Source organism: Mesoplodon bidens, assembly GCF_964165515.1.
Source record: "Mesoplodon bidens genome assembly, chromosome: 8".
NCBI classification, from domain to species: Eukaryota; Metazoa; Chordata; class Mammalia; order Artiodactyla; family Ziphiidae; genus Mesoplodon; species Mesoplodon bidens.
Genome location: NC_138165.1, coordinates 85,753,392 through 85,897,570, shown reverse-complemented (window position 1 = coordinate 85,897,570; position 144,179 = coordinate 85,753,392). Strand labels below are relative to the sequence as shown.

Below are 144,179 nucleotides of genomic sequence, written 5' to 3'. Positions count from 1 at the left end.
GGCATGAAAAGTACCAGAGATATCAGATGATATTTTAAATTTGTCCCATGACGCATCCTGGACTAATCTAAGAAGTAACATTACAGATCCCCTCTCTTTTAGATTATTGCCATAATTTTATCTCATTTGATATATTTTTTAAAGTCCTAATTGCATTAAATAAGGCTTACACTGGAAAGATAGATCTTAAAAGGTTTCAGGTCTTGAACAACTAAACAAATGTGTCTTTGTACGTGGAACAAGGGGAAGATGGAAGGGCATTTTTAGCCTTCATTAAAAAGTTAGGAAATATAGTCAGAGGGATGTGCTATTAAGAATACAGTATGTGAATTATGACCCCATATCTTTAGATAACACACTATAAAGGTCACAGCTCATTCAACCCAAAGTGAAAAGAATAATTCTTCATCCCAGTTTTTAATTTAAAAATGTCTTGTTTGCTCTTTCCTGAAAGAATGACTTCTTGGAAGTAGATAAAGCAGTTGGGTGACAGCTAATTTTTCCTCCGGCTTCCACTCATTGGTATTAAAATTATATTTGGCTGTTGAGTGTACTTTGGGGTTCAAGAAATACTGGTCATAAATAAAAGGACAAAAAGCCAGTGTGCTCTCAAAACAGACAATAGGAGCTCAATGGAGAAGGGACCTTTCTGGAGAGATCCTTGTCCCATTCATAGTCCTTTCAATCATTCCTTGCACCTCAGTTCCAAATAAGTGTTTTAATGCCATCTTTTTTCTGCAGAGGAGATGAAACTTTCTTTGGTTAAACAAAGAAAAAGAAAGGAAAATGCTCTGTTTAGTCTTCATCTAACATTTACCACACACTGATTTCTCATCTTAGACATCCTCATTGTCTTCTACTTATATTTCTGTTATTATCACCCCTTAAAGGCACAGAGTTTTATTTTAAATCTTTTACCTCTTTGTCAGTGTTCTCTATACAGTAGGAACTCCAAAAATTTCTGTTGTTCAAGATGATGATCTTTGTTCTATTGTGTCATGGCTTCTTTCTGTCTTTTCCTACTCTCACCCTACTAGCCAAGAAAATCTTAAAATTTTCCACGTCTGACATCTTGAACTCCTTCGTTGCTCTTTTTTTTTAATCTTTATTGAAGTATAATTGCTTTATAATTGTGTGTTAGTTTCTGCTTTATAAAAAAGTGAATCAGTTATACATATAAATATGTTCCCATATCTCTTCCCTCTTGCGTCTCCCTCCCTCCCACCCTCCCTATCTCACCCCTCTAGGTGGTCACAAAGCACCCAGCTGGTCTCCCTGTGCTATGCGGCTGCTTCCCACCTTCGTTTCTCTTAATAGATCTTTGTACATCTGTATTTTTAAAAAGATACAATTCTATTTCAGTTCCATAGTTTGGTTTTATCAAAATATTCTAAAAAGTAAGTATATGATATAGTTGTGTGTTTTTTTGTAGTTGAAATCATATGTATTCATGGCAGAAGGAGTAAAAAATCAGTTCATTAACAGAGGGGTAGAAAAAATGCTGAATGTGTTCTTGTATTTTTTTTCAAAGATTTTTTTTCAGCTGTCTGCTATGTACTTATCTCAACCAATTTGGCAGGTAGTGATACCAAGTTCTTTACTGTAAATATCAGTGGCCTCTGGTGATAAGAAGAAAGAGGAATCTGTGCATCTCCCTCCCCAATAATCTTTCTGCTGTATTATAGTGAAAGTAAGTGTCAGAGCAAAGTCTGACAAACTTATAAACATTTACTAGCAAGAAGACCCAAAACAGTCATACAACTTATCATTTCATGCTCAGATGCTAAGTAATGTCTATCCATATACACTCCAACAAGCCCCCAACAGGAGATCCTTATTCTAAGGCACATAGAATAATACCTAACCATATCATCCAAATTCTTTGGGGACAAGAAACAAACAAAATGCAGTATACACACTACCGAATGAATCTCTGAGATCTACAACACTGCACACCATAAATGCTAGGCATCTAGGCTTAATGGACTCTTACATCTGGATCATGAAATGTGATGGCACCTACATCAGTGTTTTATAGGCAATCATGTGTCTTGAACTTCACTCATTTCACCAAAGGAAAGTTTTTTCTAACATTGCTGATGCTAATTAGTGATTCCTTTAGAGTAGACTACTATACTATTTAAAGAACGTATGCAAACACAATTGGAGTAAGAATTTCTAATCAAGGTCTTCCAAATGCTACTATCATACTATAGTTTATACAATACATAAAAGGTTACACATTAAAGTTAAAATACCCACTTACATCACACAATTCAAATGAAGTATTTTGAGGTAAATTACCACATAAACAATGTAATAGTCTAAACCCCAATTTGATATTGATCATCTTGAAGATAATAAGCATGTTTTCTATTTGTTCAGTATTCTGAGTTCAGCACCATGTTAATATATGAATGACAAACTATTACTGGCTTAACATTTATTTAGGAATAGAATAACAATAAGGAAGAAGGAAGTGAAGAACAAGGATGTAAAACTTGGGCTTGGGAAAGATCTAGAGCCTCTCAAGGGGCCACAACAAAGCTTCTCATTGCAGCAATGTTTGTTCAAAAAAAGTTTCACTTGGTAGCAAATATGGTCAAATGCCTCTCCTCTGGATTCTCTCTTACATCACTTTATGCTTATTTATATTTTGCTTTATAATATCTGTGTTTTTTCAGCATTCACTGTTTTAAATAATTTTTGGAAATAAGGAATAAATGAATTTTAAAACTGATTTTGTGTGAGGTATCCTACAGTCAGAAACTGTACCTATGGTTCCTCTGATCAAATCGTTGAGCTAGTTCACCTGTTGTTCTTCCTATGTAGAACGTACTTCTTCTTTCATGTTGGCAAACTGTGTACTTTTCTTCTTTCAGTTTCCACCCTCCATGAACATTTTACAAATTAACACTTCTCAAATATTTTGATTTTCTACTCTTGAATCCCAACATCATACTGCTCTCGTCTATCTTCATTTAGCTGTCTTCTTCAATAAATAATAAACTCCTCAAGGAAGGTGCAAATTTATTACTTTGGTTTTAAATTTCATCATAGCAACAATACATACTTGCAAAAACTGGTATTGAACGGCATGATCTAAAAGCAAGTTATTTGATTTTCTGGCTTTTTCACCAAAATATCTGAAAATCATCTTCACATATATTAAGGGTTAACACTAGGCATACTGATTGAGTGATATAATAATGGCTCATATAATTTTATATTTTACCATAAAAATAAAAGCAATAGTTTGACTTATTATCTTTGGATAAGCTAAAGCTTTTAAAGGTTAGATAATTTCCCTAAATCACAAAGATAGTCAGTGATGGGGCCTTGATGCTAACTCAGGTCAGTTTCACTGCAAAGTTTATACTTTTAACAAACACTGGACACTACATCCCTAAGGAAACAGAAGGTTGCATCCTTGGAAAAGTGTAATTTCTTTCTTAAATGAGAGAAATCCAAAAGCACCAAATATAGTTAAGAGAATACTTAGAAAGAACAAAATTAAATGCACTTGAGAGAAAGAGGTCAGACATAAACAAATTTAATGAAATTGGAGGTCAGAAGCCTATGACCAGCTATTTCTAAACAATTATGTAACCATGGAAAAGTTGCTCAGTCTTTGAGTTTCAATAATTTTATCTGGTAAATGTGGTAGCTTAACTAGATGAACTCTAAAACTTTCTATAACTGAAAGTCTATAGACTTTTTAAAGACCCAGCTGAGATATAGGAAGTGAAGATGTTTCCTCAGTGATTATTGTCAATTACTATATATATTCACCAAAACTATAAATCAGACTATCTCAGGAATTCTGTATATCTTTGTGTGATGTCAAAACTTGATGTTATTTTCCAACACAGATTTATGATTTTTATAGCTTAGTTCCTTACATTGCTCTCCTGCATCATTGAAACAATCATTTCTTTCTTCTTGCTTGCATTTTAGCTGAGAGACAAGCAAAATAAAGCTGAAGTTTAAAACACATAAATATTTGTCTTTTGGTAACACTGACTTTTGAAAATAAGATGGTGTTCTTTGGAATTTTTCTGACGATAAGTTATTAAAAATATGATTTCCGCTAAGAATGCTTTATCACACTGATGTAGGTGTTGACAGCTGAAGGTGAATTTAAATATACATACATATTGTATCAGAAAGGATAAAAAAAAAACACCATATCTCTATCCACATTCTGGAAAGAGACATCTTATTCAGACATGGTTAAAGGACTAATATATATTGTAAAGTTTTGAACTACAATAACAAATGAAACAATAACCCTATTCTTTCTATCTGAAATGATTATAACTACAATCGCAGTAAGTCAGCTTCATAAAAAAAAATTAACCTAAGTTTTAATCAGTAGCATGTCCTGAAAATGCTATCTTTTAAGTGGATTACTATTTAAACCTTTAACTCTGATGTTCCTTGTTGAAGAATTTTTTTCCCAGTGACCATGGAAGTATCAATAATATTTTGAAAATAATGCTGACTTTCTTCTTGAATTTAATTCCAGATTTATGTAACAAATCAGCGATCACTTGTACTCTCAACATCCAGCTCACCAACCAGAAATACCCACTATTGACATTTTAACATATAGTCCAACCTCTCTCTGTGTTTTAGTTCTTTTCTCTGTGTAAAACAATATTTTATCCTGTGTGTTAAACTTAACATGAGAGCATTTAAACTAATAAAGATAGGCTAGATTGTGCTGTGGAAACAACCTCCAAATCCCATTGAGTTATGACAACAAATCTTTATTTCTCCATCATGCTAGATCCACCATACTGGTCAGCAGGGGCTCTTCTCCCAAAGAATCTCCAGGACACGGGCTGAAGGAAGCTTTCATCATCTTTAGCTGTGCCATCTGGAACATGTGGCCACAGCAGTTGTCATTGCAAGGAAAAAAGGAATTGACATCATTCAGAGGCTTTCCACTTCCCCAATACAGAAGTGAACACATCATTTCTGCTCATATGTAAATGGCACGGAATAGTCACATGGCCCGTGACGGGGATGAGAAATCTGGAGAAACACATCTGATGTTTGGTGAGCAGCACCAGTTTTTGCCACAGGCATTTTCTTAGGTCAGTGAATGAATATTGACCTTTAGTGCTCAAGAATGTGTCATTGTTTGTGTAAAATTAAGTTTAAATTTCCAATGTAACACCTACCATTCCTATCTACATGGGAAAACAAAACAGAGTACCACCAGGAACCACTCTATGCCTCTGGTGAAGGACAAATACGGGGCTATCTACTGAAGTAAGATCAAGTATTTCATGGTGATACAAGGATTTGGGCGGAGGGAGGGTAAGTTTTCTATTGATGTGTAACAAACTACTGCAAATGTAATGGCTTAAAACAACACACATTTATTATCTCATAGGTTTCCTTGAGTCAGGAGTCTGCGTACCCTTAGCTGGATTCTCAGCTTCAGGGTCTCACTACCTGAAGTCAAGGTGTGAGCTAGGGTTGCATTCTCATCTGGGGCACTGCTGGAAAAGAGCTACCTCCAGGCTTCCCCAGATGGTTAGCAGAATTCATCTCTTTGCAGCTTTAGGACTGAGGCCCCTGCTTTTTTTTTTTTTTTCTGTCTGTTTTCTAGGAGCCACTCTCGATTCTTTCCACAGGCCCTCAGAACATGGCAGCTTACTTACTCAAAGCAAGCAAGGGGAGTCTCTCTACGCAGTCCGCTAAGAGGAAGTCTTATATAATGTAACTCAATCCAGGGGATGACATCTAATCACCTTTGTCATGTTCTATTGGTTAGAAGCAAGTCACAGGACTCACCCACACTCAAGTAGAGTAGCTCATATGAGGCTATGACTCACTGGGGGTCAATTTAGGTGTGTCTGCCACAAGAAGCAATGGACACACTGATAGAACCAAAAGATGTGCATCGTGCTCCCATGGAAAGTGAATGGACACATAGATATGGTGACTCTTTTCCCTTTTAGAGAACACCACCCAAGTCATGTTTCCTCTAATACTTTACCCATCTGAATGTCTCTGTGAACAGCTTCTCTCTTACTCTCTGTTCTCTAATTGCAGACAATGACTCAGAAGCTTAACTGTAAATTAATTGTGCCAGATGGCAGGTGCTCCCTACCAGCTGCTGTTGTATTGTTGTAGCAATACCAAATACCCAACTGCACTGTGAGAAACCATTTCTCTCTATGCTAGATAGACTTCATTTATAGTTTGAAACATTTCCAAACCCCAATAGCCACCCTTAGAAAAAAAACTTAAGTACAGCATATGTATAAATAGAAGTCTGAAATTTGTCATTTTAAGAGGATGAAATTTGTTACCTTATCTTGGGTGCCCACTACATAAGATCAGCCTTTCTATCCAAATGTGTTATTGATTTCTGAGAAGAGATTTAAATTCTCTTCATTAAGGCTGTGGCTGGGGAGATACCTTGTGTTGAGAAATCATTTGGTTTCATCAGAAGATTCTCTGTTCTATCACCAGTGTATCTTCAATATCTAAAAGGTCAATAAACATTTCTGTGACCTATCAATGTGAAGTAATGAAATCCTATTCAGGATTTTGAAACGTACCTTCAATGCTATGTTTAAATGTAATTGTGAATAATCAAAAGAGTTCATTCTTATCTTTGAGGACTTTAAAATAATTAAAAATCAGGGAAAAAAAGCTCAGAGAAAGAATTTTTAAATGGCATAAGAAGGGAGAATTAATATTTGAATCTTACTGCCAAATCACTGGGCTATGATGGCTTGGTTATAATACTGCCTAAGGCCATGAGGGTAACACACAACTTTTCAAAATTACCTCTAATCCACTCCCTCACAGAATTGGAAGTGTTTAACTTGCAAATCAATGCAGAAAAAAAGTTTTCTCTGGTGGTTTGCATCTATAGCATGACTTTGTTTTTACTTTTGTTTTTGTTTGAATGTTTTTAACTTTCACACTGAAAAAAATTCAGACAGAAAAATGTTGAAAAAATAGTACAAAGAATTCCTGCATACACTCCATCAAGATTACTCAAATATTAATATCTTATATAATCATAGGATAGTTATCAAAATTAGGAAATTAATATTGATTCAATAATATTAGCTGATCTAGAGACTTCATTCAAAGTTTTCCAACAGTTCCACTAATGTGCTATTTCTGGTCTAATCTAGGTCCACCATTGCATCTATGTGTCATGTCTCATTTGTCTCTTTTAATCAGGAACAATTCTTCATTCTTTCCTTGTCTTTCATGATATGTCTTTCATACTCATATATGAAGGATACTAGCCAGGTTTTTAAAAAAAATAGAATGTCCCTCAATATGAATTTATCTGTCACTTCATCATTATAAAATTCAGGTTTTTCATTTTTGGCAAAATCTCACAGAAGTGATATTGTGTCTTTCTTGGTACATTCTATAAGGAGAGCATAATGTCCATTTGTTCTATTACTGGTCATGTTAACTATGATCACTTAGAGTTTTGTATTAGTTTGCTAGGGCTGCTGTGACAAAATATAGCAAATTGATTGGCTTAAACAACAGAAATTGATTGTCTCAGAATCCTGAAAGCTAGCAGTCTGAGCTCAAGCTGTTGGCAGAGTCAGTTTCTTTGAGGGCTGTGAGGAAGGACCTGTCCCATGCCTCTCCCCTAGCTTCTGGCAGTCTGCTGGCAACGTTTGGTGTTCCTTGGCTTATAGAAGCATCACCTTGATTTCTGCATTCATCTTCATGTGGCATTCTCCTTGTATACATCTATGTTTGTCCAACTTTCTCCATTTTATAAGAGCACCAGTTATATTGGATCATGTACTGCCATCCTGCTCCAATATGACCTCCTCTTAATTATATCTGTAATGACTCTATTTCCAAATAAGGTCACATTCTGAGGTACTGAGACTTCAACTTATGAGTTTGCGGAGAGAGAATGCAATTCAACCCACAACAGGTGGTGTCTGTTTGATTTCTCCATCATAAAATTACTCCTTCCCTTTGTAATTACTATGTATCTTATGGGGAGATAAGTTAACACTACACAGTCTCAATATTTTGTTTTCTATCACACTTTCAGCGACTAATTTTAGCATCCATTGATGATTCTTGCCTGAAGCAATTATTACTGTATTTGACAAATGGAATTTTCTATTTTCATCATTCTCTACATTTAATCTTTGGAATTTTTTTTTTGGTTATTCTTCTTGTTACTCCTTTTCTAAGCTATCTTTTTTTCCAGAAGAGCAGCATGGTACTTTCTTTGCACAACACTGGAAGCCTCTCACTCTAAATTTTGATTCAGTAAATACCATCAAAATATGTGACATTAGGACAATGCCTCCCTCTTTAAAATAAGATCAATATTTACTTATTTGTTTGGCAAATATGCATATTGTAATCATGGGTCAAGTATGAAACAGTAAAAAGGAAATTATTTTAATCTCTCTTCACCCTGTTTATGTAACTCTAGAATCATGTTTGGCTTCATAAATGAAGTCTTAGGTACAATTCAAAAGGAGAAAATGTAATTTGACTGTCACAGCCACTAAAAGGCAAATGGATAATATCCTATCAACACACAAGAACAAGATTAGCCACTCCTTTTTTAGAAGCTCTTCATCTATCCATTACACTATATTCACCTTCAACTTCATTACGTCTAATTATCCATAGCTAGTAAGCATCAACATTAGATCTTAGTTGACAATCAAGACTTCTGGGCTGGTAGCCCTGTTAAATTTGAAATACTGATCCACTTTCCCAGACGTTTGGAAAGTATCATGTCTTGCTGCTTTCTAGTATACACTGGCTGTAATGGCCTCTTTAATGGCTCTCCCAAGCTTTGATGAGCAGATTGCTTCTGCAAGAGCTCTACAGAGTTAAAGGATAGAAGCTGGCTTGAGAACTTAAACTTCCACAACTTATGAGAGAAGTTTAAGTTTTCCTCCATTAATCACAAGTGCTTTCTGATTCTGAATCTAGTTTTTACCATACTAGAAATTAATACTGTGGCATTTAAAAATATTTATTTAAACTCATTGAAAATAATAGTAGTATACATATTCTCTATAGTATGCATAATAGTAAACATTTTAATGAAAAATAACTATATTTTCCAAAAAAAAAAAAAAAAAAGAGTGAGAGTAGCATTGTCTTACATTTTTGTAAAATGTATTCAATGTCTGGTTTAACAGAAGACAGCTGGATTTTCATATCTTCTTTTACATCCAATTTGCTGTGGTGTGCTATTTTTGATTGCGGTATACAAAGAAACTATGGCCTCACTCAGATACGTAATTGGAAAAAGAAGAACCTCATGGGCCCTGAGAAAAGTCGTGGGGATGCTCTGGTGGTCCTGGAAACACACCTTGAGAAGAGCCATTCTAAAGCAGACCAAACACTTGAAATGGAGGAGTTACTGTGATACAAAAATAAAGAATGTTTTCCGTACCTGGAGTTCTGACTAACCATTTCAAATTCTCATTTGAGTGGTAAATTGTGTTACTGACAGCAAAATTAGAAGGCCTGTATTTGCCCACATTGTAGTGGTAGGTGGGAGCAATGTTTGCATAATTCCTGCCCTTTTAGTAAAATGCCTGCTGAAAGAGGGGTGTAGCTGACTAAAACATATGCTTTTTTGTTTCATTAACTTTCACAGTAATGGGAAGCAATGTTGTCGCACCTATATGAAGAGAAATTGATGAAGAGAAAGTGCACAGAAACAAAACAACCCACAGACAGGTAAATATAATCTAAAAATTGAATTATTGGGCAATTTTACTCGTTAGGGAAAGTGCATTTAGGAGCATGGTAAAATACTGTAGTAGGTGTATGCTGAAACATAGATATTTCCAGCCCTCATACTATCACAGCTTCACCTTTGTAATGCAGTTTCTGCTGAGAGGGTTATAATGAACTCTCCCTAAGAGTTCTTTAGCTGATTCATAGTAAGAAGAAAAATTAAAATATTGACAGATGCTTAGAAAAAGTGCACTAAAAGCCTACATCCACATGCCCTAATTTCCTGAGGGACTTTCCATTTTCCCTCACACTTTAAAATCACTTTCTTCCTTGATTTAACAAGCTTTTAAAACATGAGGCTTTTAAAAAATAGAGACTAGGGGCTGCCCTGGTGGCGCAGTGATTGAGAGTCCACCTGCCAATGCAGGGGGCATGGGTTCGTGCCCCGGTCCGGGTAGATCCCACATGCCGCAGAGCGGCTAGGCCCGTGAGCCATGGCCGCTGAGCCTGCGCGTCCGGAGCCTGTGCCCCGCAACGGGAGAGGCCACAACAGTGAGAGGCCCAAGTACCACAAAAAAAAAAAAAAAAAAAAAATGTGATATAAAAATATAGAGACCACGTTTAGCTTTCCTTAATTTTTACAATAAAATATTACTGAGGAGGGCAACACCAAAAGACAAATGGCTTTATGATAGAGAACACATATAATTATACACACCTATAATTTGGTCTTATTAATCCATTTACAAAATACTAAGCTTTTTTTTTTTTCACCAAGGACCAAATAAAGAGCTAATCAAAGGTATTATTAAATTTACAGCAAAGATAAGGGAAACCAACCTTATCTTCACCCCGTTGAACCTAGTATTAAACATGACCACTTTGCTTTGAAATGGAATCTTGACAGCCCCGTTTTCTAGGAAGTGGTGTCAGAGGTTTTCTCAGTGAGTTTTCAAAAGGAAATCACTTTTTTGACATGTTAGTATCAAAAGAAGAGATTCACTGCTTCAATAGAAAACGTATCAATTCTATGCACTAATATCACATTCATACCTTAAACATTATCACTGATCTTTGTATCAAGAAATGTTCGGATTATATTTGCATTTTATTAATTTTTAAATTAAGGCAACCAACTATATCTGACAAAGAGTTTAATTATTACTTATATATGGAGCACTGGGGTAATCTAAAAACTAGACTAATGACTACAGGGGAGCAAACCAAATGTTTCAAACCTCCCGGGCTATTGTGTGATTGCCACTGCCTGACAGAGTCAAAGTGCCCTTGGTTGCTGCCCAGGTGTGCAGCAGACTGTGCTGCATGGGAATGCCTGCTCTAGGCTCCTGGAGGACCCTGATTTCACCCAGCAGTTCCCCACTGTGGTAACCAGTAGTGAAAAATCAGGGCGGGGAGTGGGACTAGTCTAACAGGGGTCATGACATAACACCATAACAGTGCTGACAAAAAAACACACTGCTATATTTGGGATTTTCTCAAATTGTTTTCTAAACGGAAAGATTAAGTATTATCCAGATACAATAGTTTTAGACATGAAAGATTTCAGATGGGAAGCTGGAATATTTGCCCGCCTGTTTTAAAACAGAATATCTTGCAATCTTATGGGGGCTGCAGGGCCGGATTGCTCCAGGACTGAATTAGAACAAGTCCTGTGAATCCCAGCCCTGAATAACTTCCACTTAAATGAGGTTAGTTCTTTCTTTTCTGGTTGAATTCCCATTGAAAAAGGAATTAGCAATTACAGCAATTCAATGATCAATGTGAACGTTATTAATAACCTGCGGATAATGAACTTTAAATCCTGCCTGGTCACTCTGTGGGCACCAATTTCATTATGGTAAAGCAGGGCTGTGGTGAGGATTAACATGGGTAAAACACAAAGCACCTGGCACAAGGTAATTTCTCCATAAGTGGTATTTATTGTTTACAAAAGAAATATTTTATTCAAGCTATAGATAAGATCCAGTGGTAACTCATGTAAACAATGATGTTAAAGAAGGCAATATTTCATGTCTCAGCAGCTGCTCCTTAAAGTCTTGAGCTTTTATGTCTAGTGTAGAACTCTGAACCCACTGAGGATCCAATAAGGGCAGATTAAAGAAAGATGATAAAAATATTATGTTCCCTTTCCATATAGACATACTGTCTGATTTAGGGAATTTCTGCATGAGGCACTCATTGGTCATATCTCTTATATTTAAATATATTTTATATTTCATTCCCTATTCACGTTCAGGCACTTCATTTCACCAAGGTTTCATCGTTTTCTGGAATGAATGGGCAACATGAAAAGAAGTAGCTGACCAGCTCTTACTATATCCTCATTATTCTGAAATGTCTTGATTAAATCCCATTACTATTATTCAGGGATAATGACTCCATTTTTTTATAGATTCTTAACGTCCCTGAGTATGAACATGAACATATATTCTTGTATTCTACTTTAATTCCCTTTTTATATTTTAATGGTATCTTTCAGTAAGCCATTAATTTACCATCATGCACATTATTTGGTGAGGACATTTCATTTTCCATTCTAGTATCATTGTAATATGTTCCAGGTGCTTCAGATGTTTAAATCTAAGCAGAAATTTTAAAACTAATCACACTTACTATGGAAATATTCTCTCTGAGTGTGACAGCTCATAAATTAATTCAAATATATTTTTGTGTTAATTGAGCTTTCTTTGGTTATTTTTCAATTTTCAACTTTTAATAAAATCACTATGTAAATTATGTCAACGTTATTATCTGTACCCATATCTCTCCCACCACCTTTATTCAAAAGCATACAAATACAGACACACACTCTGATATCTACACACACACACACACACACACACACACACAGTTAAAACGAGGAAGAGGGAAATGTTTTATGCCTGTTTCCTTAGTATCTGAGTTTAGTTTTTATTAATTTGGGGTCATGGCTTCTTTCCACTACTATAATGATTATGTGTTCTTTTTCTATTACTCACAAATAAGTGCATGGATTTTGAATAAGCGACATCACTAGATATCGAGAATGGAGAATGAAGTGGTGCTCCTTGACATTTCCCAAAACCTCTTCATCACCCAGGTTCCTAGTTGATATTGAAATCACCATTCAGTTTTAATATATGATGTACCTACTCTAATATGAATTATGCATCGTTTGTATGTAATTATATATCCATGTTCATCTTCAAATTCTAAAGGCACCTGTACAAATTTTAATTCTTCACTTAAATGTAGCTCAGGACACCTAACTTACTAGTAATCAATCACCGTGACAGTATATTTGAAGAAAAAAATAAAACTTGCCTTATCTTGTTTATTATCTCTGAGTGAAGGTTGTGTGAGAGATTAGTATGAACCGTATAATCATGTATTTTCTTGATTTGCAATTCCATGCCTCACTAACATTCAATTCCTCTCTTCAACTAGTTTTCATTTGAATGTTTAAAAGAGATATTTTACTGGTTACATCGCCATTTTTGCTACTTCCTTTTCAGGAAAATTATGCTTTTAAAAAGGTAACTATGGTTACACATGAGTCAGTAGCCAGCCTGTTTTTTTTTTTAACTTGCTATAAACCAAATAGGACTGAAATTTACAAAGTGGATGTATCCTCACAATTTAGAATTTTTAGGCAACGACTCTTTCTCTGCAAAATGGGTATAACTGCTTGCTGTTTACTTAACTCTTTCTATTCTACAGTGCCTAAGTCCTACTCTCAGAAAGTTCTTCCCAACTACTAGAAATATAGTATGTCTTTCCCTGGAACCCTCTTTGGAATTTTTTCTGTCCATTATTTCTCAAAGGGTGTCACTTTCTCATAAGAAGCACCTGGTATGGTTGCTAATTATGCCAATTCCTAAGTTGCACCCTAGGCCTAATTAACTAGAACCTCTGCTGTGGAATATGATAATCTAAATAAAATATTTAACAAATGTCCAGAAAATTAATATGCACACTAAGGGTTTTTTAAAAACAAATTTTTATGGATTTTTTGAAGTAAAATTCCACATATGTCATAAATCTCACAATATATTATTTTGTGCTTTAACCATCAAATAGGATTTAAAGAAATCTTATGTGTACAATTTCAACAAGTATATACACCTGTGTAACCTATACCCTTATCATGCACTAAAACATTTCCATGACCCCCGAAAATTCCTTCATATCCACTTCCTGTCAGTCTCCCCTCCCCCAGAGCACTGCTCTGATTCTGTTGTTTTTTTATATATGTTATGTGATTTATATTAATGCATTTGCCACCCGAGATTGTTTATCCTATTGATGCATAAGATAAAAGCCACTCACACAACTTCCAAGCATATGGTCCTGGCTTTTCCCTGACTGGTGGGAAAAACTGCTCCCATTCAAAATAAAAATTTAATTAAGAACTGAACGATTTTTAGCAGCTATGGAAGATTCAGGTGCAAACTGAGTATGACTATACTGTTCTTCAAAAATTCTACCACACCTACTTCCTTAATCATTTCCATATGAATATCACATAGATTATTAATTAAGGGATGGGTGTATTTTAACGTTAAAAAGTATTTTCCTGTGAGATCCTCAAAACTCCTATCAACAGTGTTAATGTGTGCCTCAGTGACTAATATTACTATATTCTATGACTATTGATACAAATTTTGATATAACTCTATAATCCCTGTAATTGACTTTTTAAAAACAGACTATACATTCTTTTCAAGTGGATGTGGAGCATTAACAAATATAGGCCATTTAATGCTCCATAAAATAAGTCTCCATAACCTGTGGTGGTAGTACACAGGTATATGCTTTTATCAAAACTCACTGCACAGTCTACTTAAAATAGGTATTTAAAATAGGTACATTAATAGGTACATAAAATAGGCAAATGATAAGATTGATAAGGGATTAATATTCAACATATATAAACAGCTCATACAATTCAACATCAAAAAAGCAACCTTATTAAAAAATGGGCAGGGCTTCCCTGGTGGTGCAGTGGTTGAGAGTCCGCCTGCCGATGCAGGGGACACGGGTTTGTGCCCCGGTCCACAAAGATTCCACATGCCGCAGAGCGGCTGGGCCCGTGAGCCACGGCCACTGAGCCTGCGCGTCCAGAGACTGTGCTCCGCAACAGGAGAGGCCACAACAGTGAGAGGCCCGCGTACCACAAAAAAAAAAAAAAAAAAAGGGCAGAAGAACTGAATATATATTTTTCCAAAGAGGAAATACAGATGGCCAACAGGCACATGAAAAGATGCTCAACATCGCTAATAATCAGGGAAATGCAAATGAAAACCACAAAGAAGCATCACCTCACACCTATCAGATGGCTCATTGAAAAGAACACAAATAACAAATGTTGGCAAGGATGTGGAGAAAAGGGAACCCTTGTACACTGTTGGTGGGAATGTAAGTTGGTGCAGCCACTGTGGAAAACAGTATGGAAGTTTCTTAAAAAGCTAAAAATAGAACTACCATATGACCCAGCCATTCCACTCTGTGGTAGAATATGTGGTGGGAATATATCCAAGAAAAGCAAAAACATTAATTCAAAAAGATACATGCATTCATAGTAGCATTATTTACAATTGCTAAGATATGGAAGCAACCTAAGTGTCCATCAACAGATGAATGTAAAGAAGATGTAGGGGACCTCCCTGGTGGTCCAGTGGTTAAGACTTCACCTTCCAATGCAGGGAGTATGGGTTTGATCCCTGGTCAAAGAGTTAAGACCCCACATGCCTCGGGGCCAAAAAACCAAAACATAAAACAGAAGCAGTATTGCAACAAATTCAATAAAGACTGTAAAAATGGTCCACATCAATAAATAAATAAATACAATCTTGTTTAAAAAAAAAAAGATGTGCTATATATATATAGAATGGAATACTACTCAACCATAAAAAAGAATGAAATTTTGCCATTTGCAGCAACATGGATGGACTTGGAGGGCATTATGCTAAGTGAAATGTTAGACAGAGAAAGACAAATACTGTATGATATTGCTTATATGTGGAATCTAAAAAGTATGGCAAACTAGTGAACATAACATAAAAGAAGAAGACTAACAGATATAGAGAACCAACTAGTGGTTAGCAGTGGGGGAAAGGGTAACACGGGGGTGTGTGGGAGCTATACACTATTGGGCGTAAGACAGGCTCAAGGATGTATTGTACAACATGGGGAATATAGCCCATATTTTGTAATAACTATAAATGGAAAGTAATGTTTAAAAATTGTATAAAAAATTAATGTACCTTTAAAATAGGTACGTTTTATTTTAACACTTTATTGTCTTTTTAAGGAAGTAGAGTCACTGGAAAATTTAGCATGAAAAATGTGAATTTTCACTGTTACTTCTGTAATAATGTCTGCTTTTGTTTACAATAATACAGAGACAAATGCTTTTAAGTAAAATGATGTTTCAATCACAATGGTATCCTTTGGGGAGAATAACAATTTGATCATAAAGAAAATAGACTGTAGTATCTCATTAATAGTGGGGGGTTCAGATCACCAAGTTCTTCCCTCATCCTATTAGCATATGTCCCATCCCCAACCAACCAAGCAAGTCTATCATCATAGAGGCATAGACCACATATCTGAAGCAGTATTGATAGGTCATGCTATGAGTTGGCATATTTTGATTTATCTTTCTTTTTTCTTTCTAACTAGACACACATTTTTAATGTACACACAAATTCAGTAGCTATCCAACTTTAGCTTTTGTTTCATGATTTACATGATTCATTTTATATTCAGTATTTCATGCTTAATCACCTTTTGGAGAGTCACATGTTATTTCTTTCTTTTGAACATCACTATTTTTCATTGTGATGTGCCTGTTTGTGATATGCCTTTCATTTTCTCACGCTTTCTACAAGAAAAAAACAATAAAAGAGGTGGCATTTAAGTTAAAAAAACTATTAATTAAATATATCTATCTACACACATAAAATTCATAGTTATATATCTATATGCATACTACTACTTGATGACAGTTTCTTAGAAACCTAAGGAAAATTAAATAATAAAGGAGGGAAAGTAAGGTGAAGCTAATTAAATTTATATTCATTTTCCCACTAGGACAGTGATTAGAGGTTGGTGTGAAATACCTGTCTTAGCATTCTGAATGACTGCCTGAAATAAAATTTGGTATGTCTAAGCTTTCAAACTTTTCAATATTTGAAACTGTCTTATGATTCCTCATCATTTTGCCTTCAAATATTATTTTCATAGTTACAAAATTATGTCCACTGAATAGTCCAATGTCAACCTTGTTTCAGTGTTTTGTATAAAATAACTTGATAAATATTTGCCAATGAAAATTATCTTGTTTGCCTTTATCATTGCTTTTCTGGTATTCTCTTTGTTATTAATATATGAAGTATCTTCTGGATGATAAATATTTAAGCCTACTTCTCCTGAGTCTCCTAATTTAGATGGCAGATTTTTGTGTGTGTGCCAACTTCTCTAGTTATTTTTCATCACCTATCTGCCAGTCTGGCTTTACGTTTCTTAAGAAAATTTATAGAAAACCTCATAAACATATAGTCTTCATTAACATCATTAGAATAGTCATAGATTCTGTACAGAATTCCTGAACTTATTATTGCAAATGAGGCTGTCTTAAAAAGATATACTATAAAAATTTACATTAACAAGTATGCATGTAGTAAGACCACAGTAACTACAACAAATTATATACCAAATTTGATGACATTTGTGCTATTTAATAGCACATAAGGCTTTGCTTTAGAAAACTACTTACAGCCCAGCAAGTGGGGAGCTCAGAGGTAAGCAAAGACATTTAGGTCTGAGACAGTAACATGAAAGATAGGGTGGGATACAGGGCAAGAAGACAGTGCTTGGTTGAACTGGTGACGAATGTGAGGAAGTAGACTTCAAGCTCAGGACACTGCGATGTCAACACAGAACCAGGAAAGTGCATGAGATTCTAGAGGCTGTGAGTGAAAAGAACTCTCAAAGACTTTGAGATCCTCTGGAATAGGAATTCTGAGGTTTTCATCCCTTTATTTGCTGTATCTACCATAGAGCCTGGCACATAAAAGGCCTAAGTGTTAGTTGAATGAATAATATGTGAATGAAGTAGAAATCCATTTGGGTTAAAATAAGGGGTAGGATTTGTTTTTTGTTTTTTTTGGTGGGGGGGACGCCAAGCTCACCTCTCTAGTCACATCTTTCTTTCTTACTCATTATCTTCAAATAATACTGATTTTCATTGCATTTTTAGAATACTCAAAAGTCTTCCTTGCTGAAGAATTTGATCTTTCTGTGCCATCTTCCTCAAACATATTTCCATAGCTGGCTTTTTGGTCTCAACTCAGAAGCCACATCCTCAGAAAAAGACCTTCCCTGACCTACTGTATCTTAAGCATCTTCCCCAGTATTACTCTCTGCCACATCACTCTATTAATTTTCTTCACAGCAGCTAACTTAATCTGAAATTACCTCATCTATGTAAGACTTCATTTGTTTACTGTCTATGCTCTTTTCCCAAAGAATATAATCACCTTGAGAATAAAGACCCTGTCAATCTTGTTCACTGCTTTAATCCCAACTCCTTGAACACATGGCACATGTGAAATATTTGTTGAATGAATAAACTTCTGAATAAAGTGTGACTTTTTATATCAATATACTTTGGGCTGAAAAGGCAGGAAAACCCCAAGTGGCAAAAAAAATAAGGAATTTATTGGTTTCATCATTAAAGAGCTCATACATGAAGTGAAGGGATTCTTACCACAAAACAATGTCACCAGGATGCATGTGTCAGCTTTGCCTCTTTGGGGCCAGCTCCATTGTCAAGCTCTGTACGATGGCGGCTTCAATAAGGGGGTGAGCTTCTTTTCCCCAAGAGCCCAACCTATTTCTTCTTCATTACACCCTTGTCACCAACCCAATAACCGGCCAGAAGAAAGAGGCTGCTTAATTGAAACCTAACAGGTGGCTCTTGGAAGTCACAAGTGGCATCAATCCCACCCAAACCACATGCCTGAGAATGGCGGAGGGGTGGTTTCCCAAAGGAAATTTGGAGTATTATTACCAGAGTGAAAGAGAACAGATGCTGGGCAGCAAACACAAGATGCTCTGTACAGTACCTTTCTTTGAATCCTTTAATTGACATCAATGATAGCTAGATTCAAACCTAGCATTTTATTTGAATGTTATTTAGTTTTACACAGTGCTGCTATTTCTGATCGGAATAAGGAAAACAGAAAGGAGGGCAGAGGCTATGTTACTTAATAGTCCTTTCATTGTTCATGAATATTTCTACAGCTCCTAACAGCTGGTTACCACTCTGCCTTAACACCTCCACAGGGAGGGAGATCACCATCCCCAAAGAGGCTCATTCCATCCTTTATCAGCCTTAAATTATGGGACCATGACCCTTTTCTTTTAGCTGAAACCCGACATATAATACTTAGGAAGGTCTCAGTGGTACAGCCTGCCAAGCTCTGGTTGCTAGAGCCATGGCAGACAGTAATTCCTTTGCCTCGGAGGAAATTTCCTCTGCCTTTCTTTCTGCTCTCATCCTCAGGCTACCTTGACTTAAAGAGCTCTCAAATTCAGCATGTCCAACACTAGAACTACCAGCTTCTCTCAGTAGTACTTCTGCCTGCCTTCTACGTTCTAAATACAGGTTTTCCCCCCGCTATCCAAAAGTAGAGTGTTTTTATGGTAACTTTCATAAAATGGTAGAAAGCAAGGAAGCACGTACCTTAGGACACATCTTGCTAAGTAAGGGATGCACACAATGAATTGAGATAAAACACAGACGCTCAAACCCAGCTCAAAGCTCTGGTGACTTGATGCTGTGATGCTGAGTGTAGTTCCAGGTAAGCAGCTTGGAGGTCCCACTTTCATTGCTCAGGGTGTGCGCTGCCTCTGGCTGGAATACAAAGGCTGAACGTTATTTTTGCTTTTCGCCTTTTTTCCATAAAAGCGAAAATTCTCTTTAAATTTCTTTCAGTTAATGAAAACAGTTAATGTAGGTCTTTCCTAATAGCGAAATGGCCTATAGCGAACTTTCGAAGGGGATGGGGGAATACCTGTACCTTCTCTCCATTTTCACTGCCCTTGTCATACTTTAGACTCATGTTGTATCTCATCTGTGTCATTGAGTCACCTAACTGCTTTCTTTTCTCCTACTTAACCTTTTGTAGCTCATTCTCAGACAGTTTGAGAGTTATTTCAAAAATACACACCTGCTTCTTTCCTGCTTCTATCTGTTAGAGATGCCTTACTCCCTTTAGATTATAGTAAAGGATAAAAGCCCTTCCAAGTATCTTCCCGGCCTCTCCCTCCAGCCTCAGCTCCTACAGCTACTCCTTCACAGCTCACACTTGATCATGAAACCGTGGAATCTCCCTGGAGGTACCGCATTCTCCCACACTTTTGTGGCTTTTCACCTGTGGTTTCAACTGCCTAGGACACCTTCCCTCCTTCTCTGACTGCTCACTTCTGCTCTTCTTTAGAGATTCTACTTTACCTCCCAGGAAGCCTTCTTTTCACTCTGTGTCTGAACCAAGTGCCTCCTTTTTGTGGCCCCATAACTATCTTCTCTCATAACAGTCTTTACATTTGACTGTGAGCTTCCTGAGGGTAGGAATAGAGCCTGTTATTTCTGTATCTTACACATAGGGTTTTTAATCAGAGTTCAATAGATGTTGGTTAAACAAAAGAGTTGACAATCACTGTTGCTCAGTTGGAAATTTCCAAGATTGTAGGGGCACAGCCTAAAATTTGACAAAGAAGAAATTCCACACATTACTTAACTCCAAATCTAGTCAATCAATGTATATATGTATAACAATTATGATGAAAGGAAAACATGGAATTATTGTGACTATTTCATTACAAAGGGGAATATGTAATCTAGATTGCATTATAGAAACTGATACTTTCATAAAAGGGAACTTGCCAAAAGGAAACATGTAGAAGAGTACATATTATGTGCTCAATGGTGTCACAGCTAATAAAATAAAACTACCGGATTTGAGCTCCAAGTCTGACCTTTTAGCAACTCTCTTCAGTGTAACAGAAATTCAACTAGAATAAAAACAGCATTCAAAAGATGGGAGGAGAAGCTTTACCAGAGAGGGAATGGTGATAAAATAACAACTCCAAAAGCTAAGGCCTCCAGACCACACTTTCAGAATTGACTGTTTTTTTCCAAAGCTTTCAAAAACCTTAAGGTTCGATTGTAACTAGAAATTTTACATTGTAATTACTGAATGTGAAAGAGGTAAAAGGTTTGAGATGGGAACAGTTAAAAACAAACATTTAACATTTTAAGATAAAGGTATTCAGTAATTATTAATTATTCACAAAAGTGGGATTAATATTAGATATATATTTATAAGCCAAAGGATCCTGGTGTGTGATTTTTGTTATATGTCAACTTATATTAAAAATTCAAGGAGGAGCTTCAAGATGGCAGAAGAGTAAGACGCGGAGATCACCTTCCTCCCCACAAATACATCAGAAATACATCTACACGTGGAACAACTCCTACAGAACACCTACTGAACGCTGGCAGAAGACCTCAGACCCCCCAAAAGGCAAGAAACTCCCCACGTACCTGGGTAGCGCAAAAGAAAAAAGAAAAAACAGAGACAAAAGGATAGGGACGGGACCTGCACCAGTGGGAGGAAGCTGTGAAGGAGGAAAGGTTTCCACACGCTAGGAAGGCCCTTCGTGGGCGGAGACTGCGGGTGGTGGAGGGGGAAGCTTCGGAGCCGCGGAGGAGAGCGCAGAAACAGGGGTGCAGAGGGCAAAGCGGAGAGATTCCCGCACAGAGGATCGGTGCCGACCGGCACTCACCTGCCCGAGAGGCTTGTCTGCTCACCCACCGGGGCGGGCGGGGCTGGGAGCTGAGGCTCGGGCTTTGGAGGTCAGATCCCAGGGAGAGGACTGGGGTTGGCGGCGTGAACACAGCCTGAAGGGGTTAGTGCACCACGGCTGGCCGGGAAGGAGTCCGGGAAAATGTCTGGAGCTGCCGAAGAGGCAAGAGACTTTTTCTTCCCTCTTTGTTTCCTGGTGCGTGAGGAGAGGGGATTAAGAGCACTGCTTAAAGGAGCTCCAGAGACGGGCGCGAGCCGCGGCTAAAAGCGTGGACCCCAGAGACGGGCATGAGATGCTAAGGTTGCTGCTGCCGCCACCAAGAAGCCTGTGTGCGAGCACAGGTCACTATCCACACCTCCCTTCCGGGGAGCCTGTGCAGCCCGTCACTGCCGGGGTCCCAGGATCCAGGGACAACTTCCCCGGGAGAACCCACGGCGCAGCTCAGGCTGGTGCAACGTCACGCCGGCGTCTGACGCCGCAGGCTCGCCCCACATCCGTACCCCTCCTTCCCACCGGCCTGAGTGAGCCAGAGCCCCCAAATCAGTGGCTCCTTTAACCCCGTCCTGTCTGAGCGAAGAACACACACCCTCAGGCGACCTACACGCAGAGGTGGATCCAAATCCAAATCTGAACCCCGGGAGCTGTGTGAACAAAGAAGAGAAAGGGAAATCTCTCCCAGCAGCCTCAGGAGCAGCGGATTAAATCTCCACAATCAACTTGATGTACCCTGCATCTGTGGAATACTTGAATAGACAATGAATCATCGCAAATTGAGGAGGTGGACTTTGGGAGCAATGATATATATATTTTCCCCCCATTCTCCTTTTGTGAGTGTGTATGTGTATGCTTCTGTGTGAGATTTTGTCTGTATAGCATTGCATTTACCATTTGTCCTAGGGTTCTGTCTGTCTGTTTTTTTGTTTCCTTTTTTTTACTTAAAAATTTTTTTCTTAATAATTATTTTTTATTTTAATAACTTTATTTTATTTTACTTTATTTTATTTTATTTTACTTTATTTTATTTTATCTCTTTCTTTCTTTTTTTTCTCCCTTTTATTCTCAGCCAAGTGGAGGACAGGCTCTTGGTGCTCCAGCCAGGCATCAGGGCTGTGCCACTGAGGTGGGAGAGCCAACATCAGGACAATGGTCCACAAGAGACCTCCCAGCTTGATGTAATATCAAATGGTGAAAATCTCCCAGAGATCTCCATCTCAACACCAAGACCCAGCTCCACTCAACCACCAGCAAGCTACAGTGCTGGACACCCTATGCCAAACAACTACCAAGACAGAAACACAACCCCATACATTACCAGGGAGGCTGCCTAAAATCATAATAAGGCCACAGACACCCCAAAACACACCACCAGACGTGGACCTGCCCACCAGAAAGACAAGATCCAGCCTCATCCACCAGAACACAGGCACTAGTCCCCTCCACCAGGAAGCCTACACAACTGACTGAACCGACCTTAGCCACTGGGGAGAGACACCAAAAACAACGGGAACTACAAGCATGCACCCTGCGAAAAAAAGACCCCAAACACAATAAGTTAAGTAAAATGAGAAGACAGAGAAACACACAGCAGATGAAGGAGCAAGATAAAACCCCACCAGACCTAACAAATGAAGAGGAAATAGGGAGTCTACCTGAAAAAGAATTCAGAATAATGATAGTAAAGATGATCCAAAATCTTGGAAATAGAATGGAGAAAATACAAGAAACATTTAACAAGGACCTAGAGGAACTAAAGAGCAAACAAACAGTGATGAACAACACTGTTCACTAAATGAAATTAAAAATTCTCTAGAGGGGATCAATAGCAGAATAACTGAGGAAGAAGAACAAATAAGTGACCTGGAGGATAAAATAGTGGAAATAATTACTGCAGAGCGGAATAAAGAAAAAAGAATGAAAAGAACTGAGCACAGTCTCAGAGACCTCTGGAACAACATTAAATGCACCAACATTCGAATTATAGGGGTCCCAGAAAAAGAAGAGCAAAAGAAAGGGATGGAGAAAATATTTGAAGAGATTATAGTTGGAAACTTACCTAATTTGGGAAAGTAAACAGTTAATCAAGTCGAGAAAGCACAGTCCCATACAGGTTAAATCCAAGGAGAAACACGCCAAGACACATATTAATCAAACTATCAAAAATTAAATACAAAGAAAAAATATTAAAATCAGTGAGGGAAAAACAACACATAACACATAAGGGAATCCCCAAAAGGTTAACAGCTGATCTTTCAGCAGAAACTCTGCAAGCCAGAAGGGAGTGGCAGGATATATTTAAAGTGATGAAGGAGAAAAACCTACAACCAAGATTACTCTACCCAGTAAGGATCTCATTCAGATTTGATGAAGAAATTAAAACCTTTACAGACAAGCAAAAGCTAAGAGAATTCAGCAGCACCACCAAACCAGTTTTACAACAAATGTTAAAGGTACTTCTCTAGGCAAGAAACACAAGAGAAGGAAAACACCTACAATAATAAACCCAAAACAATGAAGAAAATGGTAATAGGGACATACATATTGATAATTACCTTAAATGTAAATGGATTAAATGTTCCAACCAAAAGACATAGATTGGCTCAATGGATACAAAAACAAGACCTGTATATATGCGGTCTACAGGAGACCCACTTCAGACCTAGGGACACATACAGACTGAAAGTGAGGGAATGGAAAAAGACATTCCATGCAAATGGAAATCAAAACAAAGCTGGAGTAGCAATTCTCATATCAGACAAAATAGACTTTAAAACAAAGACTATTACAAGAGACAAAGAAGGACACTACATAATGATCAAGGGATCAATCCAAGAAGAAGATATAAAAATTGTAAATATTTATGGACCCAACATAGCAGCACCTCAATACATAAGGCAAATACTAACAACCATAAAAGGGGAAATCGACAGTAACACAATCATAGGAGGGGACTTGAACACCCCACTTTCAACAATGGACACATCATCCAAAGTGAAAATAAATAAGGAAACCCAAGCTTTAAGTGATACATTAAACAACATGGACTTAATTGATATTTATAGGACATCCCATCCAAAAACAACAGAATACACATTCTTCTCAAGTGCTCATGGAACATTCTGCAGGATAGATCATATCTTGAGTGACAAATCAAGCCTTGGTAAATTTAAGAAAATTGAAATTGTATCAAGTGTCTTTTCTGACCACAATACTATGAGACTAGATATCAATTACAGGAAAAAATCTGTAAGAAATACAAACACATGGAGGCTAAACAACACACTACTTAATAACCAAGAGACCACTGAAGAAATCAAAGAGGGAATCAAAAAATCCCCAGAAACAAATGACAATGAAAACACGACGACCAAAAACCTATGGGATGCAGCAAAAGCAGTTCTAAAAGGGAAGGTTATAGCAATACAATCCCACCTTAAGAAACAAGAAGCATCTCAAATAAACAACATCACCTTACACCTAAAGCAATTAGAGAAAGAAGAACAAAAAACCCCCAAAGTTAGCAGAAGGAAAGAAATCATAAAGATCAGATCAGAAATAAATGAAAACGAAATGAAGGAAATGATAGCAAAGATCAATAAAACTAAGGGCTGGTTCTTCATCTACTAAGTTTGTTTTCCTATTTAGCCATTTAAATCATTAATCAAATGAGCCACTTAAGCCACCCAAATGAAATATGGTTTTGGAAGAGATTAAGGGTCTAAGTGGGGGCTGAATTTAAATGCTAAAAGCATTAAATTAAGAGTCGGTGAAATAAGGACATTTACCATTTTGCCTGGCTCTACACCATTTACAGATACTTCCATTGCTGTGAGTGATTTTTATAATAGTGAATAAATAGAAGCCCTACATAAAAGTTCTTTTTAAGTGCCAGCGAGATGAATAATCTAAAGGTAAAGTTGCTCAAAGTCATTTTTGCAACAATATGGGGGCAAATTTTCCATGGTCTCATGAGGCAGCTTAATAGGACTTAGCTATTATCAAGATTCTTTACTTATATACACAGGATAGAAACACTTATTTAATGGCTTGGAAATCTGTGTGTCAAATATGAAAGTAAAAAGAATGTTCCTTATGTTTAAAAGTATATTGTATGTTCAGAAAAGAAATACATCATGGGAAGCAGATCCTCCTCTTTACATATTTACTGAAACTACATTTCCTTTAATAACTTGAGTTATTGATGTTGCACTTAATACTTTATAATAATAATACTTTATTTTTCCCAGGATTGAAGAATCCAAAAGAAAACATGATCTGTGACCTTTCTCTGGGTAAAAAACTGGGATTTCATTGGTAAAATAAGTAACTAAGAACAGATCATGTGCAAAGATTGGAGCACTGCATGTTAACTGGTGACGAATAACTGAATTCCTTAGGAGTCAGAGCTTTTAGAGACGCTCTTCTGCGTTTTGTGCCTTTAATTATATGACCTCTTTTTTTTTATCTCTCCTTACTGTTTATAATGTAAACATTAGCTCCTACATCATGGTCAGTAAGTTTTTAGAAGGGACCAAAGAGTAAAAATTTTATACTTACACAATATTGAATTTATCATTTAATAATTTGACATTATTATAATATTTATTACTACCTTCCCTAACAATATAGGTTAACAATATAAAATTGTCATTACTGTGAATCAAAGTGTTTGAATATATTAATAATTTTAACTATTAATTCCAAAGGAAGACTTTAGGAAAACAGGGATCAGCTATTTGGTTAGTAAATAAAATTGTCACTTTGAAATCCATTTTACTCTAAAATATATGCTGATACTTGTTATACAAATTGTTTCTGAAAAAGACCTTAATGAAATTCAGTTCCTATGTTTTCTTCTGTGGGGCATTAAGGGAAAATTACCTTGTTTACTGTACACCAAATTAAAAAGTTAACAAAATACTACTTTACATACCAACTGTCAATAAACACAGTATGTATATGTTCTTTAAAAAATAGGATTTATGGGCTTCCCTGGTGGCGCAGTGGTTGAGAGTCCGCCTGCCGATGCAGGGGACACGGGTTCGTGCTCCGGTCTGGGAAGATCCCACGTGCTGCGGAGCAGCTGGGCCCGTGAGCCATGGCCGTTGAGCCTGCGCGTCCGGAGTCTGTGCTCCGCAACAGGAGAGGCCACAACAGTGAGAGGCCCACATATCACAAAAAAAAAAAAAAAAAAGGATTTAGACCTTTATAAACTTAAGTTAGATATTTTGGGTGAAATTTTAAAAAGAGCTTAGAGTCAAAAGTTTTTTTTTTTTTGATAGTCATGAAATACTGGGAGATAAAATGCTTTTATTAAAAACCATAATCATGTTATTATTTCTTTTTTTACATTCTGTAACTATTGCTAATTCTACCATCAAAATAGTTGAAACTAAGTTTTTTGATTTCCTCATTGACTTGCCATACTATTAAGCTCTTGATAAAGTAAGTAAACTAGGGCCACATGGGTGAGAGGACAATCAAGGGCATTGGAGTCAAACTGAACTGGGTTCAAATCCTGACTCAGCCACTTTGATCTGGAGCAAATCATTTAACTTCTGATTATCATGACATTTTTGAAATGGTGATAACTGCATCATAGTGTGTGACGAAGATTATATGATAAAATATACTGAAAATACTGAGCACAGTTCTTAAAACAAAGCCAGTGTATATTGACTGTTTATCTATGCTATTTCTAAACTGCCCATCTGTTCAGCATAGAACTTCCTGGGAAGAGCAGGTTAGAGATTTACTGAGCAATTGCTTCCCTGTGTGTCTTAGGGAGAGGGTCCAAGAGTGGAGGACATAGGCAGAACAGGTCTAAAGAGAGAAAAAATGAACTAAAATATTTAATAACTCATTAGAAAAGATGAGACTGTCCTCCACAGATTTTTGAATAAACTCAACCATATAAATATTTACTTTTCTAAAATGAAATAATCGCTGGTAAGAAAGTGAGTTCTAATGACCATACTACCCAAGACAATCTATGGATTCAATGCAATCCGTATCAAACTAACACTGGCATTTTTCACAGAACTGGAACAAAATAAGTTAAAATTTACATGGAAACACAAAAGACCCCGAATAGCCAAAACAATCGTAAGAAAGAAGAACAGAGCTGGAGGAATCATGGTCCCTGACTTCAGACTATACTACAAAGCTACAGTAGTCAAAATAGTATGGTACTGCCACAAAACAGACACAGAGATCAATGGAAGAGGATAGAAAGCCCAGAAATAAACCCACACACCTATGGTCACTTATGACAAACAAGGCAAGAATATACAGTGGAGAAAAGACAGAATGTTCAATAAGTCATGCTGGGAAAACTGGACAGCTACATGTAAAAGAATGAAACCAGAACATTCTCTAACACCATACACAAAAATAAACTCAAAATGGATTAAAGACCTAAATGTAAGACTGAATACTATAAAACTCCTGGAGGAAAACATAGGCAGGACACTCTTTGACATAAATCATAGCAATATATTTTGGATGTCTCCTAGAGTAATGAAAACAAAAACAAAAATAAACAAATGGGACCTAATTAAACTTAAAAGCTTTTGCACAGCAAAGGATACTATAAACAAAATTAAAAGACAACCTGTGGAATGGAAGAAAAGATTTGCAAATGATACAACCAACAATGGACTAATTTCCAAAATATACAAACAGCTCAATATCAAAAAGAAAAAAAAAACAATCAAAAAATGGGCAGAAGACGTAAATAGACAGTTCTCCAAAGAAGACATACAGGTGGCCAAAAGTCACAGGAAAAGATGCTCAGTATCACTAATTATTACAGAAATGCAATCAAACTGCAATGCAGTATCACATCACACCAGTCAGAATGGCCAACATTAACAAGTCTACAAATAATAAATGCTGGAGAGGGTGTGGAGAAAAGGGAACCCTACTACACTATTGGTGGGAATGTAACTTGGTGCAGCCACTATGGAAAACAGTATGGAGTTTCCTTAAAAAACTAAAAATAGAGTTACCATATGATCCAGCAATCCCACTCCTGGACATATATCTGGAGAAAACTCTTAACTCGAAAAGATACATGCACCCCAATGTTCATTGCAGCACTACAACAGCAAAGACATGGAAGCAACTTAAATGTCCATCAACAGATGAATGGATAAAGAAAATGTCATATATATATATATATATATATATACACACACACACACACACACACACACACACACACACACACACATACACACACAGTGGAACATTACTCCGCCATAAAAAAATGAATGAAATAATGCCATTTGCAGCAACATAGATGGTCCTAGAGATTATCATACTAAGTGAAGTAAAAGTCAGAGAAAGACAAATATCATATGGTATCGCTTATATGTGGAATCTAAAAAAAAATTAGACAAATGAACTTATTTACAAAACAGAAATAGACTCACAGACATAGAAAGCAAACTTATGGTTACCAAAGGGGAAAGTGGTGGAGGGATAAATTAGGAATTTGGGATTAACAGATACAGACTACTACATATAAAATAGATAAGCAACAAGGACCTACTGTATAACACAGGGAGCTATATTCAATATCTTGCAATGATCTATAAAGGAAAAGAATCTGAAAATATATATACACATATATATGTATATGTATAACTGAATCACTTTGCTGTACACCTGAAACATTGTAAACCAACCACACTTTAATAAGAGAATAAAAATTACAAAAAAAAAGAGTTCTAGTTTAATGGCAATCCTTGGTAAGTGCTCAATATTTTACTTAATAAAATCAATACACAGGTATAACTTACAGTCCTAGCTGTCTAATTGGATGCAAACATTATCAAAACGTAGATGAAAACATGTGTGTACACAGTTGAGATAAAGAGTCCTAGCAACTGAGGGGTTGTTTGTTCCTTGAAGGAGTAGACTATGCCTTACTTTTTGTTATGTCCCTAGCACATAGCATAGTATCTGTCACATAATAGGCTCTAAGTAATGTTTACTCAATTTGTGAATGACTAAACTTTGAGTCACTTGGTGACTCACTTAAACCTTGGTGAGTCTGAGGGCTTTATTCGTACTTGTTAGTGTAAAGAAATAGTGGTCTAGCCTTGGAATTTGGGGGTGGCTTAGAATGTTCTCCATATTATCAAAATCTATATATTCTTATAATTATTATGTTGCAATGACCAATGAGTCCTTTTATAATATAATGGGGCAATATGAAATTTAAACAGTAAACAACCTAAACCAAGTATCAATATTTGTATGGAATTTTTATTTTACAAAGTGCTTTCAATATGTGATTTCTCTTATCACCTGAACATTTCTCTAAGGTAGGCAGATATCTTCATTTTAAAGATAGAGAACTTGAACTACAAAGAAAGGTAAGTGATTTATAAAGCCTTGCACAAAAGTAGCAATGGAACTGAACTTAATCTCTGGCTCAGCCCATGATGGTTCTCCTAACACGGAAGTAGCATTAGTATGTGACAATATAGTGTTGAATCAAATGAATTAAGTATGCACAATGGCACCTTCATAAACAGGATGGGAAGGAAATGATTTCTGTCTGTCACAGAGGAGGAAGGAAAGAATGAACATGGGAGAAAAGTGCAATATTTTTCAAGAGGGCATGTAGACATCAGAGTACCTTTTTCATCATAACACTATTTGCATATTTAAACCATTCAGCAAAGTGAGATGGATCAGCTCGACCGGTGTCATTTCACCTAAAAACACATTACTCTGTGATGTTTTCATTTCCTATATGTATTTGGCTCTCCCATTAGAGTGGAAACTTCATGAGGGTCAGAGGCTAGACCATACTACAATAAGAGTTCCTAAAGCACTCTCTACCCAGAAGGAATTCATTTATTTTTTTGTGAATGGGCAATATATACACTGGCAACAGTATGCATACGGCTAAGAACATGGGACTTAAAGTCAGATCTGTGTCTGAAACCCTGTTCTCTCAATCACTAGCTGTGTGACTTTGGGCAAGTCACTCCACCTCTGTGAGTCATGCTGTTATCTGTAAAAAGGTCGGGATGGTGATAAGACTTACTCCATAACTTTGTGGTGAGGATTAAATAACTTATTGCTTGTAAAAACCTAGCAGGATGCTGGGTACCTAACATGCACTCAGTAAATGTTTCACTACTGCAATACACTGAAATTTCAAGCTCAGTGAAGTTCTGGGGCTACATGCTGATCTCTGTAGATGTGGAGAAGAGACATTTGGTTGATTCCCAAAAACAAAGTTAGGTGCTAAGAGAACATTTTAAAAAGTGACCCAAAATATATTTTTAAAACAAACTTTTAATTTATCCCACATGCCATTTAGAATAGAGTAACAGAACAAAGAAAAAAAACATAGAAGCAGTGTGACTATCACTATAAATGATTACAAACAAAATCAGCTTGCAGACACAAGCTCACTGACTAAGAAAATCTTGTGACATGTCAAGGTTTACAAAAGACTGAAGACTTGAGATTTGGCTGGTCACAGAGGGGACATTCAAAAAGAGGAATATGTGCAATATTCTTTTTTGAGTAATTTTCCTTATTCCTAGAAGGGAACAAGTTTCTCACACATTTATTATTTTAACAAAGTCCAGCCAGCTTATTTTCCAGTGTGTACTTGTTCCAAGATCTTTAATCTTTCAACGTACATTTTCAGATCCTATTTGCTCCGATGCACAGGCTAAATGAATGCAATGATAGAGGTCCCTTAAAGTGAGAAAGAGAATACTAATTTGTTAAAAAGAAAATGACACATACTAAATGATCTCTATCATATTTCGAGTGATATTTATGAGAGAAAACTAGAGTCGAGCAACTGAAACGTTTGTTCTACCCAAAAGTAGCAGAAAAATGAACAATCACAGAGCAAGTACTACACATCAATTCAGAAGAGAACGTGATGCCAAAATAAGGTAATTTTTCCACTGACACTTCTCCCTTTGTGTCTTTAGTATTTACAGGAGCCAATTCATGGAGCCTAAAAAGGCTGTGAACACTCGAACCCTGACTGTTCAGCTCTGGGGCTCAAGCAGAGGGACGCTGGCCAAGCTCCTCTGCCACAGCCAGATGGATCAGCTCCTTCAAGACACAAATGTTGATTCACAGAGCATCCTCGGTTTCTCCTTTGCTTCCTTCGGGGTCTGGGTTAAATTCTAATGGCGTGGATGACTCCTCCATTGGAATTGCATCTCCCTGCCTCCTGTCGCTTTCCTTGGTCTCTGCATGGATCAAGTGTGGCAAGCAGTCCTGCTCCGAGTTACTCCAGACGTAGCCGGGTAAAGTCACGTGGCTGTCGGGCGGCCGGCTGGCCGTCTCGGCCGCTTTGCGGGAGATGAGCACCATGCGCGTGCTGGCCGCCATCTGCGACTGGCTGCTGGTGCTGGGCGTCACGGTGGTGAGCACGGAGCCGTATCTGTGGCCGCCGCATGGGGGCGGCCTTTTCCAGTCCACGGAGAGATTCCACCGACTCCACATCTTCTTCACCTCAGACTGAACCTAAACCGCAAGGACCGTATTGTGCATCAGAAACCATCAGAGACCCCGGAATCTTGTTAGATGGATGTCTGCTTGATTTCAATGATAGTAATAATCACTAAGGTTCCACTGTGCACCAGGGACTTTATATATACAGTTGACCCCTGAAAATCCCCTACGACTTCACAATTGGCCTTCTCTATCTGGGGCTCTGCATTGGTGGATTCAACCAAACCCAGATGGTGCAGTACTGTAGTACATGTTGAAATGCAGCCAATACATATATCTGACTCATGGGAGAGGAAAAGAGGACACGGGGTTGGAGGAGAAAATGGGATAAATAGCACCAGCTAAGGCAGTGGAAGGGCATGGAAGGTACTCAGCTGGAAATGTAACTGTAACACCATCGCTCTGCATGGGCATACTGAAGGGGGGAAATTGAGAAAAGGATTGGATGGTGAAAAGTGGGTGCTGCAAGGGGCATTCGTTGTAGGGTGGGGCTCCTGTTTCCATTTTTGCTGCTGAAGATTCAATTCTGCTATTGCAAATTTCCAGAAGGGAGCTTTTTGAAAGTTCCATTGGAAGCAGTGGAAACCTGGTAAGCTGATGTCATCTATAAGATCGGTACCATTCTTTCTCTCCAGCCAACTCCTAAGTGAACTGAAATTGTCCCATCACCATCTTGTAGTTTAAAAAATGTCAAAATGTTCTAATGGATTATTCCCAGGGAAAGTTATATTTGAGTTTCTTATAGAACTTGAAATAAAATATAAGTTGAAGCATTGACTGGAATATGAAGTTTACGGTCCTTCCAAGTATCAATCTGCGTTCCAGTTAAGTTGGGTTTTTGATATTAAGGGTTGCAACTGAATTGACATTGAAAAGTGCTGGAAGAGGAAGACCTTGGCTTATTTACATGAATTCTTCCTTTCCCCAAATAATTTATGATTAAAATATCTCCCTTCTCTGTGTCCATTTTGTCCTGTAACCCCTGAGGATTCTAAAGAGATTCTGGTCACATTGTGATGGCCATTTACAAGCTTACTCGGAGCTAGATCTGCAGGAGGTATGGGGTTCCTTCAAACTTACCTCTCCATTGCAGTAGCAGTAGATGATAGACACAAAGAAACCCTGGAGGAGAAAATAGAATGTTTTAATTAATTAATTTTAATTATGAAGATCACAGCACTAAAGTGTCTTGTGCCACAATGCGTAAGTTGAAAAACTGTGTTCTTTTTTAATGATTCCTCCAGAAAATTATGCAAATTATCTCTCCTAATATTTCAAAATCCTCAAATATACATGAAATTTGTCTGAGATCTTTCCTTGGTGTGAACTGAACCACATAACTAAATAAAACACTCCAAGATACATGAAGAACTGATTTCTGTTACATTCGTTTCATGTGTTGCCACCCCAGGACCACAGAACATCCCCCAGCTAGTAAGTGAAATTTTTACACTGTGAATGCTGGAAACTATAGACATAAGGTCTTATATGGTGAAAACACACAGAAACTTTTTTTTCACTCATTCAAAAATATTTATTGAGTTTATACAGTGTCAAATGCTCAGCATGACAGGGATAAACAATTTAATCAAGACAGACAAAGTCCCTGTTCTCTTGGGGCTTAGATCCTAGTAGGAAATACAGAAGGATAAAATATCAACAAATAGGGGCTTCCCTGGTGGTGCAGTGGTTGGGAGTCTGCCTGCTAATGCAGGGGACACGGGTTCGAGCCCTGGTCTGGGAGGATCCCACATGCCGCGGAGCAACTAGGCCCGTGAGCCACAGCTACTGAGCCTGCGCATCTGGAGCCTGTGCTCCGCAACGAGAGGCTGCGATAGTGAGAGGCCCACGCACCGCGATGAAGAGTGGCCCCCATTTGCCACAACTAGAGAAAGCCCTCGCACAGAAATGAAGACCCAACACGGTAAAAATAAATTAATTAATTAAAATATAAACAAAGAGCCACAGGAGAAAAATGTAAGATAATAAGATAAAGGCCATGAAGGCAAAACAAGTGGTATTGAAAAAGAAGATGGAGACGATCTCTCAAAGGGGGAACTCGATGAAGACCTCCCTGAGGGGGAGACATTTAAGCTGGTTTGAGTGAGAAGTCAGGCCATGTGAATATTAGAGGGAAGAGCATTCCAGGCAAAGGAAACAGCAAGTACAAACCCCTGAGGCAGAAATGAACTTGAGGAACAGAAATCGTGGAAGAGCTAGTGTGGCTCAAACTGAGTGGGCATCAGGGAGCATGGTGTGAGGTGAGGTCACAGCTGGGCAGGATCCCCACCAGGGAGGGCTGTGCACACCAGGAAACTGCGTTTGGATTTTATTCTGACTGCAGTGAGAAGCCTCTGGATGTGTTCAGCAGTTCAGTGACATTATTAGATTGATTGATTGCTTGCTTGATTGATTGATTGATTTTGCGGTACGTGGGCCTCTCACTGTTGTGGCCTCTCCCGTTGTGGGGCACAGGCTCCGGATGCGCAGGCTCAACGGCCATGGTTCACGGGCCCAGCCGCTCTGCGGCATGTGGGATCTTCCCGGACCGGGGCACGAACCCGTGTCCCCTGCATTGGCAGGCGGACTCTCAACCACTGCGCCACCAGGGAAGCCCTATCAGATTTATTTTTAAGATTCTTCAAACTATTGTATGGATTCTAGATTGAAGGCAGGAGGTGGCATCAAAAGAGTAGCAGGAAGAAGAGTTAGGAGGCGCCTGTAACCTCCACGTGAGGGATAATGGTATCATGTTTTCAAATGAGATCAAATATAAGGAAGCAACCTCTTCCTCTTACTTGTCTCCCGTTCTCTTTTTTCCTCTCCCCTGCCTATCCCTTCTTTTGCTTTCATTGACTTTCCATACACACACACACACACACACACAGAGAGAGAGAGAGAGAGAGAGAGAGAGAGAGATTCCTGCTCTGTAGGTGTCACATATTTTACAACAATGTGCTTTCTTGTCTCATAGCCTAAGCTTGTCTGTGAGAAACAGCTCCTGCTGTGGTCAGAGGTTAACCTGACTGACCGCTGCAGGATAGAAATGCGCAGGTGCCAGAAAATAGCCCCTTTCCTGGCCCTTGGGAGACAGGTGCGTGAAAGCCAGAGGGAGGGGCAGAGAAAGGAAAAAAGCAAAATACAGGAATCAAATTACTAGTAGCACTCTCTACCTGAAAGGAGTTGAAAAAGAGCTCACAGTGCATCCGGATCTCCCACCCAAGCCCAGCAAAGGAGTGGGGCAGGCACACGAACACGATGTAATGCACTCCGAAGACCAGCACCAGCACCAGCGTTGATTTGGCGAGTTTCCTGGAAGAGAATGGCAAGCCTTTTAATTAGTCAATGTAGAGTGCCTTTCCATAGAGACAGCTTGCTGGAAAAAATAAAGCTTATTTAGCAGAGCTACCAGGGGCTGACGTTCCCCCATCTCTTTGGATCCACTGCTTCTGCTAGTTTTTTTCTCTCCCTCTTCTTCCTGTCACTTCTATACTAAATCAGGTAGTTTATTCTCACTTTCCATGATTACTATCCCCTAAGTCTCTTTAATCTCATTTCCACTCTTCTTGCTTAAGGGATATTATTTTCATAAAATTGTAAAATGCCTTTTTTTTTTCTGTCCTAAGTCTTCTTTAACTTCTATGTTTGAGACTTAAAGAGGTACCACTTCCATCCTCAATAACTGTCTTTACTTTCACAGGCAGCATTTTGGCTTGTTCTGTTCATTTTAGAACCAGCTACTCCCTGGTCTCTTCTTACACTTGGATCTTCATTTATCATTTCATATTTTCTTATGAGCTACATGTGGTCAATACCTCTTGCCTTCCCTAAATATTCTCTGTCAAATACTCTATCTCAAATTATCTATAGTTGTAGGTTTGTTTGTTTGTTTGTTTGTTTACAAACTAAGCAATGTGGCTTTATTTCCTTTAACTGCTTCTTCATACACATTTTCTTGTGTATTTAGAGGAATCCCAGTTTCCAACATAATGGATTGACTCTAACATGGCCCCTAATGATTCCCAACCTTCTAGTATTTACATCCTTGTTAATCCTCTCCGCTTGAGTGTGGGCAGGACTTGGGACTTACTTCTAACCAATCAATTATGGCCAAGATGGTGGGATGCCACTTCTGTGACTATGTTGCATGAGAGTGTAACATATATTTTAGTAGCAGACTCTCTCCCTTGTTTGATTCAGTGAAGCAAGTTGTGAGCTGCTCTATTGAGAGGCCCATGTGGCAAGGAGAGGTGGCATCTGACCAACCCAGCAAGAACATAAATCCTGTCAACAATCACGTGAGCTTAAGAGTGGATTTTTCCCCAGCCCAACCGACATCCCAATTACATCCTTGTAAAGAGACCCAGAAGCTGAGGACCCAGCTAAGCCACACCCAGATTTCTGACAAACAGAAACCATGAAATAGCCAGTGTGTTGTTTTAAAGCCACTAAGTTTGTGGTAATTCATTTTGCAGTAATAAAGAGCTAGTCTATGACCCAAGCACATCATTTTCTAGTTAGGTTTTTTTTTTTTTTTTGCATTTTTTATCCGAGAAACAGCCAAATCAGGCTTCTTCTTTATTTCTCAAGTATCCCTCTTTTTCTAAGAATCATTAATGTCCCAGTAATCTCAAACGATTGTAAGCTTCTTCCTTTCCTCACTAGTCTTTCCTTCAGTTTCTTTCTTCCTTTCTCCCTCCCTCCCTCTCTCCCTCTCTTTCCCTTTATCTTTTTCTTTCTTTCTTTCTTTCTTTTTCGTTCCTTCTCTCGCTCTCTTTCTTTCTTTCCCTACTTACTTAGTTTTTTTTTTTGAAAATAAGTTGTCTATTCTGTCTCGGTTTAAAGATAATCCACTCTTTGTTCTCTCCAGAGTTTCTCAAATCTCTGGAGCAACTTTCTACTGAAAGTATAATTTCACATCATTCGGAAATTCTAGAAATTAGTAGCTTTTATTCAGAACTATAGAAATAAGTAGCTTTTATTCAGAATGAGAGAAATAAGTAGCCTTGATTCAGAACTAGAGAAATAATTAGCTTTCAAACACCACTGCACTTTTTCATTTTATGAAGAATGAAAGGCTACTTACATTTTCCACTTTTCATCATCCTTTGACCTTTGTCTTCACCAATGGAATGTGACATGAGACAAGCTATTCTAGTATAGCACAGACCCTTCACTGTAAACACAGGCATGATTTTAATACTACCACTTGCAGCATATTGAAAATAACTGGAGCTAGCAGCTGATAGTTTGTTCATACTGTGCATCCTATTCTAGACTTCAGTCCATCTGTATCTGTACTCTTTTCTGCCTGACAGTAAATGCTGCCTACACAGTGCACGGGAATGATTCCACAAAGGACTTAGAGAACGTTTGTGAGAGAAGATTGAAATGTTGACTATGATTTCTTCCTTTCTGTGTCTGCGATAGCATTTCATGACAATGTGAGGCAGAAAGAAATAGATTCTTGTTTGGGGATTACAAAAACTAATCCACATGCACCTGACTAGTGGTGCATATGTTCAGGTGGATAGAAGCCACTTACAAAATGATTCAGAACTTCCAAAATGATCATTGGGAGAAATGGACACATTCTTAAGATAGTTTGATAATGATTATAAATACTTAATTTGTCCTTTTCTTTAGCAAAGACGGAATAATAGACCTCCTTCAATCAGTACATTTGAAAGTTCTTAAAAATCAATATTTGAGGGCTTCCCTGGTGGCGCAGTGGGTGAGAGTCTGCCTGCCGATGCAGGGGACACGGGTTCGAGCCCTGGTCTGGGAGGATCCCATATGCCGCGGAGCAACTGGGCCCGTGAGCCACAACTGCTGAGCCTGCGCGTCTGGAGCCTGTGCTCCGCAACAAGAGAGGCCGCGATAGTGAGAGGCCCGCGCACTGCAATGAGGAGTGGCCCCCGCTCGCCGCAACTAGAGAAAGCCCTCACACAGAAACGAACACCCAACACAGCTAAAAGTAAATAAATAAATAAATTTATATTTTAAAATATCAATATTTGGGAGGTACCAATTTGATGAGAAGATTGGAAACAATATAGCAAATACACTTTCTTGATTTTTTTTCAGTTATGACATTATTTTAAGAAGGCAAGTGAAATTGTCTGCCAAGATCATCAACAAGAGATTACATAGTTACATAGGTTACATAGTTAATGGTAAAATCCCCGCTGCTAAGAACAGATTTTTTAAAAATATATTTAGAATTTAAGCATATTGGGAAGGTTTGTTGTTATTTATATTTTCCTAAAATATATATACTATTCTGATAAATAGCACAAGCACAATTAAACCAAACGAAAATACACATTCACAATTTAGTCTCTTAGAGACGTTTCAGATCAACTGATATCTGTCCTTTACTCTAAATAGTAACCAAAATATTTCCTCTGATGGATGTCTGTCCTGGAATTACCTGTATTGTTTTCTTGTGTCATGCCCAACCACATTCGTCTCCCAAATTTTGGTAGCCAGAACTCTAACGGTATTCAGAAACAGAATAAAATTCAGCTGAAAGAGAAAATAATATTAAAAAGAATTATTAAGTTAGTCTTCAAGTTGTTTGTAAAAATTTACATAAATTGCACTTATTTGTATTCAAAGACTGAACATTACCCATTCTGTAAATGTGAATGAGGAAATCTGAGGTAAGATATTGGAAAGATAGGTATTCTTGATTTGCCCTCATGAAAACACAAAGAGATAAAATTTCAACAGCACTAGAAACTAGAAATACCAGAGGATAATCTGCCAGAATCCATGGGGAATCTCCAAACCAAAGTTCAGAAGAACTTCTGTGGCAGACTTGCTGGATAAAGGATAAGAGTTATTATACAAATGTAATTGACAGCCCTTTTTGAAATGAATTCCCAGCTTCTGTATCTATTTTAGGGAGAAGAATAATAGGGTTGCTTTGGGGATGATGTCTCTCTTATGATGTATGAAAAGCACTGGGTGAAGTATACAAGGTTAAAAAAAAAAGCCAGGTAAGATGCTGTATAAGAAAAAGTCTCAGTGTAGGCAATTAAATTGAGGTGTGGGCACCACCAGACAATCACGTTCTGGCTTTAAAAAGGGAGAGGGAGGGCTTCCCTGGTGGCGCAGTTGTTGAGAGTCCACCTGCCGATGCAGGGGACACGGGTTCGTGCCCTGGTCCAGGAGGATCCCACATGCCACGGAGCGGCTGGGCCCGTGAGACATGGACACTAAGCCTGCGCGTCTGGAGCCTGTGCTCCGCAACGGGAGAGGCCACAACAGTGAGAGGCCCGCGTACCACAAACAAACAAAGAAAAAATAAAGGAGGGGGAGGGAAGGGAAAGTATTGGTGGGATAAGACATTTTATGTCCAAGGGCCTCAAGGATCAGTGAAGAAGTCCAAAATGAAGAGGAAGAAAAGATCTCCAGGTCAGGGGTCATAAGGAGGTAGAAGCCCAAACCCCTTAATTCAGGGAGATGTCTACAGTCCAGGAAACGCTAGTACTTAGGAATAATGGAATTGTGGATTGCCAAGAGTGGGTTTCTGTTAATGCCAGAGCAACAGCTAGAAGAGAGGACCCATCAACTCTGCATTCCTCGGGATAAATTATCCTGCAGAGTCTCCAATCATTTCTGGAATTTGGAGGATTCTGGTATTGGGTGATTCATGTGCCCCACTACCCAATCTAGTTGATTATCTGCATCAGCCCTGAATTCCTACCGCCTTCTTGGCCATCCTACCACTGACTACCCCATAGGCAACTCTCACCAATTTCACAGCCTCCTACAAGAACTGGGGGCTGGTTTTCAATAAGTGGTGCCGGGAAAACTGGACAGCTACATGTAAAGGAATGAAATTAGAACACTCCCTAACACCATACAGAAAAATAAACCCAAAATGGATTAAAGACCTAAATGTAAGGCCAGACACTAAAAATCTCTTAGAGGAAAACATAGGAAGAACACTCTATGACATAAATCACAGCAAGATCCTTTTTGACCCACCTCCTAAAGAAATGGAAATAAAAACCAAAATAAACAAATGGGACCTAATGAAACATAAAAGCTTTTGCACAGCAAAGGAAACCATAAAAAAGATGAAAAGACTACCCTCAGAATCAGATAAAATATTTGCAAATGAAGCAACTGACAAAGGATTAACCTCCAAAATATACAAGTAGCTCATGCAGCTCAATATCAGAAAAACAAACAACCCAATCCAAAAATGGGCAGAAGAGCTAACTAGACATTTCTCCAAAGAGGATGTACAGATTGCCAACAAACACATGAAAGAATGCTCAACAGCACTAATCATTAGAGAAATGCAAATCAAAACTACAATGACACATCACTTCACACTGGTCAGAATAGCCATCATCAAAAAAATCTACAAACAATAAATGCTGGAGAGGGTGTGGAGAAAAGGGAACTCTCTTGCACTGTTGGTGGGAATGTAAATTGATACTGCCACTATGGAGAACAGTATGGAGGTTCCTTTAAAAACTAAAAATAGAACTACCATATGACCCAGCAATCCCACTATTGGGCATATACCCTGAGAAAACCATAATTCAAAAAGAGTCATGTACCACAATGTTCATTGCAGCACTATTTACAATAGCCAGGACATGGAAGCAACCTAGGTGTCCATCAACAGATGAATGGATAAAGACAATGTGGCACATATATACAATGGAATATTACTCAGCCATAAACAGAAACGAAATTGAGTTATTTGTAGTGAGGTGGATGTACCTAGAGACTGTCATACAGAGTGAAGTAAGTCAGAAAGAGAAACACAAATACTGTATGCTAACACATATATGTGGAATCTAAAAAAAAAAAAAAAGAAGAAAATGGTTCTGACGAACATAGGGGCAGGACAGGAATAAAGATGCAGATGTAGAGAATGGACTTGCGGACACGAGGAGGAGGAAGGGTAAGCTGGGATGAAGTGAGAGAGTGGCAGTGACATATATACACTACCAGATGTAAAACAGACAGCTAGTGGGAAGCAGCCGCAAAGCACAGGGAGATCAGCTCGGTGCTTTGTAACTACATAGAGGGGTAGATAGGGAGTGTGGGAGGGAGACACAAGAGGGAGGGGATATGGGGATATATGTATATATATAGCTGATTCAGTTTGTTAAACAGCAGAAACTAACACAACAATATAAAGCAATTATATTCCAATAAAGACTAAAAAAAATAATAATAACTGGGGGCTGGGTCTTGAGACCCATACCCTAGAGGAAGGACAGAGCTGTGCTGTGAAATTGTGGAAGAAGGATGTTTTCAGGCTAATAAGAGCTACTAGTTATTGAACACTGCCTAGTTTAAACGTTCACATGAATATGATACAGGAATTTTTATTATGCCCATTTATTATGAATGAAGATACTCTAGCTCAAAGAGATTAACTGATTTGACCTAGACTACCCAGCTATCAGCTGGAATTTGAATCAGGCCTATGTGAGTCTGTATTGTGAATTCTTAACCACTACCTTTATTTTTTAATTAAATTTAACTTTTTATTTATTGAGGTAACATTGGTTTAAAACATTATATGTTTCATGTGTACAACATTTAGACTTCTGTATATACTACATCATGCTCACTACCAAAAGGTAGTTTCTATCCATCCCCTTTACCCATTTCATCCTCCTCACACCTTTCCCTTCTGGTAAACACTACTGTGTTCTCTGCATCTAGGTGTTTGTTTTTATTTGGTTTGTTCATTTATTTTGTTTTGGGGGCGATATTGTATTTGTTTTTATATTCCACATGTAAGTGAAACCATACAATATTTGTCTTTCTGACTTATTTCAGTTAGCATAATACCCTCAAGGTCCATCAATGTTGTCACAAATGGCAAGATTTCTTCTTTTTATGGCTGAGTAGTATTTCATTGTGTCTGAATAGATAAACAGATAGATAGACAGATAGATAGATAGATAGATACAGATATAGATATATAGATACAGATATAGATACGGATATCACATCTTCTATACCCATTCAATGGGCACTTAGGTTATCTCCATATCTTGGCTATTGTAAAAAGTGCTGTGATGAGGCACTTAGGTTATCTCCATCTCTTGGCTATTGTAAAAAGTGCTGTGATGAATATAGGGGTGCATATACTTCAAATTAGTGTCTTTGCATTCTTCATATAAATACCTAGAAGTGGAATAGCTAGGTCATATGGTAGTTCTGTTCTTAATTTTCTGAGGAATCTCTATACTGTTTTCCATAGTAGCTACACCAATTCACATTCCCACCAACAATATGTAGAGTTCTCTTTTCTCCACATCCTCTCCAACACTCGTTATTTCTCATTTTTCTTGATAATAGCCATTCCAATGGGCATGGAATGATATCTCATTGTGGTTTTAATTTGCATTTACCAAATAATTAGTGACATTGGACATCTTTTTGTGTGCTCGTTTGCCATCTGTATGTCTATTCAGCTCCTCTACCCTACTTTTGTTTTTGAGTTGTGTGAGTTCTTTATATATTTTGGATATTAATCCCATTATTGGGTATATGATTTGCAAATATCTTCTCCCATTTGGTAGGTTGTCTTTTTTATTGTTGATAGTTTCCTTTGCTATACAGAAGCTTTTTAGTTTGCTGTAGCCCCATTTGTTTATTTTTGCTTTTGTTTCCCTTGCCTGAGGACACATATTCAGAAAGATATTGCTAAGACCAATGCCAAAGAGTATATTGCATATGTTTTCTTCTAAGAGTTTGTGGTTTAAGGTCTTACATTTAAGTCTAATCCATTTCGAGTTGATTTTTGTGTGTTGTGTGAGATAGTGGTCCACTTTCATTCTTTTGCATGTGGCTGTTCAGTTTTCCCAACACCATTTATTGAAGAGACCATCCTTTCTCCATTGTATATTCTTTGCCCCTTTGTTTTAAATTAATTGTCCATATATGTGTGGTTTTATTGCTAGTCTCTCAATTCTGTTCCATTTATCTGTGTGACTCTTTTTCTGCCAATGCCATGCTGTTTTGTTTACTATAGCTTTGTAATACAGTTTGAAATGAGGGAGTGTGACATCACCAGCTTTGTTCTTTTCTCTTGGGATTTCTTTGGCTATTCAAGGGTCTTTTGTGGCTCTATACAAATATTTGGATTTTTATATTCTAGTTCTTTGAACAATGTCCTTGGGATTTTGATGGGGATTGCATGGAATATGTATATTGCTTTAGGTAATGTAGACATTTTAACAATGTTACTTCTTCCAATCCATGAGCATAGAACATCTTTCCATTTCTTTGCGTAGCCTTCAGTTTCTTTCAGGATGTCTTATAGTTTTCAGTGTACATGTTTTTCACCTCCTTGGTTAAATTTATTCCTAGGTATTTTATTCTTTTTGTTGCAATTGTAAATGGGATTGTTTTCTTAATTTCTCTTTCTGCTAGTCCATTGTTAGTGTATAGAAATGCAACAGATTTTTGTATGTTGATTTGTATCCTGCAACTGTACTGAATTTGTTTATTAGTTCTAACAGGGTTTTTTGTGGAGTCTTCAGGGGGGTTTATATATAAAATCATGTCATCTGCAAGTAGCATCAGTTTGACTTCTTCTTTTTTAATTTGGATGCATTTTATTCCTTTTTCTTGCCTAATTGCTCTGACTAGGACTTCCAATACTATGTTGAATAAAAGTGGTAAGAGTGAGCATCCTTGTCTTGCTCCTGATCTTAGATAGCTTCCAGTTCTTCCCTGTTGAATGTGTTAGCTGGGATTATGATGTTGTCATATATGGTCTTTATTATGTTGAGGTGTGTTCCTTTTATACTCATTTTATTGAGAATTTTTATCATAAATTGGTGTTGAATCTTGTGAGTTGCTTTTTCTGCATCTACTGAGATGATCATATGATTTTTATCTTTTATTTTGTTAATGTGGTGTATCATGATTGATTTGCAGCCATTGAATCATCCTTGAATCCCTGGAATAAATCTTGCTTGATTATAAGATATGATCATCTTAATGTACTATTGTATTCAGCTTGCTAATACTTTGTTGAGGATTTTTGCATCTATGTTCATCAAAGATATTGGCGTGTAAGTTTTGTTTTTGTGTGTTGTCCTTGGCGTCAGGGTAAGGTTGTCCTCATAAAATGAGTTAGAAAGCATTCTCTCCTCTTCAATATTTTCAAGAGCTTGAGAAGGATAGGTAATAAATCTTCTGAGTGTTCACTAGATTTCACCTGTGAAACGATCTGGTTCTGGACTTTTGATTTTGGGGAGGATTTGATTACTGTTCCAACCTCCTTACTAGTGATCAGTCTATTACAATTTTTCTATTTATTCATGATTCAGCCTTGGAAGGTTGTATAATTCTAAAAATTTGTCCATTTATTCTATATTGTCCAATTTGTTGGCATATACCTGTTCATAATATTCTATTTTAATCCTTTGCATTTCTGTGATATCCATTATTATTTCTTCTCTTTCATTTGTGATTTTATTTATCAGAGCCTTCTCTCTTTTTTTAAGTGAATCTAGCTAAAGATTTATTAATTTTTTTAACCTTTTCAAAGAAACAGCTCTTAGTTTCATTAATCTCTTCTATTATCTTTTTAGTTTCTATTCATTCTTTCCACTCTAATGTTTATTATCTCCTTCCTTCTGCTGAATTTGGGCTTCATTTGTTTTTCTTTTCTAGTTCCTTTAGGTGTAATGTTAGATTGTTTATATGAGATTTTTCTTGTTTCTTGAGGTAGGCCTGTATTGCTATAAACGTCCCTCTTTGTACCTCTTTTGCTGCATCTCATGGATTTTGGCATGTTGTATTTTCACTTTCATTTGTCTTAAGGTATTTTTTAATTTCTACTTTGATTTCTTCTTTGACTCAATATTTGTTCAGTTGCATGTTGTTTAGTCTCCACATATTTATGATTTTTCCAGCTTTCTTCTTGTAGTTGATTTCTAGTTTCATCAGAAAAGATGCTGTTATTTTTTCAATCTTCTTAAATTTATTGAGACTGGTTTTGGGTCCCAACTTTTGGTCTGTCCTTGAAAATGTTCCCTGTGCACTTGAGAAGAATGTGTATTCTGCTACATTTGGGTGGAATGTTCTGTATAAATCTATTAAGTCTACCTGATCTAATGGTTTATGGCTGCTGTTTTGCTTGTTAAGTTTCTGTCTGGATGATCTATCCATTGATGTAAGTGGGGTGTTAAAGTCCCCAACTATCACTGTGTTGCTGTCAATTTTTTCCTTTTGGTCTGTTAATTTCTTTATATATTTTGGTGATCATATGTTCGGTGCATGTTGGTGTTGTCCCCTTTATCATTATATAATGTCCATCTTTGTCTCTTGTTACCTCTTTTGGCTGGAAATCTATTTTTTCTGCTATGAGTATGGCTACATCCGCTTTCTCTTGGCTGCCATTTACTTGGAGTATCATCTTCCATCCCTTCGCTAGAGTCTATGTTTGTCTTTAAAGCTGACATAAGTCTCCTGGAGACAGCATTTCATTGGGTCATGTTTTTTTCAATCCATCCGGCCACTTTGTGTTTTTTGATTGGTTAATTGAATCCATTTTCATTTTGGGTGATTATTGATAAATGAGGACTTAGCACTGCCATTTTATCTTTTATTTTCTAGTTACTCTATATCTCCATTATTTCTTTTTCCTTGTGTTTCTGACTGCCGTTTTAGTTTGGTGGTTTTCTATGATATTTTCTCAGTTTCCTCTTTTTTATGTTTCATGTCTCTGCTCTAGATTTATGCTTTCTGTTTACCATAATGTTTGTTTAAAATTCTCATAGATAAAGTTGTTCTTTTTCTGCTGATAGCATCTTATCTTCATTTGACTACATGACTTCTGTATTTTCCTCTTCCATTTTTATGTTTCTGTCATCTCAAATTATCCCTTTATGTGTTGTGAGTTTGTGACCAACTTGAAATAGCTATAGTTGTTTTTACTTTTTTTTTCCCCTTTAACCTCTGTGTTATTCTGATATAGAGTTGCAATTTTCTGATTCTATTGATCACCTTACTCAAAGTTTTGCACACTTTTACCTTTTCGTTTAGGAAAACAGCTCCTTTCAACATTTCTTACAAGGCAAATCTGGTACTAATGCACTCCCTCAGCTTTTGTTTGTCTGAGAAATTTTATTTCTCCTTCATATCTAAATGATAACTTTGCCAGTAGAGTATTTCTGGCTGTTACTTTTTATCTTTCAATATTTTGAGTACATCATTCCACTCTCTCTGGGCTTGTAGAGTTTATGCTGAGAAATCTGCTGATAGCCTAACTGGGGTTGATTTGTAGGTTACCAGTTTTCCCCTGGCTGCCTTTAAAATTCTTTCTTTGTCATTTATTTTGACAGCTTTAATATAATGTGTTGTGGAGAAGGTTTTTTCACATTGAAGTAATTAGCTGTTCTCCCAGCTTCATGGACTTCTATATCCAGTTCCTGCCTCAGGTTTGGAAAATTCTCTGCTCTTATTTCTTTAAATAAACTTTCTCCTCCCTTCTTCCACTCTTCTCCTTCTGGGATACCCATTAACATAATGCTGCTCTTCCTAATAAAGTCAAATAGTTCTCAAAGAATGTCTTCTTTTTTTAAGATTTTGATTCTGTCTTCCCTTCTATCCATATCATTTCTAGATTCCTATCTTCAAGCTCACTAGTCTCTCTTCCATATCATCTGCTCTATTTCCAGTGCTTTCTTCATCTCATTTATTGAGTCCTTCATGTCCAGAGTTTCTCTTTATTTCTTTTTTAGAGTTTCAGTCTCTTTGGCAAAACATTCCTTCTGTTCATCAATTTTATTCCTGAGCTTATTGAACTGCCTTTCTGTATTTTCCTTTAGTTCACTGAGTTTCTTTATGACAGCTATTTTGAATTCTCTATCAGTAAGATTGCAATATTCTGTGGCTCTAAGTTTGGTTTTTGGAGAACTGTCGCTTTCTTTTTGTGATACAGTGTTACCATGGTTCTTCATTGAGCTTGATGAGTTGTTCTTCTGCCAGCACATTGGAAGTAGAGAACACCTTTCTTCTTTAGGTAAAGCTTTTTAAAAAAAAAAAAAACTTGATTCAAAAGATTCAACAGATTACTAACTAGAGGCCTCTCTTGTTTTCTAGTAGGGGTGATATAGCACAAGTTTTTGGTCTCTTACCTGAGCTGCTTCTGGTTATATTTGAGCATCAGCATTTTTCACTCTCCACTACCTCTGTCAGAGGTGTCATCCATTGCCCTGGTTGTTGCTGCTTGTGCCTCTGGGGTCATTAATGCATTGCTGCTAATGGCATCACTACCTGGGACATTGGGTTGGTGGGTACTTCTGCTATGTCCAGGGGCTCAATCTCCACTACCACCCCCACGGGGTGGAGAGGGTTGGTAGCCAGGGTCCCAGGTGTCCTTACCATGTCCAGGGTTGTCAGGCTCATAGGCACTGCCACTGTGGATAGGGTCAGGCAGGGGGAGCCAGAGTAATAGGCATCTCCATAACTGGAAGGACAGGGTCATAGGCCCACTGTCACTGTTGCCTGGATCTTTTTGGCCAGGGGCACCACTTTGGCTGGAAGGCTGGAGTCATATGTTCTGCTTCCCCTGATATTACCAGGTTCTCTGGGGCTGCAGGCTCAGTTACCATGGCTGAGGGTCCAGGATCACAGGCACCACTTCTGCTGTTCTGCCTGGTTCTGCCTCTTCTATGTGTTTCAGCCCACCCACATTTAGATGTGTGGAATTCTCTGATGTCCTGCTGTGTTGAGCAAAGTCACCTTTGTTGAGTTATGGATGTTTTTACTGGTTGTAGATTGAAGGGGAAAGGCAAAGAGAGTGCCACACACTGCCATGATGCTGAAGTCACTCTTAACCACTATCTTATACTTTCTTTTCAGGAGGATAAAAAGATGCAAAACATGAGATTTGAGGATTTTCATTCATCCTCACCCACTACAACACCTGATTCATGTCCACATAATCTTTTTCAATAAGAAGGTGAGAAACTACTACTTGTCTATCACATGAGTGCTACTTTCTGAATGGCCAAACTTATTTCATGCTTCATTAATTCCTCTCTCCCTAAGACTATCCTCCCTAGCAATACAAATGCAGCTGGGAGTGAAAATAGTGGGGAGTGATGCTGTGTAACTACTGTGTGAAGGACCAAGTGCTAGGAGCTGAAGCTGGCAGTGCTGTGGAAGCAATGTTAGCTGGGTATTGTCATTTGCCATTCCTTATTCCTGGAAAAAATAAAGAATTACAAATGGCTTCAGATGGGCCAAACTTAAACTCTGTCCATATTAAAATGCCCATGACCAGAGACTCTGTACTCAAGTCGGTAGACCATACTAAGTAAATACTGCAAACTCTCAGAAACTTATTAAAGAAGACACACACCAATCAGTCCATTGGTTTTATAATTCAAAGGACAGCAAAGTGGATTATGGAAAGAATTAAGAATTAAGAAAAATAGAACTTGCTGCCTTAAAAGATAGGTAAACAAAATACACACACACACATGCACACACACATATTGATACACGCAGTAGCAGTTGAATGAATTTCCAAAAAATTATTATAAATAATTTAGGAAAGCATAGAATATAGGTTAATTAGAAACTAACTTATTTACTACTTACTTACTATTCTAAGTGTTTTAGGTGAATTGATGCTTAGTCTTCAGGGCAGCTCTATGAGATAGGCATATTGCCCCCATTTTACAAATGAGGAATCTGAGTCACAGCTTACACAAACTGTGCATGATCACACAGCCAGCAAGTGGCAGAGCCCTAATGAGTCCCATGCAGCCTGGATGCATAGCATGGACTCTTAACCACTGCACCATGCTGCCCATAAAATAGAGTTGAGTTAATAGCAGATTGAGATGGAGACAGAAATTTTTTAAAGAGCAGGATGGATTAAGAAAAGATTGTAAAGAATCTAACTTATAGCCCAGTTTTAAAGTCAGTATTAGAAACCTAAGCATTAGGTCTAACAGAGCAGGAAAGTGGATTTAGCAATTTAGAAGACACTTGAAGAATCTTCCCTAATGAAAGGATGAAGAACAAAGACTTCTGTGATGAGGGATAGATGCTTACATGGAGAGCACGGAATTCAGAGTCATTATGAAGATTATTTATCTTTCTGAAGGAAATGATAAATAGAACAAATCAATAAAGACATAAAAGAAAAAAATTCTGCTCTAAAGAAAGATCCAAGTCTGCAGAAGGAAAAATGACTCTATATATGGGGAAATGGAATGAAAAAGAACAACACATTCTGGTGAGATTTTTTAAATTTTTTTTAAATGAAATATCATTCAGAGAGAAAAAAAATCATTTAGAGAGTCCTTGCATATCTCAAATAATCTTCTTGGAGGGAAAATTTTGCTTAAAGCTGTTAATAAGCCAGTAGCACATAGACTAAATTTTATGCAAATGTGGTTTTAAAATAATGCAGATATAAACATTAGAGCATCTCTCAATTAAATTTTTAAAGATTTATTCAAAGTGAACCACAGATGAGTTTCAAAGTCAAAATTTCAGCCATGAAACCTCTGGCTCCTCAGGCCATCTCAGAGACTGCTCCTAGAATCACCTCTGCCTGGATCATTCTCCCTACTCCCTCCACTCTCTCACCCCTACTAGGACAGCTCATTCTCAGGCTTTAAGCTGAATGTCACTTCTCAAAAGCTATTGCCTACACCCCAGCCCCACCACAGAACTCGTCACATTTTAATGTCTGTCTCACCCACTATACTTAAGTTTAAGGAGAAATTGATGCCTGTTCCCCCCCATCTCATTCCCATTGCCTCACACAGCACCTGCCATGTTCTTGGTGTTTAATCAAGATTTGTTAAATGAGTGAATGAATAAATGAGTGAATGAAACGTGCACTCTCTAAACCCTACCTATATTGAGGTAAATCAGCATATCCTCCTTCAATGTAGAATTTTCACTTCTAGGTGTCTATCACAAAAGACATAAGTAGAGAAAGAACTCAAAATTTATGTACAACAAATTCCACTGTTATAAAATATCTTTAAAACTATCTATTTACACTTAAAATTTTCATCAATGACTTTGGATACATGATGGGAAAGATTTGCTATCTCCCCTTTCCTGATATTTCCTCCCAGGGAAGGTAGGTCAACTGATGTGCACTTCTGTTCTCCCTACTCCCCCTTACTGTCTCCAACCCTGGAGAAGATGGATTGAAGTACTTGGTGAGTGAATATGGGACAAATACTGAGTTTGCTTAACTCAGCTCATCCTTCTTTTCTTTGGGAGCTTGCAGTGAGCAGACTTTCTCTGCAGCATCTCCAGGCTTAGGAGCCTGCCCCTCAGCAATCTGTGCCTGGGTGGGCAGATCCTGCCTAATTATGGGGTTCTTCAACTGGCCCACTTGGCTAACAGACCGAAGATCACACCTTCCAACCCAGACTCTAACAGCTATAAGGGTTTTGCTTTGTTTCTCTCTCTCCTCCTTTGTTTTATATCTCAACTTATTTAGAATCTGAGCAGTAAAGAGGGATGCTATGTATTAGCTGCCCTCAGAGATTCTCTGAATACATCACATCTCACCCCATATATTGGTTTCTTTTTCAATATCATGAACATGAGACACATTTTTGCTTTGTTTATATGTGTATCAATTCTAAATGTTGAACATTTAAATAATAGATAATAAACTCCTTAATCTATATCAGCTACTATAATTTGATTATCTGTATAATAGATATGAAGACAAAATATGTAGTTCACTTCTTATCCGTTGGAATTCAATTTATAACTTAGGGGTAAATGTTAGAGCTTTAATTTCACTCCAGGTTCTATAGCTGACTGATTTAGAAGAGGAAAGAGATTATGGAGCAGAGATTTTCCTCTGGGTAAAAAAAAAAATTTGTATTTGCAATTCCATCAAAGATCAGAGATTAAATTTTATACATTTTACTTAAAACTTCTCCCTTACCAGTCAGCCCTCTCATGCTCCCTTCTTGTGCTTCATGATCGAGCCTCCTTTAATAACAACTGGGCGGAAATGAATCACTGACTCAACAGCAGCTGAGAAGCTTATGTTCTGTTTGTCCCCTTCTTTTCATATTTTATAAAGTGCACTGGATATGAATTTTTAAATATATTGCTTTAGAATTTTTCTTAAAGGAATTTATTAGAAGTACCATCTTATTCCATCTGCCAGAATTCCCTGAGATATCCTTTGACAGGTACATGGAACAAAACATATATAAGAAAAAAATTGAAAGTCTGGAGCTCTCCATTTAATGCACTCTGAGTAGCATGCAGTCTCCTCAAGGGCCACTACTTAGTTAGTCATTCAAATTAGACCGTTATTCATAGAATGAGCAAGCCCATGACAAATACCACAAACTACCTGTTGACCGCAGACATTAGTCCTTAGCTTGGGTACACAGTGGTGCTGTAAGCCATGGTAGACATCTAAAAACAAGCAAATATACCAATAACAAGGAAGAAAGAAAGAAAGAAAGAGATAGAGAGAGAGAGAGAGAAAGAAAGAATGAATGAACAAAAGAAAGAAAGAAAAAGAAGGAAGGAAGGCAGAGAAAGAAAGAAAGAAAGAAAAAAGAAAGAAAAAGAAGGAAGGAAGAGAAAGAAAGAAAGAAAGAAAGAAAGAAGGAAGGAAGGAAAGAAAGAAAGAAGAAAGGGAGGAAGGAAGGAAGGAAGGGGGTGGGAGGAGGGAGAGGGTGGGAGGGAAGAAGGAAGGAGGGAAGGAAGGAAAAGAAAGAAAGAGAAAGGAAGGAAGGAAGGGAGGGAGGGAGGGAGAGGAGGGGAGGGGAGAGGGAAGGAGGGACGGACTATTGCCCTGTATTTTCCTAAAATCCATCAACATATATAAAGCAAACTATAAACTCTCACAGTTATCAGTTCTCTGTAGGGTTCTTTAAAGCTCAAAAATCTCTGCAATAGCGTTGCCAGATTAACATCAGGCAAGAGTCCCCCAGAATGCTTCCCAACATGGACATTTTTTGATTCTATGGCTTACTTTTGAGAAGCTACCAGAAAATGAACTACTGCCTGTAGAAAAACAAGTACATAAATTCTAACGTCTCCGCGAGTGACTGGCCCTGATTTCCAATTTCAGTGTCTTTAATAAAAGCTTTGGGTTGGTTTAAGACTGAATCCTGGATTTTCTATTTTACCACTCCCACTGTATAAACGTTGCTTATATGTATATACTATAAGAAAAGCAACTCTGGAAGAGATTTTGACCCTCCAAGTATAAAAGGTATATTATTAAATAGTAATACATTAAAATTAGTAATTAAATTAGTAATACATTTACATTTTTATTGATGATATTTACCTTTTCTTGGTACCTTTAAAAAAATAGTTCTTACTGCACATTTGCATTTTAGTTCAGCTAAGGTGAAGCAACACATTGTACAGAGAAATATTTTGGGAGTTTGTGGTCTCTCCAAAGGAATGGATTTAGATGAATTGAAGATATGGGCTTGACTCCTATCAAAAGAAGAAAAAAACATGGATTGCTGTCACCCTGCTCATGGTCACCAACGGCTGAAGCACTGATGTCCCTTTGTTGCTCACCTTAGTTTAACACTGCTTATGGTTGTTCTAATTTTAAATATTTATTTATTTATTTATTTGGCTGTGCCGGGTCTTAGTTGTGGCACGTGGGATCTTCATTGTGGCGTGCAGGGTCTTTAGTTGCAGCATGCGGGATCTTTCAGTTGTGGCATATGGGATCTAGTGCCCTCATCAGGGATCGAACCTCGGCCCTCTGCACTGGGAGAGCAAAGTCTTAACCATTGGACCACAGGGAAGTCCTGGTTGTTCCAATTTTAATGCGACTCTTTAATTCCTGTATCTTTCTTTGGAAGCCTGCATCAAGAAAATGACCTCTCATATAGAAATCTGAGGACCTTTAAAATATCATAATTGATGTCAGAGTCAGTCAGATAGAATTATGTACTTAAAAGTGAATAGCCAGGGTTTCCCTGGTGGTGCAGCAGTTGATAGTCCGCCTCCCGATGCAGGGGACACGGGTTCGTGCCCCGGTCCGGGAAGATCCCACATGCTGTGGAGCGGCTGGCCCGTGAGCCATGGCCGCTGGGCCTACACGTCTGGAGCTTGTGCTCCGCAGCAGGAGAGGCCACAAGAGTGAGAGGCCCGCGTACCGCAAAAAAAAAAAAAAAAAAGTGAATAGCCAGGATTTCCCTGGTGGTGCAGTGGTTAAGAATCCGCCTGCCAATGCAGGGGACATGGGTTCGGGCCCTGGTCTGGGAAGATCCCACGTGCCGTGGAGCAACTAAGTCCGTGCACCACAACTACTGAACCTGTGCTCTAGAGCCTGCGAGCCACAACTACTGAGCCCACGTGCCACAACTACTGAAGCCTGCACGATATAGCCCGTGCTCCACAACAAGAAGCCACCGCAATGAGAAACCTGCACACCGCAACAAAGAGCAGCCCCTGCTCACTGCAACTAGAGAAAGCCCGCGTGCAGCAATGAGGACCCAATGCAGCCAAAACTAAATAATAAAAAAAAAAGTGAACAACCAATAGATCTCTTAGACAGATGTCCATACCTCCAGACTAGTTCATTTAATCCCCGTTCCTGATTTTTTCTTCCAGGGAAGGCAGCTCAATTGATGTGCATGTCTGTGCTCCTCACTCCCCCTTACTGTCTCCATACCTGGAGGGGATGGGTTGAAGTATTTGATGAGTGAATGTGGGAAGAATACTGAGTTTGCTTGACTCAGCCTATCCTTCTTCATCTTGGGAGCTTGTGGTGAACAGATTTTCTCTGCAGCATCTCCAGGGTTAGGAGCATCCTGTGCCTGGGGCACCATCCCCATAAGGCCAAAACCCAAATCTAATCAGATCACTATCCTGCTTAAAATCTTTCAATGTCTTATAATTTTAAGGAAAATTCCAATGTCCTTATAGCACAGAATACGAGTCCAATCATGATTCAACCCCTATCCACTTCCAGTCTGATCTCCTGCATTTTCCACAGATGCACCCATCCTTCCAGCCACAGAAAACATGACCTGTCCATTTATACCCTTAACGTTCCTGAACACATGAAACATATGTGACTTCCCACAACCATGTGGACACTCACTGGTTACACTGGTCAGGCCTTTTGCAGTAACTCCAAATTTCATTGTCAAAGGAACTGATCTAGTTCAGTGTTTTCCAAGTGTTTTAGGGTGTCACCACCATGATTTTGGCCATATCAATATTATTCATCTACTATTATTACTTAATACCCTTCTTCAAGCAATCCACTTTTATTAAATTATTAAAATTTAAATTTCATATCATTACCATCAGTGGAAAACCAATAGAAGCTGCTACAAGCAAGAGGCAACTGTAAAAATAAATACAATGGAAACAAGTCATATAAAATTTTACCTAGACTGGGTTGCCTGTCCCCCACCTCCATCCCCCAAAGGAAGACACCACACACATTAGAAAAGTGTTAAAGACCAGTATCAAAATGAGACCTCCGAGATGTGTTCAGAAGGGTTGGAGAGGGACCAATATTCTCAATGTTAATTGATTTTACTTAATAACCTTGCATGCACTACCTAAATCAATCCTCTCATGTACCAGGGTATGTGCTCTCACCCTGGCAAACACTGGCAGAGCTTAAATTCAATTACCACAAACAGGGAAAACTGTGGGTTCTGGAACCACGCTGCCTGAACCTGACTCCTACTTCAGCACTTTCTAAATATATATACCTAAGCTAGTTACATAACTGCTCTTGGACTCAAACTAAGAATAATGAAAATACCAATCTCAAAGTTGTTTGAGGGTTAATGAAGGAAAGGTTTTGAGATAAAACCTGAAGCAAAAAAACGGACCCCAAAATATTTATTCATCAAATGATAAATAGAAAGAGATTTAACTCTGTCAAGGGACAAAAGAAAAGACATTTTGGTAAAAATGAAATTGAGCAGGGACTAGAAAGACCATTTGATCACACATCAGAGGATGATGAATGAAAGGATGGAGGGATGAAGCAGACAGGATGAAGGAAACAAGTAAAGACAAATACCACAGAGTTTCTGTTTTTCTTTTCCCTAACCTGTAAATCCAAGATCTCAGATTTCTGCTAAGACCAAAGCTCTCTCCACCCCATATTACTGGCCTCTTCAAGACCATCTTGTAAATGCTCATGAGCAAGTCTGCTCAATTTTACAATCTGTATTTTTATGTCTGTGGTTTTATTTCTCTTCAGCTATTATAGTCTCTTCTGGTTGACACCAGTGAAGACGTAGGTTCTCGGGTGTCAGGGGGCAGTGTCCTGCTTGGTTGGGATTTATCACCTCTGCCAACTTCACCTTCACCACTTCTAATCCATCCTGCCCTGCCTGTGGCTTCTCCTGCTCTGTGGGCCAAGCACACTGTTCCTCCTAATGCTGCTCTGGGAGGCCTAGACTAAAACAATGCTTCATGTCCTGTTGTCAATTAGGAAATATTCCTTTCATATTTTTTTAGTAAATTTATTTACTTTTGGCTGCATTGGGTCTTCATTGCTGCCGCAGGCTTTCTCTAGTTGCGGTGAGCAGGGGCTACTCTTCTGTTGCGGTGTGCAGGCTTCTCATTGCAGTGGCTTCTCTTGTTGCAGAGCACGGGCTCTAGTCATGCGGGCTTCAGTAGTTGTGGCACGCGGGCTCAGTAGTTGTGGTGCACGGGCTTAGTTGCTCCACGGCATGTGGGATCTTCCCAGACCAGGCATCGAACCTGTGTCCCCTAAATTGGCAGGCAGATTCTTAACTGCTGCACCACGAGGGAAGCCCATTCCTTTCATATTTTAATGCTATATAGAAGAACTTAAAATCATCTTCAAATCAACAGCAGGATGTTGAGGGTGATAATTAATTCTATTTAGAGACATTTATTTTCAGAACAAAAATTAATGTTTCGAATGACCCTAATTCTCTTAAACATAATTTTGCCACATATGAACAAAACACAGAAAACCATAGTGCTACCATTTTAGACTCTATGATTCCAAAATCAAGTTGTTCCTTCCAAATTTGTACTAAAGTCTGTGATTATCTCTGAAATTCAATCCTCTTGATATGACTTCTTCAAGTTAGAACCTATGAACGTTCATCCATACTATGAAATGAAAGACTAAAAAACAAATCTTTTATTCTAAAGTTAGCATATAAAAAATTATAAATGTAGCCATAAAATTGAAAAGATTATTTTCCCATAACTTCAAGAAAAATTTTGACATGCTTTGGAATGTAAGTGAAAAGAACATGGTCCAAAAATGCAGGTTATAGTCTTTGTTTTGTCACACTGGCTGTGCGACCTTTATCTGTGTGGGCTTTAGTTTCCTTCTCTAGAAAATAAAAAGGTTGTGTAAGATGGACTCAAAAGTTCTGTAATTATACTGGTTTTCTGCTCTTATTTCACTTCTTCCCTCTTGCCGCTTCCCAGAATATTTACTTTGTATGTATGTTTTATTTTTTCAGCAAGTGTTTATTGAGTGTCCACTCTGTGCCAGGAAAATTACAAGGCATTAGAATACAGAAGTTGAGAAAAATATGATTCTTGTTCACAAAAACCTTTCAGTTTAGTGGCCAAGATGGACATTCTACAATCAGAAGCATTATACTTGATGATGATCTTGAGAAAGAAAAACCTCATCGTGCTCTGGGGGTTATAATAGATGACCTAATTTTGATTGGGGGCAACAAGAAAGCCACAATGAAGAAGTGACATTTAAAGTGAGGAGTAGAAGGAAGCATATCCCAGCCTTCCAGGGGTACAGGGCAAAGTGAAGAATAGTCTTGAGGGGGCAGCCATGGACAAGTTCAAGGAACTGAAAGGGAAACAACGAGGCTAAGGCAAAGAGCATAAAGGGGTGCAGGCATGAGTGACAGGGTCTCCTATGGACTATCAGGGATGTTGCCTTTTATTATAAGTGCGGGATGTAAGCTCTTTATTATAAGAGCTCACCTTATTTACTGTGAGCTCACTAGGTAGGGACATTGACCCTGAAATTAGAATCTGAGCTCCACCACTTACTAGCTGAGTGACCTTGAGCAGTTTCCTCGTTTAGAGTTATTGGGAGGATTAGATCAATCAATGTAAATAAAGTGTTTAAAACAGTGTCCAATGGTGGTAAGCACTTTGCTGTGTCTGTTGTTATTATTAGCATCAATCTTCCTGGCTTCAGGACACAGAAGAGCTCAGAGGAAGGAGTACTACATTCCAGGTGCTGAGACCAGGGCTCCAGGTGCATCTCTTCCCATACAGGCTGTTTCCACAGTAAAGTGAGGAAACCTTAAAAGGAATTTAGATAACCCTGAATTGTAATAAAGAAACAAAAAGGTAACTTTAAGTGAACAGAAAGGTGTTCTTGAATCTCTTCTGTGATTTTTGAGATTAAATGGATGTTGTAATATTGGAAAAATATTTAAGAATTCTTGCTTCGCATTGCTCATAATATTAGTTCTAGAAGACGAAAATGGCATCCCACCTAAGTTTCCTTCAAAATTTATTGAGTGTACCATCATTTCTGGTTCTCTTTCATCAGTGGTGAATCTTTCAGAACCTCTATAATCACCTAACTGCACTGTTTCACACTGCAATTTAGAAACCTCAGCAAATAAACTTCTCATCCACACTGGTGATGTGAGTAACTAAGATCTGTAAATAAACAACAAAGCTTTGGATAAAAATCAACTATTTCAATGGAAAATGTCCTATGATTTACTTTTTTCTCCACTGTTCTTTGCTTCAATTCCTTTTACAAGGATCCCTTGGATTTTAATAAGCCCTTCCTTTCCATCAAATGAAAACACAAACAATGTTCTTAAATTTGCCTCATTTTTATAATATTTAATTACCTCTTATTTATCAATTCAAGTACAAGGCACTGAAGACACAAAAAGTATTAAGACATGGGTTATCCCTTTAAAAAGATGGTAGTAAGAGATGGAGGAGCAAACATAATAAAGGAGGAAGAGAGAGAAAGGAAAGTTAAAGGCTTGGAAATGCAGATAAGGTTAGCATATCAGTGCATAAAAGGGAAATCAGAGTAGTAAACCCCAGTTAATTTATAAAGTTAATTATCTTCTTTAAGTTTATTGATAATCTCTCAGGGATATAGTTTATCACTAGGTTTGATGGGATGGTTTATCACTACATTAATACAGCAGCACTTCATTAAAATTAATATGAGTTTCTAAACTGAAGTCATTCATTCATTCATTTATCCACAACGCATTTTTAAAAATTTTATTGAAGTATAGTTGATTTACAATGTTGTGTTAATTTCTGCTGTATAGCAACATGACTCAGTTATACATATATCTTCTTTTTCATATTCTTATCCATTATGGTTTATCATAAGATGTTGAATATAGTTCCCTGTGCTATACAGTAGGCACCTTGTTGTTTATCCATTCTATATATACAATAGTTTGCATCTGCTAATTCCAAACTCCCAATCCTTCCCTCCCCCACCCCCTCCCCCTTGGCAACCACAAGTCTGTTCTGTATATTTGTGAGTCTGTTTTTGTTTTGTAGATATGTTCATTTCCATAATCCATTTTTGAGCTTCCCCTAAGACTTAGAATCGGGTCTAATTTGATAACAGGCTGCTATAGCAAGAGTACAAACTAGCTTCTCTAAAACTTCTGTACTTTATTTTCTCCTCTAACTATTTACATCAATGAGCTTCTGAAGTGAAGATTCCTCTTCAATCTCTTCTACTTTGCTCTCAGCATTTTTCCTATGAGATAAATAAGCTTTTACCTAACTATCTGGATAGATCTTACAAAACCTCAACCACATTAATAGCTGTCCTTCTGGATCTATCATACCAACATGCTGACACACCTTGTCCGAAAGAAAACAAAATGAGAAAAGTAAGAAACTGGAGAACAAAGAAAGACTGAAAAAATTGGTTAAAAATCAGGCTGCCACTATTTACAACAGCCAAGACATGGAAGCAACCTAAATGTCCATCAATAGATGAATGGATAAAGAAGATGTGGTGTGTGTGTGTGTATATATATATATATATATATATATATATATATATATATATATATGTGTGTGTGTGTGTGTGTATGCATATATATATGTATATATATATATATATGCATACACACACAATGGAATACTACTCAGCCATAAAAAAGAATGAAATAATGCCATTTGCAGCAACATGGATGGACCTAGAGATTGTCATACTAAGTGAAGTAAGTCAGACAGTGAAAGACAAGTATCATAGGATATCACTTATACATGGAATCTAAAAAAATGATACAAATGAAAATATTTACAAAACTGAAATAGACTCACAGGCATAGAAACGAATTTATGGTTACCAAAAGGGAAAGGTTGGGGGGGCATAAATTAGGAGTTTGGGATTAACATATACACACTACTATATATATAATGGATAAACAACAAGGACCTACTGTATAGCACAGGGAACTATATTCAATATCTTGTAATAAACTATAATGGAAAAGAATCTGAAAAAGAATAGATAGCTAGATAGATAGATATAGATAGATTTGTATTACTGAATTACTTTGCTGTACACCTGACACTAACACAACACTGTAAATCAACTATACTTCAACTTAAAAAATAGACAGAAAAAAATAAGGCTGCTATATTACTTTCAAATTATTTAACATTTAATATTGGGACATCAGTCCTTTTTTAAAGATGTTTATAATCTTGGGTTAATACATGAAAACCAGGAAAACACAAGGTGGTATAATTTCTTCATCAAACCACAGAGAAGCTAATACCATAAACTCTTCAGGGAAGGTCAAGAGTAACATTTCTTTTCTTTTTAAAAAATTTTTATTTTATATTGGAGCATAGTTGATTAACAATTTTGTGTTAGTTTCAGGTGCAGAGCAAAGTGATTCAGTTATACATATACACATATCTATTTTTTTAAAATTCTTTTCCCATTTAGGTTATTACAGAATGTTGAGCAGTTTGGTGAGTTTTGTTAGACACAAAGTGTGTGATTTTGTTTTCTTTTGTAACACAGATGTAAATAAAAAAAAAATGCAGGCAGATAAGTCCCATTCAATATGACTGCCAACTCTAGTCTTTTTTGGACTAGAGAGTCCAAAAGAGAATGGAATCCTCTTAACTCCTTGGGGAAAGTATGTGAAATAAAAGCTTTAGGCAATGTTTTATAATAAATCACACTATCATTTTTCTCTCTCAATAATTCCTCTGTTCTCTTGCTATTCCATCTTTGCCCCCTTCTCCTACCTATTACCAGGTGATCAGGTGGTCAGAACTTTATAAAATAATGGCTGAAAAGGGGGAAGAGTTTAAGGACCACCCCAACTGCTTGAACCTATAAATGTTCATAGATATTTTGAAGTCCCTGAATTTTCCCTACGTGTTAGCAGATTAAAGGGAGGGTATGCACTTTCTTCATGGATCGCAGTGTCAGCCATGAATAAGGGTCTGATCCCCAATCCAGACTTTCCCAACAGCTATTGCTGTAATGTGAGGTTTAGGAAACAAAGTGACAGGCAAACTTCCTCTGGGTTTTAGCAGTAGTTTAATTATGCATCTTTTTCTTCTTTCTTTAAACTATACAGGTTTTTAAACTTACCCCGATAGCTGCTAAGATTGGGGCTTGATAAATCCACTTGATGTCTCCAGCACTAAGTTCCCAGCATCTGAGACATGAAAAAGAACTTCCATTAAAGAATCAGCAAAGCAAATAAGCAGTGAGATGTAACATTTTGTTTTACCAAAAATTCCAGACCCAGGTTTCTGATTAAGAAACAAGTAGAGGGGCTTCCCTGGTGGCGCAGTGGTTGGGAATCTGCCTGCCAGTGCAGGGGACACGGGTTCGAGCCCTGGTCTGGGAAGATCCCGCATGCCGCGGAGCAACTAAGCCCGTGCGCCACAACTACTGAGCCTGCGCATCTGGAGCCTGTGCTCCGCAACAGGAGAGGCCGCGACAGTGAGAGGCCCGCGCACCACGATGAAGAGTGGCCCCCGCTCGCCGCAACTAGAGAAAGCCCTCGCACAGAAACGAAGACCCAACACAGCCATAAATAAATAAATAAATAAATAATAAATTTATTAAAAAAAAAAAAGAAACAAGTAGACAGGAAGAAAAATCTCCTAAAATACCCAAAACAGTAAAAAAAAAAAAAAGTGTAACAGTCCTGGTTTCCATACTATTAGCTACCCCTTGGGGATAAGTAAAGTATTATAAATAGTGGTTTATTATTTTTATAAAAGAGTCAAAACTATGTTTCTAGAGCCACAAAAAATTAGTCTTCTAAATGTGGTACCACTGATTCTTTATTTGTGTTATCACTGGAAAGATCCATAACATTTAAACCTTGTTGATAGAGAAAGTCCTCTCACTTTCAAAATTTACTCCATTGGTTGTAGAACATTGACATTAGTACATTTTTATCCACAGAAATGCAACAGAAAACTGACAATCATGTAAATGATTCTTGTTGATAGGAATGTAGAAGAAAACTGAATGCAAATGATTTTTGTCCATAGAAAGGAAAATTAGCTGTGTTTGGTGGAATGTAATTGCTCAGTGATCTGTGAATATTGACCAGTTTTTACATTTACTTGTAAAATTATTTCACTGTACATATTACTAGATATAAACATGTAATTCTTTTATTTCTCCTTTGAACCAGTTACAACATCTTACTGGTTTCCTCATTAATTAGTGAGTTAAAAAATCTTGATAGGTGCTCATTTTATATTTGCATTAGATCATGATTTTATCTTCTATTTTAAAAAGTTAGTTTTTAACAGTACTTAATAAAAACACTATTTGATTTACTTATTTGTTATATTTATTTTCTGCTTCCTGCTCACTCCAACTAGAATTTAAGTTTACATAGGCAGGGATCATTGTTGTTTTTGTTTTCTGTTACAAGTGCCTAGAACAGTACATAGCATGTAGGTAGTCAATAAACATTTGTTGAATTGAATTGAATTCAAAGTAAGTTAGACTCAACCTCACCCAATATGGTTTGTGGTAAAGGTCTTACACTAGAATAAATGGAACAGAGTTAAGAAAAACTAGTTCCACTTGAAACTTTAATGTAGCACTTTAAATGGTTTTTATAAATTAAAGATACATAAATAAAAGCCTTCAGTTTCTTTCTCCTTAGACAAAACCTAGCATTGATTGTGGCAACAATAAATGAAATTTTATAAATAAATTTTAATGATATAATGATAATTTTTAAATTCTGGATAATAAACTTATTAAGAAAGTTATTTTTAAATTAATGAACAAATTATGGATAATAAAAAGCTATTTCAACTATTCCTTGAAGGTAAAACATTTTCAGTACACATGTAATAACAACATATTTTTAAAATATAATTTTGTATATAGGCAATACATTCTCATTTCAAAAAACAAGCTATATAAAAAGATAGACATTGAGACATCTCAGTCCTCCCCATGTTCTTGTATACCTCTGACTTTGCTTTTCCCCTACAGGTAACATCTTTTATTACTTTATTGTATATGCTTTCAGTATTTCTTTATGCCTATACAAACACATACAAATATTATAATCTTATTTTCCCCATCTTACAAAAATGCAATGTACACTGTGTTCTGTAACTTGCGCTTTCCTTTTAATAGTATATTTTTAATTTCTTTCCATATCAGTACCAAGAGAGCTTAGTAGCCCAGCATTCCACTGGAAGGAGGTACCACAGTTAAATCAAACAGACCCCTAGACCAAAGTGTAATTCTGGTCCAGCCGCACTGAAATCTGCAAAGTCAGTGGGCTTGAAGACTGAATAAGAATGGAAATCAAACACAGGGACATTTTATATTTGCATACACCTTACTTGTTTACACATTATTGAACATTGCCCATATTATTTGTATGCATCTATTTTCCACATTGTTCAGCCAGACAAGAAAGATAAAAGTGTTACTGAGTCGTGCAAAACATCTATCACACTATGCTAAAAAGGCTTCCCACTGTAAGGAAAGTGGCACATATTGTGAGAATATAAATTGAACATTGATTCACTAAATTTTGGATTTCATAAATTTGGATTTCATAAATTTTCTTTTCAGCTTTGACATCTGGTAATATCTTCATAATCTTCTCTCTTTGCTTCAATGACATTTCATCGTGGTGTCTCCTAACACACTGGAATTCAATTACACAATTTCAGCTCTACAAAATACTTTTATCTGGAAGTAGGTCAAACCAGCTACTTCTAAAAACAGGAAAAACTTGACTGATCATTTTCAATGTCAAAGTTTCAAATTTGCCCTTTGATAAGAGGCAACTGAGGTTTCAGATATTTTAAAGAAAATGTTATAATCCTTATTTTTCATTAATTCTTCAATGTCCCAGCTCACACCGTGTTTGTTAACATGGCTGAGAAACTACCCTCTGTCCAGATTTTTTAAAATAAATTTTAACACTCTAGGAAATGCAGGACTAAATGTCGTTTAAAACATAGTTCTGAATGGTAGAGCCTGAAATACAGTAGCCTGTATGCTGAATGGTAAAGCATACAGACTAGAAAGTAGGATTTCCTGCAGCCAGGACTGGAAACAGGAAATGCATTGTTCCACCAGAGGAATCCAGGGAATTATATTGATTGAATACTGTATTGTCTCAACAACTCACACTCTGATAAGAGTAGAGGAAGTGAAGTTCCCTGAGAGCCATGCAGATTTCCTAGGAATGATGGAGTGTATCTTTTCTTGGTCCTTTCAATTGCAAGCCCTAACTGTTCCTGCTGGCATCTCATCTCCTTTGAATGAGCAGGGAGAAGGCAATAAGGTATCTTGTAAGGTGTTTTTGCTTTTGTAAGTAAAAAGAAAAACAAAATTATTCACTTTTTAAGTCATTTGTCCAATCTTAACTACCCAATTATCTTACCCTACCTTAGTCAAATAACACTTTGATAGAATTTTAGAACTGGAAGAGACTTCTTTTGTATATTCTATAGAGTTTAGAGTACCTTCTAAAACTGGGTCTTATCTGCTTATCTCTAAATGTCCAAGATACAGAGAAAATCAGAGTTCTAGCTTTGAAAGGCCAGATCAGAAAAAGATAAATCGCAACTATAAGAGACATGAGCAGGGGCCCCATCTGTCCTTTGGAGATGCTCCAAGTCTGCTCTCTCCACTTGAACTTTGTGACACGGCACTATACATAGGTCAGATGACGACGCTCAAGAAAACCCACAAAAACATTTTAATTTAGACAAACTGAATTTCATGAGAAATCAAATCTGGCAATTATAAAATCATGCCATGAATGTGGTAATACAGTTTTATTTTCTATGCAAAATAAATATAAAATGACCCCTTAACCCAATTATCACACTCAGATCAGGGCACTATAGAATTCAAGATTTTATTCTAAGTAAGGTAGGAATAAATATTTTATGCAGAAGAGTCACATGATCTAACTTATATGTAATATTTTTACATTAATACATCTGGTTTAGAGCAATATTTAGTATCAGTTGTATTTTTTCAAAGTATTACATACCTAATGGATTTTTTCTCAAAAATGATAAACATGTATTTCTTATTTTTTCAGCAAGAGACTTATGATTATTAATGATTTAATATCTAGTTTATGCTTTTTTAAAAAAATGCATGATAACTAAGAAAACTAATTAATTCAATATAAAATGTACTATGAATATATTTGCTTTCTTTCCTTGCTCAAGGCCTGGAATAGCTGTTGAATGGATGAATGAGTCAAAATTGCTGCAGGCTAGCTGTAGGCTTTGGAGATGTAACCTGCTATCTCTGGGTCTCATTCTATTCATCTCTCAAATGTGGGGATTGGACCAAACAATGCCTTCGGTTCTACCTTCTCTAAAATTCCGAATCTAAGTGATTTGGTTACACATCTCAGGGTAAAATTATTTAGCATTATTTAGTACCTCTTTACTGACTCAACCTCCTTCCCTCCTCTAAGAAATCAAACAGCAATGCTGCAAGTTTTCTTTGAGATTTCCAATATCGCTGTGTAAATGTAACAATAAAGATAACAATGGAGATAACTTTAACCCCAATTGTCAACAAATCCAAATGGCATAAAGAGATAAAGTAAGTAAAAATGAAAACCGGCGGGACCCTACTGGGTACAAGCCCCTCTGTGTCCCCACTTCTTGTTTGTAGAAAAAAGCTTTAGTCTCCAAGGGTTTCCCCAAGTTCCAAAGAGCAGACTCAAACAGTTACTAATTAGTGAAGTAAGAAAATGCAGAAACAAAGGAAAAGCAGTCAAGCAAGAAAAGTAATAATAGCTTGAAAAGCAGAGTCACAGGACTCCTAGTTCCTCCTGAAGGGATACAGGTAACAATCTGATGCATATCGTTGTGTTGTTCTGCAGAAACTAAGACCCCTACCCTGTGGAGGATGTTGACTACATGCTGACCACAAACATGTAGACCCTGGACTGGTTGGAACCAGAAAACTGATGATTAAGATTCCTAAAACATCACCCTGTTACCTCACCACCAACCAGGCAGAAGAATGTCCATGAGCTAACCATGCACCTGTGACCCTCACTCCTAATGTTGCCTTTAAATACCCTTGCTCCAAAGCAACAGGGAGTTCAGGTCTTTTGAGTATTAGCTGCCCATTCTTCTTGCTTTGCATCCTGCAAATAAAAGCTGTACTTTTCCTCACTACAATCCAGTGTCAGTCGATTCGCTTTGCTGCTCATCAGGTGAGTGAACCCAAAGTTCAGCTCAGTAACAATAATGCAAAGCCACAACCTAAGTGTCCATCGACAGATGAATGGATAAAGGAGATGTGGCACATATATACAATGGAATATTACTCAGCCATAAAAAGAAACGAAATTGAGTTATTTGTAGTGAGGTGGATGGACTTAGAGACTACCATACAGAGTGAAGTCAGTCAGAAAGAGAAAAACAAATACCATATGCGAACACATATATATGGAATCTTAAAAAAAAATGGTTATGAAGAACCTAGGGGCAGGACAGGAATAAAGACTCAGACATAGTGAACGGACTTGAGGACATGGAGAGGGGGAAGGGTAAGCTGGGACGAAGTGAGAGAGTGGCATGGATTTATATACACTACCAAATGTAAAATAGCTAGCTAGTGGGAAGCAGCCGCATAGCACTGGGAGATCAGCTTGGTGCTTTGTGACCACCTAGAGGGGTGGGATAGGGAGGGTGGGAGGGAGAAGCAAAGGGAGGAGATATGGGGATATATATATATGTATAGCTGATTCACTTTGTTATGAAGCAGAAACTAACACACCATTGTAAAGAAATTATACTCCAATAAATATGTTAAAAAAAAAAAAAGCAAAGCCAGTAAGTTCTAGAACTGAGGAAAAGCTGATGAATGGGGAGTTCTGGAGCAAGGCTGCACCTAAAGATAATGATCTGTAGACTTCAGATTTTGGGGAACAGTGGTAGGTTCTTTGTAGAATTCAGGTGCTCACATAATGTGGCATTTTTTTCACTGCACAACTGACAAAATGATTCTGAAGGAAATAGTGACTCAAAACAAATGTACAGGCTCAATGAAAGAAAGGAGCAAACAAAAAGGTGTTGCTGTCAGGAAAGGTACATGATCTGTGGATATTAAACTGTATTCTGTTAACAGGGAAGAATGCTCAGCATTACTACATCTATAAGTTAAAACTGTCTCTCTTTAAATCGCCTTTTCATGTATCATAGGTGTATTAGTCTGCTCGGGCTGCCATAACAATATAGTATAGACTGAGGGCTTAAACAGCAGACATTTATTTTCTCACAGTTGGAGGCTAAAGTCTGAGATGAAAATGCAAGGCACTGTCATCTTGCTGTGTGCTCATAAAACCTTTACTTCATGTGCATACACAGAGAGAAGGAGCTCCCTCGTGTCTCTTCTCATGAACACACTAATCCTATCATATCAGAGTCATACCCTTAGGATTTCATGTAACCTTAATTACCTCCTAAGGGCCGTATCTCCAAATACAGTCACACTGGGGATTAGGGCTTCCCACATATGAATATTGGGGAGACACAATTCATTCCAAGCAATAAGTTTGACCATGAAAGCAAAGAGCAGGCACTGAATGCTTCTCCATGTTCTCCTTTTCTTTCTTTGACTCACCATTACTAAAAACAGAAATAATATGAAAAAATGAATGTTTCAGTATCCATTCATCATGTAGCACCCAAAGAGAAACAGACAAATGGGGGGCTAGTGATTCCCTAAGATGGATTCCACTTCTAATGTGCATTTGTTTTATCATTTAAGAATATTTAATTACACCATAGAAGACAAGAGAACAAATGGGGTGGATTAAACCTAGAGTTTGCATTAAATGTAGATCAGTAGTTAGTAAGTAGAGCACATGAGTGTTAAGCACAGGTACTAAATATCTGGGGCAACTGAGCACTAAATATTCATGATGCACTAAATATATAAGAGGCACGAAGTATCCCCAATATGCAGGAAGTACTCGGTAGTCTTGATGTCTTAATTCAGCCACTGATTGGTGGAACCCATGGCCACATATCCTTTGCCCAAAGAACGCAAATAAAACCCAGAGCTTCTCAGCAGGCTAAGTGGCAAGCTAGAGCCATGGCCAGGTGAACTTGCCCTTATATCTCTCTGAGACAGCAAGTGTGTGTCTCTGGCACAAGGCACCTTCTGTCTGTGGGTCCCCTTGTTGCAACCACATTTCTGGTTCTCATAGCCACACCATCAGTGGGGAATGCTGATGTGGCAGAGAGAGTGAGAGAGAGACAGAGAGGAGATATGAGCACTGCCCATCCCAGGACTCAGGTAGTGCAGTCCTTTCACCAGTGTGCATGATATCCTAAGTGTGTTAACTTACCCATCTCTTTCCCCTTGCTTCTCACTGTATGTTTCAAATTGATTTCATAAACCATGGAGTTTATGACCATCCTAATCAGGTCTGTGAGTCTTTCTGTCCCATGACTCTGGGATGGATAGCTTGCTGGTAATGTATCAGAGGCTACAAGGTAATTTCCCACATAACATCCCTAAAGGGTAATGTCATCTAGAACAGCAGCAAGTCTTGAGAAAATCCCAGGCTCTTGCTTTACCTCCTTTTGTTTCCACTCACCTTGCATCAGCCAGAGTTGCTCGTGCCACAGCCCAGGCTGTAACAAATGCCGCCGGGAACCCTGCAATCAGAAAAGGATTCAGAGACCATATTTCTTTTAAGATTAAGGGATTTTTTCTTATATTCATCACATAAAAATATACTATTAAGAGGTGAGAGAGAAAAACAGGCATGAAAAATGTTGTTATGTGAATATGAAAAGTCCACTTAATTTTCATCTTATCCATTTGAGAAGGGAGGTGGTATACTGATGTTATTCATTCTCAAAAGTCTGAAGATGAAGACTGGCTCTATTTTCCTTTGAGGGGTGTAAGGTTAAGCCATGTATGGAGGGGACCGAAGTTCCCGGGGTCAAAAGCAGGCGGTGGTCGGTGCATCCAACTTTGCCTCTTGAAATGCCGAAAGCCACATGCTTACCAAGAGGAGTGAAGCAGCAAGAGGGACTCATGAGAAGTGGCAGGAAGGCTGTTGTTCTAAAATACTCAAATTTTCTCATTCTAAAAGTTGAAGGCATAGAGAGGCTATACTGCAAGTTACAAAATTAGGAAGTTTTGATCAGTTTAGCCCTTCTTTTTTTGTTCATATCACCTCCAGACAGAAGCATTTGCAGGCACTGAAAGCTTAGCAAAGGGTGGTGCTATATTAGTTTGATGATTTGAGAATGAGATATTTGTCCTTCATGAACTATAAACACCTATGAGCTTGCAACATCAACTCTATTATACTGACTTTCCATGAGTCCTTTGCCCCCAGTAAAGGTTGACTGCTCAGTTCATGCTATACTTGGACTCTGACATCACAAAAAATCACAAACCATTACTTTTATGCAGCACTGCAATAGAAGATCAAAGGATTTAATGGATAACTCTTCATTATGTGGCCTTTTAGAAAGAAGTTTAAAAAAAAGGAAGAGAAACCATAGGAAGCACCTTACAAAGAGAGAAAAAACTAACTCAGAACATTTAAAAGAACACAATATTCTTTACCTTTTAAAAAACACATTTCTAAATTTTCAGATATATTTTCTAAGCAAAACAAGTAAACATAAAAATAGATTCAGATGAAAAAAATTTCAGAAAAACTTAAAATAAGGTGATATCCCACAAAAGGGAATTTCTTTGGTCTCCTTAGTGATCTAATTGAATTTAACCTCAGGCTGCCTGTGTGGCTATTTAATTTTATGACTCTATATTCCAATTTTATTTATTGTTTTTATATAACTCCTTTTTAAAAAATTCTGCTCGAATTCTATGTTCTAGGAAATTTTTGTCAAAAGAGATCTACCCAATTCTGGTTAATTGTTAGGTTCAGCTTGTTATTCTATCTATCTATCTAGTCCACCTATCCATCCATCTGTATAAACATATATCCACTAAGCACTTATTAAATGCCTTTTCATTTGTTAAGAACTGTTATAGTCTCAGAAGATTAAAAAAAGAACAGAATAAACAATATCTCTGTTTTCCTGAAACTTATATTCTGGTATGGGAGGCAAAATTAATAATACAACTTCAGTTATCAATTAGTGCTATGAAGAAAAAACAGGAATGATACTGTGTAATGGAGAGAGCATGGCTCCTGACAGAATGGTTCAAAAAGGTCTGATATGGATCCCTTTGCTGTTCTACTGCCTTGGTTATCTTTAAAAAGTGTCTGCCTTTGATCAGAATGTTCACATTTTCTCATTTGCAGGTCTTTGTCTTCTGCTTCCTTTACAATCTCCTGATCAGGCAATTTCCTGAATGATGTTCTATATATAGAACATTGATTAATGGTGCTGGATTTGGAATTGTGTTTTAAATGATAATTATAGCAAATACTTTATATCAGACACCATGTCTTAATGAAATTGCTTTTCTCATCCTCTTGGAAGACCCTCATTCATAAGATGAGCACAGAGACAACCATGGAGGAATAAAGAACAGAAACCACCTTGAGGCTTTCTAAGAATTTTTGGTCACCAATCTTAGTATCACATTATTATGTAATTGAGAACACATAAATAAAGGGAAAAATCTTTGAAATCTAGACGTTAGTTTAAATTTAAGTGTTACTTTAAGTAAATTTAATGTAAATTGGAATGTTATTCTATATTTGCATTTATCTTAAGAGTTGAGTTATTTTCATAAAATACATCAGTATAAATAAGTGATTCTGAGAGGGAGGCAATCTCTGGTCTAAGAATAAGTAGACTCGAGTTTTGGTGTGGCTTCATTACTATTCTCCCTTAAAATGAAGGTTTGGACTAATAGTAGTAAAGAACTTTAGCAATTAAACACTTTCTTCAAATAAAAACTTATATAGCAGCCCACCGCATAAGCCAGAGATGCCTTGAAGCCAAAGTGGGGTAAAGGGTCTTGCCATATTGGCCCATGTAATTTTTTCTTGTTTTGGACACTTCAGAGCCTTCATAGAACCCAACCTCAGGCTTACCCTCCTCCTAAAATGCTACTGTGGTATTGCAAAGTCATAGCTTGATCATAAAGTGTAGAGTTAACCCTAAAAATTAGAAACCCATCATGACATGGGGATTCCCAGATTTGCTACAGACATACAATGTCTTACCAGAAACCTTGATTCCCCTGGGAATCCAGTCTATGTTGACTGGTCAGACATAAAGCTCCAAGCTATGTCTTCAGTTCCCTCTCTACTCACTGCAGGATGCTGGAATTTAGTATCTATCACTTGCTGATTCATTCTTTGAGGAACCTAGAAATTCATCTATATAATTTTGATAGAATTATTCTCAAGTCTCATAGGATTCTAAGGCCAATACTGAATGAGTCTTTCCTCTCTGTAAGGAAAACTGCAGAGCCTTTAAAGTTTTCCATTGTTACAAAGGTGAGTGTCTATTTATGAAACTTCAGAAGAGTTACCCTCCCCTGAGATGGAATTACTACAGTAAACAAAAGAAATCTTTAAAAAATATATCTAATTCATAATCTAAAATCTGCTCTAGAAGAAGAGTAAGGCATTACGAAAAAGGATCAATCTAAAATAGAAGAGCTACAATGGAAAAGAAAATGTTTACTGAATTAAATATTGCCAGTGGGCAGAAACTGTAGAACATCAATTGGTGGAGAGGAGGTGGAATCTTGAAACTGGGTGAACCCACAGAGATAAATCTACATGATGGTTACAAATATAAATTTAAATTTGACTATAATTTATTTTCTTTTAAACAGATAATAACCTGTAGAATTTTTTAATGATAAGTAGTAAAACCCCAAATTACATCTTGAAGGTCTGGAAAAAGTAATAAGCAGGGAGAACCAAATTCCTTATCTTTCATAAAGTAGGGCCAAAATATAGATCTCTTACTGACTCTAATGGTTAAATGTAATTTTAACTTTAAAATAACTTTAAGGTAGAATTAATAATGGCATTAAAAATCATAGGGCAAGGGAGAAACAGTTTTTCTTGATTTTTAAATTCAGCTTAAAGCAAACAATGAAGATTTTTAATTGTATAAAGGTGTTATATTGATTATCATAAATAATTTTATGAAGAACAGATTTTATAAATTAAATATTTTGAATATAATACATATGATGAGAATAGGCCTACAAAAAATAAAATAACCTAAAGGGTCAGACTCCATGCTTCTTGTGTGCTGGGACTTAACATATATCTTGTATTTCAATTATATATACTGCCAAATGGATGACCAAAAAATGTTTGCTGGATTGAAACAATTTTATACAAAGATAATAAAACTAGAAGTGTTTTCTGATTATTTTTCTCCTGGTTATTTTAAGATAATACAAAATATGAAAATATTCTACAAGAAAGCTTGGCAACAGGGACGTGACTACATGGTATAACCAGGATAGGTGCTTTTATATGAAAATACGTACATTCTGGCATCTCATCTGACAGGTGAAAATTAAGAATGGCTGCTAATACAGAGGTAAATTACCACATTCAATAAGGATAAAGAAGCAAGAATGACACTTTTTTTCCTATTATGTTGTATATTATATCCCCAGTACTTATTTATCTTATAACTGGAAGTTTGTTACCTTTTGACTGACCTTTTAAATATAGAATTAAATATATTTTTTAAATATGTAGTTGGAACCGAGAATAAAGTGCCTTATTCATGAGAAAATTGAGCAAGGATAGGAAAAATTAAGAAAATGGTGAGTTGAAAGAAAAGAAGCACAGTCATCATTCGAATTTGCCTTTACTCCTCTATACATCTTGTTTTGTGATAAAGATAAACAAAAAAGTCATTTTAAATATCTGCCTTCAATTTACTAAGGCAGACATGGCATATGTTCCTCTTTAGATGGTAATTTCCTTCCCTGCCAACTTATTATTAAGAACCAGCAAAATCAATGTAAATAATGCAACTCCACATATCATTACAAAGTGAGTAATAAAGTGCTGAGTATTTACCTAGCTAAAGAGAGCTTAAAGTTATAATAATTGGATCCAAATGAACAACAAAGGAATCCAAGCAAATTCTCTTCTCTAGTGAAGCCAATAAATCACTGGAAGAAAGTCTGAAACTGGGTTCACTATGGATTAGTCTAGCAAAGGATCCTGCAAAGCAGCTATAATGTTTTGATATTTATTTTTCTTATAGAAAGTTGGAAAAATGAGTCTGAAATAAAAATGATATTTTAAAATCATACTCTCAGTGTTGAGATAAGAGAAAATAGTCTATTAATCAAATAGACTTGGATATTTACTTCAGTAGCAGAGAGAAATTCTTAAAAGAATATTACTATTTTGGGGGGCTTCCCTGGTGTCCACCTACCGATGCGGGGGACGCGGGTTCGTGCCCCGGTCCGGGAAGATCCCACATGCCGCAGAGCGGCTGGACCCGTGAGCCATGGCCGCAACGGGAGAGGCCACAGCAGTGAGAGGCCCACGTACCGCAAAAAAAAAAAAAAAAGAATATTACCATATTTTAATTATATATGCCCTAGCCTAAAGCATTTATTTTTTTGGAGTTGCAAAGAGAGAAGCCAGAAGATAGACCAACTATAGCACCATAACTCTGTAAAGATTACTTGTTACTGTTTTAATTGTGGTTAGTTACATAATATTGCATGTAAGATGCTTTTTGTAAAGTGATCTTCCATGTAGATACTACTTGCTTTCATGCATGTTCTTAAACCATTTGGTGAAATGAAGATTTCAAGTTGTGATGCTTCTCTACTGTAATTGTCACTCTTACGACAAAATTTTGTGGACAAATAATTAAAGTTGTAAAGGAAGGTGAGAACCTCATACTTGTATAGAAGCTCACTGGAACCCTCTCTGTTTTTTTAATTCTCATTTTCATAGAAAGATTTGAAAACAAGTTTCCTGGGTTTCAGTGAGGCAAACTCCTGATTTTACAGAGCGACAGACTGAGTGATACAGCCCAAATACGAGCTAACAGGGGAATTTGCTATCAAACCAATATGTAAATAAAGAAAAACAAGTTTATTACTAGTGTGACCAATGTCATAGAAAACCAAAAAATAAAATGGAACTCAGACAAATTCATTGTTGAATTTTCTATCAACATCTTTACTAACTTCTAGTAATTATGTGGGTACACAGATATAATTTTGCCTTGAAGGTAAACTACCAAAAACTGTTGAGAAAATTTCCAAAGTACCCTAAACAAATAAAGTATCTTTTTTTAATTTTAGTAACTGTTAGTCAAAGATAAGGGAGAACCTAAAAACAGACTGCTTTCAGAAACTTTTATTCACAATTATTATTTCATAATAAATAACGCTTGACAGTAAATTGACCCTTTGTCTTCTTAAAGGTTATTAACTAACAGGAAATTCAATATCCTTTACTTCATATTTTCAAATGTTAAGACAATATTAAGACAAAACAGGCCAAAAAATTCTTACTTTGATGGGAAAAAAAATTTCAAATTTTATCTTGAGCCACTTAGTTGATTTTTTTCCCTGTGCTGAGCATGTCATAATTTGGATATTAAAATAGCAATTGTTAATATTGAGACTTCTTAATTTTAATCACATATGAGTTTTAATTTTTCTTAAATTATAACAAACAAACAACATCCTTTCTCCACATCATATTGAGTTAGTGCCTAATCCAGTAATCCCTCTAGTACTGACAAGGCATTTTGGGGATGTGAGCTGAATATCCTTTTTTTAAAATTATATATGCCAGGGCTTCCCTGGTGGCGCAGTGGTTGAGAGTCCGCCTGCCGATGCAGGGGACACGGGTTCGTGCCCCGGGCCGGGAGGATCCCACATGCCGCGGAGCGGCTGGGCCCGTGAGCCATGGCCGCTGAGCCTGCGCATCCAGAGCCTGTGCCCCGCAATGGGAGAGGCCATAACAGTGAGAGGCCCGCATACGACAAAAAAAATAATAATAATAAAATAAATAAATAAATTATATATGCCAAAAGTAATTTGAATTATTTCCCTCCAAAAGACATCTACGTAATTAGTTTGTAATTTGCGTTGTAAAATGCAGTCAAGATGGTCCTATAAATTCCTTTCTGGCATTCTCATCATATGACCTAGAATTACAAATCAAAGATGGATCATTATAGCTTAGAAATTCAAAAATCAAAATTTTTAGGATGAAATTATTGTTAAATCAAGACATTGACCTAAGATACGATGAGCACAGCAGTTCTAAATGTGCATGACTAACAAGATATTTCCCCCAAAGAATCCTCTCAAGAATCTGGCCTAAGAACACTAACCCTAAGTTAAAAGTGAAAAGTTTGTTACCACTGGGAGGATTATAGACTTGATCTTAATAAATTTCCTGAATAATTAAAGAGAAAGAAAGGATAAAGATAGAATAGGGAGAGATTATTTCAGGAAAATGACAGAAAGAATGCTAATGACAGGCAAGACAGAAAGTCCTACAATCCATAATCCAGTTGAAAAGGAAAGGAGACAGAAATGCCTTACCCCAGCCTATCAAGGTGAAGCCCCACAGGTACTTGGTGTCCGAAAAGAATGCCACAAAGATTAAACTATGCAGATAGAGGCCTTCCACCAAGATCCAATAGTAGTTTGTAGCCAAGAAGTAAATAAACATCACAACTGCAATCTTGCACCCAATCTGTTACAAATAAACCAACATTGCACCATATTAGAATTCCTAATTGTACTGGTTCCAACATTAGACCACTAAAAAGCAGTTCCTCCATTTCTTTTTTATAACCTAGTATCTCTTGTACCTGGGAAGGCCAAGACTTTTGAAAGAGATCAGAACAAAGTTATTTTAACATAGCATTTCTAAGACTGCTGGTTTGATTCTATTTTTAAAATAAGATTTTTATTCCTTTAGAAGTTACAAGAAATCACTTTTCCTTAAGTTTTCTTGTTTATAAAAATACTTGATCATCAGAGAAAATTAGGAAAGTAAAGAAAAGCATAAAGAGGAAAACTTAACCATCATTCAACCATGAATTTATTTTATTCTGGTCTTTTTTATGCCCTAAAAGTTAATGGCTTAAAATGATAAACATTTAATATGTCTTATGAATCAATGGATTGGCTAGATGATTCTGCTGATTTGGGCAAAGCTCAGCTAATCTTGGCTAGGCTCACTCATAGAGGTCTACCCTCAACTGACACACCATCACACCTACTTCATTCTAGTTCATTTAAAAAGTCACAAAGCCAATCCAGAATTAGAATCAGCAGAGACAACAATGAACTACAGGGCAAAGGGCAAAGATACCAACAGCATTAATTCACACCATCAATACAATCAATCTATTCTACCTAATTTCCAGATATATTGCTTCAATGGTGATAATGCTTCTCATTAACTGAATTATTGGGTGATTCTACTTACTAAATAACAACAGGACATTTAAGAGCAGAATCAAGTACCATGGAATCTTATTTGGGAACAAGTCTTTGAGTCTACAATAAAGGAACTAAATGCCCTGGGTTTTTAAATCCCAAGCTCCTAGTCTTGCAGGTGGGCTTTTTACTTTTGAAAGTGGTGAGCCAAGCAAGGGCTCATGGTGAAAACACTTACATATTGTGATTTGTCCACAGGAGGCACTTCTACGGAACTTTGTAGGTCATCTTGCATTATCAGGGACTGCAGCTCCTTTACTCCTATGTGGGCATGGACCACTCTGTCCTTGACAAAGATGCTCACAGCTCTCAGCATGAAAGACACAAATAAGTGCATGTGGATATAGTTCCTAGTACAATGCAATCGTCTATGGAGAGAAAATATTCAGTATTTAGATTTGAATAAAATTAGAAATGGAGAAAGAAAATAAATAAATGAGCTCAAACTCCTCCCAAAAAAGAAGAAATATAATAAACCTGAACAAAGACAGAAACAATTGGGGTCAAAAACTAAAATGTAGCTTTTTGAGAATTAATTTCAAATGTATCCTGATCAGCTACCATGGTTATCCAGATTATGCAGTGTTAAATATTATGCTACATTATACTATAGCATTACATTATACTATATATTAAGGTAATAAATAATTGATGGAGAACCACCTTGAACAGGGATAAGCCTTATTAAAACTGGAATGTGCACATTTTCAATATATTCTCTATAAGAAAAAGTCAGATATTTTGATAGAATTACAGTTTTATTTCCTAGGAATGTCAGAGAAAAAACAAGCTTCCTTTAATATAAAAAGCTTTGGAATTATAAAAGGATCTTAGACACAAGTTAAGTCAGTAACATACTCAGGAGTAGATATAGCAGCATCAACTAGTACAGAAAGGTAACTCCAAAAAAAAAAAGATTCCTTTTAAGTTTGATTAAAACAAAAACAAAAACACCAGGAAAAGGGATGTATAATCTGGTCAAAAGGCCCAGCTCTACCATTGCTTGACTATGAAAAAAGCTGAGCTTTCGTGTACAATGAACACATTGATTCTACGTCTCTTCCTGAAAAGACAAAGTACTCAAGTATAAGGAAGTAAGAAATGTTTTAATCCAGTAATATATTTTTATATTTCATAATATAGAAAGAATCTACTGTTAAATACTCTGATAAACTATTATGTAAACTGAGGAATTATTACTTAGTCATTTGTATCCTCCTGAAATTTCACATAACTTTTATTCTCATAAATATCTATTTATTATTCTGAACAACCACAGCTAAGTTTGATGTAATGGAATGAACTCTGGATCCGAGTCAGAAGATGAAGGTTCTGTTTCCAGCTGGACCACCTATGACCTTGTGACTTTGAACACTGAGCTTCAGTTTCTTGTCTCTCAAATGAGATCATCCCTGCCAAGCCAACTTCATGAGGTTATTTTGAGGAATCCTTCTACAACCCCACAAATGTGATCGTGTTACCCTTCTGCTTAAAAACTTCATTGGCTCCCTGTACACTACCAAGACAAAATTCAAAGCCCTTGACAAGAGCCTGTAAAACCTAATGCTACAAAATCTAGTTTCTCCCTGGCCATTCCCATATGGCCACTCCTCCCTATGCATCAAATTCTGCATTCATATGGGACCCTTCTATATTCCCTGTGTATACTCTGCTCCTTTGTGCCTCTGACCTTTGTACATTCTGTTCCCATCATTTGGAATGTGCCAAATTCCTTCTCATCATTCAGTATCAGCTCACACACCAGTTGTTCTGGGAAATCTCTCTCCCTTATCTTGTTAGTTTTAGACTAGTTCCTTAGTATTCCCAAAGCCCTTTATGAAACCTGCATTACAGTACTAATAATATTTTAATTGATAATCATCTAATGTGTCAGTTTCTCTCAATACATACACTAGTAGTGTACATACTACTTTTCTGGTCTTCAACATATCTTAACTTGGCCTCCATCAATACCAAAAAGGGACTATCACATGATAGAGAAAAATGCTTGTTGAACCAATGGACTAGTAAATCAATAAAGCAAAAACTTTGGAAATATAAACTACACCACTATACTACTACTATATGAGAAACTGTTGGAAGTGGTGGGAATATTACAACTAGTCATTATTTATTGATTCACCAAACATTTACTGAGCACCAGGACATATCAAGTACTACTGAGAGTGCAGCAATGAGCAAACAGAAAAAAATAAATGCCTACTCTTGTGTGGCTTTACATTCTAGAGGGAGAGACACAAAATAAAAAGATAAATAAGTAAAACATCAGATAATACATTAGACAGCTATAAATCAGAGGAGAAAAGTAAACTAGGAAATAGGTATGAGAAGTTTCAAGGAAGAGAGGATTGTAAGATAATAGGAAACAAAATATAAAATTTTTCTTTTAGTTATAGTTTCTGTTAATTTCTAAATCCTCTGTTTCCATTTTCTAATGTATCATCTAACCTCACTCCTTCTTTTCCTGCATATAATTTAGCACTAAATTTTTCAATTGTACAATCTTAATTTAATATATCTCAAAACTGTCCATTTCTATCCAATCCCCAAGGCCACTGTCCTAGACCAGGCCACCATCTTCTTGTCCTGGTGACTCTACTAGCATCTTCCAAATGGGCTTCCTACCACCAGTTCACACTCCACCTTACAATGCACATTCCATGTCACTGCTCTGCTTAAAATCCTTCATGGCTCCTCACTGGCTCTTAAGGTGAAGGTCAGATTCCATATACAGGTCTCAATACCTTCCCAGCCCTGCTTACCTCTCTAGCCTCAGTGTCCATCACCTGCCTACAGCAAAATTCTCAATTCTCAGATATTCCATGCTTTATCTTGAACTAAACTTAGGTTTGGAACTCTCTCCTCAGTCTCCTCTTTTGGTTAAATTTTGTGTATATTCATGTGTCATTTGGGAAGTCTTCTCTCTTGTCCCTCCTCTGTCCTCCCAAATCACTATAAGCCACCTGAATCACAGCATTTCTCAAACTGTAAACTCATTGTTTTCTCAGCTATTTGTGTCACAAACCAGCTGCAAGCATCAGCTTATACACATAGTTCTCTGTTTTATCTCCATATTGGTGTTCAAAATTCTGTGTTGATTTAGATTAAGTTGAATTGAATTAGACAAAGTTTAAGAGGATAAAAATTAAACCACAGCAAAAGCAATAAATACTATTTCTTTATATATGATATCAAATCAATTAGAGATTATTTAAAATGAATTTCTGTCCCATGGCACCAAAATCACTTGGGAAAAGTGAAATAAGTCTTTATATCATGAGTGAAAATTTTTGTAACTCACTTGACAATAGTCTGTGTCACTTTGCAAAAATATAGTACAATGCAGATCTATTGGCTTAATGGTTTCATACTGCTTTGGTGCTTTAAGTTTTTAAACAAACAAACAACAAAGAAGAACCCTGAATTTTTCATCAAAAATAAATTGTCAAAGTCAAGTAATTTTACACTACAGAGTCAAATAATTTTACACTAGACTGAATTCAGAAACTTGTGTTTGGGAAAAGTATTTGGAGGTACAGATTATGAGAGGTCTGTGTCTTTGATGAATAAGAAACAGAACTGCCCTTTCATGGAGAAAGTGATTGGGAATCACTCACCTGAAGTAACCAATGATGAGAATAGCCACGGCCAGAGATCCAAAGGAGACAGAGTAACCAATAGTGTACATGACATAGAGGCGTTCAAAGAATTCTTGCTGGAGGGCAACAGATTTAATCAGAAAAGCAGGTTTGAACAAATAATTTGATGTAGATAAACTTAAAAATCGTGCTTTTAACCTCTTTAAAGATAGGCAACGTGTGACCACATTCGTATAATATACAGGTTATTTTTCTGGCCTTCCTTTTACTCCCTAAATTCAAGTCAGGGTTAAAGATATAATTAAAATATTTGGCATTTCTTCTTGCTTAAGTGAGGCCAAATTCAATGTTACAAAATTTACTTCATGTATTTTTACAGTGTTCATTTTAACTAATTGGAACTGTATATCTAACATGTGATATTTGGAGTAAATAAAACACATGTTACAGACTATTTTAAAACTGGTAAAAAAATATGTCACTTTGGAATATTAGTTCTAGTTTTCTTTAGCTTTTTTATTGAGCTGTAGTTTACATGAAACAAAATGTGCAGATTTAAAATGAGCAGTTTGATGGGTTTTGACAAACCAAGTTCGTTGTGCCACTTGCTAGTCAAAAATCCACCCACCATCCACCCCCAGGTAACTACTGTTCCAATTTCTGTCACCACAAATTGGCTTTATCTGTTCATGTACTTCGTATATTTCTCAACTGTTCTTATACTTCTTGGAATTATATAGTATATACGCTTTTTGTCAATATACTGTTTTGATATTCACTGATATTGTTGCATGACTCAATAGTTCATTCCTTTTTTTTGTATTTTAAAATAACTCTAGATTCAAAAGAAGTGGAAAAGATAGTAAAAAGGGTTCTATGTACCCTTCACGCAGTATCCTCCAATGCTTACATCTTACATAAGTTCACTAAAATATCAAACCAGGAATTGGCATTGGTGCAGTTCATGTGTTTACAGTTTTGTGTCATTTTATTACATATGAAAATTTTTGTAACCTTCTCTGCGATCAAGATACAGAACTATTCCATCACCACAAAGATGTTCCTTGTGCTGTTTCCTTTACAGTCATACCTACCCTGTTCCTCTCCACCAGCCTTATCACCTGCCAAACATTAATCTGTTTTCTATCTCTATAATTTTGTCATTTCATAAATGTTATAGAAATGAAATCATACAGAACATGATCTTTGAGATTGTTTTTTTTCACTCAGAGTAATAACCTCAAGATCCATTCAAGTTGTTACACATACCAAGTTTATTCTTTTTTATTGCTGCATAGTACTGCATGGTATGCATGTAACCTACATATACCATATTTGAAATGAGTTTCAAACTTTGTAGATAACATACAAAGTTGGGTCATGTTTTTTATAGACTCTTTCAATCTCTGTTAATTAGTATATTAAGACCATTTGCTTTTAATATAATATTGATATGTTAAGGCTAAGTCCATCATTTTATATTTTTATTTTCTGTTATGTTTTTCATGTCTGTGTTTTGCTTTTCCTGCCATCCCTGGTTACTTGAACATTTTGTAGAATTCCATTTTGATTTATATTTTTGTATAGTGCTTTCGGTGGTGGCTCTCAGTATTATATTATATAGCTTAATGTGGAAGATTTGATCATTGAATTTTCACCTTTCTTCTATTCTAATTAAACATTGAAAAGTATAAATCTTTCTCTACACTCTGCTTTCGCTGTTTCCCACAATTTTTTATATATATTGAGCTTTCATATTTATTCAGTTCAAACTTTTGCCATTGGTCACATAATTTCCAACTATTTATGAATTGTATACATATTTTAATTTCTTTTCAATTAATTATTTTGTGGTCAGAGAACATACTCCATAAGATTTTAATCTTGAGATTTATTGAAACTTGTTTTATAGCCCAGCATATGTTCTATCTTGATAAAACTTTGGTGAGTACTTTAAAAGAATGTAAATTTTGCAGTTACTGTGAATGCTATTCTATAAATGTCAATTTATTCAAATTGTTTGAAATATATTCTGTAGAAGGTTTTGTCCAATTGTTCTATCAATTACTAAGAAAATGGCATTCTTTAAAATGTCAACATGCTGGAATTTGGTTATTTCTCCCTTTAGCTCTGACAAATTTTGCTTCATGTAATTTGAAGCTCCTAAATGCATGTATATTTAGGATTATTTCCTCTTGGTAAATTGATTCTTTATAATTTGAAATGTCCCTCCATCTTGGTAATTACATTTATCTGTATCTTTATATTTAGAGTACATTTCTCAAAGACAGCAAACTACTGATTCATACTTTTATTATCCATTCTGACAACCTCTGCCTTTTAAGTGAAATGTTTAGTTCACTTACCTTGAATACAATCATTGTTATGGCTGGGTTTAAATCTAACATATAGGTATTTGCATTCTAAATGTCCTATCTTTTCTTTGTTCCTCTGTACCTACTTCCTTACCTTTTATTGAGGGGTAGGGGATGGGGACATCAATCAAATAATTCTTAGTATTTCACATGTGGGTTCGTCTTGTTTTGTTTTTGGGTGGGGGGCAGCTTAAGGGATCTTAGTTCCCTGACCAGGGGTTGAACCCTGGCCCCTGGCAGTGAAAGTTTGGAGTCCTAACCACTGGAATGCCGGGGAATTCCCAAAACTTGTGTTATTTTTTAGCAGTTACTATAGAGACTTGGTTATGCATCTGAACTTATTAGAGCCTACACTTAAGTAATATTGAACTATGTCACCATATAAATAGAACTTTATAATCATGTACTCAATTTTGCTCCCCTAGCCTTTGTTCCTTTTAGATTTTGTTCTGCATAATTTATAAACCCCAATAAGAGACTATTATGTTTGCTTTAAGCAGTCAACAGATTTTAAATGAATTAAATTATAGATATAAAGATAGATATAAACATAGCAATAAATAAGGATAGGTATATAGTTTTGTTTATTATTTTAGTCTGCCATTTTTATCCACATATACACCTATTCTGGTACTCCTCATGCCTTTCTGACAATCTATGCTTCCATCTGGAATATTTCTCTCCTGCCTAGAGAATTTTTTTGAGCATTTCTTATACTGAAAGTCTGATGAAGATGACCTGTCTCAGATATTTTCTGTCTGAAAAATATCATTATTTTGCCTCTGTCTTAATGAATATTATCACTTTAAAGATATCATTCCATTGTTTTCTGGCCTCCACTGTTTATTACTAAAACACAGCATCTTTTTAGTTGTTGCTCCCCCTTTTTCTCTCACTGCTTTTAAGATTTTCTTTTTACTTTGATTCACAGCAGTTTAATATGATGTGTCTAAGTATGGTTTTCTTTTTATTTACCCTGCCTAGGGTTTGCTGAATCTCTGGAACCTGTGGATTGATTTATTTCATCCATTTTAGAAAATTATGGGCTATTGCCTTCTCGGATATTTATTTTGTCCTATTCTTTCCCTCTCTCTTTACCTCAAATTTCACATATGTTTAGACAATTACATATTATCTCACAGTCCCAGATGGTTCTGTTTTTTAAATTTATTTTTTCTCCTAATGCTTCAGTTGGATAATTTCTACTGACCTCTCTTTAGGTTCATTGATCTTTATCATGCTGTGTCCAGTTTGCTGTTGAGCATATCAAATAACTTCTTCATTTTTTAATTGAATATTTCAATTCTACAATTTCCTTTTTCTTTAAGTTTTCATTTCTCTGCTGATTTTGCCATCTGTTTTATGCACCTTTTTCACTAAATCATCTAACATATTTATAATGGTTATTAGCAAGTCCTCATCTGCAAATTACAACATCTGGATCATCTGTTTCTTCCTGCTATTGTTTTTACTCTAGATTTTGGGTCCTTACCTTGTAATTTTTATTACACTACATGCATTGTAGGTAAAAGAAGAGTAAGGACTGGAGTATGTAATATTAACAGCCTGAAAAGGGCAGTCCTCTTCCTCTACCAGGCTTCTTGGGTTGGGAGGATGGATTACTTTGTTTTTAAACTGGGATTGGGTTTGTTGTAGTGCTTTGGTTTTGTTTTTGTTTTTATGATTCCTTTTATCCTGATTTTAGGTTTTGAGAGCAGATTCGAGACTTTTCCTTCAGCAGACCATGGGATCTGAGCACCAGCAGCCTCTAGTGGCCAGTATATGAGTTTTAGTCCATCTGACAGTATTCCAAGCTACAGAAGGACTCTTTCTGCTTCTTGAACCATCCATCAGCTTTGGAGCTGCTGGAAATTTCACTTTGCTCTCCAGCTCTGCCCTGGGCTTTCTGCGTCTCAGAAGATGTCACTCCATTATGCTGCTCTGCTCCAGTTCTCAGCTAGCCACTGCCTTGCTTTGGATGAAGACCTCCTGTGCCTAGGAAAGGTCTTTCTCAGCTCTATTTTGTCAGGCTGCTGCCTTTCACTTAGTGAGATTTGTCATCTTGGGGGTTTGTCTCAGCTTTCCTGCCCCACCCCTGGTCTATAAGCTGCAGCAGTCCTGAACTTAGAGAGAGCCACAGATACCCCAAGAGATGTCTCTTAGCTCCTCTGTTCCATCCCATGCCTTCAGCTAACAGCTACCTCTCATTCTGTGAGGGTCCTATGCACATCTTGGGAAATTTCTCTTGGCCCACCTGCTACACCCCAGCTTTTGGCACACTGGCTCTAGACACTCAGTGAAGGCTTGTGGGAAAGAACTGGCTGATGGGTAATAGCTCACTGTGACTGGGGTTCATTCCTTGGAAATCTAAGCCCTTATTCCAGTCCTTGTCTGATAAACGTTGTTTTAAAAGTCTGGTTCTTTTCTTTTTATCCCCTTCCATAGCCTGGTTGCTCCTCTTCTGGTGCAGAGCCAGGGATAAATGCAGCCATAGGTCTTTTCTCTCATAAGAAAAGCTTTCCCACTTCTGAAATTAGGTTCATTTAGATTTCTTGGCATCCTCAGCTTACTGATATGTTTTTACAAATTATTAACTTTGCATCTTACTCAACTTATTCTTATTGTTGCAACTTCCCACATCCTGACTTTGACTCTTGTTCCTGTTTTAAAACATTTATTACATATTATTTTCTCTTAACAAAATGTTAAACTTTTTATAGAAAATATCTGGATAATGTGTAAAATACAAAAAAGAGAAGGAAAAAAATTCCCTAATTCCCACCAAGCAAAAAGAAACACTGTATTTCATGTATTTCTTTTCACTCTATTTCTATGTATCATTTCCTACTGTTTTGAATATTTGCATTCCCAATTTATATACAAATTTATTATCTGATTTTTTTTCCGGGTAACTGTATAACAAAAGAATTTCCCAAGACCACAAACTCTTTACACAAAATATATATTTGAGCTTATTTAACCATTTCTTCATTGGAAATTTAAATTCTTCAGAATATCCACTATAATAATTAATGGTTCAATGAATATTATTCCATTCAGTTCCCCCCACTTCAAATCTTTATGCTTGAATCTTAGAAGTATAATTATAAGATCAAAGGATATGACCCCCTTGAAATTTCTTAATATATATTGTTAAATTACTGTCCAAAAGTCCATATAACATTTAGACATGAGATATATGGTAATTTCTACAGTATGCTACTATTTAAAATATCATACTCTAAAGAATTTAACAACCTCATGGCCCATCATAAGAGTTTCCTTGCTTTTTTTATTGAAAGTAATTAGCTCATTTTGTCAAGTCAATGATATGGAAATTATTTAAAGAACAAAACAATAGATGTTTTAAAAATCTTTACCTTATTTCCCCTATAAAGATGTGGCATTTATTCTAAATGCACTTTTTCATTTTTACCTTTTTTTATACAAAAACTCTGATTATAAGTATTAATAATTAATATCTCATAAGTAATATCATTTTGCCCACACTATATCAAAACTTTAGAAGGTATCCAGTTTTCTTATTAAAAGATATTTACATTTCTTAAGTTTTCTCAAATTATTGCTTAAGGGTTGTAAACAATAGAAAACACTCTATATTTTTGATTAAGGAGATAAAGTTACTTACACTAACAAAATTAATCAAATTTTTCAGTTAACTTTTAAATCATGTTTACATAAAATAGTATATATTTTGGGTATTTCACTGTCCTTAGCTATTTTGACTCTTGGAATACATAGTAATTAAAAAGAATGGTTGTAATATTCTGAATAGAGTTCAGTGTAAATAAAATCATGATATAATTTAATGGCCATTTAAAAGCTGTGAAGACTTGCCCTGATCATCATTTAATGCACAAATTCATAGCAGAGTATACTAAATATTGTTAATGTTTATTTATATCAATGAAATTGAAATTATTTTGAAGTATTTTATATTAACTCATTGTTGGCTTTGGTTCCATTGTAGAGTACATAATTGTCTCCTCACATTGACTAATTTTATCTAAGAAGCATGTCAACAATGAAATACAAAACTGAGGTCTTTTGGCAATTTACTAAAGAGTTATTAAGGTGGTAGTGCTTTGTGTTAGAAAAAAAAGTTAAGAAAAGAAGTTCTGACTATTAATGCAAAATCAAACAGGGACTTCCCTGGCAGTCCAGTGGGTAAGACTCTGCACTTCCAATGCAGGGGGCGTGGGTTTGATCCCTGGTCAGGGAAATAAGATCCAACATGCCATTCAGTGCGTCCAAAAAAAATAAATCAAATGAAGAAAACTCCAATTTACCACTTCTGCCACTGCTCTCCCTCCCTCCCCACCAGAAAATAAATATCATCAAGCATAAAGAAAAATGTCTAATGTTAGGAGAGTTATGTATTATGACTGTTCTCAGGATCCTCATAAAATCATTTATACATCAACTTACCATGTTCATTCCTAGCATCATATGCTTACAGCATCACACATTTTACTGATGAGATCTACGTGATAGGAATTTAGGTATAACTTTTAATCCACCACATATAACCTAAAAGTAACTATCTAGAAGTTTTTGAAATTTACATATGATTACCATACTGGAAACAGCACTGATCCTGCCATGATCTAGCTGTGTCACTTTGACCAACACTTTGGTTCTGAATTGACTCACACGTGTAAAATTAAGGTATTGTGTGAGAAGACCTATAAGACACCCCTTGCTCCTCTTTAATTCTGAAACTCTAATCTTTCATATACTAATGAAATTACCTGCTGGCAAATCTTATGATATGGAAAATACATCTCTAAAATACAAAGCTCCTCCAGGAATACAGAGTGAGAGGAGATGTAGCCATTCATAGGTAACCAAGAAAAAAATCATGTTGCTGACTACCAATTTGAATTTTTATACATAAATAATGTAGCATCATATAGTGTAATGTAAACATAATATAATACAACAGACACATATTTATAAGTATATATGCATATATCTCAGCCAGGTCACTCTAACCTAAAGAAAATATCAAAATGTTTCAGGTCCTAAAATAGATAATGAATGAGAACCTACTGTATAGCTCAGGGAACTCTACTCAGTGCTGTGTGGTGACGTAAATGGAAAGGAAATCCAAATAAGAGGGGATGTATGTATACGTATAGCTGATTCACTTTGCTGTACAGTAGAAACTAACACATTGTAAAGCAACTATACTCCAATAAAAATTAATTTTTAAAAAATAAAATAAAGGACTTCCAGGGAAGATGGCAGAAGAGTAAGATGCAGAGATCAACTTCCTCCCCACAGATACACCAGAAATACAGCTACAGGTGGAACAACTCCCACAGAACACCTATTGTACGCTGGCAGAAGACCTCAGACCTCCCAAAAGGCAAAAAACTCCCCCACGTACCTGGGTAGAGCAAAAGAACAAAGAAAAAACAGAGACAAAAGAATAGGGACGGGACCTGCACCAGTGGGAGGGAGCCGTGAAGGAGGAAAGGTTTCTACACACTAGGAAGCCCCTTTGCAGGCGGAGACTGCGGGTGGCGGAGGGGGAAGGCTTCGAGTCGCAGGGGAGAGCACAGCAACAGGGGTGTGGAGGGCAAAGAGGAGAGATTCCCGCACAGAGGATTGGTGCCGACCAGCACTCATCAGCCCGAGAGGCTTGTCTGCTCTCCCGCCGGGATGGGTGGGGCTGGGAGATGAGGCTCGGGCTTCGGTCTGAGCACAGGGAGAGGACTGGGGCTGGCAGCATGAACACAGCCTGAAGAAGTTAGTGCGCCACAGCTGGCAGGGAGGGAGTCCGGGAAAAAGTCTGGACCTGCCGAAGAGGCAAGAGGCTTTTTCTTCCCTCTTTGTTTCCTGGTGCGCGAGGAGAGGGGATTAAGAGCACTGCTTAAAGGAGCTCCAGAGATGGGCGCGAGACGCGGCTGAAAGTGAGGACCCCAGAGACGGGCGTGGGACGCTGGGGCTGCTGCTGCCGCCAAGAAGCCTGTTTGCGAGCGCAGGTCACTGTCCACGCCCCCCTTCTGGGGAGCCTGTGCAGCCCGTCACTGCCGGAGTCCCGGGATCCAGGGACGGCTTCCCTAGGAGAGCAAACAGCGCGCCTCGGGCTGGTGCTACGTCACGCCGGCCTCTGCCGCCGCAGGCTCGCCCCGGACTCCGTGCCCGTCCCTCCCCCCGGCCTGAGTGAGCCAGAGTCCCTGAAGCAGCTGCTCCTTTAACCCCGTCCTGTCTGAGCGAAGAACAGACACCCTCCGGCGACCTACACACAGAGGCGGGGCCAAATCCAAAGCTGAGACCCGGGAGCTGTGAGAACAAAGAAGAGAAAGGGAAATCTCTCCCAGCAGCCTCAGAAGCAGCGGATTAAAGCTCCACAATCAACTTAATGTACCCTGCATCTGTGGAATACATGAATAGACAACGAATCATCCCAAATTGAGGAGATTCTTGGTGCTGCAGTCAGGAGTCAGTGCTGTGCCTCTGAGGTGGGAGAGCCAACTTCAGGACACTGGTCCACAAGAGACCTCCCAGCTCCACATAATATCAAACGGCGAAAATCTTCCAGAGACCTCCATCTCAACACCAGCACCCAGCTTCACTCAACGACCAGCAAGCTACAGTGCTGGACACCCTATGCCAAACAACTAGCAAGACAGGAACACAACGCCACCCATTAGCAGAGAGGTGGCCTAAAATCATAAAAAGTCCGCAGACACCCCAAAACACACCACCAGACGTGGACCTGCCCACGAGAAAGACAAGATCCAGCCTCATCCACCAGAACACAGGCACTAGTCCCCTCCACCAGGAAGCCTACACAACCCACTAACCCAACCTTAGCCACTGGGGACAGACACCCAAAACAACGGGCACTACGAACCTGCAGCCTGCAAAAAGGAGACCCCAAACACAGTAACATAAGCAAAATGAGAAAACAGAAAAACACACAGCAGGAGAAGGAGCAAGGTAAAAACCCACCAGACCTAACAAATGAAGAGGTAATAGGCAGTCTACCTGAAAAAGAATTCAGAATAATGATAGTAAAGATGATCCAAAATCTTGGAAATAGAATAGACACAATGCAAGAAACAGTTAACAAGGACATAGAAGAACTAAAGATGAATCAAGCAATGATTAGAAACACAATAAATGAAATTAAAAATACTTCAGATGGGATCAATAGCAGAATAACTGAGGCAGAAGAACGGATAAGTGACGTGGAAGACAAAATAGTGGAAATAACTACTGCAGAGAAGAAGAAAGAAAAAAGAATGAAAAGAACTGAAGACAGTCTCACAGACCTCTGGGACAACATTAAATGCACCAACATTCGAATTATAGGGGTTCCCGAAGAAGAAGAGAAAAAGAAAGGGACTGTGAAAGTATTTGAAGAGATTATAGTTGAAAACATCCCTAATATGGGAAAGGAGATAGTTAATCAAGTCCAGGAGGCACAGAGAGTCCCATATAGGATAAATCCAAGGAGAAACACGCCAAGACACATATTAATCAAACTGTCAAAAATTAAATACAAAAAAACATATTAAAAGCAGCAAGGGAAAAACAACAAATAACACACAAGGGAATCACTATAAGGTTAACAGCTGATCTTTCAGCAGAAACTCTGCAAGCCAGAAGGGACTGGCAGGACATATTTAAAGTGATGAAGGAGAAAAACCTGGAATCAAGATTACTCCACACAGCAAGGATCTCATTCAGATTTGATGGAGAAATTAAAACCTTTACAGACAAGCAAAAGCTGAGAGAGTTCAGCACCACCAGACCAGCTTTACAACAAATGCTAAAGGAACTTCTCTAGGCAAGAAACACAACAGAAGGAAAAGACCTACAATAACGAACCCAAAACAATTAAGAAAATGGGAATGGGAATATACATATCGATAATTACCTTAAATGTAAATGGACTAAATGCTCCCACCAAAAGACACAGATTGGCTGAATGGATACAAAAACAAGACCCATATATATGCTGTCTACAAGAGACCCGCTTCAGACCTAGAGACACATACAGACTGAAAGTAAGGGGATGGAAAAAGATATTCCATGCAAATGGAAACCAAAAGAAAGCTGGAGTAGCAATTCTCATATCAGACAAAATAGACTTTAAAATAAAGACTACTAGAAGAGACAAAGAAGAACACTGCATAATGATCAAGGGATTGATCCAAGAAGAAGATATAACAATTGTAAATATTTATGTACCCAACATAGGAGCACCTCAATACATAAGGCAAATACTAACAGCCATAAAAGGAGAAATCGACAGTAACACAATCATAGGAGGGGACTTTAACACCCCACTTTCACCAATGGACAGATCATCCAAAATGAAAATAAATAAGGAAACACAAGCTTTAAATGATACATTAAACAAGATGGACTTAATTGATATTTATAGGACATTCCATCCAAAAACAACAGATTACACATTTTTCTCAAGTGCTCATGGAACATTCTCCGGGACAGATCATATCTTGGGTCACAAATCAAGCCTTGGTAAATTTAAGAAAATTGAAATTGCATCAAGTATCTTTTCCGACCACAATGCTATGAGACAAGATATCAATTACAGTAAAGTGTCTGTAAAAAATACAAACATATGGAGGCTAAACAATACACTACTCAATAACGAAGTGATCACTGAAGAAATCAAAGAGGAAATAAAAAAATACATAGAAACAAATGACAATGGAGACAGGACAACCCAAAACCTATGGGATGTAGCAAAAGCAGTTCTAAGAGGGAAGTTTAGAGCAATACAATCCCACCTTAAGAAACAGGAAACATCTCGAATAAACAACCTAACCTTGCACCTAAAGCAATTAGAGAAAGAAGAACAAAAACACCCCAAAGTTAGCAGAAGGAAAGAAATCATAAAAATCAGATCAGAAATAAATGAAAAACAAATGAAGGAAACGATGGCAAAGATCAAAAAATCTAAAAGCTGGTTCTTTGAGAAGATAAACAAAATTGATAAACCATTAGCCAGACTCATCAAGAAAAAAAGGGAGAAGACTCAAATCAATAGAATTAGGAATGAAAAAGGAGAAGTAACAACGGACACTGCAGAAATACAAAAGATCATGAGAGATTACTACAAGCAACACTATGCCAATCAAATGGACAACCTGGAAGAAATGGACATATTCTTAGAAATGCACAACCTGCCAAGACTGAATCAGGAAGAAATAGAAAATATGAAACAGACAAATCACAAGCACTGAAATTGAAACTGTGATAAAAAATCATCCAACAAACAAAAGCCCAGAACCACATGCCTTCACAGGAGAATTCTATCAAACATTTAGAGAAGAGCTAACACCTATCCTTCTCAAACTCTTCCAAAATATAGCAGAGGGAGGAACACTCCCAAACTCATTCTACGAGGCTACCATCACCTTGATACGAAAACCAGACAAGGATGTCACAAAGAAAGAAAACTACAGGCCAATATCACTGATGAACATATATGCAAAAATCCTCTACGAAATACTAGCAAACAGAATCCAACAACACACTAAAAGGATTATACACCATGATCAAGTGGGGTTTATTCCAGGAATGCAAGGATTCTTCAATATATGCAAATCAATCAACATGATACATATTAACAAATTGAAGGAGAAAAACCATATGATCACCTCAATAGATGCAGAGAAAGCTTTCGACAAAATTCAACACCCATTTATGATAAAAACCCTCCAGAAAGTAGGCATAGAGGGAACTTTCCTCAACATAATAAAGGCTATATAGGACAAACCCACAGCCAACATCGTCCTCAATGGTGAAAAACTGAAACCATTTCCACTAAGATCAGGAACAAGACAAGGTTGCCCACTCTCACCACTCTTATTCAACATAGTTTTGGAAGTTTTAGCCACAGCAATCAGAGAAGAAAAGGAAATAAAAGGAATCCAAATTGGAAAAGAAGAAGTAAAGCTGTCACTGTTTGCAGATGACATGATACTATACATAGAGAATCCTAAAGATGCTACCAGAAAACTACTAGAGCTAATCAATGAATCTGATAAAGTAGCAGGATAAAAAATTAGTGCACGGAAATCTCTGGCATTGTATATACTAATGATGAAAAATCTGAAAGTGAAATCAAGGAAACACTCCTATTTACCATTGCAACAAAAAAAATAAAATATCTAGGAATAAACCTACCTAAGGAGACAAAAGACCTGTATGCAGAAAATTATAAGACACTGATGAAAGAAATTAAAGATGATACAAATAGATGGAGAGATATACCATGTTCTTGGATTGGAAGAATCAACATTGTGAAAATGACTCTACTACCCAAAGCAATCTACAGATTCAGTGCAATCCCTATCAAACTACCACTGGCAATTTTCACAGAACTAGAACAAAAAATTTCACAATTTGTATGGAAACACAGAAGACCACGAATAGCCAAAGCCATCTTGAGAAAGAAAAACGGAGCTGGAGGAATCAGGCTCCCTGACTTCAGACTATACTACTAAGCTACAGTAATCAAGATAGTATGGTACCGGCACAAAAACAGAAATATAGATCAATGGAACAGGATAGAAAGCCCAGAGATAAACCCATGCACATATGGTCACCTTATGTTTGATAAAGGAGGCAGGAATGTACCGTGGAGAAAGGAGAGACCCTTCAGTAAGTGGTGCTGGGAAAACTGGACAGGGACATTTAAAAATATGAGATTAGATCACTCCCTAACACCATACACAAAAATAAGCTCAAAATGGATTAAAGACCTAAATGTAAGGCCAGAAACTATCAAACTCTTAGAGGAATACGTAGGCAGAACACTCTATGACATAAATCACAGCAAGATCCTTTTTGACCCACCTCCTAGAGAAATGGAAATAAAGACAAAAATAAACACATGGGACCTAATGAAACTTAAAAGCTTTTGCACAGCAAAGGAAACCATAAACAAGACGAAAAGACAACCCTCAGAATGGGAGAAAATATTTGCAAATGAAGCAACTGACAAAGGATTAATTTCCAAAATTTATAAGTAACTCATGCAGCTCAATAACAAAAAAACAAACAACCCAATCCAAAAATGGGCAGAAGACCTAAATAGACATTTCTCCAAAGAAGATATACAGACTGCCAACAAACACATGAAAGAATGCTCAACATCTTTAATCATTAGAGAAATGCAAATCAAAACTACAATGAGATATCATCTCACACCAGTCAGAATGGCCATCATCAAAAAATCTAGAAACAATAAATGCTGGAGAGGGTGTGAAAAAAAGGGAACACTCTTGCACTGTTGGTGGGAATGTGAATTGGTACAGCCACTATGGAGAACAGTATGGAGGTTCCTTTAAAAACTACAAATAGAACTACCATATGACCCAGGAATCCCACTACTGGGCATATACCCTGAGAAAACCATAATTCAAAAAGAGACATGTACCAAAATGTTCATACCAGCCCTATTTACAATAGCCCAGAGATTGAGACAACCTAAGTGTCCATCATCGGATGAATGGATAAAGAAGATGTGGCACATATATACAATGGAATATTACTCAGCCATAAAAAGAAATGAAATTGAGCTATTTGTAATTAGGTGGATAAACCTAGAGTCTGTCATACAGAGTGAAGTAAGTCAGAAAGAGAAAGACAAATACCATATGCTAACACATATATATGGAATTTAAGAAGAAAAAAAATGTCATGGAGAACCTAGGGGTAAGACAGGAATAAAGACACAGACCTACTAGAGAATGGACTTGAGGATATGGGGAGGGGGAAGGGTAAGCTGTGACAAATCGAAAGAGAGGCATGGACATATATACACTACCAAACGTAAGGTAGATAGCTAGTGGGAAGCAGCCGCAGAGCACAGGGAGATCAGCTCGGTGCTTTGTGACCGCCTGGAGGGGTGGGATGGGGAGGGTGGGAGGGAGGGAGATGCATGAGGGAAGGGATGTGGGAACAGATGTATATGTATGACTGATTCACTTTGTTATAAAGCAGAAACTAATTAAAAAAAAAAAGAGAAATCTAGAAACAATAAATGCTGGAGAGGGTGTGGAGAAAAGGGAACACTCTTGCACTGCTGGTGGGAATGTGAATTGGTACAGCCACTATGGAGAACGGTATGGAGGTTCCTTAAAAAACTACAAATAGAACTACCATATGACCCAGCAATCCCACTACTGGGCATATACCCTGAGAAAACCATAATTCAAAAAGAGACATGTACCAAAATGTTCATTGCAGCTCTATTCACAATAGCCCGGAGCTGGAAACAACCTAAGTGTCCATCATCGGATGAATGGATAAAGAAGATGTGGCACATATATACAATGGAATATTACTCAGCCATAAAAAGAAACGAAACTGAGCTATTTGTAATGAGGTGGATAGACCTAGAGTCTGTCATACAGAGTGAAGTTAGTCAGAAAGAGAAAGACAAATACCGTATGCTAACACATATATACGGAATTTAAAAAAAAAATGTCATGAAGAACCTAGGGGCAAAACGGGAATGAAGACGCAGACCTACTTGAGAATGGACTTGAGGATATGGGGAGGGGGAAGGGTGGGCTGTGACAAGGCGAAAGAGAGGCATGGACGTGTATACACTACCAAACGTAAGGTAGATAGATAGTGGGAAGCAGCCGCAGAGCACAGGGAGATCAGCTCGGTGCTTTGTGACCGCCTGGAGGGGTGGGATGGGGAGGGTGGGAGGGAGGGAGATGCATGAGGGAAGGGATGTGGGAACAGATGTATATGTATGACTGATTCACTTTGTTATAAAGCAGAAACTAATTAAAAAAATAAATAAATAAACTTAAAAAAAAAATGGATAACCAGTGGACCTACTATATAGCACAGGGGACTCTGCTCAATGTTATGTGGCAGCCTGGATGGGAGGGGAGTTTGGGGGAGAATGGGTACATGCATATGTATAGCCGAGTCCCTTTGCTGTGCATCTGAAACTATCACAACATTGTTAATCGGCTATACTCCAATATAAAATAAAAAGTAAAAAAAAAAACTTTCCCCTATCAGCTATTGGTTTACCTTGAAATTCAGTCTGTATAGGAGAGGGAGGATAAATCCTCAATTCTTTCCCTTTACCAGTTTTCAGAGTAATTACTATTGGGTGGCTCTTTGCTTCTAGGTCTTTCCAGTGGAGAGAGTTAAGATGTATATATTTTAAGGGGAAAATAGTCATGAGTTTATACTGTTATTTCCAATTCAAAATCACTACCACTAAGCTTCTTTTACTTTCATTTAAAAAAAAAAAAAACTACAAATAGAACTACCATATGACCCAGGAATCCCACTACTGGGCATATACCCTGAGAAAACCATAATTCAAAAAGAGTCATGTACCAAAATGTTCATACCAGCCCTATTTACAATAGCCCAGAGATTGAGACAACCTAAGTGTCCATCATCGGATGAATGGATAAAGAAGATGTGGCACATATGTACAATGGAATATTACTCAGCCATAAAAAGAAATGAAATTGAGCTATTTGTAATTAGGTGGATAAACCTAGAGTCTGTCATACAGAGTGAAGTAAGTCAGAAAGAGAAAGACAAATACCATATGCTAACACATATATATGGAATTTAAGAAGAAAAAAAATGTCATGGAGAACCTAGGGGTAAGACAGGAATAAAGACACAGACCTACTAGAGAATGGACTTGAGGATATGGGGAGGGGGAAGGGTAAGCTGTGACAAATCGAAAGAGAGGCATGGACATATATACACTACCAAACGTAAGGTAGATAGCTAATGGGAAGCAGCCGCATAGCACAGGGAGATCAGCTCGGTGCTTTGTGACCGCCTGGAGGGATGGGATAGGGAGGGTGGGAGGGAGACGCAAGAGGGAGGGGATATGGGAACATATGTATATGTATAACTGATTCATTTTGTTTTAAAGCAGAAACTAACACACCATTGTTAAGCAATTATACTCCAATAAAGATGTAAAAAAAATAAAATAAAATACTAACTTCTTAAAACAGGAAAAAAAAATGTTTCAGATCCTAGACCTTTCCTTAACTAGATATCTGAAAAGATTCCAAACTTGCTTTTATCTTTTTTGATCTTTGTGTCATATAATATAAGGATTTTTATAATAGTCGTTGACAATCAAGAACTGTATAAAAACTTTTGCTTTCCCTTAGGGGTTCACAAATACAAAGATACCATTACCTTTCCTATGCTGATATCTGGCTGCAGAAAGCGAAGGCAGTCTGAATAATTAGCCCATGTTTTATTTAAACTGTGCATAAAATCCCATGTTCCATTGGGGTTACAGTGTCGGAAAGCAACTCCTGTGAAGACATGAAGAAAAACACTGAGATTGCTCAGTTCTTGTAGAGTCCATCATAAAAAAATTATAAATTTCTATTCCAAATTAATCATTTCAGAAAAATTCAATACCTTTATGATTGAAGTCATAAATATAAGGAGGGCATGGGACAGCCAACATTTTCCCCACTCTTCCTCTAGGCCAACAGATGAGTCCATCCCATTCTGGGAAACAATTTCCCTCTGATAAGGAAAAAAAATTATAAAGCAAATAAATAAAGATGCAGTTAGAAGCAGAGAATGAATGCATTCAAAATACAAAATTTCAGGTCACTGCCTATGTAAAACACAGGCATTGTAAAACAAATCAGTAGCTTTGGAAACTAGAATGGGGTAGATATGATGCAAATACCCCAAAACTCATCCACCTAGCCTCATCAAAGGCCCATTGATAGGAACATTTGATTTGCATAAATTAAACATATTTTAGTGACTCCAATATATATGAGTTATATCAATTAATATATAAGAAAGACACAGACCAACTAGAGAATGGACTTGAGGATATGGGGAGGGGGAAGGGTAAACTGTGACAAAGTGAGAGAGTGGCATGGACATATATACACTACCAAATGTAAAATAGATAGCTAGTGGGAAGCAGCTGCATAGCACAGGGAGATCAGCTTGGTGCTTTGTGACCACCTAGAGCGGTGGGATAGGCAGGGTGGGAGGGAGGGAGATGCAAGAGGGAAGAGATATGGGAACATATGTATATATATAACTGATTCACTTTGTTATAAAGCAGAAACTAACACACCATTGTAAAGCAATTATACTGCAATAAAGATGTTTAAAAAAAAGAAACATCAGAATTCATTGAGAACAATTTCTTTTTTATTAATTTTTTTTTTTTCAGTACGCGGGCCTCTCACTGTTGTGGCCTCTCCCATTGCGGAGCACAGGCTCCGGATGCGCAGGCTCAGCGGCCATGGCTCACGGGCCCAGCTGCTCTGCGGCATGTGGGATCTTCCCGGACCGGGGCACGAACCTGTGTCCCCTGCATCGGCAGGCGGACTCTCAACCACTGCGCCACCAGGGAAGCCCCTTTTTTATTAATTTTTATTGGGATATAGTTGCTTTACAATGTTGTGTTAGTTTCTGCTGTACAGCAAAGTGAATCAGCTACACATGTGTATATATCCCCTGTTTTTAGACTTCCTTCCCATTTAGGTCACCACAGAGCACTGAGTAGAGTTCCCTGTGCTATATTGTAGGTTCTTATTAGTTACCTATTTTATACATAGTATCAATAGTGTATATATGTCAATCCCAATCTCCCAATTCATGCCACCCCCGCTTCCCCCTTGGTATCCATATGTTTTTTCTCTGTGGCTGTGTCTCTATTTCTGCTTTGCAAATAAGATCATCTATATCATTTTTCAAGATTCCACATATATGCATTAATAGATGATATTTGTTTTTCTCTTTCTGGCTTACTTCACTCTGTATGACAGTCTCTAGGTCCATCCACATCTCTACAAATGGCCCAATTTCATTCCTTTATATGGCTGAGTAATATCCCATTGTATATAATGTCCCACATCTTCTCTATCCATTACTTTTTTCATGGAAATTTAGGTTGCTTCCATGTCCTGGCTATTGTAAATAGTGCTGTAATGAATATTGTGGTACATGACTCTTTTTCAATTATGGTTTTCTCTCAGTATATGCCCAGGAGGGGGATTGCTGGGTCATATGGTAATTCTATTTTTAGTTTTTTAAGGAACCTCCATACTGTTCTCCATAGTGGATGCATCAATTTATATTCCCACCAACAGTGCAAGAGGGTTTCCTTTTCTCCACACCATCTCCAGCATTTATTGTTTGTAGATTTTTTGATGATGGCCATTCTGACCAGTGTGAGGTGATACCTCATTGTAGTTTTGATTTGCATTTCTCTAATAATTAATGATGTTGAGCATCTTTTCATTTGCCTCTTGGCCATCTGTATGTCTTCTTTGGAGAAATGTCTATTTAGGTCTTCCACCCATTTTTTGATTGGGTTGTTTGTTTTCTTGGTATTGAGCTGCATGAACTATTTGTATGTTTTGGAGATGAATCCTTTGTCAGCTGGTTCCTTTGCAAGTATTTTCTTCTGTTTTGCTTCATGCGTTTGTCACTCTGTGTTTTTCAGGACTCCCCTCCATTAGTTGTGTATGAAACTTTCAAGAAGAGAGCCTATCAGCCATGTCATATTCCAACTTACCCAAAAGAGACTATTTTTAATGAGTGCTGTATTCATTTTCCATTGCTTCCATAACAAATTAGCACAAACTTAGCAGCTTCAAATACCCCAAATTTATTATCTCACTATTTCTGTAGGTCAGAAGTCTGGTGAGCTCAGCCAGACCTCTGCTTATAGATTCACAAGGCTGAATCAAGGGCTGGGCAGCACTGTGATTCTTTCTGAGGCTCTGGGGGAAAATCCACTTCCTTACTCATTCCAGTTGTTGGTAGAATTTACTTCCTTGTAATGATAAGACTGAGGTTCCCATCTCCTTCCTGGCTGTCAGCTGAGGGCTATTCCCAACTTGCACTCCTTGGCTCATGGCCCCCTTCCTCCATCTTCAAAGTCAGCAAGGGAGGTCAAGTCCTTCTCACATTTCAAGTCTCTCTTCCATTCTTTTTTTCCATTACTGACTATTCCACCTTCCTCTTTCACTTTTAAGAACCCATGTGATTACATTAGTCCCATCCAAATAATCCAGAATAATCTTCCTATTTTAAGGTCCATAACCTTAATTCCATCTGCAATGCCCTTTTGCCCTGTAATATAACATACACAGGCAGAACACCAGATATTAGGGTTTGGACATCTTTGAGGGGACATTATTCTGCTACCACAAGTATCATTACAGCTCTCTCAATTTTTTAGTTACCAATTACACTAACTGTAGCTGAGGATTTTTGTTATAGCTAACATTCATTATGTCGAGTTGTTCAGTTTTGAATAGTCAGCATGATAGAACCTCATGCAAACACCGATTTCTACAGAAAAGAATTCAGCATAAACCTGAAATTAACTTGCTAGTATCCACCATATCACATGGAAACAAGTACTTGATTTGTTTTGTGAATTGCTGAAGCAATAAGAAAAAGAAAATATCTTCCCTCACCACATTGTTCTCGTACAAGAGAACGTTTATTGGAAAGAGCCTCACTTTGCTCTCATAATAAAAGCCTGGGCTTTGCATATTGGAAGTAACCCGGGAACTCATTACGCTGGCTCCTGTTTCTGGTATACGGCTTCACCTGCTTCTTTCCACCATGACCTGCTTTTTATGTGTTTATCTTCCTTCTTGTTTAAACAGAGTGTAATGAATCAATCTCTTCCATAAACTTTGCACTAGATACTCTTCTACGTCTTGATAGCATTCCATATGACTTCCCATCCATTCACTTTATCTTTAATAAATCATGCATCCTTATTTATCTGGATCCAATCTTCTACCAGATACAGTATCTATGGTGCAATCTGCATAAAATGGACCCAGACACATATTCCTGTGTTCTTGTAACTAGTTGTCCCTCTAAAATGTATGCTGCAACGTCACGTGAGATTTTCTGACAAGAGTTGATCATATGATGGACTAAGGTCTTCACAGAAGTCTAAAAGCCAATGATCAGTTTATTTTATAATTATGTAGTTTTTAAACTTCAATAAAGAACATTGCTGATATTTTCCTTATGCTTTAAAAGGAATTGGTTTTTTGTTCCCTAAAAGATACCAGTCCAAATATACATACAGTTCAATATCTAAAAAAAAAACCCAATCAAAAAATGGGCATAAGACTTAGATAGACATTTCTCCAAAGAAGATATACAGATGGCCAACAGGCGTAGGAAAAGATGCTCAATATCACTAATTATTAGAGAAATGCAAATCAAAACCACAATTAGGTATCACCTCACACCTATCAGAATGGCTATCAAAAAGTCTACAAATAATAAATGCTGGAGAGGGTGTGGAGAAAAGGGAACCCTCCTACACTGTTGGTGGGAATGTAAATTGGTGCAGCCACGATGGAGAACAGTATGGAGGTTCCTTAAAAAACTAAAAATAGAATTACCATATGATCCAGCAATCCCACCCCTGGATGCATGCACCCCAATGTTCATTGCAGCACTATTTACAATAGCCAAGACATGGAAGCAACCTAAATGTCCATCGACAGAGGAATGGATAAAGAAGATGTGGTATATATATACAATGTAATATTACTCAGCCATAAAAAAGAATAAAATAATGCCATTTGCAGCAACATGGATGGACCTAGAGATTATCATACTAAGTTAAGTAAGTCTGACAGAGAAAGACAAGTATCATATGATATCCCTTTTATGTGGAATCTAAAAAGATGATACAAATGAACTTATTTACAAAACAGGAATTGACACACGGACATAGAAAACAAGCTTATTGGTTACCAAAGGGGCTTATTGGTTACCAAAGGGGATAGTGAGGTGGGGGTGGTAGATAAATTAGGAGTTCAGGATTAATATATACATACTACTATATATAAAATAGGTAAACAACAAGGACCTACTGTAGAGCACAGGAAACTATACTCAATATCTTGTAATAACCTATAATGGAAATAACATATATAACATAGATATATATAAAACTGAATCACTTTGTGTATACTTGAAACTAACACAATATTGTAAGTTAACTATACTTCAATTTTTTAAAGTTTTAAAAAATAAAATAGAATAGCATGTCCTTTAAAAAAAAAAAAAGATACCATCCCACACACATACACACACAGACATATTTCAAAATTCAGAAAACCAACACTCCCCCAGGATAATGTTTCCATAGATTGTAATCATCTCTCTGGTGGCTCTTTGACAAAGAGAATAATCAATATTCACAAAATGTTGAAAAGATTGTGAAAGCCATGCCCTCATACAGCTAATACAGAGATCTTAAATAACATCTCTTTGATCATCATTTCACATTCTATGCGAGTAAATACTTTCATTATTTAGCAAGAAACTAATTAATTGCCTAATGAGTCACCAAACTCCCTTTATAAATTAACACCATTAATTACACTCCCTGTAATCTTTTGTGTGTGCCAGGACAAACTGATCATTAGTGAAACTTGTCAAACCATGATATTTACACAGAGCAATCTAAAATTTGGAGAATATAACTTTGACTCTTTTTCGTCCTACAGTTACCCATAACATAATACAACCATACAATTGTGAAATAAAACTGGGATGATTAATATTTTGGGTTTTGTTCTTAAATACCTAAATAGTTGTATAATGAGGTATTTGCATTTACGTTTTCTTTTCTTTCTTTCATAGACAAGAAGAAAAATTATATTTTATTTTTATTATAAAATTTTTTTCAGAAATAAAACAGAGGATATTATATACCCACAATCTAGAATTTACAGTTGGTAATATTTTACCATATTTATTTCATCTAAATGAATGCTATGGTATTTTAAAGTTGCAGGCAGCATAACAGCTCACTCCTAAATATTCTGATATGCATCTCTCAATTTTAGGAGAATTTTAAAATGAAAACTTCTTAAATTAACTAGTGAATTCAAAATGTCATTTATCTTTTCACACTTGTAAAGTGAAGAAATGCTGAGTCAATTTACATATATAGACATTTTTCATTGAAAGGGAGGCCAAAGTTTGACCAGATTTAATTCTATCCTATTGTATGGAGAAAGATCTCAAAGAAAGTGCCTTTTCTCTTTTAATATTTATTCATCTACACATTTCACATGAGTTGCACCATCACAAATTTTAGATGTTACATAAGTTTACATCCAGATATTTTACTCTTTTTAACTCTTGTGGTGTGTGACTGATTCCCAGTTGTTTGTCTTTGCCGACCCTATTCCCTCTGCCAGGAATGTCTTTTTACTTCCTCCTGTACACATCTAAATCCTACTCCTTTAATTTCAAGATTGCTCCTCCAGAAAGCTTTCTCTGATTCCTCCCTGATGAATTAAGATGCTTTTTCAGTGGTTCCATAGTTGTGCTCCTCTGTTGTTACACTTACACACCATCTGAAAGGTGTCTACTTCCCTTATTAGATCATCATTTCCATGGGGTAAGGACAGACTTTGATTCTTCCAGTGCTTACTACAGAAGCACCACACTGTAGGCACATAATATCTTTGTTGAACTGATAAACGGACAATAAAGATGATAATGTTGGACTAGATAGTCTCTAAGATATCTTCCAGCTCAAAATTTCATGAGACTTCATAGAAAATAGTTCATTTAGCCCTCCTAGATAACAATCTTTATAAATTCCTTCATGACAGTGTTGCTCTTTGTTAGTAGACCTACATGTTTGAGATATCAGGGTCAGTGTTCTTTAAAGATAACGTAAATGATTCCCTTTCCTGACATTATTAGTCTAGCCATTCAGAGAACTCTTTCCTAGTATAAGACACCTACAAAGGCTGAATTAATATAAAAACCTTCTTTGTTAAAACATGGCTTAGCTGGCTACAAATTAAAGGAATAAATCTGAGACCAGAAATTATTCCACAGAATCAGTAGGCACTGCATTTGGGGCTTACGTTAGAGGCCTCTACTGACTTATTGGCTAAGAGCTTAGATTTTTATTGCATTCTAGTAACAAAAGATGAGTCTGAGACCTGATGCAGTGGGAAACTGGACTGGAAACTCCTGTATAAGGTCAGGATCCCCAAAATATGAACCCCTTAGTGAGTGAACAAGAAACAAAAGTATCTTTCAGAAAGAGGTTGGTTTGTTTCACTCCTGGTTGCATTTAGAGTTGGACTAGGAAATAATGGAGAAAAAGATTCTTCTCTGACAATTTCAAACCACAAGCTCACATTCATGTGTGGTCTAATATGTGGTCTTAGTTTAAAGTGGAAATAGATCAATAGTTCCACTAGGCACCTTACAGAAAACAGAAATTTTGGAAGAATGCACATTACATGAATACCTTATAAGTTCTTTATCATAAGTCATTAGACACACAAGGAAATAAGCCCCCATGTGTGGTAGTCAGTATTGACAAGCAAAGCCTGTGGTTATTTTAATATCAAATGCAGAATATAAAATAGGTCTAAGAAGGAAAAACAAAAGAGATTAAAATGATATTTAAGATAAAGAAACTATGAAAATTAAATAGGAAGATCCCAAAAACTGAAAAATAGAATAATCAAAATTAGCTTAATGGATGAATTAAAGAGCCATTAGACAAAGTTGAACAAAGAGTTGGTGAACTGGAAAATATATTTGCAGAAATTAACAAAACAGCAGTAGAAAAACAAAGAAAAGGAAATCATATAAGACATAAAGATACAAAGGGTAATGTGAGAAGTTCCCATACTTGTCTACTTAAAGTTCCAGAAACAGAGAATAGGAGAATACGGGAGACCAAATTTTCAAAGACAAAATAGCAAAACATTCCTACCACTGAAAAAAGACACAGAACCTTAGACTCCAGAAATCAAATGAACTCATACCTAGATACAGAATGAAATTGCAGAACATCAAAATCAAAGAGAAACTCTTAAAAGGAGCCAATGAGAAAAACTAATCACCAAAAAAGACTGAGAACTGATTTGTCAACAACAACAATGGAAGCCAGGGTGGAAAAGTAAAACAATATCCTTAGGAGCTAAAAGTAAACAATTCTCATCCAAGGATCATAAGTCCAGAAAAAGTATCTCTGAAGATTGAGACCGAAATAAATACCTTTCAGACAAACAAAAACTGCGAGAATTCACTATAAGTAGATTCCAATGTAAAGAAATCCTTTAAAAAGATGTATTTCAGGAACGGCTTCAAGATGGCAGAAGAGTGAGATGCAGAGATCACCTTCCTCCACACAAATACATCAGAAATACATCTACATGTGAAACAACTCCTACAGAACACCTACTGAACGCTGGCAGAAGACCTCAGACCTCCCAAAAGTCAAGAAACTCCCCACGTACCTGGGTAGAGCAAAAGAATAAAGAAAAAACAGAGACAAAAGAATAGGGACGGGACCTGCACCAGTGTGAGGGAGCTGTGAAGGAGGAAAGGTTTCCACACGCTAGGGAAGGCCCTTCGTGGGTGGAGATGGTGGGTGGTGGAGGGGGCAAGCTTCAGAGCCACGGAGGAGAGCAGAGCAACAGGGGTGCAGAGGGCAAAGCAGAGAGATTCCCGCACAGAGGGTCGGTGCCGACCGGCACTCACCAGCCTGAGAGGCTCGTCTGCTCACCCACCGGGATGGGTAGGGGCTGGGAGCTGAGGCTTGGGCTTCGGACGTTGGATCCGAGGGAGAGGACTGGGGTTGGCTGCATGAACACAGCCTGAAGGGGGCTAGTGCAACAGAGCTAGCCAGGAGGGAGTCCGGGAAAATGTCCGGAGCTGCTGAAGAGGCAAGAGACTTATTCTTGCCTCTTTGTTTCCTGGTGAGTAAGGAGAAGGGATTAAGAGTGCTGCTTAAAGGAGCTCCAGAGACAGGCGCAAGCCACAGCTATCAGCACGGACCCCAGAGACGGGCATGAGACGCTAAGGCCGCTGCTTCCACCACCAAGAAGCCTGTGTGAGAGCACAGGTCACTCTCCACACTGCCCCTCTCAAGAGCCTGTGCAGCCCGACACTGCCAGAGTCCCGTGATCCAGGGACAACTTCCCCGGGAGAATGCACAGTGCGCCTAAGGCTGGTGCAACGTCATGCTGGCCTCTGCCACAGACTCGCCCCACATCCGTACCCCTCCCTCCCCCAGGCCTGAGTGAACCAGAGCCCCCGAATCAGCGGCTCCTTCAACCCTGTCCTGCATGGGCGAAGAAAAGATGCCCTCAGGAGACCTACATGCAGAGGTGGATCCAAATCCAAATCTGAACCCCAGGAGCTGTGCGAACAAAGAAGAGAAAGGGAAATTTCTCCCAGCAGCCTAAGGAGCAGCAGATTAAATCTCCACAATCAACTTGATGTACCCTGCATCTGTGGAATACCTGAATAGAAAACGAATCATCCCAAATTGAGGAGGTAGACTTTGGGAGCAACGATATATATATTTTTTTCCCTTTTTCTATTTTTGTGAGTGTGTATGTGTATGCTTCTGTGAGTGATTTTGTCTGTATAGCTTCGCTTTTACCATTTGCCCTAGGGTGCTGTCTGTCCATTTTTTTTTGTCTTTTTTTTTTTACTTAAAAGATTTTTTTCTTAATAATTATTGTTTATTTTTATTTTTATAACATTATTTTATTTTACTTTATTTTATTTTACTTTATTTTATCTTATTCTTTATTACTGGCTTTTTTTTCTCCCTTTAATTCTGAGCCATGAGGAGGACAGGCTCTTGGTGCTCGAGCCAGGCGTCCGGGCTCTGCCACTGAGATGGGAGAGCCAAGTTTAGGACACTGGTCCACAAGAGACCTCCCAGCTCCATGTAATATCAAATGGCAAAAATCTGCCAGAGATCTCCACCTCAATGCCAAGACCCAGCTCCACTCAACAACCAGCAAGCTACAGTGCTGGACACCCTATGCCAAACAATGACCAAGACAGGAACACAACCCCATACATTACCAGGGAGGCTGCCTAAAATCATAATAAGGCCACAGACACCCCAAAACACACCACCAGACGTGGACCTGCCCACCAGAAAGACAAGATCCAGCCTCATCCACCAGAACACAGGCACTAGTCCCCTCGACCAGAAAGCCTACACAACCCACTAAAACAACATTAGCCACTAGGGACAGACACCAAAAACAACAGAAACTACGAACCTGCAGCCTGCAAAAAGGAGACCCCAAACACAGAAAGTTAAGAACAATGAGAACACAGAGAACACACAGCAGATGAAGGAGCAAGGGAAAAACCCACCAGATGTAACAAATGAAGAGCAAATAGGCAGTTTTCCAAAAAAGAATTCAGAATAATGAGAGTAAAGATGATCCAAAATCTTGGAAATAAAAGGGAGAAAATACAAGAAACGTTTAACAAGGACGTAAAAGAACTAAAGAGCAAACAAAGAGTGATGAACAACACAATAAATGAAATTAAAAATTCTCTAGAACGGACCAATAGCAAAATAACTGAGGCAGAAGAATGGATAAGTGACCTGGAAGAAAAAATAGAGGAAATAACTACTGGAGAGCAGAATGAAGAAAAGAGAATGAAAAGAACAGAGGACACTCTCAGAGACCTCTGGGACAACATTAAATACACCAACATTCGAATTATAGGGGTCCAGAAGAAGAAGAGAGAAAGAAAGGGATGGAGAAAACATTTGAAGAGATTATAGTTGAAAACTTCCCTAATACGGGAACAGAAATAGTTATTCAAGTCCAGGAAGCATAGAGAGTCCAATACAGGATAAACCCAAGGAGAAATATACTAAGACACATATTAATCAAACTATCAAAAATTAAATACAAAGAACAAATATTAAAAGAAGCAAGGGAAAAACAACAAATAACACATAAGGGAATCCCCATAAGGTTAACAGCTGAGTTTTCAGCAGAAACTCAGCAAGCCAGAATGGACTGGCAGGACATATTTACAGTGATGAAGGAGAAAAACCTAAAACCAAGATTACTCTACCCAGCAAGGATCTCATTCAGATTTGATGGAGAAATTAAAAGCTTTACAGACAAGCAAAAGCTAACAGAATTCAGCACCACCAAACTAGCTTTACAACAAATGCTAAAGGAACTTCTCTAGGCAGGAAACACAAGAGAAGGAAAACACCTACAATAACAAACCCAGAACAATTAAGAAAATGGTAATAGGAACATACATATTGATAATTACCTTAAATGTAAATGGATTAAATGCTCCAACCAAAAGACATAGACTGGCTGAATGGATACAAAAAGAACACCCGTGTATATGCTGTCTACAAGAGACCCACTTCAGACACACGGACACATACAGACAGAAAGTGAGGGGATGGAAAAAGATATTCCATGCAAATGGAAATCAAAAGAAAGCTGGAGTAGCAATTCTCATATCAGACAAAATAGACTTTAAAACAAAGACTATCACAAAAGACAAGGACACTACATAATGATCAAGGGATCAATCCAAGAAGAAGATATAAAAATTGTAAATATTTATGCACCCAACATAGGTGCACCTCAATACATAAGATAAATACTACCAGCCATAAAAGGGGAAATCGAAAGTAACACAATCATAGGAGGGGACTTGAACACCCCACTTTCACCAATGGACACATCATCCAAAATGAAAATAAATAAGGAAACACAAGCTTTAAGTGATACATTAAACAACATGGACTTAATTGATATTTACAGGACATCCCATCCAAAAACAACAGAATACACATTTTTCTCAAGTGCTCATGGAACATTCTCCAGGATAAATCATATCTTGTGTCACAAATCAAGCCTGGGTAAATTTAAGAAAATTGAAATTGTATCAAGTATCTTTTCTGACCAAAAGCTATGAGACTAGATAGTAATTACAGGAAAAAATCTGTAAGAAATAAAAACACATGGAGGCTAAACAATACACTACTTAATAACGAAGTGATCACTGAAGAAATCAAAGAGGAAATCAAAAAATACCTAGAAACAAATTACAATGAAAACACAATGACCCAAAACCCATGGGATGCAGCAAAAGCAGTTCTAAGAGGGAAGTTTATAGCAGTGCAATCCTACCTTAAGAAAAAAGAAACATCTCAAATAAACAACCCAACCTTACACCTAAAGCAATTAGAGAAAGAAGAAAAAAAAATCCCATTAGCAGAAGGAAAGAAATCATAAAGATCAGATCAGAAATAATTGAAAAAGAAATGAAGGAAACGATAGCAAAGATCAATAAAACTAAAAGCTGGTTCTTTGAGAAGATAAAAAAAATTTATAAACCATTAGCCAGACTTATCAAGGAAATAATGGAGATGACTCAAATCAATGGAATTAGAAATGAAAAAGGAGAAGTAACAACTGACACTGCAGAAATACAAAGGATCATGAGAGATTACAACAAGCAACTCTATGCCAATAAAATGGACAACCTAGAAGAAATGGACAAATTCTTAGAAATGCACAACCTTCTGAGACTGAAACAGGAAGAAATAGAAAATATGAACAGACCAATCACAAGCACTGAAACTGAAACTGTTATTAAAAATCTTCCAACAAACAAAAGCCCAGGACCAGATGCCTTCACAGGAGAATTCTATCAAACATTTAGAGAAGAGTTAACACCTATCCTTCTCAATCTCTTCCAAAATATAGCAGAGGGAGGAACACTCCCAAACTCATTCTACATGGCCACCATCACTATGATACCAAAATCAGACAAAGATGTCACAAATAAAGAAAACTACAGGCCAATACCACTGATGAACATAGATGCAAAAATCCTCTACGAAATACTAGCAAACAGAATCCAACAGCACATTAAAAGGATCATACACCATGATCAAGTGGGGTTTAACCCAGGAATGCAAGGATTCTTCAATATATGCAAATCAATCAACGTGATACACCATATTAACAAATTGAAGGAGAAAAACCATATGATCACCTCAATAGATGCAGAGAAAGCTTTCGACAAAATTGAACACCCATTTATGATAAAAACCCTGCAGAAAGTAGGCATAGAGGGAACTTTGCTCAACATAATAAAGGCCATATATGACAAACCCACAGCCAGCATCGTCCTCAATGGTGAAAAACTGAAACCATTTCCACTAAGATCAGGAACAAGACAAGGTTGCCCACTCTCACCACTCTTATTCAACATAGTTTTGGAAGTTTTAGCCACAGCAATCAGAGAAGAAAAGGAAATAAAAGGAATCCAAATCGGAAAAGAAGAAGTAAAGCTGTCACTGTTTGCAGATGACATGATACTATACATAGAGAATCCTAAAGATGCTACCAGAAAACTACTAGAGCTAATCAATGAATTTGGTAAAGTAGCAGGATACAAAATTAATGCACAGAAATCTCTTGCTTTACTATACACTAATGATGAAAAATCTGAAAGTGAAATTAAGAAAACACTCCCATTTACCATTGCAACACAAAGAATAAAATATCTAGGAATAAACCTACCTAAGGAGACAAAAGACCTGTATGCAGAAAATTATAAGACACTGATGAAAGAAATTAAAAATGATACAAATAGATGGAGAGATATACCATGTTCTTGGATTGGAAGAATCAACATTGTGAAAATGACTCTACTACCCAAAGCAATCTACAGATTCAATGCAATCCCTATCAACTACCACTGGCATTTTTCACAGAACTAGAACAAAAAAATTCACAATTTGTATAGAAACACAAATGACACCAAATAGCCAAAGCAATCTTGAGAAAGAAAAACAGAGCTGGAGGAATCAGGCTCCCTGATTTCAGACTATACTACAAAGCTACAGTAATCAAGACAGTATGGCACTGGCACAAAAACAGAAATATAGATCAACGGAACAGGACAGATAGCCCAGAGAGAAACCCACACACATATGGTCACCTTACCTTTAATAAAGGAGGCAAGTATATATAGTGGAGAAAAGACAGCCTCTTCAATACATGATGCTGGGAAAACTGGACAGCTATATTTAAAAGAATGAACCTAGCACACTCCCTAATACCATACACAAAAATAAACTCCAAACGGATTAAAGACCTAAATGTAAGGCCAGACACCATCAAACTCTTAGAGGAAAACATAGGCAGAATGCTCTATGACATAAATCACAGCAAGACCTTTTTTGACCCACCTCCTAGAGAAATGGAAATAAAAACAAAAATAAACAAATGGGACATAATGAAACTTAAAAGCTTTTGCACAGCAAAGGAAACCATAAACAAGACAAAAAGACAACCCTCAGATTGGGAGAAAATATTTGCAAATGAAACAACTGTCAAAGGATTAATCTCCAAAACATACAAGCAATTCATGCAGCTCAATATCAAAAAAAAAAACAATCCAATCCAAAAATGGGCTGAAGAACTAAATAGTCATTTCTCCAAAGAAGATATACAGATTGCCAACAAACACATGAAAGAATGCTGAATGTCATTAATCATTAGACAAATGCGAATCAAAACTACAATGAGATATCATCTCACTCTGGTCAGAATGGCCATCATCAGAAAATCTAGAAACAATAAATGCTGGAGAGGCTGCAGAGAAAAAGGAACCCTCTTGCACTCTTGGTGGGAATGTAAATTGATACAGCCACTATGGAGAGCATATGGAGGTTCCTTAAAAAACTAAAAATAGAACTACCATATGACCCAGCAATCCCACTCCTGGGCATATACCCTGAGAAAAACATAATTCAAAAAGAGTCATGTACCAAAATGTTCATTGAAGCTCTATTTACAAGAGTCAGGACATGGAAGCAACCTAAGTGTCCATTGACAGATGAATGGATAAAGAAGATGTGGTACATATATACAATGGAATATTACTCAACCATAACATGGAATGAACCTGAGTTATTTATAGTGAAGTGGATGGACCTAGAGTCTGTCATACAGAGTGAAGTAAGTCAGAAAGAGAAAAACAAATACCATATGCTAACACATATATATGGAATCTAAAAAAAGAAAAAAAATGGTCAGAAGAACCTAGGGGCAAGATGGGAATAAAGATGCAGACCTACTAGAGAATGGATTTGAGGATACTGGAAGGGGGAAGGGTATGCTGGGACAAAGTGAGAGAGTGGCATGGACATATATACACTACACTACCAAACATAAAGTAGATAGCTAGTGGGAAGCAGCCGCATAGCACAGGGAGATCAGCTCGTTGCTTTGTGACCACCTAGAGAGGTGGGATAGGGAGGTTGGGAGGGAGGGAGATGCAAGAGGGAAGAGATATGGGGACATATGTATATGTATAACTGATTCACTTTGTTATAAAGCAGAAACTAACACACCATTGTCAAGCAATTATACTCCAATAAAGATGTAAAAAATAAATAAATAAATAAAATACTATTAAAAAAAGATGTATTTCAGGAAGAAGAAAAATTATAAAAACATACAGTTAAGATAAAACTTTATGATAATAGCACATAATTTGGAAGCAAAGTATTTCAAAATGCATTATTTGAGAGAGGGAAGTTATTGATAACATTAAACTTTCTTTAAAATACATGAAAAAATTCTAGGTTAATCACTAAATAACTAAATATAACATATATCTTCCAAACTAGTAGGAGGAGGGAAGATGAAATAAGGAAAAAAGTTTCAATCAATTCAAAAGAACAGAAGGTGGAACTGGGGAGTAGAAGGGACAAACAGGAAGAGCTGGTGAAATTAAAAGCCCAAATAAGATGGTAAAATTAAATTCAAATACTGTATATTCATTATCATAATTAATGTAATTGGCTAAACTCTTCAGTTAATAGACAAAGCATAACAGAATAAATAACAAGAAGTCCACCTGTGTCTTGTTTATAAAAGATACTACCCAAACATAAGTAAACAGAAAAGTTTAATAGAAGAAAGGGAAAAGATAAGGAATTGCTGTTTAATGGCTTTAGAGTGTAAATTTTGCAAAATGAAAATTTTCTGGCGATTGGTTTTCACAACAATGTGAATACACTTAACACCACTGAACTGTACATTTAAAAACATTTAATATGATTAATTTAATATTATGTGTATTGTATCATAATTAAAGACTTTTTAAGGATGGGAAAAGATGTGCAAGGCAAATACCAAAGAAGAAAGAACTAATGCTGTTTATTAAATATTATTATTTTAATATAATAATTTTATATTATATATTAATTAATATTTGTAACAGCTTTATTGTAGTATAATTGCTTTACAAATGTGTGTTAGTTTCTGCTTTATAAAAAATTGAATCAACAATGACTAATGAAATAATGATCCTTTTTTTCCATTATATGTAGAGTGAGATTAATTACTGCCCAAACGGTCTCAATACACTGTATGTGTTTACATTTTAAAAAAAAGAAATTGAATCAGCTATACATATACATATATCCCCATATCTCCTCCCTCTTGCCTCTCCCTCCCACCCTCCCTATCCCATCCCTCTAGGTGGACACAAAGCACTGAGTTGATCTCCCTGTACTATGCAGCTGCTTCCCACTAGCTATCTATTTCACATTTGGTAGTATATATAAGTCCATGCCACTCTCTCACTTCGTCCCAGCTTGCCTTTCCCCCTCCCGTGTCCTCAAGTCCATTCTCAATGTCTGCACCTTTATTCCTGTCCTGCCCCTAGATTCTTCATAACTTTTTTTTTTTAGATTCCATATATATGTGTTAGCATACAGTATTTGTTTTTCTCTTTCTGACTTACTTCACTCTGTATGACAGACTCTAGGTCCATCCACCTCACTACAAACAACTCAATTTCATTTCTTTTTATGGCTGAGTAATATTCCATTGTATATATGTGCCATATCTTCTTTATCCGTTCATCTGTCGATGGACACTTAAGTTGCTTCCATGTCTTGGCTATTGTAAATAGAGCTTCAATGAACATTGTGGTACATGACTCTTTCTGAATTATGGTTTTCTCAGGGTATACGCCCAGTAGTGGGATTGCTGGGTCATATGGTAGTTGTATTTTTAGTTTTTTAAGGAACCTCCATACTGTTCTCCATAGTGGCTGTATCAATTTACATTCCCACCAACAGTACAAGAGAGTTCCGTTTTCTCCACACCCTCTCCAACATTTATTGTTTGTAGATTTTTTGATGGGCATTCTGACTGGTGTGAGGTGATACCTCATTGTAGTTTTGATTTGCATTTCTCTAATGATTAGTGATGTTGAGCATTCTTTCATGTGTTTGTTGGCAATCTGTATATCTTCTTTGGAGAAATGTCTATTCAGGTCTTCTGCCCATTTTTGGATTGGGATGTTTATTAGTTAATATTTAAAATAAAAGTAAACTAGAAATAAAGAAGGCTGCTTCATATCAATGGAAGGTTTGATTTACTAGGAAATATAACATTTATAAACTTGTATATACCCAATAACATATTTTCAAAATATAGGAAGCAAAAAAATTCATCCTCAGAGTGGGATATTTTAAGATATACATAGCAGAAAAGAATAGGTCAAATAGATGAAAAATCATAGATACAGAATACATGAACCACACACCCAATAAGCTTAACCTAGTGGACACTATAAAACACTGTACTCAGAAACTGGACAGTACACATTCTCTTGAAGACCATATAGGATATTTATCAAAACTGACTCCGATATAAGCCATTAAGTCTCAACACACTTTTAAAAATTAATATCATGCAGACCACATTCTCTGATCATAACCAACTGAGAAATCAATCACAAATTTTTTTAAAGCATAGCTTTAAGGACATTACCTACTTCATTCAGATTGTTGGGAATTTAAAGAGTTCAGTAAATAGCACCTCCCTCTTTTTTAAAAATGTCTTTGAATATATTCAACTATCAAGGCAAGGCATTTTGCTATATAAAACATTATAATCTTCCCACTACTCCAATTCAATAAATGACTTTACTCAGTGGCCCCATTAAAACTGTGAGTGATCATCAGACCCCAAGGAACACAGGCCACAGGTCCCTGTGCAGCTGCAATGGTAGAGGTGCACAAGAGCACCAACACTACCACAAGCTCATCTGCAGCTTTGTAGTTTTGTTTTTGTAGTTTCCCACTTGAACTTGGAACTAACTGAGAAATTACATAAGGAGTCAGGCAGATGAAGATAAAATAATCATTTTATTAAGCAGAAAGTTTTTTGGAGAACATGGTCTATGTATGTATCAATGGGCTTGCTTATTGGCTCCTTTGAATTTTACATACTACCTAAAACTGCAGGTGATACCCACAAGTACAGAGCCTGCTCCTCCAAGCTTACTGCACAGTCAAGGGCAAAATAATATGCATGCTCTCTGCAGACAGACAGATCCCAAAGACAGGTCTGAGGAAGACGCTGATGTGCACGTGCCTGGTCAAACTCACAAACCAGGCAAGTCACTCATCCACAGGGAGTGAAGAGCTGGTAGGTTAAAGAGATGAAAAGCTGCTACACAGCTCTCCACATGGAAACATGGAATGATTGATGAGGAACTCCTTAATACTCACTAAGGAGGAAATTTGCATTTTTTGTGAAGACCAGGGTGAGACACATGGGGAACATGGTGTTCTCAGCATCTTTACCTCCTTCCTGGAGCTGGGCTGTGATGTTGAGTTCACACTGCGCTTTAGCTTTCAGCACAAGGACAATCTGCTCTTCTATAGTAACGGTGCCATCAGAATCCAGCTGTCGACATGAAAAAATACAAACAGAGAAAAACATGCCTGTTACTTTTTTTTAAAGCCACAATACAATCTTTCATTATTTCACCTTCTAATATAATTAAAAATTAGTTTTGATGTGAAGCTATCTGAAATAGTTCTTTATCTGAATCAAAATTCAAAAATCCATCAATGTATAAGATTTTAGAATAATCATACTTTTACCTGATTAGCCTAAAGAAAAAAATCCCCTTTGTTAAAAGTTAAAAAACTCCAGAAATTTTTTATTTAATTAGTTAAGTCTAATAGATATAATCAGAAAAAATAATAAATATATTGAAAATTTCCTGAAATGTTACAAAGACCAATATTTATTAATCCTCTTACAATATGTCAGTTATGGCACATAGAAAGGAGAAATGGACTAGAAGACTATGCTTAGCTCTACTGAAAATTTACCAGTGAAACTGGGCAAATCATTCCATGTTTTGGGGCTTTGGTTTACTCATCTATGAAATAAGAGGGTTACACCAAATGGTCTCTAGTTAATTTTGCTATTGAGATATTATTGACAGGTAACATAAGTGAGTTTAAGGTGTACTATGTAATGACTTGATATATTTATATATTGTGAAATGACTACCACAATAAAGTTAGTTAACACCTCCTTCCCCCCACATAATTACCTTTTATGTGTGTGTGTGATGATAATATTTTAGATCTACTCTCTTAACTTTCAAGTATATAATAAAGTACTGTTAATTATAGTTACCATGTTATACACTAAATCCCCAGAACTTAGTCATCTTATAGCTAGAAGTCTGAATGCTTTGACCAACGTCTCCCTATTTCCCCCACCTCCCAGACCCTGGCAGCCACCATTCTACTCTCTTATTTCTATGAGTTCAGCCTTTTTACGTTCCAAACAAGTGAGAACATACAGTATTTGTCTTTCTCTGTCTGACTTATTTCACTTAGCCTAGTGTGCTCAAAGTCAATCCATGTTGCACAAAAGGCAGGATTTCCTTCTTCTTTACAGATGAATAATATTCCTCTGTGTGTGTGTGTGTGTGTGTGTGTGTGTGTGTGACATTTTCTTTATCCATTCATCCATCCATGGACACTTAGGTTGTTTCCATGTCTTGGCAATTGTAAACAATGCTGCAATAAACAAGAGGGTACAGATATCTAAACTCTGAGATAGTGATTTCATTTCCTTTGGATAATATCCAGAAGTGAGGTTGCTGGATAATATGGTAGTTGTTTTTTTAATTTTTTGAGAAACTCCATACTTTTTTCCAGAGTGGCTGTACCAATTTACACTCCCACCAACAGTGCACAAGGGTTCCCTTTTCTTCACATCCTCGCCAACACCTGTTGTCTCTTTTTGATGATAGCTATTCTAACAAGTGTGGTTTTGAGTTACACTTCCCTGATGATTAGTGATGTACCTATCGACCATCTGTATGTCTTCCTTGGAAAAATATCTATCCAAGTCCTTTTGCCATTTTTTAATTGGATTGTTGATTTTTGCTATTGAGTTGTATGAGTTCCTTATATATTTTGGATATTAACCCTTTATTAGATAGATGGTTTGCAAATATTTTCTCCCATTCCATATGTTGCCTTCTAATTTTGCTGATTGTCTCTTTTGCTGTGCAGAAGCTTTATAGATTGAGGTAGTCTCAATTGTTTATTTTTGCTTTTGTTGCTTGTGTTTTTGGTGTCATATCCAAAAAAATCATTGCTAATACCAATGTCAAGAAGCTTTTTCCCTGTTTTCTTCGGGTGGGTTTACTGTTTTGAGTCTTACATTTAAGTCTTTAACCCATTTTGAGTTAATTTTTGTGAGTGGTAAAAAATAGGGGTCCAATTTCATTCACTTGTATGTGACTACCCAGTTTTCCTAACACCATTTATTGAAGAGACTGTCCTTTCTCCAGTAGGTATTCATGGATCTCTTGCGAAAGATTAGTTGACCATGTATGTGAGTTTATTCCTGGGCTCCTGATTCTTTTCCATTGGTCTATGTGTGTTTTTATGCCAGAACTGTGCAGCTTTGATTACTATAGTTTTGTAATAAAGTTTGAAATCAGGAATTGTGATGCTTCTAGCTTTGCTCTTCTTTCTCCGGATTGCTTTGGCTCTTCAGAGACTTTTGTGATTTCACATGAATTTTAAGATTATTTGTTCTATTTCTGTGAAAAATGCCATTGTAATTTTTACAAGGATTTCACTGAATCTCTAGATGGCTTTTGGTAGTATGGACATTTTAACAATATTAATTTTTCTGACCCATGGACATGGGATATCTTCCCCTTAATTTCTGTTTTCTTCAGTTTATTTCATCAATATCTTGGAATTTTCAGCATACAGATATTTACCCAATTTGGTTACATTTATTCATTATCTTTTATTCTACTGTAAATGGAACTGTTTTCCTTATTTCTTTTTCAGAAGTTTGCTGTTAGTGTATACAAACACAACTGATTTTTGTATGTTGATTTTGTATTCTGAAACTTTACTGAACTCATTTATTAGTTTTGATAGCATCTTTAGGGTTTTCTAAATACATGATCATAGCATCTTCCATTAGAGACAATTTTACTTCTTCCTTTCTGAGTTAGATGTCTTTTATTTTTTTTTCTTGACTAATTGCTCTGGCTAGGACTTCCGGTACTATGTTGAATAGGAATGGTGAGAGTGGGCACTCTTGTCTTGTTCCTGGTCTTAGAGGGAAAACGTTCAACATTTCATCATTGCATATGATGTTAGCTATGGTTTGTCCTTTTTGCATTAATACTGTGACTCTATAATGGTAAAATGCATCAACATATCCATTATCCATTTAATCAATATTTGTTAAATACTTTTTATGTGAAAAATAATATGCTTAATATTTTATAGTAAAGATTTTCATTTTCAATTATTTTTATGTAGTACATTTTCTTCAAATAAAACACCTCATGAGAAAACCTCGTGTGTGTGTGTGTGTGTGTGTGTGTGTGTGTGTGTAAAATAACAGAACTTCCCTGGCTGAAACCTAGGCAGAGGCAACTGCAGAATCACACTGCCTCACTAATCTGAACCTTCCTTTATACCTGAACTTGCTCTGAAAAACCACAGGGCTTTTTAAAGCATTGTCAGAAAAAATCACTATTAATAGGAATAGAAAGATGTATAACAACATTTTATAGGACTCCAACACAATTCTTCTTTCTACTGGGTATCTTTCACTAGATACCGTCATACATTTTCCCACCCTGGAGCATGTTTCTAACATATAACACATGAATAATAAATGTTTGTTGGATGAATTCACCTAGATTTGGTTTTAACACTACCAGCATTAAAAGGAAATTCTATTATTGGAAAACTTCAATTTCAAAGAAATATCTTTTAAATATGATAAAACATTCATAAGTATTTGTTCAAAGTATGGTGCTTGGACCACCTGAATCTGATGCCTATGTAAAATGTAGATTCTTAGGCTGCACACCCACTCAGTGAATCAGAATTTTTTTCTGGAGGTAGAGACTGGTAATTTTCATGTTTCACAGGAACCCCTGATTCTTGTACTTACTTTAATGGGTTTGAGAACAAACATATTTGAAGGTACAAGTTGATGATGAAGATCACACTATTAGTCAAGGCTCATTCAGAGGAGCAGAACTATTAAGAGATTGAAATAGATTATAGATAAAAAAAAATAGAGGTAGAAATAGAAATAAAGCTAGAAATAGAATAAAGTATTTGTTACAGGGATTTGACCTATACAGTTGTGGGAACTGGTTTAACAGTCTCCTGAAGGCTAATATTTTTGTCTGATGCTGAAGCTAGAAATCTGTAGGTCAGGAGTCAAAAAGAGAAGATGAGTGTAAAGAGAAGGAGAGTAAAAACAAGCTGGAACCATCAGCATGAGCTAGAAACCATGAGGACACACTGGAATCCATGTGAATTCTTGGTGCCTCCAACCTTCATGATAGGGGTGCCCAGCAGAAGAAGCCAGCACTCTCATCATGGACCTAAATACATACTTGGCCAAGGAATCAGGTAAGTTAAAGGAGGACCCAGGGAAAGATGACATAGTTGCAGGCCTGGCTGCTATCCCTCTCCCATGAGATCAGCCAGCAGACAAGCAACAATGTCCATGAGATACAGAAGTGCCTGCTTTAACTATCTGAGTGTAAAAAACAAAATAGCTGCTGCTTCACCTTTGCCCTCAAACACTCATGAAAAAATGTCTCTTGTGGCTCATCTTAGCCAAAAATATGAAGGGAAGGGAATTCTGGGAAATACAGTTTAACATAGCCATGTTGACATTACAAAGCTACCAAAATCCACATCTGTCAACTTGGCACCCATATACAGCTCTTTAAACCACACAATTTCCAGAAAACTCAATAACAAAGTCATGCTTCCATCTAACATGATACAATTCATTTGGTACCAAGAGTGATTCCAGAGGGACAGAATTTTAAGGAGGGAAAAATCTGTATTTGTCATCTATAGCTGTGTAACAATACCCAAAACTGTGTGGCATAAAACACCAAACATTGCTTATCTCACAGTTTAGGAAAGGATTAGCTGGGTGCTTCTAACTTAGAGTCTCTTATGAGGTTTCAGTCAAGACTTTAGCCATAGATGCTGTTAACTAAAGACTTGACTAGGACTGAAGGATCCACTTCCAAGATGGCACACTCACATGGCTATTGTCAGGGGGCCTCAGTTCCTCAGTAGCTGGTGGTTCTCTCCATTTGAGTGCTTGAGTGTCTACAACATGACAACTGACTTCCTACAGAGTAACTGATTCTAGAGAGAAAGAAAGGAGAAAGCTTTGATGTCTTTTATGATCCAGTCTCAGATATCACTTACAGTCAGTCCCATCAGATTCTACTGGTTAAAAACAAGTCACCAACTTTCATTCCAGGGAAGAGGAATTAATCTCTACCTCTTAAAGAAAGATATCAAAAAATCTATAGATATATTTTTTTTCTTTAAAAAAAATTTTATTGAGGTAATGTAAAAATTTTTATTGAGATAATATTGGTTTATAACATTATATAAGTTTCATGTGTACAATATTATATTTCTAATTCTGTATATCCTATAATGCGTTCACCACCAAAAATTTACTTTTCATCTGTCACCATACAGTTGATCCCTTTTTTTTTTTTTTTGGCTGCATTGGGTCTTCGTTGCTGCACATGGGCTATCTCTTTGGTTGCGGTGAGTCGGGGCTACTCTTTGTTGTGGTGCACGGGCTTCTCATTGCGGTGGCTTCTCTTGTTGCAGAGCATGGGCTCTAGGCGTGTTGGCTTCAGTAGTTGTGGCACATGGGCTCAGTAGTTGTGGCATGCAGGCGCTGAGGGGTGTGGGCTTCAGTAGTTGCAGCATGCGGCTCAATAATTGTGGCGCACGGGCTCTGGGGTGTACAGGCTTCAGTAGTTGTGTGTGCATGGGCTCAGTAGTTGTGGCTCATGGGCTCTAGAGCATAGGCTCAGTAGTTGTGGTGCACGGGCTTAGTTGTTCCGCAGCTTGTGGGATCTTCCCGGGCCAGGGATTGAACACGTGAACCCTGCATTGGCAGGCGGATTCTTGACCACTGCACTACCAGGGAAGTCTCCGGTTGATCCCCTTTATCCATTTTGCCCTGCCCCTGCCACTTCCCCTTGATAACCACTACTCTGTTCTTTGTAGCCATGTATTTGTTTTTGTTTGGTTTGATTTGTTCTTTTTTCTTTTTATTTTCCACATATGAGCAAAATCAAAAGGTATTTATCTTTCTCCGTCTGACTTATTTCATTTAGCATAATACCCTCAAGGACTGTGATGTCACAAATGGCAAGATATTTTTATACAATCACAATTTTCTGCAGGTGGTCATCTGTTTTCTAGAAAGAGAATACTGAAAATTATGTTTTCTGTGGATTTGTTAACAATAATAGGGTCCAGAGCTTTGCATTTCTGTTTTCTGTTAGGGACTTAGAGATTCTTTAATCAAATATGATAATAAAACCTATCAATTTACCTAAATTGACAACCTCTCAATAATACAATCCTTTGCCATCCCCAAATCTTTAATATCAGGCTGCAAATAAAATTATCCTCTAGAATTGTTCTTTAAGGAAAGTGGGAAAACAAATCTTTTAATGTTGTGCAATAAGACATTATGGACTGAACATTAGAAATAGAAAGATGTTTACATTACTAGCTATAGGAAGTACACTTAGAGATTATTGATAATTATGATTTTAAATGACATAAAATTATAGACTGGCAGGTTAAACTGAAATTAAGGATACAGAAAGAATATCTATCATAAGAACTAGTTTTAGCATCAAAAAATTGCCTTATTCCTGAAAATTATGAATTTATTATTTTCTAATGTATTTGTAATACAAAGAGTAGATCAGTAAAAAGGTATATAGTTTAAAGATTTCTGGATAGTAGTCATAGTTCAATGCCCATATTTATCTTAATGTGAAAGGAGAAAATAAAACTAATTTTGGGGATTAGAATACACACAATAATTTAGCTATCAGGCTAACACAATGCAGATTCTGAGTTAAAAGCATCTACATTAAAAGTGAGCCATAAAAATCTTACTTATCAAAAAGGGAGAACAAAATGGAAAGAGACGAGCCAAGTGAATGGGCCGGGAGGAAAAACTGACTTCTTCCCATCTATTATCTAGAAACACTCAGGCACCATTCAAGTTGGTTGGCTTTATTTTTATTTTATTTTAATTTTTTCTGGCTGTTTTTTCAGTTCAATAGTTACTTTCTTTTACTTCAATCCCAGAAAACACTGGGTAATCTGTGACCATGTTTCAGAACTATAAACTTGATTCAGAGAAATCTGACCTCAAATATTAAACATGAACATTACAAATCACCCCTTGTACCATTTTTACCTGAACAAATTCATTTTTGTTTCCTTTTGTGCAGATGTAGCCTTTTTACTGGGATAACCTTTTCAGGCACATAATCATCAAATAAACTACAGCTTCTAAAGATAATTTTGTTCTAAAAAATGTGGCCAGTTTAACCAGGAGCAAGTTTGATTAGCCTGTGCTAATTGATGATCTGTTAAATTGATTTTTAGTCATTTCAAGTGAGAGTAAGAAAATGTTTCCTTTATATTGTTTTCTCTTCTGCCTTTGTTACAGAAACAAGTGTTCTTTACCATAGAGGGACATTAAAATCACAGTGTATTTAAAAGAGAAGAACAGTCTTCATATTCAATGTCTATTACTCCAAAAGCAACAATTGCAGCCAAAACAAAGTGGTGCATTTAGAAAAACAGATGTTAGCAATTTTTCCTGGGCAAATGATCATTTACAATTTGAAATTAAATGTTAAATTTCAATCTGTCACATATTTGATGGCTAAAAGAAGCCATAATTTGATCATGTATATTTTATTAAAAGTACATAGTTATCCTTATATATATTAATTGTTAGTGCAAGTACATGTGAATCTTCATAATTACAATATTCACTTGTGTTCCATTTTCAAACAACCATGAATCCATAAATTAGATGTAATATACAAAAAGAAGCATTCTGGAATTTCTACTTCTGGCATTTATGGAGTATATGCATTTCCCTCTATTCCTCCCAATGAGTACAACTAAAAACTCTGGACATTATATATAAAATGAACATAAGATGACTCTGAAAAGTGAAGAGCAAAATACAGACCAGCTAGAGACCTCAGATCCTGAAGAACAATACTGTGGTAAATTCTCTGGGTTTTCTTTTTATCTCATATATTCCCAACTTGGAGTTGGAGAAAGTGGGCAACTCTGAAATACCAACAAGTGCTGGCCAAAAAAAAAAAAAAAAAAAAGGCCTCAAGAAAACCCTGCTCTCTATAGCAAAGAAAGGAAAGGGGCAGCCTGACAAGACAGAAAACTTTTAGACAATAACAGCTTAACCCAAGCCAAACACCACAGAAAAACTGCAGTCCTACTGCAACCCATATCTATCAAGGCCAAGTGGAGAGCCTAGACTTCCATCCTTGCCAGGCTGTAAGAAGGGGTCCCTACACCCTCCCCAGAGTGGTTTCACAGCAAAGTAGAGGGTCGGTACTCCTACCCACAGTGGTCTGTAACAAGGCCCTTCACAGTCTCCCCATCCCTGGTATCAGTGGAGATTATATGGGGAGCCTAGACTTTCACCCAGAGCTGGCAGTAACGAGATGCCCCTACATCCCCTGCACTGGGGTGATGTCAGAGAAGACATAGTGGAGAGTCAGTCTAGCAACAATGAGGCTACCCCACTGTGGTGTCGGTGAAGACCACATGGGGAGCAGAATTCACACCCCCACCCAGCAGTAACAAGGAACTCTCCAACTTGAGTGCAACAGATGCTGGCTGGGGAACCTCAACTTCTACCTCCACTGAGCAGTAACAAAGATATGCCCCCATTTCCTCAGTTATACTAATACCAGATAGTTGACTTCTGAGCAAACTACTAGAGACCAAGAGGGACATTATATAATAATAAAAGGGTCATTCCCCCAAGACATAGCTATCCTAAATACGTATACATCAAAAAAGAGAAAAACATGTGAAGCAAAAACTGATAGAAGTGACAGAAGTAACAGACAATTCCACTATTATAGTTGGAAACTTCAATACTCCTCTCTCAATTGATAGAACTAGACAGAAGATCAACAAAGATACAGAAGAACTCAACCAAGAGGATCTAATAAACGTTTATAGAACACTTCACTCAACAATGCAGAATATACATTCTTTCCAAGTGCTCACAGAATAGATACCAAAGCAGACCATATCCTGGGCCATAAAACAGATCTCAACAAGTTTAGAACTGAAATCATACAGAATATGATCTCAGCCCACAGTGGAATCAAACTAGAAATCAATAAGAGAAAAATACCAGGAAAATCTCCAAACATTGGAAACTAAACACACTTTCAAATAATCCTTGGGTCAAAAAGAAAGGCTTAAGGGAAACTTTTTTTTAATGCATTGAACTGAATGGAAATGAAAATACAACATATCAAAATGTATAGGACACAGATAAAGCAATGCTGAGAGAAATTTATAGCACTAAATACCTACATTACATAAGAAGAAAAGTCATATATCAACAACATAATCTCCCACCTCAAGAATATAATAAAATAAAACCAAAGAAAATAAAAGGAAGGGCACAATAAAGATAAAAACAGAAATCAGTGAAATTGAAACAGCAAAACAATATAGATTATCAATGAAACAAAGAGCTGGTTCTTTGAGAAGGCAATAAAGTTGATAAACTTCTAGCAAGCAGACAAAGAAAAAATAGAGCAGACATATTAAATTATAGAAATGGAGAACAGATTAGCGGTTGCCAGGGGTTGAGGAGGAGTGAGGAGTGGAAAGGAAGTGGGTGTGGCTATAAAAGGGCAACAGGAAGGATCCTTGTAGGGATGGAAATGTTCTGTGTCTTGACTGTATCAATGTTAATGTGCTGGCTGTGTATTGTGTTATAGTTTTATAAGATGTTACCCTGGGGGAACCTGGGTAAAGGATACACAGTTCTCTTTGCATTTTTTTTACAACTGGGTAAAGGATACACAGTTCTCTTTGCATTTTTTTTACAACTGCATGTGAATCTACAATTATCTCAAAAGTTAATTTTTCAAAAAAGAATAATGTTGTCCCAATTTTAAAAAACACAATATGTAAAAATATTACCTCATTCTAGTAAATGAAGATTTGCCACAAGGTGGTTGTAAAAAACAAAGGTAAGTGAGAATTGTTCAAATATGATTATTTTATAATTTTGCAAAAACATTTCTCATAAAGTGAAGTTTCTTTAATGTTTACAAGTCCTCTTAGAAAGTTACTATAACATTCATATATCAAATTAGACTCTAATTTTGAAAGGATTAAAAGAATATGTTTATTGAATTCTGCTGAGGAATGGGATCTGGACAGCTGCTGACCCTCAGAGCAAGGCTGATAATCAGCTCACAGGACATCAATTTTAAAAAAGAATATGTTTAAAGAGAATGAATTCCCTTGCAGGAGACATTCTATTTTCCATAGTCCATGAGAAGGATGAGCTGGCCTAATATAAAGTATTTTGCTTGGAATTTAGGGTTTCTCGTATACTCTAGAATTGATTGCCAAATAATCAATACATTTTATTAACTCTCTAATCCATGTTTTCACACAGGCCTCAAAAGAGTTCATATATACCTATTAATGTTTTATTTTACATTCTTAAATGCTGCTGTCACTCTCAAGAGCATGATTCCCTTGAGAGTGGCCAAAGGTTTTATATTGTAAAGGGAGTTTGAAAATGAAACAGGTTTTTAATTACTTAGAATGTATTGTCTGTAATATTCAGTTAGAACAGAGACAGGAATCTGCCATAATAAACTGATAGTTTTGGGGAAAATATTATTGAACCACCCGCCTTTAATTAAATCACCAGCTATGGAAGTGTTCCCCCAATTTGTCCTTTTTCTAATTCAAAGAAAAACAAGCAATATGTATAAAATACAAGCAAAAATACCATAAAAACCACAAAAGTGTCCATACTTCTCAAGTTTTATAATCCTTTCACAAACTGACCTCTAACCCAGAACTAAATCTGAAGACCAGGCCATTTTGCACATTTGGCTGTATAAAATTCCCCACGACCCTGTTCATATGAGAAGCAAATCAAAAGCAGTTTAAGAATAAAATGTATCAAATGAATTTATTTATAAAACAGAAACAGTCTCACAGACATAGAAAACAAACTTATCGTTACCAAAGGGGAAAGTGGTGGGGAGGGATAAATTAGGAGGTTGGGATTAACATATACACACTATTATATATAAAATAATCAACAAGGACCTACTGTATAGAACAGGGAACTCTACTCAATATTCAGTATAAACCTATATGGGAAAACAATCTGCTGTACACCTGAAACTAACACAACATTGTAAATCAACTACAATACAAAATTTTTTTTTAATTTTTTAATTAAAAAAATTTCTTTAAAGAATAAAATGTGTCTATCTACACCATGGCTCATTAACAGTTAAGGTGACAGCATTAGGAACGTGATCACATAGAGCTGTCATCCTTCACACCTATTATTCATTCTTTCTCTTTCATTTCAAACACATGAATTTATTGTACGTATTTATAGAGCTCCAATTAATAATTAAAAACAAAGCACAGTTAATTCTTTTAAGAGTCATATAATGATTATAGAGATGGAGAACAGATTAGTGGTTGCCAGTTATTGGGGGAGCAGGGGAGGCAATAGAGGAGAGGGAGTGGTTGTGGTCATAAAAGGGTAGCAGGAGGGATTCCTGTATTGAAACGGTTCTATATCTTAGCTATGGTGGTGGTCACGTGCATCAACACGTGATAAAACTGCATAAAACAAAATACACAAACAAATGAGTATACATACGTAAACCCAGTGAGATCTGCATAAAGTAGGTGGATTATATCAATGTCAATTTCCTGCTTGGGATATTGCACTGAAGTTATGACACACGTTACCACTGGGAGAAAATGTGTGAAAGGTATAAAATATCTCTGTATTACTTCTTTTCTTTCTGGGTTTTGTTTTTTTTTTTTTTTTTTGCAGTACACAGGCCTCCCACCGCTTTGGCCTCTCCTGCCACGGAGCACAGGGTCCGGACGCGCAGGCCCAGCAGCCATGGCTCACAGGATCCAGCCGCTCCACGGCACGTGGGATCCTCCTGGACCGGGGCACGAACCCGTGTCCCCTGCATCGGCAGGCAGACTCCCAAACACTGTGCCACCAGGGAAGCCCTCTTTTTTTTTTTTAATTTTTGAATTTTCTTTTATTTACGTTTTTATACAGCAGGTTCTTATTAGTTATCTATTTTATACATATTAGTGTATATATGTCAATCCCAATCAATCACCCATTTCATCACACCACCACCCCAGCCCCTGCCACTTTCCCCCCTTGATGTCCACAGGTTTGTTCTCTACATCTGTGTCTCAGTTTCTGCCCTGCAAACTGGTTCATCTGCACCATTTTTCTAGGTTCCATATATATGCATTAATATACAATATTTCTTTTTCTCTTTCTGACATACTTCACTCTGTATGACAGTCTCTAGATCCATCCATGTCTCTACAAGTGACTCAATTTTTTCCTTTTTATGACTGAGTAATATTCCGTTGTATATATGTACCACATCTTCTTTATCCATTCGTCTGTCGATGGGCAAGTAGGTGGCTTCCATGACCTGGCTATTGTAAACAGTGCTGCAATGAACATTGTGGTACATGACTCTTTTTGAATTATGGTTTTCTCAGGGTATATGCCCAATAGTGGGATTGCTGGGTCATATGGTAGTTCTATTTTTAGTTTTTAAGGAACCTCCATACTGTTCTCCATAGTGGCTGTATCAATTTACATTCCCACCAACAGTGCAAGAGGGTTCCCTTTTCTCCACACCCTCTCCACCATTTGTTGTTTGTAGATTTTCTGATGATGCCCATTCTAACCGGTGTGAGGTGATACCTCACTGTAGTTTTGATTTGCATTTCTCTAATAATTAGTGATATGTTGAGCAGCTTTTCATGTGCTTCGTGGCCATCTGTATGTCTTCTTTGGAGGAATGTCTATTTAGATCTGCCCATTTTTGGATTGGGTTGTTTGTTTTTTTAATATTGAGCTGCATTAGCTGTTTATATATTTTGGAGACTAATCCTTTGTCCATTGATTCGTTTGCAAATATTTTCTCCCATTCTGAGAGTGGTCTTTTCGTCTTGTTTGTAGTTTCCTTTGCTTTGAAAAAGCTTTTAAGTTTCATTAGGTCCCATTTGTTTATTTTTGTTTTTATTTCCATTACTCTAGGAGATGGATCAAAAAAGATCTTGCTGTGATTTATGTCAAAGAGTGTGCTTCCTATGTTTTCCTCTAAGAGTTTTATAGTGTCCGGTCTTACATTTAGGTCTCTAATCCATTTTGAGTTTACTTTTGTGTATGGTGTTAGGGAGTGTTCTAATTTCATTCATTTACATGTAGCTGTCCATTTTTCCCAGCAACACTTATTGAACAGACTGTCTTTTCTCCATTGTATATCCTTGCCTCCTTTGTCATAGATTAGTTGACCAGAGGTGCATGGGTTTATCTCTGGGCTATCTGTCCTGTTCCATTGACCTATATTTCTGTTTCTGTGCCAGTACCATATTGTCTTGATTACTGTAGCTTTGTAGTATAGTCTGAAAACAGGGAGTCTGATTCCTCCAGCTCCGTTTTTTTCCCTCAACACTGCTTTGGCTATTCAGGGTCTTTTGTGTCTCCATATGAATTTTAAGAGTTTTTGTTCTAGTTTTGTAAAAAATGCCATTGGTGATTTGATAGGGATTGCATTGAATCTGTAGATTGCTTTGGGTAGTAGAGTCATTTTCACAATATTGATTCTTCCAATCCAAGAACATGGTATATCTCTCCATCTGTTTGTATCATCTTTAATTTCTTTCATCAGTGTCATAGTTTTCTGCATACAGGTCTTTTGTCTCCCTAGGTAGGTTTGTTCCTAGGTATTTTATCCTTTTTGTTGCAATGGTAAATGGGAGTGTTTTCTTAATTTCTCTTTCAGATTTTTCATCATTAGTGTGTAGGAATGCAAGAGATTTCTGTGCATTAATTTTGTATCCTACAACTTTACCAGATTCATGGGTTAGCTCTAGTAGTTTTCTGGTGGCATCTTTAGGACTCTCTATGTATAGTGTCATATCATCTGCAAACAGTGGCAGTTTTACTTCTTCTTTTCCAGTTTGTATTAGAAATACAATTTCTTTTTCTTCTCTGATTGCTGGGGCTAGGACTTCCAAAACTATGTTGAATAAGAGTGGATAGAGTGGACATCCTTGTCTTGTTCCTGATGTTAGAGGAAATGTTTTCAGTTTTTCACCATTGAGAATGATGTTTGCTGTGGGTTTGTCATATGTGGCCTTTATTATGTTGAGGTAGGTTCCCTCTATGCCCACTTTCTGGAGAGTTTTTATCATAAATGGGTGTTGAATTTTGTCAAAAGCTTTTTCTGCATCTATTGAGATGATCATATGGTTTTTATTCTTCAATTTGTTAGTATGGTGTACCACATTGATTGATTTGCATATATTGTAAAATCCTTGCATCCCTGGGATAAATCCCACTTGATCATGGTGTATGATACTTTTAATGTTTGTGGATTCTGTTTGCTAGTATTTTGTTGAGGAATTTTGCATCTATATTCATCAGAGATATTGGTCTGTAATTTTCTTTTTTTGTAGTATCTTTGTCTGGTTTTGGTATCAGGGTGATGGTGGCCTCATAGAATGAGCTTGGGAGTGTTCCTTCCTCTGCAATTTTTTGGAAGAGTTTGAGAAGGAAGGGTATTAGCTCTTCTCTTAATGTTTGATAGAAATCGCCTGTGAAGCAATCTGGCCCTGGACTTTCGTTTGTTGGAAGATTTTAAATACAGTTTCAATTTCATTACTTGTGATTGGTCTGTCCATATTTTCTATTTCTTCCTGGTTCAGTCTTGGAAGTTTATACCTCTCTAAGAATTTGTCCATTTCTTACAGGTTGTCCATTTTATTGGCATAGAGTTGCTTGTAGTAGTCTCTTAGGATGCTTTGTATTTCTGCAGTGTCTGATGTAACTTCTCCTTTTTCATTTCTAATTTTATTGATTTCAGTCCTCTCCTCTTTTTCTTGATGAGTCTGGTTAATGGTTTATCAATTTTGTTTATCTCCTCAAAGAGCCAGCTTTTAGTTTTATTGATCTTTGCTATTGTTTTCTTTGTTTCTATTTCATTTATTTCTGCTCTGATCTTTAGGATTTCTTTCCTTCTGCTAACTTTGGGTTTTGTTTGTTCTTCTTTCTCTATATCCTTTAGGTGTAAGGTTAGATTGTTTATTTGAGACTTTTCTTTTTTCTTGAGGTAGGCTTGTATTGCTGTAAACTTCCCTCTTAGAACTGCTTTTGCTGCATCCCATAGGTTTTGGATCATCGTATTTTCATTGTCATTTGTCTCTAGGTATTTTTTAATTTCCTCTATGATTTCTTCATTGATCTCTTGGTTATTTAGTAACATATTGTTTAGCCTCCGTGTGTTTGTGTTTTTTACTATTTTTTCCCTGTAATTGATTTCTAATCTCATACGCTGGGATCAGAAAAGATGCTTGATATGATTTCAATTTGTTTTAATTCACTGAGGCTTGATTTGTGACACAAGATGTGATCTATCCTGGAGAATGTTCCATGCACACTTGAGAAGAAAGTGTAATCTGCTCTTTTTGGATGGAATGTCCTTTAAATATCAATTAAATCTATTTGGTCTATTGTGTCATTTAAAGCTTTAGTGTCCTTATTAATTTTGTTTGGATGATCTGTCCACTGATGTAAGTGAGGTGTTAAAGTCCCCTACTATTATTGTGTTACTGTCGATTTCCTCTTTTATAGCTGTTAGCAGTTGCCTTATATATTGAGGTGCTCCTATGTTGGGTGCATATATATTTATAATTGTTCATCTCTTCTTGGATTGATCCCTTGATCATTATGTAGTGTCCTTCCTTGCCTCCTTTAACATTCTTTATTTTAAAGTCTATTTATCTGTTATAAGTATCACTATTCAAGCTTTCTTTTGATTTCCATTTGCATGGAATATCTTTTTCCATCCCCTCACTTTCAGCCTGTATGTGTCCCTAGGTCTGAAGTGGGTCTCCTGTAGACAGCATATATATGGGTCTTGTTTTTGTATCCATTCAGAAAGCCTGTGTCTTTTGGTTGGAGCGTTTAATCCATTCACGTTTAAGGTAATTATCAATATGTATGTTCCTATTACCATTTTCTTAATTATTTTGGGTTTGTTTTTGTAGGTCCTTTTCTTCTCTTGTGTTTCCCACTTAGAGAAGTTCCTTTAGCATTTGTTGTAGAGCTGGTTTGGTGGTGCTCAATTATCTCAGCTTTTGCTTGTCTGTAAAGCTTTTAATTTCTCCATCGAGTCTGAATGAGATCCTTGACAGGTAGAGTAATCTTGGTTGTAGGTTCTTCCTTTTCATCACTTTAATGATATCATGCCACTCCCTTCTGGGTTGTAGAGTTTCTGCTGAGAAATCAGCTGTTAAACTTATGGGAGTTCCCTTTTATGTTATTTGTCATTTTTCCCTTGCTGCTTTCAATTATTTTTCTTTGTCTTTAATTTTTGCCAGTTTGATTACTACGTGTCTTGGAGTGTTTCTCCTTGGGTTTATCCTGTATGGGACTGTCTGTGTTTCCTGGACTTGGGTGGCTATTTCCTTTCCCATGTTAGGGAAGTTTTCCACTATAATCTCTTCCAACATTTTCTCGGGTCCTTTCTCTCTTTCTTCTCCTTCTGGGACCCCTATAATGTGAATGTTGTTGTGTTTAATGTTGTCCCAGAGGTCTCTTAGGCTGTCTTCATTTATTTTCATTCTTTTTCTTTATTCTGTTCTGCAGCAGTGAATTCAACCATTCTGTCTTCCAGGTCACTTATCCGTTCTTCTGCCTCAGTTATTCTGCTATTGATTCCTTCTAGTGTAGTTTTCATTTCAGTTATTGTATTGTTCATCTCTGTTTGTTTGTTCTTTAATTCTTCTAGATCTTTTTAAAACATTTCTTGCATCTTCTCTATCTTTGCCTCCATTGTTTTCCGAGGTCCTGGATCATCTTCACTATCATTATTCTGAATTCTTTTTCTGGAAGGTTGCCTTTCTCCACTTCATTTGGTTGTTTTTCTGGGGTTTTATCTTGTTCCTTCATCTGGTACATAGCCCTCTGCCTTTTCATCTTGTCTATCTTTCTGTGGTTTTTGTTTCACAGGCTGCAGGATTGTAGTTCTTCTTGCTTCTGCAGTCTGCCCTCTGGTGGATGAGGCTATCTAAGAGGCTTGAGCAAGTTTCCTGATGGGAGGGACTGGTGGTGCATAGAGCTGGCTGTTGCTCTGGTGGGCAGAGCTCAATAAAACTTGAATTCCCTTGTCTGCTGATGGGTGGGGCTGGGTTCCCTCCCTCTTGGTTCTTTGGCCTGAGGCGAGCCCACACTGGAGCCTACCTGGGCTCTTTGGTGGGGCTAATGGTGGACTCTTGGAGGGCTCATGCCAAGGAGTACTTCCCGGAACTTCTTGTGCCAGTGTCCTCGTCCTCACGGTGAGACACAGCCAACTCCTGCCTCTGCAGGAGACCCTCCAACACTAGCAGGTAGGTCTGGTTCAGTCTCCTATGGGGTCACTGCTCCTCCCCTGGGTCCGGATGCACACAGTACTTTGTGTGTGCCCTCCAAGAGTGAAGTCTCTGTTTCCCCCAGTTCTGTCAAAATCCTGCAATCAAATCCCGATAGCCTTTGAAGTCTGATTCTCTGGGAATTCCTCCTCCTGTTGCTGGACCCCCAGGTTGGGAAACCTGACGTGGGGCTCAGAACCTTCACTCCAGTGGGTGGACTTCTGTGGTATAAGTGTTCTCCAGTTTGTGAGTCACCCACCCAGCAGTTATGGGATTTGATTTTATTGGGATTGCACCCCTCCTACTGTCTCACTGCAGCTTCTCCTTTGTCTTTGGATGTGGGGTATCCTTTTTGGTGAGTTCCAGTGTCCTCCTGTCAATGACTGTTCAGCAGTTAGCCATGACCCTGGTGCTCTCCCAAGAGGGAGTGAAAGCACATCTTTCTACTCTGCCATCTTGAACCAATCTCTCTGTATTATTTCTTACATGGCATGTGAATCTATAATTTTCTCAAAATAAAGAGTTTTTAAATTCATATAATAGTTTTTAGTGAATTGTTTAGTTTAATGACTATAACAATCATTATTCAGAGCAGTGCCTAGGTTCTGTGAAAAAGACTGGTAGACTTCCTCTTCCAGATATTGGAAAACAGAATGACATCATAACTAAGAACAGGTGCTTTAATATCAAGCAGATCTGGATGTGAATTCTTATTAGGTATAAACTTTAGGAGTACTTGTTCACTTTTCTGAACTTGAGTTATCTCATTTGTAAAACTGGAAAAATAGTTGTTCCAAATCTTGTTCTATGAATTAAATGAATCAGATAATGTATGTGAAATACGTGAAAAATTCTCAGTTAATTTGTAGCTGCCTTTTGAATTTTTTATTGAGATATGAATAACATGTCAAATAATTAGTTAATTAACAATAAAATCCTTAGGTCTTCAGTTTAAGCATTCACAATTTTATACAATTTCCAACACTCCAGAAAGTTCTCTTGTGCTCCTTTCAATTCAGTTCCTCTCTTACACATTCCCACTCCCATCCCCAGCCCCAGGCGACTACTTTCACTACAGATCTTTTTTATCTATTCTTGGATTTTATATAAATATAATCTTATAGTATGTATTTTTTAACATCTGTCTTCTTTTGCATAACAACTGTTTTTGAGATTCACCCATGTTGTTGCATGGATTGTTGGTTTTTATTTCTGAGTCATACTCTATAAATATACTACAACTACACTTGTTGGCTACTATAAATAAGGCTGTTCTAAACTTTCTTGTACATTTTGTTGGACAGAGTTTTCATTTCTCTTTGGAAAATGTATGAGTGGAATTGCTAGGGAATAGTGAATGTATGTTTAACTTTGTTAGAATCTGCCAAAATATTTCAAAAGTGATTATACCATTTTACACTGCCACTAGAAATGTATGAGACTTCACGTAGTATACATCCTCTCCAGTATTTGATGTTGTTAGACTTTTTGATTATAGCCATTCTAGAGGGTATGAATGGTATCTTGTTGTGATTTTAATTTAAAATTTGTGTGTTTAATGGCCATTCTTACTATGATCTGTTATAAAGTGATCAAATTTTTGCCAATATTTTAATTGGATTTGTCCTTTACTTGTCTTTAAATATTAGTACTATGTTATTAGTCATATACAATTGTATATCAGTTATGTATTTATTGTAAATTATACCTTTCTCTTTGGTATTTTTTTAATCTTGGATTTACCACTATACAATTCTAACATTTAACTTTCTTCCCGATTAAGTTTCCAGCTAAATGTTTAGTTAGCCCTTTGACCTTAACCTTTCTGGAAAATGAGGAAATTAGTACACTTTTACCCTCTCTCAAGTTTTATCTACACCCAAGTATTTATTTCTGCTATACATAAGCTTTAACAGTTAGTTGAGCAAAAGTCCCTTATTCATGCAATTTTTCCATATTGATTACTAAAGATTAAATTTTAGTCCAATTAGGAAAAAAACATCTGTTGGCTTTGATTGAAACTACACTTAAATGATGAACAGTTATATGCCAACAAATTAAACAGCCTAGAAGAAATGGATAAGTTCCTAGAAACATACTGACCAATACTGGATTAGGAAGAAATAGAAAATCTGAAATGACCAATTTTAGTAAGGAGATTGAATCAGTAATTAAAAACCTCCCAACAAACAATAGTCCAGGACTAGGTGGCTTCTACCAAGCATTAAAGAAAAATTAATAGCAATCCTTCTCAAACTCTTCCAAAAAATAGATGAAGAAATACTTCCAAACTCATTTTATGAGACCAGCATTACCCTTATATCAAAACTAGATAAGAACACTACAAGTAAAGAAAATTACAGGCCAATATCCTTGATGAACATATATGTAAATATCCTCAACAAAATATTAGCAAACTGAATTAAACAATATATTAAAAGGATCATACATCATGATCAAAGGATTTATTCCAAGGATGCAAGGATGGTTCAGTATCTGCAAATCAATCAATGAGATGCACTACACTAACAAAATGAAGGACAAAAGTCATATGTGATCATCTCAATAGATTCAGAAAAAGCATTTGACAAAATTCAACATCCATTTATGATAAAAACTCTAAACAAAATGGGTACAGAGGGAATGTACCTCAACATAATAAAGACCAAATATGACAAGACCACAGCTAACATTATACCCAAAGGTGAAAAACTGGTATATTTAAAATAGATAACCAATAAGAACCTACTGTATAACACAGGGAACGCTGCTCAATATGCTGTGATAACCTAAATGGGAAAAGAATTTGAAAAAGAACAGATACATGTTTATGTATAACTGAATCACTTTGCTGTACACCTGAAACTAACACATTTTTAATCAACTATGCTCCAATATAAAATTAAAATTAAAAAAATAAAGTCAATAGAAACCTGAAAAAAATAAACCTAATTACTTGCTAAAAACAAAACAAAGGTGAAAAGCTGAAAGCTCTTCCTCTAAGGTAAAGAATGGCCACTCTTGCCACTTTTATTCAACATACTACTGGAATTCCTAGCCAGAGCAATTAGGAAAGAAAAAGAAACAAAAGGCATACAAATCAGAAAGGAAGAAGTAAAACTGTCTCTATTTTCAAAGGACATATTATATATAGCAAACCCTAATGACTCCACCAAAAAAACTGTTAGAATTAATAAACAAATTCAGTAAAGTTGTAGGATACAAAATTAATATACAAAAATCTGTTGCATTTCTATACACTAATAATGGATTATCAGAAAGAAAAAAAATTTTTAATCTCATTTACAATTGCATCAAAAATAATAAAATACTTAGGAATAAATTTAACAAAGGATGTGAAAAACCTCTACACTGAAAACTATAAGACATTAATGAAAGACACTGAAGAAAACACATATAAATGGAAAGATATTTCATGCTGATGGATTAGAAGAATTAATATTGTTAAAATGTCCATACTACCCAAATAATCTACAGATTCAGTGCAATCCCTATCAAAATTTTAATGGCATTTTTCACAGAAATAGAAAAAATTTTTCTAAAATTTGTATGGAATCACAAAAGACCCTAAATAGCCAAACCAGTCTCAAGAAAGAAGTACAAAGTTGGAGGCATCACACTTCCTGATCTAAAGCTATATTACAAAGTTATAGTAACCAAAAAAGTATGGTACTGGCAGAAAAACAGACACAAGATCAATGGAACAGAACAGAGAGCCCAGAAATAAACCCACACATATATGGTCAATTAATTTTCAAGGACAGTGTCCTCGATAAATGGTGTTGGGAAAACTGGACATGCAAAAGAATGAAAATGTACCACTATCTTACACCATATACAAAAATAAACTCAAAATGGATTAAGGTCTTGAAGGAAAGACCTGAAACCATAAAATTCCTAGAAGAAAACATACAAAGTCAGCTCCTTTACATCAGTCTTGGCAGGTGTTTTTTTTTTTTGAATCTGACACCAAAAACAAAGGCAACAAAAGCAAAAATAAACGAGTAGGACTACATCAAACTAAAAATCTTCTGTACAGCAAAGGAAACCATCAACAAAATGCTATTTCACCCCTACATGTATTTTTATATTTTATACAATCAAATGAGTTCTGGAGAAAAAGGTGGAAGGACACATATTACCTGAGTGGGATGGGGACGGTGGAATGGTGGTGAGAGGAAAGAAGGAGGAAAAGTGTGTGTCAAACAGAAAAAAAAAGTCATTTTTTGGAAAAATATGTACTGTATGTCAAGTGAAAAAGTTAACATATAAAGTTTCATTTATAACATAACTGAAAGTATGTATTCATTGAATATGTGCATAGACAAAGACTAAATGAGAATGTAGGCAGTTTTTGTCTTGGATTCCTATTATGTTTACATACAAATTTCAATAAAGTTCTTTCTAAAAGCTAAAACTATATTGATAATTTGAAGTCTGAATCCCTAATATATTAAAGATCAAAACCTTCTACTCGGGACTTCCCTGGTGGTCCAGTGGTTGGGACTCTGCACTTCCAATGCAGGGGGTGTGGGTTCGATCCCTGATCGGGGAAACTAACCTCCCACATGCCGCGTGGCCAAAAAAAAAAAAAAAAAAAAACCTTCTACTCTTTACAAATAAAAAATGAAACCCAGAGTTTAGCCACTTATCTATGGTCACCCAGCTCAGTTATATTAAAATGTGCACTAAAAGCCAAGTTTCCTGTCTCCCAAGGAAATGTTCTCACACAGGACTGATTTTGTCATTCAAGTCTGTTCGATAATGTGCTGCACTATGACAGAGTCCATCTCATGTGGAAAGGAAAGCAGACAATAATTAGCTGCAACACAATCAAAACTGTGTTGACAGAAAGACAAATAGTATATGATCTCACTTATATGTGGAACCTAAAAAGTCAAACTCATGGAACCAGAGACTAGAATGGTGGTTACCAGGGGTTGTGGGGTGGGGGAAATGGGGAGCTGCCGGTCAAAGGGTACAAATTTCCAGTTATAGGATGAATAAGCTGTGGGGAGCTAACCTAGAGCATGGTGACTAGAGTTAACAATACTGTATGTATACTTGAATTTTGCTAAAAGAGTAGTTTTTGTTTGTTTGTTTTTGCCACACTACACAGCTTGTGGATCTTAGTTCCCTGACCAGGGATTGAACCCAGAAGTCCTAACCACTGACCGCCAGGGAACTCCCACTAAGAGTAGATCTTAAGTGGTCTCACCACACACACACACACACACACACACACACACACACACACACAAAACATAACTATGTGAGGTGATGAATGGGTTACTTGACAGTGGTCATCATTTCACGATATATAGAGATACTAAATCATCAAGTTGTACACCTTTTTGTAAATCACATTATATAATATAAAAAAGAATAAAATAAAATAATAAATAAATAAGTCACTCCTCACACACACACAGTGTTGACCTCTGTGGGGACATAACAAATCATCAAGAAGATCATTTCCTTCAGGCAGTAGGCAACCAGAATTTGAGTTACAGAAAAATCAGGCTACAGGCCAAACTGCAGTGTCCAATATTCCATTTATAACTAATGTTACCACCCCAGGCAACACATCTGTCATGTGACACAGTTGTAGGATGCTGGGAAAGAGCAGTGGCTTGGAAAATTAACATGGTTGGTATTATATCATCAGCAGTGAAGAGAATAATTTTGAGCAAAAGCAATGAAGTAAAATCACCATTAATAGGTCAACAAACTATAAGGTAAAGTTTCACATAGTAGAAACACTGTGCACTCATTAGCTATAAAAATTGTGCATGTTTATTAAGCGAATAAAGAAAAATTACAGTGAGAACTTGTAAATTAAACAATGTTCTAAGGCCTCTCAAAAAAGGCGTGAATAAAACTTTGGTTTCCCTAATTTCTGATATAATGATATCAGAAACAGCTAGTTTTCCATCAGACAACAGCTAGTTTTATGAATGAAAAAGAGGATGTAACAGTTCTTAGATAGCTGAGTGAAAAATAGGAGAAAAAAGAAGGAAAAGGTAGGCTGTATTGAGCAGTTTAGTTAATAGATTGGGAATGATAAAGGGGTTCTGAACGAATAAGAAGTGAAAGTCTATGGTCTTACTGTAGGTAAAGTAAAACTGCTGGGGGAGGTCATCGAGAGTACATGACCACAGGTAGAGCCAAGGGCTGGACCCAGGCAATCAGAGGCTCCTCACCCCCTCCCCTGCCCTTGGAATGCACACTCTGTCCACTGTTCCCACAGTGAGAGCTGTTTTCAAGGACGAAGCCTTAAGAGAACATGTTGTTGAGACCATCTGGATGGTACACGTGACTGAACCTAGGTAAGGCCTCTATATCAACTTATAAGATGGCGGCAGGTGAGTGTGGAGATCTACTCATCTTGCTGCTGCCCAAGACAAGCTCCATATTAAGTTCCCTTGCTTATTAAACCTGCCACCTACCAATGTGGAGTAATCTGCCTCTTTCTTCCATCTCTCCTTGCCCTCCGTGTACAGGAGCCAGTTTCACATTTTACCCGGGGAGCTCCTGAGGTTTTGAACCAACAAAACTTAACCCACTAAGGGCAAAAAGGGGGGTGCCCTATTTGATAAGATTATGAGAGATATGGGTAACTTGGCACACAAACCTTGGAGAGACTAGGGGGAGAGACACAAGAGGCTACAATTCAACAATAAGGTGTTTTGTCAAGTTGATTTCCTCTCCCAAAGGAACCATCATCACTCAAAGGCTGGTTTCAACATTAACTCAAATTTAGAAACATTTACAAAAATGCTGAACATGCTCGGCTTGAAAACATGAGCATGTATTTCACTATATTTATACTTCCAGCGACTATCACATTGTCTGGCGCATAAGAGACCATCAAACTATCAATACTTGCCGATTGGAACTGTCATGAATAAAAAGATATGGGTTTTTTTGTTTCGGTTTTTTCTTTAATTAGATAGGATACCTTTTTTTAGACAGCTTTTTTGAGGTATAATTAATATACAAAGAGCTGCACATATTTAATGTGTGCAATTTGATGAGTCTGGACATGTGCAAACACTCATAGTACCATCACCATGATCAAAATAAAAGATGTAGCCAACATCTCCCAAAGTGTACTTCTGACCCTTTTGTTAGTTTTCGGTTTTTTGTAGTAAGAACAGTTAACATGAGATCTACCCTCTAAACAAATTTTAAGTGCACTAAGTGCCAAGAAAAAAAAACTGTATAAGAAAACTAAGGGGGAAAAAAGTACACCATATTGCTAACCATGGGCCTTGTGTTGAATAGCCAATCTCTAGAACTCAGTCATCTAGCATGGCTGAAATTTTAATGAGAAGACGTCAAGAGGTAAGTTATTCTTTGTTTTCCCATATCTACAGAATTAAAGCACAGATCTTATGTAATTTCAGCATAAGACTGTGCCAACAATCAATATGTTTAACTAGATAACATAAGGAAATTTCTTGGTGCACATATCTGACTCCATAGGTAGAGCAGGCTTCAGGAGAATGGGAGAATGTAAAATTCATGAGGGCAGGGATTTTCAGTTTTGTATTTTTTTTTCACTTACTCTACCACTTGTCCTTGTTTGCCACAAAATTGGTAAGAAATGGAGTGGATTTTGGAGAGGCAATAAAAATGCACATTACCTTCCTCATAAGATTGTTGTGAGGATTAAAGAAAGTAATGCATAGAGATGCCTAATTAAGTGTCTTTATATAGTGAACACTGTATAAATGTTAACTATTACTACTGCTATTATCACCAAGCCTATACTTTTATTACATTATAAATATATTCGACCAAAATAAACTTAGTGAAGTAAAAAGAAAAAGAAAAAAAAAAGGCTGAACATGAGAAACCTTTGGCAGAGGTTTTCCCAGCTCTAGTTGAGTATCTACCATTCACACTGCAAAAATATGGAAGTCAAAGACAGACAAGATATATTAGAAAGAAGGAAAAGGAACAGATCCTGCAGAGAGGGGAGAGAGAAGTCAAGATCAGAGGCCAAGAGCTCCTTTTGCAGTAGTGGCAATCTTGTCTCCTCCTGTAGTGTGAAAGCTCCTTGGAGAACAGAGCCATCTCTTAACCACTTTCAGAACCTGCACAATGAACATAATACTTAGTAATGCAGTGTAATTTTATTGAATTAAAAATGAGAAGTCCGGGGCTTCCCTGGTGGCGCAGTGGTTGAGAGTCCGCCTGCCGATGCAGGGGACACGAGTTCGTGCCCCGGTCCGGGAAGATCCCACACGGCGCGGAGCGGCTGGGCCCGTGAGCCAGGGCCGCTGAGCCTGTGCGTCCGGAGCCTGTGCTCCACAACGGGAGAGGCCACAAGAGTGAGAGGCCCGTGTACCACACACACACACACACACAAAAATGTCCTAGGGAAAAAGAATTTTCATTGGGGCCAACTCCTCAAATTCACAGAAAAGCCTTCAGCCAGTCATCTACTCATTCTACACTGATTGTGCTGGTTTAGCAGTGAGGAGTGTTGAGAGTATTTATTTCAACAGTATTCGTTGAATCTTCCAAAGGGCAAGATACTGTGGCAAAAGGTAGACATAAAAGAAATTCAAGCCATGGATCTTGCCTGGGGGTAGGTCAAGAGGTACAATACGGCTCTCAGACTACACTATAACCATGAGTGGTAAGAAATGCAGTAGACTCACAAACAAATTGTTATAACTAAATATTACCAATCTGATGGGAAATAGAAGTATGCTGTGTCTTTGGAATGATTTTAAAAGGCATTCTTGAGGATGTAGGAAAGCCCCACGTATCTACTCACGATTTCTTCCAGTTTTTAGATATCTCTAAGCTCAATTAATCAACATGAAATTGTGCTCAAGTTTTGTTTAGATAACTACCAAAAGCTTCTGAATATTGTGTCTTACAGACTTTATTCATCTAAGAAATGAGATGCCAGAATATATGTCGAGAGGAGAAGTCCCGCCTTGGTTCTCATTACATGCATGAGTGGCTTGCTAAAGGCAGATTCTGTTACAGTGTAAGCAGAAGAATATTCAAGCTTAGGCATATCTCATGGCCACAAAATTGCATTGTTAAATACAATCTCTGCTGTCAAAAAAATGTATTTTAAAAAATAACTGAGAAACTTTTTATCATGGAAAACAGAACTAACCTGATTATAAAAGTAAAGGAAGTGACAAGCAGTATAGACTATTCTCATCTAGGAAATTTCAGCCAGTTTGCAATTTGATATAAATGGTTTCATATAAGAGAGGCAGTTTTACCTTAGTTACCTTAATTATACATATAAGTTTCTTCCAATCTTCTCATATAAATATTTGGCCAAATAGTATTTTTTATTTAAAATCAGAACACAATTTATTAATGTGTAATTAATGCCACTTCAATCAACCAAAATATTCATAATCTCTGCAGGACCAAGAAAACTTGGGAACTACATTTTATTACAGAGAAATGTTTATTTTACTTGACTAAATGTTCATTTATTCAAGTGGTGTTTATGATTTCTTGCTCTGTGCTGGCCATTTGGTATACAAAAAGGAGCAAAAACAAGTACAGCCTTTGCCTTCATGAAAATTGCAGTCTAGAAAAGGAGAAAGAGTAATTACACCATGATCACAGAGAATGTTAAGTTACAACTCTGAAAAATGCTACAAGAGAAAGTAAGATATACAGTGTTCTGAGAGCTTATTGTAAGGATATTTTGCCTTACTGGGTAAGCCAGGCTTTCCTGAATAAGGTACACATGAGCTGATATCTAGAGGACAAACTGGAAATTAACTCGGTGATGCATACAGGGGAAAGAATCCAGGCAAATTCTTGAGAGAGGGCAGACAAGGGACTGAAAAGTTGACCAAATAACAACATTTTTGTTTGTTTGCTAGACATTTGAATTTGTTATCCTATATCTCATAATAACAAAAGTATTTGACTTAGTTGCTAATTTAAGAAGCAATATATAATAACTCTTCTACCTATGATTATGAAAACACCAATATCTACTGGTACCATTCACTCTAGAAAAATGATTAAGAATCAGTTCCTGCCCTCAAGTAGTCCAATACCTGTGACAGGAGCTCAATACATTATGACACTTTTTAAAGAAAAAACATATCATTTGTGACTTAAAAACTATACATGTTGTCATTCAAAAGTTCTATACTAACTAGCCTTTCATTTAACGACTTAACAAAATTAGCAATGATGTTACTTCTATTAAAAACCTAGAGCAACTATCATACATAATGATAAATCTTTAGAAGCATCCCACTGAAGTAATAAGCAAGATAAGATGCCCACAATAATTACTGTTATCATTCAACTTTATATGGAATTTCTAGCTAATGTAATGTAAGAAAAAAGATAAAAAGAAATAACAGATAAAGGCTACAAATCAACTTATCTACAAAATAGAAACAGAGTTACAGATGTAGAAAATAAACTTATGGTTACCAAGGGGTAAAGGGAGGAGGGATAAATTGGAAGATTCAGATTGACACATACACACTATTATATATAAAATAGATAACTAATAAGGATCTACTGTATAGCACAGGGAACTCTACTCAATACTCTGTAATGACCTATATGGGAAAAGAATCTAAAAAGGAGTGAATATATGTATATGTATAGCAGACTCATTTTTCTGTACACCTGAAACTAAGACAACATTGTAAATCAACTATACCCCAATAAAAATTACAAAAAAATAAAATAAAGTATTCAAAACAAAAAGATGTATCTTCTAGAAATTCATGAAATACTAGTTCTCAAAAACAATTTTATAAATCCTCCCTGCAAGGAATAAACCAAGTTAACTAAAGCAGCCAGAATTTGAGTTCCATTTTACCATCTACTGGCTGTATGACCTTGAACAATGTAGTAGACAGGTTCTGTCCTTCAGTTCTTTTCCTGATCTATACAAAGTGAACAAAATAAAATCTACACTATTGGGCTATAAGCTGAGATAAATAATATGATGGTAAAACACAGTCACAGATGAAGTGCTCAGTAATTGTTTGTTATTAATGTTATTATTGTAAATAAAAGTTTTCTCTAAAAAAAAGAAAGAAAGAAGAGATACAGATATTGGAGAAAATTGTTACTGTTCAGGAATAAACTCCATAGGTATGAATCAATAAATAAAAATAATAGAGATTCTCTACACCAACAATAACTAATTTAAAATGTGATAGAAATTATGGTAATGATGATGATGATGACAACACTGATGGCTGACACATACAGTGAGCAAACTCTGTGACAGGCACTACATTAAATGCTTCTCCTGAGGTTTTCATGTAATACACATGTCAAAAAAAATAACTGGCATTAGGTCATCCCATTTTTTCCTTTTTTTCATCCCATTTTTTGGGATGACGAAACTGAGTTTTTGAGATAAGTAATAGCATGAGAATAGGAAACACAGATTCCAAATTCAGTTCCTATCAGAAGGTCCATAATCTTGACCATTTTGTGTAGTTCCCTCTTCCTCCAGAAAGATATGATTTACTTTCTTTGAGAGTCTATAAAATTCTATCATCCAGTGGACTAATTGGCAAGCTCAACATTTAGCCTGCCAGTTTGTCAGTTATTAAGACAAGAGATCTCTGGAAACACCCAACTCCCTCAGTGTTGCTCTACCAGCAGCTCTCTTTTCTCCATCTTTGTGACCAGATATAGGTTCCACTGCATCATTTGTACCCAGGGCAGTCATCTCTGATCCTTAGAATAGAATGACATTTTTTTCATTTAAAACTGGAGTAGGGCTTCCCTGGTGGCGCAGTGGTTGAGAGTCCGCCTGCCGATGCAGGGGACATGGGTTCGTGCCCCAGTTCGGGAAGATCCCACATGCCACGACGCGGCTAGGCCCGTGAGCCATGGCCGCTGAGCCTGCGCGTCCAGAGCCTGTGCTCCGCAACGGGAGAGGTCACAACAGTGAGAGGCCCGCGTACCACAAAAAAAAAAAAACTGGAGTAAATGATCAGAGACTTGAGTTCCAAGTGGGATCAAAGAAGATGAATAAAAGAAATACAAATTACCTTAATCAAACATTTATGGAGAACCTACCACCCAAAGGCACCATGCTAATTGTCACAGAGGGTTCCAAATTGCTTATTAGCCCCTTTTCCCCTGTGAATTTTCAATTCAGGGGTAATCTTATAGAAAACCAATCTGCATGTCTTTTTTCAAACTAGCTAGCCAACCCTTTTAATTCCACTATACTCTCACTGAGAATATTATTCTTTCATGTGGTTTCAAGTACTCCCTATTTAAAAAGGGATGATGCTAAATCC

At 37.0% G+C, this 144,179-nt stretch overlaps 1 protein-coding gene across 1 annotated transcript; it reads right to left on the bottom strand.

Annotated features, from left to right (window-relative positions):
- Nucleotides 1-31,728: 31,728 nt before the first annotated feature.
- PTH2R (parathyroid hormone 2 receptor) lies at nucleotides 31,729-114,572 on the bottom strand (the record flags this gene model as incomplete). The annotated part of the gene is made up of 12 exons (XM_081242153.1): nucleotides 114,553-114,572; nucleotides 96,483-96,593; nucleotides 96,252-96,373; nucleotides 79,675-79,772; nucleotides 76,215-76,404; nucleotides 75,131-75,284; nucleotides 68,223-68,283; nucleotides 60,722-60,788; nucleotides 38,546-38,640; nucleotides 35,286-35,424; nucleotides 33,193-33,234; nucleotides 31,729-32,124 (listed from the first exon to the last, which is right to left on the bottom strand). Exons 2-12 carry the CDS (start codon nucleotides 96,529-96,531, stop codon nucleotides 31,729-31,731), a joined length of 1,413 nt encoding a protein of 470 aa, XP_081098279.1. The 5' UTR covers nucleotides 96,532-96,593; nucleotides 114,553-114,572.
- Between the last annotated feature and the right edge of the window lie 29,607 nt (nucleotides 114,573-144,179).